General features: G+C 43.2%; 4 protein-coding genes and 1 long non-coding RNA gene across 9 annotated transcripts in view; 3 read left to right on the top strand and 2 right to left on the bottom strand.

The window, feature by feature from the left end:
• LOC113013210 (IQ motif and SEC7 domain-containing protein 2-like) overlaps nt 1-23,430 on the bottom strand; it is a 177,160-nt gene extending 153,730 nt beyond the window's left edge. The window contains exons 1-3 of the mRNA XM_026153931.1: nt 23,015-23,430; nt 19,715-20,227; nt 10,255-12,293 (exon numbers count right to left, since the gene is read on the bottom strand). Of these exons, the coding sequence (XP_026009716.1) occupies nt 10,255-10,979 (725 nt within the window). The 5' untranslated portion in view covers nt 10,980-12,293; nt 19,715-20,227; nt 23,015-23,430. The remainder of the gene's footprint in view (nt 1-10,254; nt 12,294-19,714; nt 20,228-23,014) is intronic.
• A 5,623-nt stretch (nt 23,431-29,053) lies between these two features.
• On the top strand, nt 29,054-32,339 carry LOC113013331 (uncharacterized). 2 transcript variants are annotated; one of them, XM_026154155.1, is made up of 4 exons: nt 29,054-29,271; nt 30,127-30,179; nt 30,298-30,657; nt 30,780-32,339. In XM_026154155.1, exons 2-4 carry the CDS (start codon nt 30,131-30,133, stop codon nt 30,974-30,976), a joined length of 606 nt encoding a protein of 201 aa, XP_026009940.1. In that variant the 5' UTR covers nt 29,054-29,271; nt 30,127-30,130; the 3' UTR covers nt 30,977-32,339. The 2 variants fall into 2 exon arrangements, with proteins under 2 accessions (XP_026009940.1, XP_026009939.1); XM_026154154.1 differs by having other exon boundaries at nt 29,056-29,271; nt 30,777-32,339.
• Nucleotides 32,340-53,353: 21,014 nt separating this feature from the next.
• Nucleotides 53,354-104,227, top strand: pdzd4 (PDZ domain containing 4). 3 transcript variants are annotated; one of them, XM_026154499.1, is made up of 18 exons: nt 53,354-53,661; nt 54,914-58,747; nt 83,141-83,191; nt 84,865-84,967; nt 86,706-86,946; nt 87,081-87,165; nt 89,254-89,352; nt 90,087-90,149; nt 93,596-93,697; nt 96,370-96,833; nt 96,938-97,124; nt 98,313-98,763; nt 98,949-99,363; nt 99,471-99,541; nt 99,719-100,065; nt 100,917-101,057; nt 101,331-101,443; nt 102,460-104,227. In XM_026154499.1, the coding sequence occupies exons 2-18, from the start codon at nt 58,688-58,690 to the stop codon at nt 102,701-102,703; spliced, it is 3,237 nt and encodes a 1,078-aa protein (XP_026010284.1). In that variant the 5' UTR covers nt 53,354-53,661; nt 54,914-58,687; the 3' UTR covers nt 102,704-104,227. The 3 variants fall into 3 exon arrangements, with proteins under 3 accessions (XP_026010284.1, XP_026010285.1, XP_026010282.1); XM_026154500.1 differs by having other exon boundaries at nt 83,138-83,191; nt 98,313-98,745; XM_026154497.1 differs by having other exon boundaries at nt 83,138-83,191.
• A 1,518-nt stretch (nt 104,228-105,745) lies between these two features.
• LOC113013506 (CMRF35-like molecule 5) lies at nt 105,746-109,413 on the bottom strand. 2 transcript variants are annotated; one of them, XM_026154490.1, is made up of 6 exons: nt 109,209-109,413; nt 108,215-108,544; nt 108,041-108,100; nt 107,642-107,767; nt 107,533-107,561; nt 105,746-106,266 (listed from the first exon to the last, which is right to left on the bottom strand). In XM_026154490.1, the coding sequence occupies exons 1-6, from the start codon at nt 109,246-109,248 to the stop codon at nt 106,126-106,128; spliced, it is 726 nt and encodes a 241-aa protein (XP_026010275.1). In that variant the 5' UTR covers nt 109,249-109,413; the 3' UTR covers nt 105,746-106,125. The 2 variants fall into 2 exon arrangements, with proteins under 2 accessions (XP_026010275.1, XP_026010276.1); XM_026154491.1 differs by having other exon boundaries at nt 108,215-108,541.
• Nucleotides 106,873-108,456, top strand: LOC113013507 (uncharacterized). Its single transcript, XR_003270838.1, has 4 exons — nt 106,873-107,085; nt 107,674-107,866; nt 108,060-108,137; nt 108,392-108,456. It is a non-coding gene; the product is annotated as an uncharacterized LOC113013507 (long non-coding RNA).
• Nucleotides 109,414-144,179: the final 34,766 nt, after the last annotated feature.

The following is a 144,179-nucleotide window of genomic DNA, read 5'->3' as shown; positions in this document are numbered from 1 at the left end:
TTCTTTCAAAGCTGACGTGAGCATTGCACACAATGTGCACACTCAAAGGCGTCATATATGCATCCATTAAAATCAAAGAAAAAAGTTCAAAGTTCCCTAACATCATATCCCTAAATCCCAGAATTCTTCAAAACTGTGTACTTGATTACATTTTAGTCCATGGCAACAACTGTGCTCAGGAATTATTTCCTGTTATAGGAAAACCTAACGTTAATCAGGCAGCACAGCACGCAGCTAGCATGCTTCTGTTTGAGTGCATCAGCTGGTAATGGTTGTTTCAGAAGCACCAAACGTTTGCTTTTGAAATATGTTTTTAAAGAGTTAACTGTTAACTTAAGCACCGTCTGCCACCTTCTTCTGTACGCACAGAGTAAATCTGTAGCAATAAGTGTGTCGACCGGCTGACCGCACAGTCTGAAGGCTTCTGTTTGGCTCAGTCTGAAGTCTGCAGCCTCGCCTTTGAGCAGAGAGCCTGACAGACGTGCTGTAAAATAAAAGTCACATCTTTACATCAGCTGGCTGCCAGATTCCTCCCTGTACCATCTGCGTCCTGTGAGATCTGCTGCCAGAAATCAGTCTTTACAACGAGACTTCGCCCACAGATTAATGTGCTTTTACTGAAGAGCACATCAGATTCACACTCAGGTGAGGAACTGACGGGCCTTGGTGGGAACAGGACCTTTTATTTTGAAATTTGACTCTCTCCTTTCACGTCTTCTGGATACCGAGCTGTTGCCATGACAGTGCAGCACTGGACCCCCTCCACCCCACCTTCCCCAGCAGCAGCAGCTCCATGTCTGATTTCCATGTTTCCAAATATAACAGACAGACGGGCTGACGGAGGGAGGGAGAAACAAGACGCTGCGAGCGCTTTGTGAACAGATGCCGTGTGCGTGTCAACGTCCAGGTCAGCTGATGAATGATTACACCATAAATCACCACGAATGATATCATCTCACTCCTGTCTCTCTCATACACGCAGGCTCTAATTAGATTGCGTAAGGTGCAGTCTACGGCGAGCCAGAGGGGACAAGTGTTTGGCGTTAAGAGATTTTGAGTTTCTGCGAGTCCCTGCACTTGAACTGGGACTGAAAGTGCTTTAATAAATGATGTGATGCAATTAAAAGTTATTTCGAACTATAAAAATATGATTTGAAGAAACGACCGACTTTTGATGAAATGCAGAAATGTTTTTAATAAAATGTGTCCTAAAGAGACAGAACAGGGCGATAAAACAAGACGCTCAATATTTAACCCTTATAATCGTGTCATTTTAGTTTGGTTTTTGCTTTCTGTTTCATCCTTTTACATATATTATTGTGATGACACAATAATATATACAAACAACTGAAGGGAAGAAAATCAGTGGATGGAATATGGTGTCGAATCTATAGTCCTAAAAAAACGAGGAGGATTTGCTGAGCCTGTTGTTTTGTTTCTGATCATCGTTTCTGTGGAGCAACAGAATAAAAGATCAGGATCAGGTTTGTACAGCCAAGGACTTTGGTCAGTGTTTGATTTAATTATTGGCAGCTCGTCGTTCCTCAGACTGTCTGGCTTTTTCTCCAGATGGTCAGCGTCTCCCTCGACTCTTTCAAATGAACCTTGGAATAAAATAAAGACAACATCGTTTTTCACTTTACAGGTTGTTGTTTCACAGCGCACTAAGAGTCGAGTGGAGCTAGCTTGGCCAGTAAACCTACAGTCGTGTGAAAAAGACGTTGTTCACTGAATTCTGTGAAAAAAACAAAAACACCCCAAAAATACTCGAGTCAAATATGACGCGAATCATGAATCATGAGGTTGTCTTAGTTTCTTTCATGTGATCACAGATCATATGTCCCCCCACAGCGCTGTATCTACACTCATGCCTGACTGACACACGCTAAACAACCGATCGATCAAGAAGCCTCGATCGGCTCTAACATATTGATCCAGACAAGTTTAACGCTCTGCCTGAAGGTGTGATTCATCTGTAGGGGAGTGAAAGACGAAACAGAGCAGAGTGCCTATTATTTAAAAAAAAAAAAAAAACATAGTTCCTTAAAAGCTGGAAGGATACCAAAATCACTCCAGATGATCAGCGATGATACACGGAGGCATCTCACAATGTCATAAAAGCCATTTCACAACTTTTCCTATAACAGGATTGTTAGCTCCACTGTTGATGAGGAAGCATGCGAAACAGAAGTCGCAGCACATCCGACAGTTAGACTGTAACCACGCAGCTCACTGCGATCGTACGAACTGACCTCCTGCAAACGAGCCTCGTCTTTATTACGGCTGCTGGTGGAAATGTGTTTAGGTCAGGGTGAGCAGGCAACAGTCAGCGCTGATCAGGTGCTTTAAATCCACCTCCATTAGAAAAAAACTGAGTCATGACTTTTGAGCCCCCCCCCCCACACGTTTTTATATCATAGTGAGGACATCGCATTGACATAATGCTTTCCGTAGCCCCTTACCCTAACCATCAAAAATGAATGCCTAACGCTCAGCCTAAACTTAACCACAACCTGTAACCCTGACACTAAAACCACATTTTGAGCCTCAAACATGCCTTCAAACTCGTGGGGACCTGGATTTAGTCCCCATAAGGGCTGTTGGTCCCCACAAGTATAGCAGCATGCTAATTTGCTATCCACACACACACACACACACACACACGGTGAAGCGATGCTGCTGACTGAGCTCATTTACGCTCCTGCCATCATCATCAGCACACAGAGAACCAGATGTCTGATGATGATCCCTCCCAGATGACGTATAAATAAAAATTGTATTGTATGTCAGCAGCTGTTTACAAAAACAGGGTCAGAGAGAGAGAGGGTGAGCGAGAGCAGGAAGTGACCAACAGCAGAGTGCGAGGACGACTAACTGAGACCTCGACAGAGACACTTGATATCTGAAAATGTGGCTTGTTTTAAAATATGACAGCAATCGGTTTATTTGGGCAACCCACGCGCTCTTATTTTGAAAGTTCATGCTGCCAACCAGTCAGCCCCGGCCCTTCCCGTCTTGTGTTTCCCCCGAGCTGGCTCACTGATGTTGTGGCGGTCGTTGAAATCCCTCTCCTGCTTCTGCAGAGAGGATCTCACCTACGCCGAGCACGTCTGCGTCCAGCAGCAGTGGAAACGAGCTCCCTGGAGACGCAGCTGATCAGTGCTCTGGATAACACAAACTGCTTGTACTGTCTCAGTCTTTAACATAAACTTTGATGTAATAATGTCAGGGTGCAAATAAAGATCTTTCATTCCACATCAGTTGTGAATATTTGAACATGTTTTAAAACCTCTTACAGCACCAGCTGCACTTTCCTGCTCTCGCTGCGCTCCGTGGCAGCGAGCTGACACACCACAGCACCCACGTGGCCCCGCCTCCTCCCTCTCACTCAGCCCTTTCTTCTTCTCGTCTCCGCTTCAGCTGAAAAACGTTTTTGTTATGGTGTCAAAAACGTGGCATTTTTTTGTTCTTTATTGCCGTTTTATTGTGTGACAATCTTGCAGGCTCGTTTCCACCACTGTAACACCTTCCTGTCATCTCAGACTTTTATTTTAATGAACATCTTAAATATTTGTTAATGTTCATGTTTGTTTTTTGTTCTCACAGTATCAAAAACATGGAAAAAATACTTTGGACCCAGGTCAATGCCACAAGGTGATGTCAGTCAGTCACTGTAGTTGGCTGCTCCTTCCAGAGCATGGTTCAGTTTGAGCTCTTTTCCTGTTAAAGAGGTTTTCCTCGCCCGTCCTGCTTTACACAGGAGGAACCCAACAGCCCTTCCACAAACACATGTTTTTAACAGGACAACACTCAGCTGGACACTCTTTACCGATGTTGTTTTGCACCAAGAAGACAATGGTTTGAGAGCAGCGTAAGGCCGCCATTATAATCGCCATGCAGCGCCTGAAGAACGCATGCATGAGTGTACCGTCTTGTCAGGTTTTACGGTCATGATACATCAGTACAGATTACACAGATGGAGGATGTTACAACAGATGAGACTTTGTAAAAACACAATAGATTTGGACTTTTCTTACATCGGCGCTGTTGTGGAGATATCGCCTGAGTGGCGACACCCATCATTCAGAAGAATACCGCAGCAGCTTCCTGTGCCATAACGGCGAGCACAAATGGGTGCGGCTGTTTGACGGCGGCACACAAAGCACTCAGCATGGTGAGTATACTGGTGCTCGTGGACAGCCATCGTTGAAGAGAGGTGGTGGTTTACGATACAGGTGTCAGCCACCTACAGTGCAGGCCGGAGATCCTTTCTTAGGTGTTTCAACCCCTGTGTGCTGAAGCACAGAGACCACTGCCTCCTCTTTGACTCCCATCACCCTCCGGAACACAAACTTTGAGTAATCAGGACCCTACAACACCGGGCAGAACATGTTCCCTCTAAGCCTGAGGGGAAAGGACGCTCCTAAAACTCTCTACACTGGAGACACCAAACAGCCACTTCATCAACACACAACATAGAAGAGCCACTTCGGCGGGACCAGACTCAGATCAAAGGCCAATGTTCACATGAGCGAAAGAAGCCATCCACTATAAACTATGATATGGTTTTCAAGCACTCAGGACCAAACAACTGAGACTTTCAAACTGTGATAGTTAGAAAACTTAAAACTATAGAATAAAGTGTTGTGTATGGGTTTGTATGAATGGGTGAAAGAGGGTGTAAAAAGTGCTTTGAGTGCTCAGAGAGGAAAAGAGCTATCCAAGTACCAAGCAATGTGCTATTTACCATCCACTTACTGTTCTATCTAAAATAATGTGTCTCAATCTGTGGAAGGAATAGTAATGTTCATCTTTGTCTGTTTAGCTCGTGGTTAGTGGCAGATGATGGCTGTGATGTGGACCTCATGCTCCAGGCCAGTCAGGTCCACATCACACCTCTGGAGACTTAATGCAGTTTTAAAAAAAGCAATACAAAGTCTTTATTTCAGTGGGCTCATCGTGCGCCTCATGTTAGCGAATAATAATCATCGTCTTTTTGCTGTAATCAAGCAGCTTTGTTTCTGGTCTGAACAACCTTTAAGACTGGAAATCACGGCCTGACTTTCATTCCTACCTTCAAATGACGTTTAAACTGTGAGAGAAACAACTACTATCTGTGAACAGCTGTCCACATGTGGGTCCACAAGTAAGTATAATCCCATGCTTCAGTATTTTTAAAGTGACTTTTGAAAAAGCTCCTCCCCCTCCCTCCTTTTCCTCCCCATCCCCGGCTGCCTCCCTCTTCCCGCTCCACCACACTCACCCACACAGGTAGGGCCTTGGGGTGCGGGTGTGTCACAAGGGTGCAGGGGAGACATCTCCCCCCGTCTGTCCCCTTCTGGCCACCTGTGCCTCAATTTTATCTCACAACTTAAACATTCACATTACTTACATTCTCATAACACACACATATATATAGGGCCTTGAGGGTGGGCACGTTAACGGCGTCCAGTGGACGGTCTGTGTACTCAAACCTACCTCTGGTGCCGGTGCCCACCTCTCAATTTTAAATCCATGTAGACATTGAGGGTTCTCGGGAGGGGCCGTGCCAACACCTGCTGCTCTCTGGCAGCAGCACCATGCCCTCCCCTGTTTTAAATGCACTTTAGAGCAACACGCAGCAACACTACACATGAGCGGGAGGAGGGAGGTATGGGGTCTTCACACACCCCCGTTCTCTGCTAGTCATCGGGGCGGGGGGGCTGGGAGGAGATGTTAGCTGTCCGATTGGCCTCCCTGATGCTGCGGAGCCTGGGACGGTCTGCTTGCCTCCACCCCGGGGGGAAGGGTAACATCTCTTGGGTCTGGGTTCTGTTTCCCCCTCTGGGGGCGAGGGTACCTGGACCCGGGGTATAGAGTATGTTTGGGGAGTGTGATTGTGTGTACATGTCCATTTATGTCAATCCTTACATTGGGTGAGTGCTGAGTGTTTGTATATGTGTGCATGAGGGTGGGAATGCATGTTTGTGTCTGTGTGTGCCTGTTTGTCTGTGTCTATATGTCAGGTCGGGTCTTAGACTCCACCTCTCTGGGAACTCCCAGGCCCTCCAAGGCCTATCTCCCCTCACCACACTCCCTGCCGGTGACTGATGCCCTCAGGGGTCGGTGCGTTGGTGGTTCTTGGTGTCCGAGGCAGGGCGCTCAGGTATGTACCAGCTCACTCCCGGTGGCTACTTGGCGGGGCCTGGCGCCTGTTGCTCCGGCCTCTGGGCCCGCGGCTCGGTTCACTCTGGCACAGCTGGCTGCTGGCAGAGCCGGCGGGCACGCCGGTGCAGGTCCCTCTAGCTTCTGCTCGGTGGCTCCTGGGTGACGCCTCGTCTGGGGATCCTCAGCTCTTCCCATGAGGGTGGCACGATGCCCCTCCGGTGGTCCTCCTTGGGCTCTCGCACTCTGGGGCCTCTGGATGTCTGGGGCCTGGATCTCCTCCATGCCTGCTTCATGCCCTGGGGGACGGGGCTATGGCTCGCTACATCCTCTAGCAGACCATCACATGTGGAAACCATTTGAATACAAGCGCTGATCCACACAGGTGTGCACACGCGTGTTCACTGCTCGTAGACTTAAATTACACCTTTCTTGGCTGCTACTTCAAAGCACATTGTGCGCTGTCTGTCCTGCGTGCTGCACAACAACATTGAATATTTAGTATTTACTGCTGTTTACACTTAGCTAGATTAATGCGATGGTGTTGTGTTTAGTATGTTGCTTTGCTTGTTTTCTATTCTTCTTCTCTCAACAGGTGATCCAGGAGATTTTTTTTCTTCCCCCCCTTTCTCACTGTCCCTCTCCCCTTCTGTTTTTCTTTCCCTTCCTCTTTCTCTCTCCCTTTCCTATCCCTCACTAATGTCTAATAAATAATAAAAACAAAGGTCAATCAAATGGACCAATACGGCAATGCCACGATGATCCATTTGGCAAAGTAAATCCATTGGGTATCCTTGTTGGTCTTCAGACAACAATTCTGACAGCTAAAGAACCAAATGGGACAGGCAGAAAAAAAAAAAAAGAAGCTCCTCGGTGGCCCTTGAAAAAAAACTGCGTTGACCTGAGACGAACAATTGTTTGTCGGTGCATCTGCTAGCTCTTCCTACTCAATTTAGATAACAAGATCTGATCACAATGTAGGCAGAACGGAGGCAATTAGGACTCCCATTAAAACTAGGCTTTATATGCAGTAGTCCCATAATCACATGTCAGCATCCAGATCAGCCAGGTACAATTCTCAGGTTAATAGCAGAACGAGGTGGGCCAGAAAGCAAGAACAAAAGATCTTTAAATAAAGAAGGGAACAGGATGATACATCCACGTTTCATTTTATGTTTCTTTTCTTTCTCCTCTCTTCATCCATGTGAATCCTACAGATCTGACTCCTGTGACTCCTCCACACCCACACTGCAGAAACAACATCTCTCTCTCTGTTCATTACCATAACCGTCCTCCATCAGTCTTCCCTTGTGGATCAATGGGATGGAACAGCACTGATTACGGTTACGGCCTCCTCACAGTTCATCGCGTGAGCTCTGGCAACTGATATTACTTAATACTTAGCTTTACTTAATGCACAGAAAATAAAACCTCACCATCAGCCGAGATTGTCTTTCCATTTATTTGAGAACGTACAAGCGTGCATACTGTACTCCAGGGGTAAACCAAGCAGTTACAAAGTGCATGCCTTTTTCTTCAGATACGGGCCCTGCCCAGATGTGAACAGATGTTTGGGGCCACCGCTTCATGCAGCACTAGAATATGATGAGTTCACAGAATCCTCAGCAATCTTTAATAAAAACCATTCAAGGTTCTCTCAAACTCTGTGCAGCTGACTATTTTTGTACTGCCAAATAGGCATTAGGTTTTCCAGTCTGCCTCATTAGCCCAACAAATGGGGTTTGCTGATGCTTCCTTTGCATAAAATACTAGAACAATTAGCTAATATGTCCCAGCAGAGGTACAGTTAAGCCCGGCTCCTGACTTTTGCTCAACACGATAACATTGGGCTCTCAGCTCTGCAGAAGAACCACATAAACCAGGCTTGAGAACAAAAAACCAAGTGGTGATGCACTTGATCAATCAATGGTCCATTTCTCCAGTTGCCCAACTGTGATGTGCTGTGGTGAGGTTTATTTTTGTCTTAGTATGGCTGTGCAAACCAACTGATAAATAACTGATGCAACTTACACTTCGGACATTCTTGGATCTGTACGTTTCTGTCGACGTGCAGGTGTTTGATCTTGGAGCAAGGACACATTGTGGATAGATTTGTTGGCAGTACCGTAAATGAAAATTGACACCGACATGTAGAAGTTGCTGCATGCAGTCGGGCTCTCATCAGTTGAAACATTTCAACTGCTTCGTCATGTTGTGCAGTATTTACTGCTTCCTAGTGTGGCTCGTGTTTCTCCCCGCTTCAGCCCAAGGTGCTGCAGGATTAATCTGTGTGAGGGTGTTTTGCAGTTTGCTGCATCATGCCCTAAATGAAATCGCTCAGAAACCAGTGTAGGCAGCTCTGCAACATGCTGTCATGCCTCTGTGCCATAATCTACCCCAGTGTAGTGTGGGATTTATTGGATCGCACTCAGTCAGTCGAAGAGGCAGCGAGCAGCAGATTGTGCTGTGCGATTTCATAACGAATCAGCCTTATCTCCGCTGCTGTCAGACTTCATCATTGTTCTGCACATGTTACATCATTTGCAAGCTTGAGGTCGGCTTTTTCTCACAATATCGGCTGCACCTGAACGTCCCATGACTCAGGGCTCAGAAGGATTTTTTTCTTCCCTGCACTTTGATTAATCACACGAACCCATATCTGAGAGTCTGACTCACCCTCTATCAACCTCTGTGTGCAATGGCTGCACGTACGAGAGCTTATAAGACAAAGCTATAGTACTATAAAATCTTTCTCCATGAGTCATCACTGCGTTTCCCCAGCCTCATATCTGCAGGTCTAACGGGAGCCTCGCTCCTGCAGCTGCTCTGTGCTTGCAGAGGGAAGAAGGCGATGCTCCATGTTCCTCTGAGCGAGGTGAAAACCATTCAACTGTTAGCCAGAGTGCTGTCCTTCAAATAGGTTTTCCACAGTTGCATAGCAACAGAGATCACCATGGCCAGCACTTCCAATGCTTCGGCGTTACCAGCTACGAAGGAAGTGCCCGATGGACACACGGGACAGCCGCAAGCCCCCATCCTGTTGCCTACGGCACCGGAGACGAAAGTCACAGACGGCAGCGAGGAGCAGTCATTCAACACTTCCTGATATGATGCGCGCAAGACAGTGTTGCCAGGCAACAAAGCCGATCCAAGCCAACGAAAAACAACTTCAGGGTGACAAAATTAAAACAAAATATGAGCACAAATCAAAAGAGGAAGCTACCATGGTGATCAGTACAGTACACAGTGTTTTCTTTCTGGCCTCTCAGCAAACAACCGCTCCTATTCCAAAAGTATCGGTTGCATAATGCTTTCGAGTCGTCGCTCCACCAATTATCAGTGTTTGAGATTTGTAGCTGTTTAGTTCATCTGTCCCTCGAGTCCCACACGCTCCCGCTTGTCTGCAATTTATAAAATTTTCACTCTGCAGCTCTATTAGCTGATAAAAGGATGAATGTTTATCAGTCCGGTACACCCACCAATCACACTGTCTCACAAACCTCTCTGGTTTGGAGGAGGGAACGCTCGAGTGGCAAACTTCACCTCTCCGACTTGTTTGAGTCCTTTAAAGTAAACCCTGTTCAGCTTGCTTGCATATCTGCACCAGCAAGGAATCAAGCAAAACAGATGTTTCCTGGTCAGACTAAGCAAGAGCGCTTGCACAAAACCTGAGTGAGAGAAGCAGCAAAGTTAGTAGCGATCAAAGCCAAAGATTTACACGAGTTTTGGCAAAGCAGACAATGTAGTGACGGGCTTCAAGCCAAGGTTACGTTTGAAAATTTAGTGATAGGATGCCATATTATAAAAACATATGTGCAATACGTGTTCCCTAGTAGTTAAAAGATTTTTACTGCAAGATTTGAAAGCATTTATTACACAAAGAAAAGGCAAAAGGTGATCTGTACAGACACAAAGAGATGTGCTGGGGGAGGTGCACCCCCTCAGGATAACTGTGGCAATATGGCATCCCTTATTTTTCCCCATGAAATGAAAGGAATCTCAAGAACTACAAGGCACTTTTCACCATTTTACCGTCAGCTCTTTGCCTGGTTTGCCATCTTCTCGTACTACCTTTGGCCCTGCTTGTAGTAAAAATACAGTGGAACTTACAATTTGTGGTGGTGGAGGGTGTGGGCGTGATGGTTGTTGGCAGCGTTGGCTCTATGCAGGCGCTCCAGCCTTTCCTTCTCTTTCTCCACGAAGTTGGTGTTGGTGCCAGTGCTGGTGGAGGGCATGCGAGTCAGCCGGCTGTGGGCTCGCGGCTGATCCCTGGGTGGAATCGGAGGTGGGGGAGGAGCAGCCGGGGCTGAAGAGGAGATCGGAGCTGAAATTTGGGTCAGTACAGAGTGAGGTGTTGGGGCGCAGGTTGGAGAGGGAACTGGAATTGGAGTCGGAGCAGTGCTGTTGGTGCTATTATAGGAGTGGGAGTGGTGGGTGGAGGAGTGGTGGTGCACCTGATGATGCTGGTGGTGGAGGGGGATGGAGCAGGGAGGCTGTGCCGGAGCCTGGTGCTGGCTGTTGTGGTGATGGTGATTCTTTGTGGAAATGGAAGCCGATGTGGTCTGAGCCGGCGGCGGTGGTGGCGGAGGAGGAGGGAGAGGAGGCTCGGGAGGAGGCGCAGGTGGGGGAGGAGCGACGGGCTGCCGGTCCAAACGGAGGTCCTTGTTCTCTTGGCTGAGCCGGTCCAGCTGGACCTCCAACTCCTCAATTCGGCGCCGCTGCGTTTCTAAAAGTTTCTGCTGGCTTTCAATGATGTTGTTGAGTTCAAGAAGATACTCCACGGCCCGGTTAGGGCTTTCTGGACTGCCCTGGCCTGGGCCCTGATTAGCATCCATGACTAATAGGTCTGAAAGGTAGCACTCAAGCTAATGGCTAGGAAACCTCAGGCTAACAAAACAAAAAAGAAAAACGGCTATGGAAATTCCCAGTGGACAACGGTCACTTTTAGCCTAAATGCTGTCACAGTTGTTTAGATCCAGGTAATACAATTCAAGGCAGCACTGAGTCTAAATGCTAAACTTCCGCACCGGATGAAATGCTGCCTGAGTCACAGCTACTGCTAGTGCAGAGCCAAAGGCTAACTCAAAGAGTGGTGACACAAATAAGCCACAGGGCCGAGGATACAACTCCCTCAAACTGGCCGAACGCAAAGAAGAACTTGGACCGGATCTGAAGTTACGCAGAGCAGAGTCGCCCAACTCTACAGCCTAAAGCCTACTGTGTGAAAAATAAATCCTAAACCTTAAAACAAAAGTACCCTTCACCCTCCCCCCCACCAGAGGTAAGTGGGGGGGAGAGGACTTTTTCTTCTTCGAGTTCTGAATCAGAGATCAAGATGGACCTCGTCCTCGCGTGCTCCAAACACAGAGTTTTATTGAGCTGCCGACCATTCCCTGGTTCGGTCAGGTACTCCTGCCGGGGTTCAGACCCATGACAGTTAAAACCAGAACGATCGGGTTAGAGTGCGAGATTGCCTTGTCTCGCCGACAGTCAGAACGGTCCGTTAAACTTCCTGTTTTTCAATGAATCAGTTGAATCCGGACTCTGCACTCCATACAGCACATCAGAACATCAGTTTCCCAGAAGCAGGTGTGGAAAGCACAGCTGACGGGGGATTTGCTTGCCCCTCTCTATTAAAGATATTGCATGTTATCATTGCTGACTCCAGTCTATTGAGATCTTGTGAAACTAGTCATTTTTTCCCACCAACGGTCCACTGGAGCCGTGAACTGTGAGTTGACTAAGCATCGGCTTCCCTGCAGAGTCTCATAATCCTGGGGTCAGAAGCCATGTGCTGATTTTCCAAATCTCACAGTCAGCAGATGGTTATGTTAGCTCAGTTCAGACACTCGCCATCATTAATATGACCTGGGACCGAAGTTCGCAACTCAAAGCTCAGCAAATCAAAAAGTGTAACATCAGTCGAAAATCATCTTCTAATGAGCATGGAAGAGCAGAGCTTCACCTCCTCCTGGTCCATGGACTCACCAGCAGGCCTCAGCCTGTCTTCCTGCAGTTGCTCTGTCACAGGAGGTGATAGGTAAAGGTCAAAGGTCATGTTAAATATTGGTGTTCTTCCCGAACGCTGCGAGACATTTCGGTTTCACCGTCATCACCATAATCCAGCTGGATGGCACTTCTGGATCCTTCTTCCAGTCATGCAGCCGTTACATGTAAAAGAAGAAGAGAAGGGAAAAGGCATATAAGAAGCAGAGTCAGCAGGAAACACCAGCATTGATGCTCTCAGTCGTTTCTTGCCCTTCTTTCATCACCTGCTCTCTGGTCCGCCTTTCATCATTACCCCTCTTCTCTCTTGCTTCCTCCTTTCGCTGCTCTCTACCTGATCTTTCTTTTCTCCATGCTTTTCCTCCATCTGTTGTCTTTTCAAATCTCCGGCCCTTCCTGCTCTCTGACAGAACAGTTGCAAAGAGTGTGAGGTCTCTCAGCCCATAAATACCAATGACATGCTCCGTCTCGGTCGTGAGAGACACGAAAAATGATCACACACACCATCGGCCTCTCCTCCTACACTATCGCTATCGCTCATCTGTCTTTATCCACCTCGTTCCTTCCATTTCACTCAGCTTCAGATCTTCTGCTAACCTTCTACGTTGTTCTTTTTGTGCATCAGAGCAACATTTAAACACACAAACACAACATGCTCGAACGGCACAAGCTTCCACAGTTTGGTTATAAGCAACAAATTTCAGGAAGAAACAGCCAATCACTAAGCTTAAAAACTGAGAACAGCGTGTTGATAACAGTGGGAGGAAACAAAAGATAATGCTGCTGAGTAAACTGATATTACCATCTGCAGCGTATATCACTTCAGTCTTAATTTCAGGCTTTCAGGGGCTGCTTGAAACTGAAGGCTTATACAACAATATAAGTTTACAACAATACACAGCAAAGTACTCGTTTTTTATGTCTCACAGTGTGTCATAAAACCAAAAAAGGTATCATAGCAGCTTTAAATTAGTGAAAATCATTAATAAAAAATTGATAAAAGGAACTGGAAAGCTGTTTGTTAGACATGTGAATCTTGTTCGGTGAAGGTATCGTGTCCCTGCAGGGCTGTGGGAAAAATGACCAGCTGACTATATTTGTTTCTGATCCTTGGAAATTATTATTTATTTAAAAAAAAAAAAAAATCACCTGACAGGACAAAAACTGCATTCCAATAACTCCAATTAAGAGCGATGGTGTCCACCTGTCAGTTAAGGTGGACACACCCCTAATGATGGAAACGATTAGTTTCAAGGTAATTCAAAAAGGCGGGACATTAAAAAGGCCAGCGAGGTGCTGCTGCCTCACATTAAAAAGAAGCTCCATCTGTAGGTCTGCGAGTGAGGTGTCTTTGAGACTGTTGCTGTGACCACGGTCACTAACCAACTGGACTGTTTAATGACACCAAACTGCTAAACACACTAATCAGCACAGAGAGGAAAACAAAATGTCTTCACAGAAAACTGAAATTATCTGAATGCATTTGTGGGTAATGGCACTTTAAACACTTCATACTAGATTGATCTTAGGGTCACTGCTGTGCTTTAGAAGCCATAAGGACTGCACCATCACAGCCAACGTCCTTGTTTGCATGGCTGTTTTGTGAACGTGTTCCCTGATCTACTGGCATCATGGAGCTTCTTCCTCCAACCTTAAAAATGACCACTAACTGCATAATTCCCACCCAAACGCAGAGTTGATCCTAAACCTAACCCTAAGCCAAGGCTTTACCCTCACACAGCCTGAAGGCATGTGGGAACCAACAACATCCACACTGACGGTCTAACAGTGAAACCGGTCCTCAGAAGAACAGCTCTACATGCTCACACACGAGCGCTCAGCCTTCTGGTCTCTATTGCAGCGCGGCCAAACAGTTTCAGTTTTTATATCCCTTCCCATTAAGCACATTCAATTATTCATGGCTCACTAACTGACCACCATCCCTCTCTCTCTCTGCACATCACTGCTTTATGTCTGCTCCACACAGAGCGTTTGTGTGTAACTGTTCACTCACACTGAATAGGTTTTAAGTTTGTTCCTGCCAGTTATCAGCTTTGTTATGAAGCCGAACTTTGAGGACAAAAACTGACAGTGTTTCTGTCGATGACAAAGGAACTAAAGAGGAGTGAGTTAATGATGAACAACTGAATCATTAAACATTTCTTTACAAAGAAGTTGATGGTGGAATTGCACTTTAACCCTTTCTTGGCTGTTTGAGCGTCTAAACTGTTGAAGCCTTCGGCACTGGCTGGACAAAGGCTGCATCAGAAGACTTTAAGCTTACTGAAAGATCAGATGGTTTTACTCGTTTAATTAGCTACAGTGGGGCAAAAAAGTATTTAGTCAGCCACCGATTGTGCAAGTTCCCCCACTTAAAATGATGACAGAGGTCAGTAATTTGCACCAGAGGTACACTTCAACTGTGAGAGACAGAATGTGAAAAAAAAAAAATCCATGAATCCACATGGTAGGATTTGTAAAGAATTTATTGGTAAATCAGGGTGGAAAATAAGTATTTGGTCAATAACAAAAATACAACTCAATACTTTGTAACATAACCTTTGTTGGCAATAACAGAGGTCAAACGTTTACTATAGGTCTTTACCAGGTTTGCACACACAGTAGCTGGTATTTTGGCCCATTCCTCCATGCAGATCTTCTCGAGAGCAGTGATGTTTTGGGGCTGTCGCCGAGCAACACGGACTTTCAACTCCCGGGGTTGAGGTCTGGAGACTGGCTAGGCCACTCCAGGACTTTCAAATGCTTCTTACGGAGCCACTCCTTTGTTGCCCGGGCGGTGTGTTTTGGATCATTGTCATGTTGGAAGACCCAGCCTCGTTTCATCTTCAAAGTTCTCACTGATGGAAGGAGGTTTTGGCTCAAAATCTCACGATACATGGCCCCATTCATTCTGTCCTTAACACGGATCAGTCGTCCTGTCCCCTTGGCAGAAAAACAGCCCCATAGCATGATGTTTCCACCCCCATGCTTCACAGTAGGTATGGTGTTCTTGGGATGCAACTCAGTATTCTTCTTCCTCCAAACACGATGAGTTGAGTTTATACCAAAAAGTTCTACTTTGGTTTCATCTGACCACATGACATTCTCCCAATCCTCTGCTGTATCATCCATGTGCTCTCTGGCAAACTTCAGACGGGCCTGGACATGCACTGGCTTCAGCAGCGGAACACGTCTGGCACTGCGGGATTTGATTCCCTGCCGTTGTAGTGTGTTACTGATGGTGACCTTTGTTACTTTGGTCCCAGCTCTCTGCAGGTCATTCACCAGGTCCCCCCGTGTGGTTCTGGGATCTTTGCTCACCGTTCTCATGATCATTTTGACCCCACGGGATGAGATCTTGCGTGGAGCCCCAGATCGAGGGAGATTATCAGTGGTCTTGTATGTCTTCCATTTTCTGATGATTGCTCCCACAGTTGATTTTTTCACACCAAGCTGCTTGCCTATTGTAGATTCACTCTTCCCAGTCTGGTGCAGGTCTACAATACTTTTCCTGGTGTCCTTCGAGAGCTCTTTGGTCTTGGCCATGGCGGAGTTTGGAGTCTGACTGTTTGAGGCTGTGGACAGGTGTCTTTTATACAGATGATGAGTTCAAACAGGTGCCATTCATACAGGTAACGAGTGGGGGACAGAAAAGCTTCTTACAGAAGACGTTACAGGTCTGTGAGAGCCAGAGATTTTCCTTGTTTGAGGTGACCAAATACTTATTTTCCACCCTGATTTACCAATAAATTCTTTACAAATCCTACCATGTGGATTCATGGATTTTTTTTTCACATTCTGTCTCTCACAGTTGAAGTGTACCTCTGGTGCAAATTACTGACCTCTGTCATCATTTTAAGTGGGGGAACTTGCACAATCGGTGGCTGACTAAATACTTTTTTGCCCCACTGTAACATAGGATAGCTGAAATGGCTAATTTCTTACTCTAACATATTAACAATCATCCTTAGTTAGCCCAGCGGATCCTCAAGCACATCCTTCTCTGATTGTCCATCAGAGGTTATAAGATGAATAAATGCTTACAAACTAACAACAAAAAAGTACAAGCAGTCTTCTTTTACACAGTGACTTCATTAACGGACCAATGATCAGATGTGCACAGCAGATCTGGTGTAAACAGTGTTGCATTTAGCAGATGAAGAACCAATCGTGTCCCTCGATGTAAACCAGCACAGGCCATCATTACTCACTTCAATCACAGTTTGCATCCATTTATTCCTCAGTCGCACTGGAACAATGCGACTGAGGAACAATCTGTGGATGCAGTGATAGCGCTGAATGTCTTTGTGTTTGGTGACTGACAAAGTAGTCATGGTAACCAATTGGTTGAGTACAGGTTAACCATCTAATTTTATTTTATTTATATGGCACCAAATCACAACAACAGCAACCCCGAGGTGCCTTTTATTGTAAAGACTAGGAGTGCAACGATACTCGTATCGATATTGAACCGTTCGATACAGTGCTTTAGGTTCGGTACGCATATGTATCGAACAATACAACATTTTTAATTTATTTTACCAACTTTCCTTCTGACGATGCTGTCTGTGTTGAGCGCTCAGTGGATCTGCGTTCGACTACTCTGCCTAGGCTGCACTGTCGAGCGCAGATCCACTGAGCGCTCAACACAGACAGCATCCTCAGAAGAAAAGTTGATAAAATAAATTAAAAATGTTGTATTGACAGAAGCTAAGCTCGTTGCAACATGGCAAATTGAACCTCCCCCACCCTCATTCAGATCTGGCCTTTGGAACCATCTTGGTTTTCATGTGACGTATGACCCTGAAGGTAAGCGCGTCATGGACTAAAGTAAAACAGTATGTTGGATGTTCCATGCAATGCTCAATTACATGGGTGGGAGCTAGTGTGTTAGCGCAGTTAGCTCGTTAACGTGTTGGCCGTCCAACCCCACGCTCAGGGCGATCCGCGGTAGCTCGTTAACGGAGATTTGCCGTGTTGTGGCATTAACGTCATTTCAACGAGATTTACGCTGACAGCACTAGTGGGAACACAACGAATATGACTGCACATTTACTCCGACATCATCCTAGTGCAAAGACAAGTGGAAGCAGACAAAAACAACAAGCACGCATGCTACTAACTTTACCCGAGTCATTTAGACAGCCGTTAGCACATTTTATAAAAAAAAATCTGGGGATGCATTTTCTGCATGTGTCTTGTTCTTTGACTCAAACCTCATACAGCAACTCAACCGTCACAGAAGCTTGAGAGATTTAGTGACTTCAAAAAACCAGCAGCACGTCTCCAAACACAACACGCGGTGGATAGCTTTTCTTCGTTCTTTGTTTATTATAACGTCTGTTTTCTCTGCACAGGAGCCAAGCTAAAACATGAGCAGCACAAACATTACAGGAGACCACATTACCTTTCCACATATTTCTCACACTGCCCCAAGTGGTGCTACACAGTTAAAACATCTAAGCATGGGTTTGCAAACGTCTGGTGGACACAACAAGAAAGGTAATCCATCCGCGGGAAAGATGCTGCACTATAGACCTGGATACAGTTTGACCATATTAAAGCAGAAAGCTGCAGAGGTGGACTTTGGATATACTGGACAAAGGACGTTTCAGATAGAGCTGCCAGGCAGGAGGAAAAAGAGGATCACAGAGAAGATTCATGATGTCGTGCAGAGAGTTGGTATGACAGACGATGCTAGAGGATAGGATGAGTAGATGATCTGCTTTGGCAACCCGTAAAGGGAGAAGCTGAAAAAAGAAGGAGGAGGAAAAAACAAACAAACCTGGATACATAAGGTTCTCAGTCATCCCGGTCATCGTCGTCTAAGGAGCTTGGAAAGAAAAGCGTCTGGACTTCTTTAAGTGGCTTGAAGATGTTTCACCTCTCAGCTTCTTCAGTGTGTTGAAGAAGCTTCTCGGATGAGACACTTTTCTTTCCAAGCGCCTTACAATACCCAGATACAGTTTGTATTTTGAGTCTGGTGTAAGAGAGTGCACTAAGGTTTGTGTTACTTTTACTGTTGCAGCACTTGTTGTGTTTTAAACTGTGTTTTTCTGCGAATAACAAGGCAGGCTACGTGTCGTATGGGTGGTGCAGGCCTACTCATAACCAGCAGGAGGAGGATACACAGTTAGCACTGATGGTGGCACAATTACCCTGATTGTAGCTGTCCATGTTTCTGCAACGCAATTTAATGAAATTTATATAGCGCTGGTTTACAAGATGCTTCACAATGTAAGTCAAGAGCCGCGCACCATCACGACCTACGTGCTCGTTATAAATCTTTGCTGTAGGAGAATTTTTAACTATGTTGAGTCTCAACAAGTGGAAACACAACCTGTTTTATTCGTGGACGGTGAACTACATGAACATACAGAAAAGTAATTCATTACATTTATTTTCTGAACAGCGTATCCATCACAGCGCAGCGGTGGGGCTGGGTGGTGTACACCTGCACAGGTTGCCAGCCTATCACAACACCTGGTATTTCCAGGCAGCCCCTCATCCAAGAACTAACCCGGCCTGGCACTGCGTCATCAGATGAAATCAGGGTGTTATGGTATCGAATGTCCCAGAGGAACCCACCCGAGGGATTAATAAAGTTCTATCTAATCTAATCTAATCTAATCAGCTGCTCTGAATTTTATTTTTCCTGCCTTCACCATGGAGATCACAGGATTGGTTCAATTTGTTGGGTTTTCAGAAAGAAATCTCAAAATGTTCAAGACTGACATAGACGACAGGTTTCTAGAAGTGAGGCTTTGCCTAAATTAGGATCAGAAATAGACCTTTATTGTTATTGTACATGTACATGTACAACAGAATTATGGGAAGTGGATTCAGGCATTTTTTCAAATTTTAACTTTTAATGGTCTTTATGGTCTAATCTGGATCCATTCATCCATCCATGGAGGAAATGCCTTGGTGGAGGTACGGTAGCCCAGCCTGATCTCGTTAAACTACAGTTTCTAAAATCGCTGATGAATTTTAAGTATTTCCATAAATCTTTGTTATTGTGCACTGGTTTCATGGGGAAATGCTTAAGAAATAGCAGAAAAACAGTCATTTACTGCGTGACATAATCCTATTTCTGAGTTCTAAATCTTACACTGAAATCAATCTTCACTCTTTGCTCTGCATGTGCACACAATTCATCGGTGTGTGGGCGGCCTGAACCCTTTTTCCTCTGATCTTTTACATAATGTCGATCTTATTTAACAGCAGCGGGACTATTTTAATTGGCCACTTTCAGTCATGTTATTTGCCACAAACACACAAGTTCTTACAACCCACACATTTCACATACAACAGCCTCATTCCACTTGCACGCGCACACACACGTGAAGCACATGCAAACATACACACGAACATGTGCAGCATATGCACAGTTAAAAAACAGGCTACACACACAATAATGGTCTGTGTGGCCTATATAGTCGACAGCTACATGCACATGACACACATGACAGCGCACACTCACTGACACACACACACACACACACACACACACACACACACACGATGCAGCACCCAGAAAAAACAAAACAAGAAGGAGTCTCACAGGTTTCAGCGGCTCCTGCAGAGGTGATGGAGGGATGAAGGTGGAGGAGGAGGGAGGATTATTGATCCAAGCTCATCCCTCTCTCCCCTCCTTCGCTGACGCTACTGTCACCATCATCTCTCTCAGAAAAAAAAAAAAAAAAAGAAGTGCTGCTGATGCTCCGAGGTTTCGCTCTCTTCTTCTTCCTCTTCACCAGATTACGATCACTTCAATCCCTCCTTCTGTTCTCGCTCTCCGTCTTCACGTATTCCTCTGCTCGCCTCGCCTCGCTGCTGCTGCAGGCCGGATCCTCTCCTCTTCTTGCTGCCGAGTCAATCTTTTTCTAATTATCATTCCTCTGCGTCTGACAGCCGAGGGATCTGCTGCTGATCTCCCCTCTTCGTCCGCGTGAGCGTGTGAACAAACGAAGCTTTGGTTAATGTCACCGATGAAGTATTCGTTTCTTCTAATCCTCGGCTATGTTGCTGTAGAAAGAGGAGGAGGAAGGAGGGGGAGGTGTTGTGTCCAGAAAGGCTGCTTGGATGGATGGATGGATGGATGGATGGAGGAGGTAGAAACCGTAGAGAGGGAGAAAGGAGGGAGGAAGAGTATGTGTAGGTGAGAGGGAAAATGTGCACCGTCAAACAGCGACACATGCAGAAAACACATCAGCTGCAAGCGCTGGTTTACCGCACGACCAGAATCATTGCACCGATATCACAGAGGGTGTTAGAGGCTGAATGCAGCTCTGTAGTTCCTGCATATTTTACTAATACCGTGACAGTGCTGTGGTCCAAGGACCAAGTGCAATAAAATCTATCCATCCTTGATAAGAATGCAAGGAATAAAAACTTAGCTGGTGGACCCAGGTGTGCTAAATTAACCTTTAGCATCTCATGCTCGACAGTTACATGTCAGAGTCAGGGCTTGTTCACATCTGTTCTTTTAGAAGGAATTTTCACCTATTTGTTCCTTTTGACGGGATATTGTAGCCAAGAGCATGTTAAAGCCTTGATCTGATAGTTAGCATCTTTTAGTTTCTACAATAAATCTAAAATTTAGCATGTGGCTAAAACACGAGCTAACCCTACATGGTTTACTTATGACCTGTTGTTGGTTAATGGTCTTGTTTTAGATTTATTATCTGGTGGTTATTTACTCACTGCAATAACAGGTCACTTTTAAAATGTCTGATATTTAACAACAGGTGTTTCTCTTGCCGACTGTGCATAAAATCACTTGTAGAAATGCCTTAAACCTGCATTCTGCCAGCAGGGGGCGACTCCTCTGCTGCACTGAACACACCCAGTGACCACTTTCCTGATGAGTTTATGGGCTACATCAGCAGTCCAACCTTTTTTGCACCACGGACCTGTTTATGTCCGACAATATTTTCACAGACCCGCCTTTAAGGTGTCGCGGATAAATACAACAAAATAAAACCAGTATCTGTACCGAAAAAAAGGAGATTTATTCATAACACACGGCAAAAGACCCAGGGAAACCAAATTAACAATATAAAAAACACAATAAAAACCCTGAAAACCATAAATTTCACACCCGAGCCTCAACTCTTGCGGCCTGTTACCAAATGACTCATGGACTGGTACCGGTTCATGGCCCGGGGTTGGAGACCGCTCTGCTAAATCACTAGTTTCAGGCTGCTAATGGTGCTCCTATTAGCGTGAGAAGGGCATATAAAGCAGCCCATTCTCATTGACAGCTCAGACTAAGTCTTCACAACAAAAATTCACTAACCATTGGGTAACGTCAACGTGTGTTCATCATTCATATACAGTCTATGTTTGTCTCTGTTATTATGTGTAGTGAAGGAACCATAAACACTGTGCTGGAGATATTAATCAGTAACTTCTGCATTAATGTCAGAGTAATTTTTGGCTTTTAATCTTTTTTTTTTATTGTTCCTTTTCCAGAGTGGAATGATTGTAGAGCGTACAACTGTCAAGCATGGTGGTAGTAGCATCAAGCTCTGGCTTTGCTGTCTGTGGTATTGGTGCATTAGACAAAGTGGACAGAATGATGAAATCACACAGTTAGGTGCTCCAACAGGACAATGATCCCAAACACACATCACAGCTGGATTTAAGTGTTCATTACCTCAGAATACAATTAATTTCAAACTTGCGAACCAAATTCATGCATTTTAAAGCCATTAAGGATGCATGCTGTACAACCATCTGATCGGTGAAAGGAACAGTTCAGCAAAACAGTCACGCCTATGATGACAGTATGTAAATGTGTATCTGCAACTCCAGTAAATACCAGCTAACAATAACATACAAAAACACTTTCTCTTATTGGCTTATCTAAGTGTTACCACTAATCTGGCAGCAAAGTCAATGAAAAACAGCCCACAGACACAAATCTGAGTTAACTGTAGGAACATGGAAACAAATGTGATGCGATTACTGTGTTTCCCACCTTCTGGAGCTGCAGCACATTTCTCACATTAGCCTCAAAACAGAACCTCATTCACAGTGTCTATGTCCATCCTTCATATACAGTCTGTGGTCTTTAATCCTTCTTCATATTTGGTTCGTGTGTCCTTGTGGTCTTTCATCTCTCATTACAGTCGACTTTTTCTCATTTTGGTCAGCAGCAGCCTCTGACCCCTCAGGCCTGCACCACGTTTCGGTTTTCACTAATCCTACCTTACATCAATAAATGACAGAAGCAGCACATAAGAGTTATGACATTAAATAATAACCTGAGATAAGAAGATTAGAGGTTCTTTAGCTCGGTGGCTGCAGTTAAGCTGCACTGGCACAGTTTGCGACATCTATAAAATCATATGTAATTTGAATGACAGGCCCACACTTAATAGCGCAGGGTCAGTTCACACGCATCACAGTGAGGATTTCACTGGACTCGTGTACAGGCTGATTCAGGCCTACAGGCTGCTGACATGATTCAGAGGATCGATACAGCGGATCGCAGATTCTGAGCGTCTCCGCGGAGATCAGGACAATGTTTTCGGTTATGGTCTCATTCTGCGCGCGCTGTTTTCACGCTATGTGACAGGAAAGCCAATTAACCGCCAGCTCTAATTAACGATGACAGCACGAGCGCTCAAACGTGACAGCAGAGCTGACAAAACTGTTTTTAATAAATCACCAAAATGAAAAGTTGACGCTCTCTGATGTCTGCGGTTATTCATACACGGCAGAAAATACGCGCGCGCGCGCACGGTCCATCACAGCCGTTACACACACACACACACACACACACACACACACACACACACACACACACACACTCGCCTTTACGCAAAGGTTCATGAAGGACTTGGGAATAACTCACCTCGTCCTCTGTCCTCTGCTGTGAAATGAGAATAATCCCCATCTCACACACACAGACACACACTCTCTGTCACCGCGATCCGCTGCTGGGAGCTGTGGCCGCAGACGGAGCAAAAGATCCTCCACATCCAACAGGATGCACCACTCTGTCCGTAAAAGCAGGCGGAAGCATTAAGATAAGGCGGAGGCGCGCGCGCGCCTGCAGTTCCTGTGATGGCTGCTTGAGGTTGACTCCAAACTGAGTCCGTCTCCACAGACTCGTGTTAAACTGCACCTGAGGTTTTTTTAATGGCTCATACTGAATGCAGGGAATGCTTCAGCTTTGGCTGACTGGCTGCTTTGATTGTCCTCACATCCACTAACACAGGGGGTCCAACTCCAGGCCTCGAGCACGCTGTCCTGCAGGTTTTACATGTGTCCTTGATCCAACACAGCTGATTAAATTACTGAATGGCTGGGTTACCATGGTAATATAGCTGGTGTCGGTCAATCAATAATTTTCACGTGATGTTAGACCTACAGGGACATGCACACTTGGAGGACAACACAATACTTTTGTCCTTTGCCAAACACAGACATCCTTTGAAAGTCATTGAGTTTAACTCAGTTGCAACATTTATTTAGAGCTGTCAGCAGGGCGTAGACTGTGGCACCAGCATGTCAGCCCTTCATGTTTTGAACTTCTGAGACCTTTTCTATGTTTCGTTCCAAACTTGGACAAAATCTCACAAAGCTGAACATTAAGAACCAGGAGGGGGTGAAAACGCACCAGAGTGAGACCTCTTGTCTTTGTGACACTCTCTGATGGCTCGATTAATCAGTCCTGCATGCACCTCTGCTGCTGCACCTGCTGCAGCCCCTTCCTGCTCAGCTTCCGGCCCCTCTACCTCCTATTGGTGTGTTCCATCACTCATGCTACCATTCGGTCTACATTATTTTTTAATGCACAGAAAGCATTTTAGTGGTGCACTGTTGGTGTCACAAATAAATGCTAATATTTAAACATCTTAAGGTTTAATATCATATTGCATCACCATTTGTCTTTGAGGTAGAGTGCATAGCTATATCCTGCTGCCAAATACTAATAACCATCATACATGACTTCTGTGCAGCTACAGTAACGTATAATAGAAAACATCAAGATTAAGATTTGTATTCTTTTACAGAATGCCCCCAGATGTGTTTTTCCACCTGTGGTATCGCAAGAAATAAGTGGTTATATAAATATGAGTATACATAATAGTTATTATTCATAGATACCTACATCCTAAGTTCCTGTTAATCTTCTGAAAGAAACAGAATGAATGTGTTGTTACAATGGTAATGCCAGGAGAGGCAGTATTAGTTCTGTGTTACATTAATGTGTAAGGAAGTGGAAGAAGAGTGTGTCCTGTAGGAGGCAGTAGAAAATGGATGCTCATGTTCTGTACATGCCCTGAAAGTAAGGTTCAGTAAACCAGTGCAACGATACCCCGGTGTAAGGCTCAGTTATTGTATTTTTATTTTTTGAAGATGCAACACCACCAAAGGGGTAACTGTAACCAATAATCCAACTGAAACATCAATATGAAACTCTGTAGTCTGGATGGAAACAAGCAAACATTTGTTTTCTTCTGTAACGAGTTGTTACAACCGTTCACCTCACCATAATTTTGCTCTTCCATCCTCCATGTTTGGATCTTTTCATAACCCTCCTCCTCCTCTGTGTTCTGCTCTGCCTCCCTCCTACTCTCTCTGTAAAAGCTGATTGGAAAGAACATATTTCTCTATGGGAATCGATAGATTTGAGCACACGGACCAAACCGAGATCCAGCCTTACTGCATGTTTCCATGTTTCCAAAATTGTTTTCAAGGTCAGCGCAGAGAAAACAAGTTAAAAAAAGAATCTGACTTCTGTAGAGCTGCAGCTTCTCCAACAGTAAATCTACAGTCTGTCCTCTGAGAGCGCACACGTGTGGCATCATAGTGGTGTTTGAACAAAGACCTGCAGGAGTTCTACCAGCAAACGTTTCATATTTTACAAAAGATTGATAACAGTAGCATTTTGTGAATTATCACATTCTAGTGGGAAGAAAAACAGCACAAGATTGGTATCTTTCTTGTATCTGCGTATTTAACTGAAGCGAGGACCAGTACGAGCCAAACTAGCCCAGCACAAAAACTAGAAGTATCAGCAGCAAACACCGGGAACCTGACGTCCTCTCATCCAATCACGGTCTCAAACCAACGAGCGGCGGGCCGCAGCGCTAAAGTCGAGGCTTTGAAATGTGGAATCAATGGTCCACTTTCACTCTTGGCTGTGTCTCACAGAAACACCAGCGTCTTCTCTCAGTCTCATGACTTAATTCTTAAAGTCAAAAGCTTTTCCCTTTGCTCCTATGGAGATAGCTATGATTCACATTCCCAGTGTAAAGTGTTACAACAGCCTGTAAACATTCATACATGATGACTCTTTACAACAGCCGGTGCTCATGGTGGTGCTTAGCTCAGCGTCGCGGTGACTGACGCTGATAAACATCAGATATTCTGTAAGACTCGACATTAAATCGTTACTCAGATCAGTCTGAAAGTGTTTTTTTACTGTGATGAAATGAATGCCTGTCAAAAGCTTTGCCTACTACTATATATTTTATATGAATACCAGCTAGGCTTACTATGAACTCAAAGGAGCTTCATTATTATTATAACAACGATCATTATCAGTTTCATCCCTCAGAAACTCGGCGCTGCTCTCTGTCCTCCTCTGCACATATTTATAACAGCAGAGAGTTCAGCAAAGTATAATTAGTTGGAGTGATCAGTGGGAGGATGAGGTGTGTGCGTGGATTGTAATGCCATGATTTATACAGTTATGTTGTTGTGTGTGTAGGTGTGTAATGTGCTTATACGTTACAGTGTTTGCGTGTGCAGTGTCTTGAAGAGGCAGCAAAGGAGCATCAGAGCTGTGATTATCCCCGCGGCTAGCTTCAGTGTATACATGCATTTCTGTACAGATTGATGTTTGCACGGTTGACTCCGTGGGCGAATGTCAAATGAAGCTGTGTATATCGTGTGTGTACATATACACCGTCTGTACAGAAGAACAGCTACTACAGCTCTAAATATTTTCAACCTTTTGTCACATCAGCACATTTTTTGTGATTTTTTCAGTCCTAAAAAACTTGGATTGGTTACTTAAAGAGGTTTTTGAATAAGCAGCTTTCTGAGCCGACCTGTAACACAATCCAAGCTCCTCCTACCAGTCAACACTGAGTCAGTCCCCACAGACTCCCTGTTCAAACAGCCATCATTGCAGCAGAAATTAAGATGTTTACAGTCTGTTAGACATCTTTTCTTCTTCTTCTTTTGTCCCCAACTGCTGGTCGTGACTGTGGGTCCCGTAGGGTTTCTGTCTTGGTCAGCGATGCACTTCCAGGCCTTGTGATCTCTGGCCTTGACCTTTGCTTGCTCGAGGGTTAGACATCGTTGCTTAAGATAGTCTTCAGTTTGCTCGATCCAAGTCTTCTTGGGCACATCGCACTTGATTCTCCAGTGGGCGGGGCGCTGCTGCATCAGAAGGTAGCATAGCAGGCGATGGTTACTCATGTGGCAGACGTGGCCAAACCATTGCAGTCGTCGCTTCTGGATCAGCTCTTCCATCGAGGGCTGCTGGTGACATTGGCTACGTATCACGCTGTTGCTGAGACGGTCACGGAGAATCTGATGCAAACAGCACATTCTGGTCATTCCCGTCTCGACTGTAACATTTGAAACTCCCCGTGAGGATGTACAAAGTAAAACTACAAAAACTGTCTGTGTCCAACAAGTTTGCTTCGTGCCTGGTCTGAAGACTTCTGTCACTGTATTACCTGAACCTGTGAAGCAGGTCAGCCATGCACCATAAACCTTCATGATAATCTGCTCTTTAGAAGTCAGCTTTGTGAGTCCAGAAATCTAAAGAAAACAGGGTAACACCTTAATCTCTGATTGTGGTGCAGGCCCAATCTATTGCCAAGTAGTACATGAATGGTAACCAAACACTCTTTGGTCCAAAAGCACACTGATGATAATTCTGTTTAAAACTCGAGGCTCGGTGAAGTCCAAGTCCAAAGAACTGAAATCCGCCTACACAGAGCCCAGATTCTGTGAACTGTGAGGCCATGAAAGACCTCAAGGTCACACACGCAACATTTTCTTTTGTTAAGGTTTGTTAAGGTTTAGTATTCTGAGCCACAGTCCATCATAAAACATACAACACTTCACACTGCAAATGTTTCAAGGTTAAATACGTTGTATAAAAGCTTGTAGCTTCATCCCCGCACACCTGTACTGTACATGTGAACATGCCTCTGTGTGTGCGGAGGCCGAGGCGTCCTCGCCTGCCCTCCGTGCTTTCAGATAAGTTGCTGCTGGTCCGTCACTTCTCTACTGTTTGCTAATACAGACCCACCTCTGAACCCTGATCAGTGTGTAGGCTGCAGATCTGCAGGCTGTGTGGGAGAGCAACACAGTGTGATCACACTCGACATCTGAGGCAAGATGCACAGCAGATATGCTATACAATGGTAATAATAGAGATCCAGCACTTCTACACGGTTAGAGGAAAACGCTTTTCAGGTTTCAGTCCCCTGAATGATTCTTTATTAAAAGTTCAGAATGAAACAAAACCCCAAAGAATTTTTAACTCTCATTTTTATGCTAAATGTATATATACCTGTGTGTGTGTGCGTGTGTGTGCGTGTGCGTGCGTGTGACCATAACTGAAAGCACCCAGCTGATCTTCGTTGAGATGCTCAGCTCTCATATACATGAGCAGGAGAAGGAGACTAGAAGCCAAGATCAAGGCAGCATGAAGGGAAGTTGGTCGACTACTGCAGCTGCTGAAAGGTGCGATGAAGAAAGGGCAGCTGAAGAGTGCAACAATTATCTGATGTTATCCACTCTAGAATGAAATTTTGATAAAACACGGCAGCTAGCAACCAGCAACCAATCCAAAAGGCAATTTTTATTTCTTTCTTTTTGTCTTGTACAGCTGGTTGGCCAAAAGAGACGGTCGTCACTGACCGAATGAAATCAACTCCAGGCTTTTTGTTGTTGTTGATAAGATTAGCTTATGCTAGCTTACCTGCAAATATAAAATAATAAAATAAAATAAAAATAATAAAAAATAATAAAATAAAATAAATAAAATAATAAAATATTGTTCCTAATAACACTTTACAGTATAAATGTTTGATGTTCTGTTGTTTGATTTTTGAATATTGATTACATCGATAGTTTTGTATTCTGGACACAAACTTCAAATATAGTTTTATTTTAAAAAACCTCAGTACTTGTACATTATTTGTACATCGATCTCCTCACCACCCCATCTCACACAGGAGTGTGTGAAGTAGCCTCAGTTGTGATGTGCTGCCCTCTAGGGGACAACATTTTGAGCTGCACATTAAATAAACGGTTTATCCAAATACATCAGAGTCAAAATGAAGGAGTGAAGGAAACAAAACATACTTAATCAGAACTTTTGCAAATAAAAGAAAACTTCATCGCCAACTCTAAGAAAACTTTCTCAAAAACAAAAAGCACAGGAATGAGGAAAAACAGTGTGTGTGTGTGAGTGTGTGTACTTTAAACAGGACTGCAGAACCAAAGCCACGTGCACACCCCAACAAAGAAATAAGGAGGGGAAGACGAAGCGGAGAAGGCAGCTGTAGGGAGGGGGCAACACCCCACCCTTTTTGACCGAGGCCCAAAGAGGCCAAAGGACAGCAAGCCTCAGACCAGGAATAGAAGTGGGAGTGAATCTGCTCCACCAGTAATCAGAGCTCTGACCCCGAACTCACACACACACACACATGCACACACGCGCACGCACACACACACACACTCACTTTTGTAACGTTACTGTTACATTCTTATGCTTTTTTAAAATTCTTTCTAAATGTAAACAAAATCAAAGCTTTGTGATTATCAGTTGTGACTCTGTGACCGGGGAGGGGATCGAATTCCCAGCCTGAATTCTTCTGGCGGTGACTGGGCGTGGCTGCTTCACGTGTTTGACCTCAGAAATAGATTCTCACTCCAGGAACTTCCACGAGATGAGAAATGAGAGGGCCTGCAGTTGTTGCAGTGGGACTGAAGCAGTGGGGAAGAGGAGAAACAGGAGTTGGGTGAACCAAATAGTTGCTGGGTAGGTTTGAAATAACAGACAGGAGGAGGCAGCGGTTTGTTGTAGCGTCTGTGCAGAGTGAGTCGGTCTGTTCCCAGAAGACACACAAGGTAACGTATAAGAACTGACACTATTCTGTGGAAGCGGTCTAACTGATGATGGTTTATGTAATCTGCATGATTATGGAGTGAAAGACATAAGCAGACTGAAGCGCTCCTGTCTGTCTGTTGTTTTCTTGATTTCTTATTTCCCCCTCCCTGCTGAACCTTATTCAGGAAGTAACCTGTTACATCAGCTGTGAAATCCATCAGTCACAGCAGTTTTAGTTGTGTTACTGTGAGAGTCGAGTAGAACGTAGTATGTAACCCTCAAGTTACCAAACTCATATTTATAAATGCACATATTTTATATGATAGAAAGTTTAATGCCAGTAATTGCTGCTTTTATATATTTTTTCAAATCCAAAAACAAGTTAAAAATGTACAAACAGTTATTAAAACTTACTTCTTAAAAAACTAAATGAATTTGTTCAGAACATTTTCATTCAGAAAACTGATGCTCACAGCTGCTTATAGATAAAAACATTCATGAAAAAACGTGATTCTGATGCTGAGCTGTTCTACATCTGAGGTTACGAAGCCTCAAAAATGGCAGATATGTTTGGACTCCCGAGCTCTTGAGCCTAAACTCGGGAGTCCGTAACTCAGAAAATATTCCTAACAGGAATCTTGCTAATAAACTAAACTTATTATTGTGATGTTTATTAATTAATTTAACATTTTACCTACTGTGAAAAAAACAAACATTTTCTTTGCCCCATTTCGCAGTTTTTATTCTTCTGCTGTAGATATAATTTATATGCATTTGGCCCCCACAAGCGGGCCCTCTGCTCTGAGGGACTGAGTGAGGAGAGGTTGTCTGAGTTTCATGTGTTCCTGCTGCTTCATCTCTGTCTCCTCCTACAGGAAGATGATCGACAGAGTCCTGCTGCCCATCATCCTCCTGCCCTGTGTCTGTGGTTGGTCTGAACCTTCTCTTCATCATCCATCATTTACAGAACCTCACTCACTGATTCGACTGCTTTAAGCTTTTTTCTGTTCTCAGCGTGGGCTCCTCTGGTTGTGTCTCCTCCACAGGATCGCTGATCGTGACGGTGTCACAGAGCTTCCATCAGGCGGAGGAGAACGACAGCATCACTCTGGAGTGGAACTTCACCACCAGAACGAACAGCTCGCCCAGTCTGCTTTCTGTCTTCTGTGACCTGATAGCCGATCAGGAGCTCTCAGTCCTGTATTGTGTGCAGGATGGCGTCGAGGTCTCAGAGCTTCAGGATAAACGGTTTGCAGGGCGAGTCTGGAGCGACAGCGATGCCCTCGCAGAAGGACGAATCGCGCTTCAGCTGTCTGGCCTGACGACTCACGACTCAGGTCTGTATGTGTGCAAAGTGAGCACGGATCACGGCTACGGCTCTGACAGCTGCCGGCTCAACGTCACCGGTAAATTTGTTCGGTAAAACCTTTCAAACATGTTTAACAATGCAGCGTCTTTAAAATCAAACGTGTTTCTTAATGGAGTTTTAAAATGACCATGAATGACATGCTGGGTCTTTCTACAGCAGCAGGGGACCTGACCCAACCTGAGACGTCAACCGCAGGACTGGTCGGCATCTTCGTGGGAATAGCTTTGATGGGAATGACGGTGCTGGTTCTGTTCTGCTATCTGTTCATTCACTCTCTGCCTAAAGAGCAGGATTACGACTCAGAGTCCAGTTATGAAGCTGAGAAAACTTTCAGTGCGTCAGACGGATCACTTTAAAATGAGTCCGTTTGGTTTCTCGGTGCAGGGAGGATGTGTGCACGGGCGTGCTTATGGCTGCCCCGGCGTCAGGAGCCATTTCCGTAGACGAACCTCACCCCTCATTAGCTCGTGAAGGCTGCCGTTGGTCAGAAAATAAAGCCAAACAGATAAAAACTATTTTGGATCAAACTTATTCAGCTGTGATGCAAACCTGATGCAGAGGAGAAAGGAAAGGGAGACATTTCTCACTCGTCTCACAGCAGATTGCATGAAAATAGCAGCAACTTCAATGAAGACAGCAAAAGGTGAAAACGTGCAGCTCAGTGCTTCCTCATATGAAATATAAGAAAAGCTGTTTATAAACAGGCAAAAATAGAACATGTGAAACAGGTTTAGTGGAAAAAGCTTAGCAGAGGCAGAAATGGTCATACACAGGCATGAATGGTTGACAGTAGCGTCATTTATTTTGCTGGAATAATTCAAACAGGTCAGGTCAGTAGCAGTGTGCTCATTTCACCAGCAGATGGCAGTGCTTACATTACACGTGGAGCTCATAACGTGACTCTTATCATTTTTGGTCATTTTCATAACCTTTAACAGCTTTAATATGAAATTTACATTTCATGAAACTAAAAAGAAACAATGGATAAAAAAGACAGTTATTTTTAACCTGTTTCACTGACAGTTCATTTACAGTTTCAGCTCAGTCAGGATGTTTTGCACGAGCAGTGATGGAGGACGGTGTACCTGTGAGGGAGGTTTATCCAGCTCATGTTTATGGTCGGACGAACACAGAGGAGATTTCTTAGCCTTGTAGATCCATAAAAGAGATTATTATCAGTAGATCTCCACAGATTTTGACAAATGCTTCAAATGACGGATTCCAAGATAATTTCAAAATAATTCTCTTCGCTGCCTTGTAAAACTTCATTATCCTCACAGCTCTCACAGTGATTACACAGACTCTGCTCTGCCGTACTGCTTGCTGAAAAAGCAGTCCAGGTTCAGAGGTGTGTGTACGTGTTTAGACATCTTTGTGAGGACAGAAAGTTTGCCATGCCACTATACTTGTGGGGACCAACAGTCACTCCCCATGAGTTTAAAGACATGTTTGAGGCTCAAAGTGTGGTTTTAGTGTCAGGGTCACAGTTAGGCTATGGTTAGGTTTAGGCTCAGCGTTAGTTCATGTTTGATGGTTTGGTTAAGCTGCAAGAGAAAACATTATTTCAATTAATGTCCTCACTACGATGTGAAAACGAGTGTGTGTGTGTGTGTGTGTGTGTGTGCATATATTGTGACTTCCAGTCATCAGCTGCAGTGCTGAAAGTATAAAAGGCAAAAGGTTCTTTTATAAACAATAAACTTGATTTTTTAAATTGTCCTCACATCTCTGAAGTGATTTTTTTTACAGTGGCCTGAAAATGGAGGTGCAGTTCCTCTAATGGCCACTCGAGGTTGAATCTAGAAGTGAGTCAGTCCCCACAGACGTCCATGTTAAAACGTTCATCAGAAATAAACATGTTTACAGCCTGCCACAAAAAAGTACAACTGTACATCTCTTTATGTTCTTTACCCTCTGTGTAACTCTTTATTGACTCAAGGTTCGACATAGGCGGGAGTAGCAGCTGGCAGTCTGCTGAGGCCTCACCTCACCTCACCAGACCTCTGCAAAGGATTTGGCTCCAAAAATAAAGACATTTGCAGTCAAAATAGAATAGAATAAAATAGAATGTCTTTATTGTCAATGTCACAGGCACAACGAAATTGAAAGTGGTCTCTGATCCATGCATCATCCAAAAAATTAAAATGCTTCAAATGTGGACGTTGCTATGGCCATGCCGTCTTTTATATACAGTCAATGTTTTTTCCAACTTTTTTTTTTTTTTGCCTGTCCCATTTGGTTCTTTAGCCATCAGAATTGTTGTCTGAAGACCAACAAGGATACCCAATGGATTTACTTTGCCAAATGGATCATCGTGGCATTGCCGTATTGGTCCATTTGGTCGATCTTTGTTTTTATTATTTATTATATTTTATTTTCAGATGTTACAGACGGGACAGACATGAGTGAGGGATAGGAAAGGGAGAAAGAAAGAGGAAGGAAAGGAAAAACAGAAGGGGAGAGGGACAGTGAGAAAGGGGGGGAGAAAAAAAGTAAGAATCTCCTGGATCACCTGTTGAGAGAAGAATAGAAAACAAGCAAAAAAACAAAACAAAGCAACATACTAAACACAACACCATCGCATTAATCTAGCTAAGTGTAAACAGCAGTAAATACTAAATATTCAATGTTGTTGTGCAGCACGCAGGACAGATGTGCTTCGAAGTAGCAGCCAAGAAAGGTGTAATTTGGGTCTACGAGCAGTGAACACCCGTGTGCATACCTGTGTGGATCAGCGCGCTTGTATTCCAAAGGTTTCTCCATGTAACGATCTGCTAGGGAGTGTGGGGGGGCCACAGCCCCGTCCTCCGGGGTGTGAAGCGGGTATGGAGGAGATCAAAACTCCAGACATCCAGAGGCCCCCAGAACACAAGAAACCAAGGAAGACCAACAGAGGGGCAGCCGCGCCACTGTTCCAGTAAGAGCTGAGGAGAGTCCCAGATGAGGGTTCACTCAGCAGCCGCGGAGCAGAAGCCAGGGGGAGTTGCAGTGACGCGCCCGTGAGCTCCGCCGGCCGAAGGGGCCCAAGCGAGCCCCAGGCTCCAGGGAGTGAGCCGGTGTGTACCTGGACGCCCATCCCCAGACACAAAGAACCACCAACGCACCAACACCTGAGGGAGTCCGCCACTGGCAGGGGAAGTGGTGGTGGGCGGAGATAGGCCTCCAAACCTTGGAGGGCCTGAGATGTCCCCAGAGAGGTGGCGCCTGACACCCAACCTGACATATAGACACAGACATACAGGCACACACAGACACAAACATCCATCCCCCCCCCCATGCTCTCATATGCACTCACTCCACACTCAACCAACGTGGAGACAGACATAAAGAGACGCTGTACACACGATCACACTCCCCAAGCGTACTCTACAAACCGGGTCTAGGTACCCTTGCCCCTGAAGGGGGGAACTGCACCCAGACCCAGGTGGTGTTACCCTTTTCCCTGCGGTGGGGAGAGGCAGACCGCCCCGACTCCGCAGCAGCAGGGAGGCCCCACACTCCAGACCGCAGTCGGACAGCCAACTCCTCCTAGCCCTCCCGCTCCAGCAGGCCGCAGAGAACGGGGGTGGGAGAAGACTCCAAACCTCCCTCCACCCGCTCATTGTAGTGTTGATGCATGTGTGTTCTAAGGTGCATTTAAAACCCAGGAGGGCTTGGAGCTACCTGCCAAGGAGCAGCAGGTAAGCGCATGGTCCCTCCTGCTAGCCCTCAATGACTAAGTGTATTTAAAATTGAGAGGTGGGCAACGATGCCAGGGGTGGGGTGTACACCCTGATGGTAATTTGGACTCCGTGATTGTGCCCACCCCCAAGATCCTATATGTATGTGTAATGAGAGTGTGAATAATGTGAATGTCTAAGTTGTGGGATAAAATTGAGGCAGAGGCAGCCAGAAGGGGACAGGGGGGGGGGGGGGGGTAGCCTCCTCTGCACCCTGGTGACATACCCCTACTCCAAGGCCCTGCATGTGTGGGTGGTTGTGGTGGAGCGGGAAGAGGGAGGCAGCTGGAGATGGGGAGGGAAGGAAGGGAGGGGCAGGTAACCCCTCCCTGGGGCCAGCTCCCCCGCTGACCCCAGTAGGCACCCCCATACTCCGCGACCCGCCAGGGAAAGGGGGCCCAGGCCCATCCAGACCGGGCCCAGTGCAGCAGCGCCGCCCGGCCCCACAGAGCCCAGGACAGTCCACCCAACCCCACCACAGAGAAAACTGCACCCACCCCACCATCCACTCATCTTCCAGACTACATAAGACAATAAACACCCAGGCTGAGATCTTCCTCCACCTCTCCTGTGTCTCCCCCTCCTGCAGAGGGAGCTCCTGAAGAGAGGAAAGCTCCTGCAAGGTGTGACAACCTCCCCCACCAGTTGAAGAGCCCCCCAGGTGGCTCGACGCACCGGCGGCACCCTGCTCCAGGGCTGGGCCCCCATGCACCCACCCGCCCACAACCCCGGCAACACACCAACCAGGACCCAAGCCCCCAAGGCCCGGGCCCGGGCCCCCGCCCAGAGACGGAGCGCCCCCAGAACCCCACGCCCATCCCGGACCCACCCAGGGCCAGCCAGGCTACCAGGTCAGTAACCCACGTCCGTCAGCACAGACCCTCCCCTAGCCCCGCTGCACGCAGCCACGAGGAAACAGTCACCTGAGAGCCAACAGAGCCCCCAACCGGACATGACCGCTACCCCGGGTTGAGCCCCCCAAGGAAGATGCCTCCGGTGAACCCCCCGACGCCCTAAGCCTGTCCCTACCCCCACACCAATCACAACAGTGAAGGCGGGACCAAATTATGACCCCCCACCCCCACTAGGTGATGGAGCTGATCAAAGGAGCCCAGAGCGATTGATCTGATGTGGTGGCAGAGGCTGTATCAAGACTAATGTAATCTAATAGATAATTTCTATATTGGTTAGAATTAAGATTATTTTTATTTTTCCAGTTCATGAGGACTGTTTTCTTGGCTATGCATAGGGCAGTGAAAATCATATGGGCGATATTCTTTTCTGAAGTGACATTATCTAAGCTGCCCAACAAACACACTAAGGGGGAGGTTGGAATGTTACATTTCAGACACTTTGATAAGTCTTCACATATCTCGCGCCAAAACTTCTGAACTGGTGGACAGAACCAAAGAGCGTGGATGTAATTGTCTGGTGTATTGCCTTGACAGTGTGAGCAGTTGTTGGAAGATGTAAAGCCCATCTTGAACATCCGATGACCTGTATAGTGCACTCTATGTAATATTTTGTATTGTATTAATTGCAGACTGGGATTTTTAATTAATTTAAAGGTTTTTAAGCAAATCTGAGACCAGAAGTTTTGGTCTAAGCTGACTGATAAATCTGCTTCCCACTTTGCAATAGGAAGTGATATTGATTCATCTAATTTAGAAAGTGTTCTGTATATTTTAGATAATAATTTGGGGGATTTAAGAGTAAGAAAATGTGCCGCACTTGGTGGTGTTTGTAATTCAACTTGACTGAGGTTAAATTTTTTTTTTACTATGGATTTAATTTGTTGATATTCTAAAAACCTTGTCTTGTTGATCCCATATTGTGTAACTAGTCCGTCAAATGGAATAAATTCTGTTCCCTCTGCTTCAAATGCTTCAAATGTGGACGTTGCTATGGCCATGCCGTCTTTTATATACAGTCAATGTTTTTTCCAACTTTTATTGTGTTGTTGCAGTTATTTCTTTTCTTTTTAATCTACAGTGCTTAAACTGCAGTAAGCAGTTTAAGTGTTCAAAAATGTGCGATCATATTTCTGAGCACATCTCTCAGCTCTTGATTGGAATCAAACGGTGACCTTTCCTCTGCACACACCGTCAGGCCCAGTGAATGTGATGTAAATTAAAATTCCTTGTGACAGAGAGGGAGAGGTCGAAGCTATTGACCAGTTTGACCTCCTCCGGCCTCTCGTGGTCCCTGCTGATCAGTTAATGTAGCCTCCCTCTCACAGCAGGGTGGACACAACCGGTCAAATCGATGATGTGAGTCTTTCTGCGAGACGACGGCAGCATGAAAGCGCCACTGAAACATCCACACATTCAGTCCACGGCGTCTCCAGGTCCCGCTGTGCTGTTGCTGGTTTCAGAGGACAGCTGAGACGAAGGCCAGAGCACCAACTGTCTTCACCGAGCTGAAGAAAGAGCAACACAGATGAAAATAGAACTCATCGAATATATGGAAACAGCGAGGAGCTGAAAGATGTCATGTGATGAATTTGTTCAAAAAGAAATACATTAATTATGATCACGTTCAAGATGTTATCAAGGAAATGACTTCTTTTAATAAGTAGAAAAATATATGAATAAGACAGAATGAAGAACTCAGAGGGGCTTAATGAGGCGGTACAGCAAATTAAGAGCAGATTAGGAGAATATCAGAGGATGTGGAGACGATTAAATGAATTCTTTTGTCTGTTTTAATGTTCAATAGGCCACAATTATTTTCTTTTTCTTTTTCCATGGCTGGTTTTGATGAGTTAACCTGGAATATAAAATCAAGCAGCAACCGTCAGAGTTTAAAATGCTGTGGAAAACCAAAACCTGCAGTTCCCTCGATGACCACTGGAGGCTGGCTCCTACAGTGAGGCAGTTTCTGCTCCTCCTATGAGCTGTGTGACGTATTCATACATTAATGGACGCACTGGGGGCCATTTTTTATATCTTGCTCAAGGACACGTCAACAGTAATAGCACACATGAGGGAAAACATGACATTTTAATTAATTTAATAAAAGACAAATTCAGCATTAACTCTGCAGCAAATCTGCTCTGTTATGCTGCAGAGAACATTTTGGATTTTTTACAATCTGAAAAAAATGTTTTTAAATTTTGCTTGTGTTGCTGTTTTTTTTTACCTGTCCATGAAAATGTTGGTTTAACTGCTCTGAAACCGACTGAAATACGTGTTCAAAACATTTTTATTGAATAAACAGGAGGAGCCGGCCTCAGCGAGCCACTTTCTAAAACTGAATAAAAGTGTGTTCAGTTATTTTAGAACCACATGGTGACATTCAGCTCTCTCTGTGCTCAGGTGTGATAGAGCATCAATCAGTGCGGTCGCTGTTTGATCACACACTCATTAACCTGCAGGTTAAACCATCGGCAGGCTGGGTGTTCTGTCCAGCAGAATAATGAACTCTTTCATCATCAGAAAGGCTGCTGCAGCACGCACATCTGCATGTTTTTGATCATAATGGAAAATCATGCTCTGTGTGAAAAACTAAGAATATTGAAAAATATTAAATATGCTCCAGGATGACCAACAGTGAATATGTCCAAGTCTGGTATCAACCAGCATCTATTAAAAACACATCAGCACAACATATGACACGGCTCTGCAATGTAGGCCTCGCACTGTGCTGCCAAAAGAGTGAACGTCACGTGGATTAATCCATAAGGTTTAATATGATGTTGAGCCTTTGCAGCTATAACAGCTTCAGCTCTTCTGAGCTTCAGCTTTAGGAGTTTTATGGGAATTTCCACCATTCCTCCAGAAGAACAGTTGTGAGGTCAGACCTGATGCTGGACAAGAAGGCGTGGCCTGTCTCCACTGCTCTACACCTCTTCACCTGAAGCTTTGCACTTGGTGATGTAAAGCTTGGATGCAGCTGCTCAATGATGGAAACCCGCTCCATGAAGCTCTCTATGCGCTGTTCTCCAGCTAATCTGACAGTCACATGAAGTTTGGAGGTCTGTGGTGACTGACTGCAGGAAGCTGGCGACCTCTGCACACTCTGTGTCTCAGCATCTGCTCACCCTGCTCTGTGATTTGACTTTGCCACTGAGTTGCTGTTGGTCCCAATTAGTCTCACAGTGTTATTATACTGAATGAATTCTAAAACCACAGGTGTCTGTGGAATATTTAGTATTGTGGAAATTTCATGACTGGGCATCCTGTGACAGTTCCACGCTGAGATACTCTGAACTCCTCACCAGTGTTGGTCAAGTTACTTGAAAAAAGTAATCAGTAACTAATTACTGATAACTTCCCCAAAAATGTAATCCCGTTACTTTACTGATGACTTATTTTCAAAAGTAATTAATTACTTAGTTATTTAGTTACTTTTTAAAAACACGATTTACAACCTGAAGAGGTGATAAAGCAATAGATCTAACGGTAATCTAATTATCGTTTTTGCAATAGTAATCCCTTACTTTACTCATTACTTGGAAAAAAGTAATCGGATTACAGTAACGCGTTACGCGTTACTGCCCATCTCTGCTCCTCACAGCGTCGCATTCTTTCACAACACCTGTGGGAGTGACGGGAACACCTGATTTCAATGATTTGAATGGTTGAGTGAATACTTTTGGAAGCAAATGCAAAAATGAAGACCAAGCAAATAAAAAAAGTAATCCACAGATAGAACCTTGAAGTCCTCACAGCAGGTCAGACAGAGTTATATTCTCAGTGAATCCTCTGACTTTCTCCTCATTATTTCACTGCATGGTTTTTATTTAGAAAGCCTTTTCTTTAGGATTGTTCCCGTTAACACGTCTTTTACTCTGAGTCCATTCCTGTGTTGGTACTAAAACCCCCTCTCTGTGCTCCCCGTGACCTCCCTTTAATATAGATCTCAGATACCAGGAGGACAATTAACAAGATTTACTCCTTCAGCCTTAAAGCTCATCGACTCGCTCTCTAAAATTCATTATGAGCTCACAGAGAATAGATTTTTTCCCCCTCTCGACCTGAATAGAGCGATCACACCTCTTTGAAAAACACCCCATTTGTTTCCTTCTGAGTGCAGAGCTGATCGATTTTATCAGGAAAAAAATCCATCAGGACTGAAGTGTTTGCAGCCTGGCATCATGACGTGTCACATCGCCAACACAACGAGTCACTTTGTGCAGAATCACAACTCGCTTTTTGGTTTCCGTGTGAGAAAAGTCTAACCTGAACATTGTCCACGTAACACAGAAAACAGACAAAAAAGTGCAATTTTCACCAAAACTATAATTACTGATAAATAAAAATAACCCTCAGTTCTGATGCGTTAAGAGAACGAAGCTCCATATTTGTGTGACTCGGTCTGCTTGCATGCAGCTAACACACTAACACACTAACACTAAACCCGAGTTCAGAGTTAAAGAAGTGTGCAGCACATTTAAATGTAGGAAACAAACATTGCGCCTCAGCTGGGAGAGAAAAGTCATTTACTTTTGTTTTCATTAATATTTCACTTTATCTTTTGTTTTTGAATAATTGAAATACTCCACGGGTATTTTATTTTGAAAGTCAATCCCACAGATTAATTGAACTGATTAAAAGGTGAGCATATAAGAGAAATCTGATTGAATCTTTATTGAAAAAGGTGAACTATAACTGGATAAATAAAATAAATAAAATGACAGTGTGGGGAGACATGAAGGCCTCCCGTTCTGCGTCTGCGTTTCCATTATTTTTCTCATTCCTTCCTTCTTTGCTCCTTTCCTTTTTCCAGCCCATAATCACTTCATCTCCTCCCTCTAACCCCCTCTTCACCGAGATCCCTGTCAAATGATTTCAACCATCTCCTCTCCTCTTATTTTCTCCTCCCCTCTCTTCCTTGCGTTCCTCTTCGCTGCCTCTCCTTCCTGACCTCTCCTCTTCTCTAAATTATTCTCTCTTTTTCCTTCCAACAGTCCTCCTGCTTGTAGGAACCTGTCAAAGCAGCTGCACAGTGAATTTCCGTGCCTCGTCAATCAAACAGCGTCTCAGGTCGTGTGGCTGCAGTTTCTTTCACTGCTGCTTACATAACCTGTGTCGGATAATTGTGTCGTAACGCTCATGATTTTGTTTTAGGTCTTCTGGGGAGCGAGCTCTCCTCCGTCCTCGTCACCTTCTCTCCTCGTCTCCTCTCCTGGGCTTGCTTGTCAGCAGCCGCCGTCTCTCCCTCCCTCTCTCTCTCTCAGTGTGATTTTATGGCAGATCTTCCAATCTGCTGCTGTTGAACTGTCACCCTGTCAAGCACAGTGGGGGGGGGGGGGGGGGGGGGGGGGGGGCACTGTGCTTGTGTGTGTGTGTGTGTTGGTACAGTATGTAGTCTGTGCGTGTAATCGATGATGATACTGTGTGTGTTTGTGTCACCTTTAACCTTCTGGAGACTGTTGAGGCTTTCAGTCTGTCAGCTTGTGAAGATTACAGGCTGTAGGTGCTGCTGCTGCTCACACAAACACACTAATTCATCCCTTGACTGCCACTTACTATGTCTGCATCCCTCCCTGCACACACACACACACACACACACACACACACACACACACACACACACACACACACACACACACTCGCCTTTACGCAAAGGTTCATGAAGGACTTGGGAATAACTCACCTCGTCCTCTGTCCTCTGCTGTGAAATGAGAATAATCCCCATCTCACGCTTTGAACAATGACTGAAAGCAGAAAATGGATTTCAAAATGTCACAAATGGAGAGAAAATGTCATAAAAACATGTTTCAGTGTTGATACAGCTCAGTGATAAGGACGGAGTACCACAGTACAAAAATACACACACACACACACACACACACACACACACACACACACACACACACACACACACACACACACACACATCATTGGTGTTATTTTGATTTGATTTGCATAAGAAGCCTAATAATATATTTTATATGCACTTTAGCAGAAGAGAGGAAAAAAACAGAGAACATGAGAGAGATAAAAATACAAACAAAGCGAACAGAACACGAGGGATGAAGAACAGACTCACGGAGGCAAAACACACAATCTGACAACAGACAGCAAATAGAAGCTGATTAGACACAAATGAAACTGCTGAGGGGGGTTAAAGGAAGGAGCTCTGACACAGACAAGCAACAGATGGAAACAATCATGGAAGACGAAGGCAGGAAGTAAATGCACAGGTGACACACGAGGAAGAGCAATGACTAAAAATAAAATGGGAAGTGGAAACAAGGAAGACGAGACAACGCAAAGGATCACAAAACGCGGAAACACCGAAGACTCGAAAATGTATGAACACAAGAAATAATGTCAATAAATACAAACAAAGATTACAGAGACCAAATATTGAATCTTTAAAGACCAACAAAGGACCGAGCTTTGAACATTTAGAAAGTCTTTTTCTGACTGAGAAAAAAGAGAAAAAAAGTATTTTGGCGGCTTTTTTTCCCCCAACAATATCTTTATTATTTTTTTACATTTTAATGACTTACAAACAGTCCAACATTCTAAATACTACATGAACATACACTCCTCTCAGACAGCAAAAAGAAAACAAAAAAGTCATCAGATTTATCACTCCGTTAAAGGCCCAAATTTATCATTATCCCAAATCAAATGTCATTGCCCTCAGTCCTCGTCCTCCTCAGATAATACAAATCCTTCTACAAAATTCACAAATGTTCTCCACACCTTCTCAAAAACATCCAATTTCCTTTTCAGTATACATGTTATCCGCTCCAATGGCAAAGCCACCATCATTTGTTTTATCCACTGTGTGATAGTCGGTTCCCTTGTTCTTTTCCATTTTAGTGCGATTAATCTTTTTGCTTGTAACAAACCCATATCAATAAACATTCTGTCACTTTTTGTGTACCTCATGTTTTCTGGGTACAATCCCAGAACAAGGAAGCCAGGATCCAAAACAACCTCTTTGGATAATATTTGTTTCATAGTTTGTGTTACTGCAACCCAAAAAGAGCCTATCTTCCTGCAATCCCAAATACAATGCCAAAAGTTACCTTTATCTTCATTACATTTATTACAAGTGTCTGGAATATTAGAGTTGTACTTATTTAATTTTTCCGGAGTAACATATATTCGCATTAACCATTTGTACAGGGAGTGCAGAATTATTAGGCAAATGAGTATTTTGTCCACATCATCCTCTTCATGCATGTTGTCTTACTCCAAGCTGTATAGGCTCGAAAGCCTACTACCAATTAAGCATATTAGGTGATGTGCATCTCTGTAATGAGAAGGGGTGTGGTCTAATGACATCAACACCCTATATCAGGTGTGCATAATTATTAGGCAACGTCCTTTCCTTTGGCAAAATGGGTCAAAAGAAGGACTTGACAGGCTCAGAAAAGTCAAAAATAGTGAGATATCTTGCAGAGGGATGCAGCAGTCTCAAAATTGCAAAGCTTCTGAAGCGTGATCATCGAACAATCAAGCGTTTCATTCAAAATAGTCAACAGGGTCGCAAGAAGCGTGTGGAAAAACCAAGGCGCAAAATAACTGCCCATGAACTGAGAAAAGTCAAGCGTGCAGCTGCCAAGATGCCACTTGCCACCAGTTTGGCCATATTTCAGAGCTGCAACATCACTGGAGTGCCCAAAAGCACAAGGTGTGCAATACTCAGAGACATGGCCAAGGTAAGAAAGGCTGAAAGACGACCACCACTGAACAAGACACACAAGCTGAAACGTCAAGACTGGGCCAAGAAATATCTCAAGGCTGGTTTTTCTAAGGTTTAATGGACTGATGAAATGAGAGTGAGTCTTGATGGGCCAGATGGATGGGCCCGTGGCTGGATTGGTAAAGGGCAGAGAGCTCCAGTCTGACTCAGACGCCAGCAAGGTGGAGGTGGAGTACTGGTTTGGGCTGGTATCATCAAAGATGAGCTTGTGGGGCCTTTTCGGGTTGAGGATGGAGTCAAGCTCAACTCCCAGTCCTACTGCCAGTTTCTGGAAGACACCTTCTTCAAGCAGTGGTACAGGAAGAAGTCTGCATCCTTCAAGAAAAACATGATGTTCATGCAGGACAATGCTCCATCACACGTGTCCAAGTACTCCACAGCGTGGCTGGCAAGAAAGGGTATAAAAGAAGAAAAACTAATGACATGGCCTCCTTGTTCACCTGATCTGAACCCCATTGAGAACCTGTGGTCCATCATCAAATGTGAGATTTACAAGGAGGGAAAACAGTACACCTCTCTGAACAGTGTCTGGGAGGCTGTGGTTGCTGCTGCACGCAATGTTGATGGTGAACAGATCAAAACACTGACAGAATCCATGGATGGCAGGCTTTTGAGTGTCCTTGCAAAGAAAGGTGGCTATATTGGTCGCTGATTTGTTTTTGTTTTGTTTTTGAATGTCAGAAATGTATATTTGTGAATGTGGAGATGTTATATTGGTTTCACTGGTAAAAATCAATAATTGAAATGGGTATATATTTGTTTTTTGTTAAGTTGCCTAATAATTCTGCACAGTAATAGTCACCTGCACACACAGATATCCCCCTAAAATAGCTAAAACTAAAAGCAAACTACAAACTACTTCCAAAAACATTCAGCTTTGATATTAATGAGTTTTTTGGGTTCATTGAGAACATGGTTGTTGTTCAATAATAACATTATTCCTCAAAAATACAACTTGCCTAATAATTCTGCACTCCCTGTATTGCAACAACCTTAGTCTAGAATTTATAGTTTGTTTATGAGCTTTTGCGCAAACCAATGCCCATTTTTCCATGGATATGTCCTTCTTTAAATCATTTTTCCAGCCGTTCAACCTTCCCAAAGAATTGTCAGATGTTTTGGACCTAATCAATTTATATATTTCTGATATTGCCCCTTTTTTTTGAACTGCTTTTGCTTATTATGTCTTCTAATTCTGATTTTGGTGGTTTGGTGCAGGTATTATTTTGATTTGCTCGAATGTAACTTCTAATTTGGAGATATTTGAAAAATTGCTTTCTATCTATATTATATTTATGTCTAAGAATATCAAAGGACATCATATCTTGAGAATCTGCTGCATACAAATCTTGGATTTTTTGGAGTCCTTTAATTGAAAATATATAATATTAAAAATATAAAGGTAAAGGTGGATGCAAATGAATACTTTCCATCTCTGACCATTGCGGGGCGTTATTTAAGTCAAAATGGTATCTTATAGACCTGATTTGACATGCCCAGTAATACCACTCAATATTTGGACACATGACACCACCCTCGTTATATGGTAGATGCAACAATGATAATCTTATCCTTGGTCTCCTATTTTTCCATAGAAAACCGAGAACAAGCTTTTTGATCCTGCTAAACCAATCAACAGGAGGCGGCAGGGGGATGTTCCGATACACATAAAGCACCTTTGGCAGTATACTCATTTTGTATATATTAATCCGACCAATCAAAGAAACTGGTAGAGACATGCATCTGTCCACTATCTCTGTTATTTCTTTAGAAAGTCTTTCATAGTTATTTTCCACGATCTCACTTAATTTGGGCGAAATCATTATTCCTAAGTACATAAAGTCCTTTACTGTCTTAAAATGAGATGTTACTATGAGTGGGTTTTTCCTTTCTTCTTCATTTAGTAATAAAACGGATGATTTAGATTTGTTAATGACATACCCTGATATTTGACCAAACTCCCCTATCAATCTAAGCAGAGCAGGTATAGATTGTATTATTTTAGAGATATATACTATTACATCGTCTGCGTACAACGAAATCCTATGTTCTACTTCATTTACCATAATTCCTGTCAATGATAAACTCGAATGTACGGCTATAGCAAAGAGTTCCATAGCTAATATAAACAACAGTGGACATCCCCGTTTCACCCTTATTGGTTTAGAGATATTTTTGTTTGTCAAAATTTCAGCAGTTGGATTTGAGTGTAATAATTGTATCCATCTTCGAAACACAACTCCATAACCAAATCTAGTCAGAACATCAAAAAGACAAGGCCACTCGACCCTATCGAATGCTTTTTCAGCATCCAGTGAGAGAAAGGCCCTCTCTGAAGAATTGTTTAGTCCGTCTATAATGTTAAAGACTCATTTTGGCGGCTTTTAGACGCAGATTCTGTTCTCATCTTTCTGATTTTGACTGATTTTAGCATCTCGTACTATCAAAGCTTAGACATGAAGGAAGAGCCCAGCTCAACAGCTTCGAGTCCTCCTTGTTTCCATTATTTGCTTTATGTTTTTGTGAGTGCTGATTACTAGAATCTTATTTCTTTAGGAGACAGGACTTGGGACTTGGCTGCAGTGTTACGTGTGTTTTCTTTAGTTTTTGAAAGTACAACAGAAAATATCTATAAAGCTCTTCTCGCACTCATTTTGAGATTTAACTTCAGAGTTGATCAGAAGAGTTTGCCTGAGCAGATCGGTGCTTCTCTCCCTGCACCGTCTCCTCCGTCCCTCCAAGCAGTCAGGCAGACGGCCCCGAGTGCTTCTGTTGGATGAAATCTTTCCTTCCAGTGTCTCCAAATGATTCTGGAAGGGAATAGATGATACAAATAGTGTATTAGCTTAAAAAACTATAAAGTACTGCAGAAATGGAGTGAGATGACTTCTGATTGAAGTGAATACAGACTAATACATGTGCACTGTACCATGTCTGCTCGGTCCTTTCAGGAACTTGACAAACTCACACACGTAACCACAGGCAGACAGTGTTTATGCTAAAGCGACAGAGATAAATGGATGTTTGGGCAGCAGACTCACTTCAGCACACACATCACCATCGCGTTTCAGACAACAGCAGAAATACACACTAACCACTCTGTGTGTGTGTGTGTTTGAATAGTGAGTGTGTGCAAGTGCAGAAACCTTCTAGTTCAAAATAGCAAGAGAGTGTTGTTTGAAGAGATGTGCATGCCTGTGTGTGTGTGTGTGTGTGTGTGTGTGTGTGTGTGTGTGTGTGTGTGTGTGTGTGTGTGTGTGTGTGTGTGTGTGTGTGTGTGTGTGTGTGTGTGTGTGCGCATGTTTGGTGGGTGGGTGGGTGTGACACACTGTAGACACTGCAGAGGCATCTCTCCCTCTGTCGATGTAATTACTGTGTTGAGCTGATAAACTGCTCTCACAGGACTCACCGTCAGCAGGAGGGGGGGCAGAGGAAGGCGGGAGGAGGAGAGGAGAGATTACAGGATAGAAGGAAAGGAGAGAGGGTTAGGAATCAGGACAAGATGACAGATGAGCAGAGGAGGATGCAGAAAAAGGGAGATGACAGAGAAGCAGCAAGAGAGGGAGAGGAGTGTGGACAGATGGAGGTGAGAGGAGATGCTGTGCAGAGAAAACAAAGGATCTGAAAAAGGGTGGAGAGGAAAGAAAGGATTGGGGAGGAGAGCAGAGCAAGAGGAGGTGAAGAGGAGGAGCGAGGATGAGTTAAAGGATGGAGAAGGAAGAGAAGATGAGGAGAGGGGAGGTGTATTGATTCAGTGCTATGACAGTGTTGTGTATTTCATCTGGACAGGGCTGGAGCCATAAACACACACACACACACACACACACACACACACACACACACACACACACACACACACACACACACACACACACACACACACACACTACAAAGTGACCTTTAAGATGATAAAATGATAAAAATGAAAACAAAGTGAAATCGACGTCCATTCTTAAAGACTCTACAGCAGGTGATGTGTTTAATGACCTGCAGTGAAAGTACGCAGAAATATCAAAGTCTAATGATTCCTTTGTTCATCCAGTTTGAAACATATTTAGTGCCATTTGTGGATTTGGGGTAATGATGCCACTGATGCCCACTGGATGCTCTGACTAGGGTTCGGTTTTCCTCTCTAGGTCCAATGGTTCATTGATCTGATTGGCTGAAGTTTGCCCATGATAGACACTGTTAGTCAGATGGTTTATCCAATCAGCTGCCAATTTTTCTTTGAAAGTGCCTGACCTTTTCCAAACCGTTTCCAAGGACAACTTCCCAGATGGTGTAACTAAGCATCTGGCACGTGTGTTTTTGGACGTCTTTAATTTAAGTCAAATATATATATGGTTTGCCATCACATCGTGCCCGGGCGTTCATGTCCCCCTGAGGATAAATTATAACAGTATTTTAAGAACTTCCTCATTTGACACCATCATTAAATGAAGAAGAAGATAAAGAATTTCCCAGTTCTGTGTTTCATGGAATCTAATAAATGATGAATGGTCTTTTTTATAGGGCAACTTTATACATAAAGAAGTTATTTTCATTTCTTTCACACACACACACACACACACACACACACACACACACACACACACACACACACACACACACACACACACACACGTGTAACATGTAAGCCTTGCACAAGAACATTTTGGCACGTATGCACTACAGCCTGAGCCACAGCTGCCCATAAATCTGAAATCTATCTATCCAGGCACTTTACATTGTAAGGTAGAGACACTTCAATAAAAAGATCAAACCCCAACAATCAAACAATGAGTCAGCACTTGGTGACAGTGGGAAGGAAAATACCTTTAACAGGAAGAAGAAACCTCCAGCACAGCCAGGCTCAGGGAGAAGAAGACGGGTCAAAAGCAATGTTCCCTCTAATGTTCCTTCTAATGTTTCATGTGTCTGAGCGAGCACACCAACTCCCTGAGCGTCCCTTGGACCACTGTGAGCGACAGCAGACGTGTGCACTGTGGTCACGCCAGCATCCAATCCATGCAAGTTACAGCTTATTAAAATAATCAAATTACAGCATTTACATTTATGTTAGACGACTTTTAATTAACTGCTTTAGCCCACTGACAATGAAAATAAAAAAAAATCTTGTTCATGACCTGTGCAGCATGTTAACACTATTGGAAGTAAAAATAACTTTGACAACAATTTTGAAAACACAACTTTCTTTCTTTCTTTCTTTCAATAAAGCTCTGACTTGTATTATGAGTCTGTGGTCTGGGAGAGAGTCTGTAACTCTGTCTGCAAAATACAGTAAATAATGACCAATGTTGGGTAATTAATTATATAGTTACTTCTTCAAAAAAGTAACTGAGTTATGCAAACAACAAAGTTTTTTGCAGCTGTTTACCTAAAAATGCAGCCAAGGCGTTTTTAAACAAACATTTCAAACTATTTACAGAACATGTCTATGAAGGTTCTCAGTCATCCAGGTCATTGTAGTCAAAGGAGCTTACAAAGAATAACACACAACAAAACTATTGACTACACTACACACTAACTACACACTAACTACACAAGATTTGTGCTAAACGTCGCAAATCTCTCACATCTCAAACACTCCGTCACTCCTAAAACTTTCCCCTCCCTAAACATTTAAATGCCATGTTGCCATATCATTTTTTGATTGGTCGATATGGTACATTTTTCCACCAATAGGAAAGGGCGGGGTGTGTTGTCTTTGTTCACAGGCTTTCGAGCGTTTTCCTTATAAAACGCCGTTTTTACCGTTTCTTCCCTCAGTAAATATAATATAATATAAGGAAACCAAACATTGCAGATATTTTTATCACAACTCTGGTTTTACGTGGCCGATCAACACAATTTAAAAACTGGTATAAAGTCCACACTTTGTCCGTCAGTTGTTCCGTCTGTCCTGCTCACATCTCCAATGGTTGTACACGTTGTCATTAACGTGGCTTCACTCCACATCAGCCGCTTTGCTAAAACACCGGCACATAAGGACGCTGTCATAGCCTGTCAGCCACGTTGATTAGCTGCGTATATACGAATGTGAATCGCGTGATTGGCTGGACTATGTGATAAGGTGGCATCGTTCTGATCACATACGGGAGCAGCCAGTCACTGACTAACACTGCAGAACAGAATTGTTAAACTTTTAACTTTAATTTAAATTCAGGTAGATTTGTTTTTTTGTGCGCAACGCATATTTACTGTGCGCAGAGACCGTGCAAGCAGTGCGCAATTGCGCACGCGCGCAGCTTAGAGGGAACATTGGTCAAAAGGTATTATGAGGTCTTTAAGAAAAGGTGGGGCGGATTGTATGTGAGGGGAAGGATTTGAATCTAAATTTTGTTCTGGGTCCAGTAACAACCCAAAGAAGGGCTGCAAAGTGTGTGTGCCCAAGATGGGCAGGAAGACACAGGATACATGCATCAAGTGCAAGAAGCAGATATGCAACACTCTCACTCAGGCACAAACAGGTTGTTTGTCCATTGGTGCTGATGGATAGTGTAGAAGGAGTAAAGCTCAATAATGATCAGAAACCCTGCTTCATCTGTAGATAAACATGTTGCTTCAACACTGGTCTTAGTTATGATCGATTTTTCTTTTTTATTACATTTCATCACAAAAAAGGACATAAATTCATAAATTAGTTTCAAGAGTTGTAAAAGCTAATTATTAACCATACACGTGGCCTATATTGCTTGGAACTCAGTTAAAGTAAACACCTTTTTTTTATATAGATTATTGTTGGTGCATTGATTTAATGAGGCGGTTCCACCAGACCTGCCAATACTGGCTGAGTAACAAAAACAAAAATGCCTCATGGGGCTTAATTACAGCTCAAGTGTTAGGGCCTGAAATTGAGCGTAGTGCTAGCTCACAGCTGGCACCCTTCTTCACACCAAGTAACCAAACCTCATGCAGGATGGACTGTTTAAGCTGCGTCAGAGGCAGGATACTGTCCCTGTGGATCTGCATGCCACTTTGCAACCCAGTTCACCCCAGCTCCTTTCAACTGGGTTCCACTTCCTACTTATAGAAGGACTTCCTCTATACAATCTGTACTTTCTATAGATTAAACAAATCCAATCTGCGGTTTTTGGTAGTTTTCTGAGCTGGTTGGAGATGCCATCACTTTAACCACTCAGCCACGACACACAAATGCAAACACAAAAAACAGACTGACAGACAGACGACAGTCTACAGACATGTCCTGATTAGCTGAGTGAGAATATTATTGGCTGTTGTTTCTAGCTGGGTCAATCAATAAATGACCAGCAGTGCAATAACAGCCGATGGTCTGCTTCGTAATTATTTAACCATGATTATTAGAGTCTCGCTGGGTTGGTGCTGCGGTGGTCAGGAGACACTGCTCCGTGATCTTCCCACTTTAATAAAACAAAACAACAGCTGTGTTCATCGAGGCCAACGTGCTCCAGAGGTTTACCATCGCATTCAGATGTCATGACATGACATACTCATTCTTAAATGATCCAACTCCATTAGCTAGCTTTGTGAGGTGATGGACATTGGCTGTTTTTGCAGTTGCCTGGCAACAGCAGGTGGACGCTGTCTGTAACCTGTGTCGTGTGTGATCAGCTTCACCTGGTAATTAAATACATTAGAAATCGATATCTGTTGCTGTGGCACTATAATAAAATCAGAGTGTGATTCCTCCGAGCGATGGTGCTGCTCATTGTTCACTCACACACACACACACACACACACACACACACACACACACACACACACACACACACACACACACACTGTTATAGCAGGACTCGTGGTGCCAGTGACGTTTATCAGTGTTTATGAGGACTCATTAAAAACAGATTCACATTAACAGAGAGGCACAAGTTTGTAATCTTCATTTCATGTTAATATGAAAGTAATTCATGACTCTGTGTGTGTGTGTGTGTGTGTGTGTGTGTGTGTGTGTGTGTGTGTGTTAGGGTACGGCGACTAAATTGAATTAAACTGGATACATATAAATGTCTGCAGAGTTAATTTATAAGAAGATTAATTGGTTAGGAAACACACACACACACACACACACACACACACACACACACACACACACACACACACACACACACACACACACACACACACACACACACACACTGCAATCCTGTAGTTAAATTGTTGAAATGTTTGCTGCCCCTCCCCCTCTGAGCCATTATCTTTTGCCCTTTCTGTTTCTCTCCTTCCTTTCTTCTGCTGTCACCATGTTTCTCTCTTTTTCACCGCACACACACTCAGTAAAAGGAAAGCAGGCTGCCGTGGTAACAAAGACGAGAGGAAGGAAATGAAGACAAAGACAGAAGAAAATGAGAGAGATTGAGGACTTGAGAAATTCGGGTTTCATGGTTTTTATTCCTCCTCTGCAGCTGAGATGAAATTATTTAAAAAAGCCTCGGGAACATTAAAAATAGCAACAAAAAAGTGATGATTTCACTAAGCTCAAAGGGCAGAAGCTCGAAGTTTTGCTAAAAATCTAAACTTTGTGGCATTAGAGAAGCAGCGGGATCATAAACTGGAATGTGATCAGGAAGTTGAACGGAGGACGTTTTGTGTTGCAGAGGATTCATTTGGAATCAGGAATATGTGCACAATATGGACTTGGCTTCTTTCTCCCAATCATTTCTTCTCAAACTGCCACTTCAGGCAGGGCATGGATAATCAGGGGAGTAAAGGAGAATCTGATAAATCTCAGCTGAAAATAGATTTCAGCAACTCTCAGAACGACAAACAGCAGCAAGAGTCTGTGTTTCACAATAAAGCACAAGGTGGACGAATGAGAGACCTCGAACCCCAAACCAAAGGGAAACCGTGTACACGTGTTATCTCACATCTAACAAGGTTATCAGTCAAGAAAGTCTCCAACTCCGCTTTTGTGTCATGTTAATGACACAGATCCCTCGAGACTCACAGAACTAAATGATTTCTTATGCTGTGCAGATAGAGAGGAGAAGACGGTGAATGGCTGATGATCACAGGGCTACATCTGTGCCAGCATCATGCACACGCCTACACCAGGGACACCAACATACATGTGATCCAGAGAAACACTGGAAATTAATATTATTCTCACAAATGATCTGACCTCGGGGAAGAATATAAACCGAGCCGAGGCTCATCCCCTGCTGTTCCCCAGGACTTCATCCTCTTCTCTCCTCTGCTTGCCTTCAGCCCACAAGGCAGATGGCTGCGCCCCACTGAGCCTGGTGCTGCTGGAGGTGTGTTCCTGCTAAAGGGGAGTTCTTCCTCCCCACTGCTAATTCTGTCTATGTACAGTGTAGAGAGCCTTGACATAACTGTTGGTGTGATCAGTGAGGACGTCATCAGACTGATGCAGACTACTTCTGCTGCTGTGTCATTTGTCTTTTTGGGTGTTTATGTGCATAAATTATGACCTGAATTAATTAATACCATTAAATTGCCTTCTGTTAAGGCTAATGGGGTTACTGGTTTATTGGACTGGAACCAATTTATACCCGTGTCTGTCTGGTGTGTTTGTATGTGCACAGTAATCGGTGTACTGTTGTCTTCATTTTGAATCATAAATCATCCTCGGTCCTAAATCAGCTGTTTTAAATCCTCCCACATTTAAGACCACTTTCTTCTGATTGGCTGCCCCTCAGCATCAGAGGGTTTGACGAGCAGGTGGGTGGGGCATCTGTACTGACAGTCAGAGACTGAGATGCAGGAGATGAACTGAGTGTTTCACAGAGTCTGCTGGACTAAGACACGTAGGACAGAAAGTAAGAATAATAAAGAAAATAAGTTCTACTTACAGATGTGTTTGGTTGCAGACTGCTTAACTGTTTAAACTAGAAGATTTATTGTAAATATGGGATAAATACACTAGTGTATTCTGGCTGCTATCAGTGGGTCTGAAACCCCCCACACATGCCTGCTGTGTTCTTTGCTGTGATTTTTTTCGTCTGACACATTGACCGTCCTCTGCAGGAGGAAGAAGCCGGCCGTATAAAACTCAAATGTTCCTGCTGGTTTAAACTGTTAAAGTTGACATTTTGAAGATAAGAGGATTCCTCCTGACAAACAGCATGCACATGCAGATAACAGTCTGCTCGGTGTTCTTTTAACCGCAAAGACAACACGAAAAATGTTTACATGCATGCACGCTGAGTAAGAGTTGAATGTCAGAGAGATAAATGAACAGGTGAAGAACAATAAGAAGAAGAGACGAAAAAAAAGGAAAGATGGGAGGGCGGACAGAGCAGGTGGGAGGGAGAAGCAGAGGAGGAGGAAAGAGGCATCGTGGAGGGGAAAATTAATTGCCCGCTGCAGGTTATTGGCTGGCTGCACCGCCACGGAGGCTGCTGTTGTTCCAGCGTGGGGAGGATGCTGCAGAAGAAGAGAGAGCGGCGAGCAGAGAGCTGCAGATCTCTGCTGATTCCTGATGCACCGCCGGCTCCTTTTCATCTGTCTGTAGAGAGCCACGGCCGCTCAGACTGGGAGGGAAACGCCACAAATCTGTTTTAATTTGGAAGAAAGCAGAAGGAAGACGAGCAGGTGGGGACACAAGTGTGCCGGTTTTACCCACTTCAGGATCACCTTCTGTGGGAGGAGAAGGCGACTGATTCCCCGGGGAAATCAAGGAGTGGACGGTTCCCAAAACATCTGGAAAGGTGCAGCTGGAAATATTCTTTAAATGAGATTTAAAATGAAATCACTTTGGCTAAATCCTGTTTAGATTTGCTTTTTCTTCCAGGGGGGGCTTTGGAGTTTCTGAATTTTACTTCTTCTTGTAAAGCTGAACTTAAAAAATCATCTTCTTATCCATCTGCAGTTTCAATTCCTAAATATTTTATCTATGAAAGTCTTATTTTCTGATATTCCAGTGCAGTAAATTGTCTTTTATAACTGGGATGCTTTAACAAAGCTGAGATGAAACATTCTTCATGATTTTATTTGATCGACTGATTATTTTCTCGATTTCTCCCAGAATGTCAGAGTCGGTAGTTTTGCATGACTGAACTTCAGGTTTTGATCCTTCAAGTTAAAGACAGATCCACAAATCCACAAATCTTGCAATTTGACAAACTGAGCCTGAACATTGTTGGTAAATTTTATTCAGTGTTTACTGATTTACTGTTGATTTATTCAGTGATTTCCAAATCACGCTTTCTGCCTTGAAAAAAAAATCCCCACCATTTAAAATCTTTTATGGTCGATCTGCATTCCTGCTCTCACCAACAGCTGTGAGCTGATGAGCAGTGAGTGGTCTCATGTCGTGGATAAACCTCTTCTTAGGTAAAATACTTTGTAGCAACATTAGTATGAAATGTCAGCGTTAGCTGCTGTTCATCTGCAAACCACTTTGGAACCCACCCCCACCCTTTCACACTGTCTGACTGAATCGGTGTCATATCTGATGTTTGGCTTTCTGAGGTTAGAGTGAAATGAAAGGGCGGGGTGTCAGAACAGAGCTATACCTACAAATGCTGCGAGAAAACAGGATTGTGGTTGTTTTGTGACAGTTTTCTGCTTTAACAGTCCGATCGCACAGATTTACCTTTCAGTTCGATTTGAAGTTTAAAGGTTGACATATTTTCACTGGATTGATTCCTGATAATAACTGACAGGATGAGCATGTCTGTGGGTCTGAAAGGTCAGCTGCACTGATAATCTCTCGCAGGGCAAAAAACTCAATGACATTCGAACAAAAACAAAAAGCTTAAAATGGAAAAGATTAAAAGATTTTGAGCAGCGAGATCAGCTTTTGGCTGCAGACATGTGAGTCTATTCGCTGCTCTGAGCAGAAGGACAAAGAACAAATTCAGAGAAATTCAGAGAAATGAGCAAAAACCAAGCCTGTGTGTGTTCATGTGCTCATTCAAGAACCTCTTTCTCTCTGTTTTTCTGCATCTCTGTGTCCAGGAGCGAGACTAAGCCGGATTTAACCTCTGTAGAGAAATGACGGAGCAGCAGAGGAAATCAAAGGATGAAAGAATAGAGGAGGAGAAAGGAGAGAAGGCCGGTACTCTCAGGGTCTAGCTCCTCTCAGAAAACCTGCCGGCTGCTCCTGGAGGAGGATTTTTTGGGGAGATTACGCGGAGATAAAGTCAGCTTCATGGCAGACAGAGGGCGACTGTTTGAGGCTGAAGTTTGCTGAAACAAAGCCGGTCTTCACCTGTGTGGATTATCTCACCTGGAGGAGGATTTTTGGGGATTGAGGAGTTCACAAATTGATTTTTCTTTCTGGTCGACAAAGATTTAAAGATACTTGGAATTCAGTGTGGTGACCTAAACACTGGAAATTTCATCGACTGAGGAAAAGAATTCGTGTAATTTTCTGTTTAGTGGCACATTTGGAAAATACAGATCCAGCAGCCTTGGGTCATTTGCTGAATTAGACGCACGTAACTGAAAAACAAAGTGTCAAAAAGGGATTTTGAGAAATTCCCAGAATGGCATCTCTCCATTTAAACGCCTTTCACGCTGCAGTTTTTCTCTCCCTCTGTTTGTTTCCTGTGAACACACTTTTTTAATCCTCTCTCTTTGTCTGGGTGCATGTCTTTTGCTCCTTTTCCCTCTGAGACGTCTGACAGGAACCCTGTGCTGGATCAGGGTGCATAAAACAGGTGCTGATGACAGATAACAGGTGCAGAGAGGCGCAGGTAGACTCTGATAAAGCCAGATAACTGATGCTCGGTGACAGAAGCAGCAGGTGATACAGGCTGAATGTGCTTCTGCAGAGAGTCGATCCTGTCTGTCATCTTTCTGCAGGCTAATCGAGGACCGTCTGTGGGCGAGGTGGGCGGTGATAAAACCGGAGGGAGACGCTGTTCTCTGCAAAAAACCAACATGCAAAAGGAGAAAAGTTAAACAGCCCCGAGCAGCAAGTGAGCAATAAATCTTTACTTAGAATGAAAAAGTGAAGGAAAAGATTCAGAAACTGCAAAGCGCTGATTTATAAAACAACCACAGAAACATGCAGGCACAGGAAACACCTGTCAGTAAATATTCATCATCAGATCATTTTGGAGCTCACAGGTTTGTCTTTGAAGAAACTTCAGCTCTTTAACACAATAAAATAGTTTGCAAAACTAAATGTGCTTCGAGACTTTGCAGCTAAATTTAGATTTTCTGAGGGAGGAACAGCAAAAAGGACTGAAATCAGGCTCAAGGAGGAAACAACATGTGATATTCAACTGGATATTAAAACACACAGACATAAACTGAGAGACGCAAAGTGCACGTGGCAGAGACCGATGTGAGCTGTTAGTGAACCAGCAGGAAATGTATTTTTAAACTTTATAGTAGACACACAAAAGTGGCCAAAAGTGCACAAAAATGACAGATTTACTGATATAACATGGGAGCATTTTCCATCTGCACACATCAAAGCTGAGTGCAAACGTAACACTTTAGATGGAAACACTGGATTCAGAGAGGAGAGGCTGAAATGTGGAGTCACTGCTAAAAGCACAAATGCTGCTTCTCCTTTCTGACCCTACAAACGCATCATTAATGCCACAGTGCTCAAAGCATTCAGCTCTAAACACAACCAACCTTTCAAAAAACACAAACACACAAACTTTGATACGTAAAGTAAAAAACAAATCTCTTGTTTGGTTTGTTAGGTGAGCGGTTTGGGTATAAAACCACATTTTAAAGTTGAAACAGTAGAAACAGATGCTGGCGGTTTCAAAAGAAAAAGAAAGTTCTTTTACTTCTGCACAGACACGATCAGCTCGACTTTTGGACAATGTTTACAGAGGAGCCGCAGGCTTCTTATTTCTTGTGGTGATTCAAACCCTCAGATGAATTATTGAGAGCTCTTGATCCTCTCTCATCAAGAAACGGTTCCAATCTTTTATTGAAGCTCTTGGCGTTTTTACAATATTTCAAAATTTCTGACACAAGCCAGCAGCCTGTTAGAGTCAGATTGGGGGAGAAGGAACGTCGCTCTAAACGCTCACTGATGTTCACATGAATTATTGAAGCGAACTGAAAACAGTTTACAACCGGGAGAAGAGTTCTTTTCTTCAGTTCTTATTAACCGTCACAGGCCTCAATTCCAAACGCACCTCAGGAGACACACAAACTAACATTTAGCTGGAGAGTTTGTGTTTGATTAGAGGCTCAGATTTAACCCATTTTGGAAAAGCAGGAAAAAGAATTTTTTAAGCTAAGAACCTTTTCCTTCCTGTTTGCAGGAACACACACTTTATTTAACCAAACCAACAGAGATCACACAAACGTCATCCTTCACTGAGTTTGAAGTTTGTCGTCTATAAACTTTCAGCTGTTACATTTACTCTAAACAGAAGCTGAAAACACACAATTTGCAGTCACTTTCTTCTCCATCAGCTTTCCTGCGCTCATCATTTTTTAAAAGCACCACGATTTGGATCTATTCTGTTTTTATTCATCACTCTCGCAGAAGCTACCAAATTTATTCAAAACAGAGAGAGAAGCAATTTGTTTGGTCATAAAGATAAAATATTCAGTGCAAGAAAAAATCAAACCGTTTCTGCTGCAAACATCCAACAAAGTGAAGCTTAAGTTGATTTAAACTATTTGATATTTGCACTGAGACTACAGCTGAATGATGCTGTAAGCACACGTGTACACTCTCCCTGTGGGAGCCGTGAACCAGCACTCGGACTTCATCCTTCCATCAGGAGAGATTCAGCCGCTGTTCATTTTTGCTTAAACAAACTGAACTGATTTTTCATGTTAACAGTTTCAAGCACAAACCGGAGATCGCCTTCCTCCTCCTCCTCCTCCTCCTCTTTCCCCCTGTAGGGCTGAAACAATCTACCGTGCATGAATAAAAATTAATTTTGATGAAAAGTGTCTCGCCTCCTCGCTGGCCGCAGGACGCCAGATAAAAGCTGTTTACTGCAAGGAGCAACAGAACGCAGCCTTTTTACGACAAAAACGGAGCCGAACGGCGTTTGTGCTGCTTTTGTCTTCGTTTCATCATTATTTCTGCTTGTGAGTGGGAAACAGTGAGAAACAGAGAAGTGGGTTTTACTTTTGTCTTTAGAGCAGAAAAGAGGACACGACGCAAACTCAGCTTGACTCTCAGCTGGGGTTTCCCTTTCTTGTCTTTGAAAGAGAACTTGTGACTTTGAGCTGATAAAAGGAGCTGCACATGTTTGGAGACACTTCTGGGGCTTCTCAGATGAAGTGGAAATCTCACTTTACTGTATAAAAACTACAAGTACCCTACTTTGGTGCATATTTGTCTAAAAACTGACTGAGTTTGAAGAACAAGCACAGATCTGCTATACAGCTTTTACCTGTTTGAAATAAATCAGCATAAATTTGAATCATTTTTTGATACATTTCTTGACAGATTTCCTCGCAGCCTTATGGTTAACACAAAGAACAAGAATAAAACTTTTTAGATACACGATCTTCATCACAGAATAAAGATTTCACTTCGTTTTGGCTCAAACCTGATGATTTGATGTCAGTTTGGAACCTCATTTTAGGCCAACGGTCAGTGGGTGATTAAAAAAGGTTAAACAAGCAAGATCGCGAACACTGACCCGGACACATCAGATTTGGAGGTCAAAGGTCAGACAGACAAGCTGGATTATCGATACGGACTGGCAGCTGTTTCCTGAGGGACCTGCGGTGACAGAGAACAGACGACAGAGATTCAGATCAAGAGGACAGACAGACCGAGACGCCATCATGGGCTGCAACATGTGCGTGGTCAAACGTCCAGAGGAGCAGTACAGGATCATGTTCCAGGTAAGAAATCTGAGTGCTGGTGGCTGAAGCTTAAGCTGCTAAAAATGCTCAGTTTATTTTATGATGTAAGCATTTTTGAGGGGCAGCCAATCAGAAGAAAGTTAAAAAAGGACATCAGAATGGCTCATTTCAGATACGGATGTGTATCATCTGAACGGTGAAGCTTGCAAAGAAATACCAGTTATTAAAGAACTGAGGCAGAGCAAAAGTTTGGTGTTTGCCTTTGAACCGTGCAGTGGGATAAAGTCCAAAGATTAAAGAAGGAGATAAAAATAAATGCAGATGGATTTAGGATTCATGAGCGCTCACAGCCGAGAGGCGAGGTGGAGAATGTGAATTCATCAGCTTTGGTTTCGGAGAGAGAAACGAAGGTTGAGTAAAGACTGTGTGTTTGTGTGTGTTGATACAAAGCGTGGCACCATTCATCACTGCAGCTCGGTCCAGTTACTCTGTAAAGGTCGCGGTGTTATTCTGTCCAGTGGAGGCTGAAAGTCACGAGAGACTCAGCTTTCAGCGCGTTTGTGGAAACATAATCTGATTCTGTCCTTGTAATTTGCTTTTTTAGCATTTCTCTCAAATGAATCCTAATTCTGTTGGCACTTCATTGATCATGTTATGAGGATTATTTATTTTTCAGGAATGAAACAACCAGTTCATGACTCCAGATTTACCTCACAAGACAGCTGAATTTTATTACAGTTTAAAAGATAAATGAAACCTCTGATGTTTTCCATTCACAAAGACTCTTTTCAAACTTTAACATTACAGTTTTGGTTGCTGTTTTCTTGGGCGTATTTGGGTTGTCTGACGATAGCTAAAACAACTGGCAAGAAGTACTCATGAAACAAACAGACATACTAATAACGGGAATTTCACTCACCATAACTCCATAGCAGCACATATTGTTTTTATATAATTGCATAATAAACAGCACAAAGTCCAGTTTATTACAAGTTTACAATGATACGATAACCAGTGTAAATGACATTGAAGAGTGCTCTCCTAAGAATAAAAGCAAAATAAAATAAAATGGGTAAGTTTCTTTAGACCTGACTCCTGATGAACAGGATATTGTGAGTTCAATAGTTTTCCAGAGGAACGAGCTGTATTGAAGTAAATGTTTGTTGTCTGTGGTTCTAAGTCATGACTGGAGCTGTCCATGGTGCTGAAACGAGTCAGACTTTTCTTCTTACATCACTGCTCCTACATCTGTCTCATTTTAGTCAAGCAGGTTTGTTGTACTTTGTAAAGTCCAGTTTATATACTGCCTATCTTCATCCTTACCTTATACAGAGTGCTTAAAACTACAAAGCATAATAAAACAATGAAATACGTAATATGTAATTTAAAATATGTACTGAAAGGATTTCGTTGGCAAAAGATTAGATTCTGGGTGAAAACTTCATTAACTTGTTGTTGTGCTCATTCAGTGATGAAAGAATTTAATATTTACATAAACTTAGCTTTTACTTTCCAACTTTGAGAACTGTATAGAGTCAAATACCAACAAGTTATGAACAAGTGTTTAGGAGTGAGTAGCTCTACTGAACTGCACTGTATTATTCAAAGAGTTGTTTCTTTTACTTAGCTAGCTAACAGGGTAAACGTCAGAGTGAACATAACTGGCTCCTTTGAACACAGAGAGTTAAAGTGAGCATGTGTGAAAATGTTACACATGGAGCAGAGCTCAGTCAGAATGAATGAAGTCAGTGACACAACATGAAATATACATGAACACACGTGGTTACTGCAGCTGAAATTCTAATTGGTTAAAATAAGGCACACACACACACACACACACACACACACACACACACACACACACACACACACACACACACACACACACACACACACACACACACACACACACACACACAGATAGAGAATAAATACTGAACAGGAACCTGAACTCAGGCACAAAAAGATTCAAATCGATTCAGTTATATGTATGGCACTAAATCACAACACCAGTCACCTCAAGGAGCTTTATATTGTACAGTATATCCTATAATAATAGATACAGAGAAAAACCCAACAATCATATGACCCCCTATGAGCAGCACTTTGGCAACAGTGGGAAGGAAAAACTCCCTTTTAACAGGAAGAAACCTCCAGCAGAACCAGGCTCAGGGAGGGGCGGGGCCATCTGCTGTGATTGGTTGGGGTGAGAGAAGGAAGACAGGATAAAGACATGCTGTGGAAGAGAGACAGAGGTTAATAACAGATATGATTCAGTGCAGAGAGGTCTGTTAATACATAGAGACTGAAGAAGAAAAACTCAATGCATCATGGGAATCCCCCAGCAGCCTACGTCTATTGCAGCATAACTAAGGGAGTGGACTTTTAAATACTCTAGGAACAACAAGTAGGCCTGCAGAGCGAGAACGAAGTGCTCTAATAGGGTGATATGGTACTACAAGGTCATTAAGATAAGATGGGCCTGATTATTTAAGACCTTGTATGTGAGGAGCAGGATTTTAATTCTGGATTTAACAGGAAGCCAAAACAGGAGAAATCTGCTCTCTTTCTAGTCCCTGTCAGGACTCTTGCTGCAGCATTTTGGATCAGCTGAAGGCTTTTCAGTGAGTTTTTAGGACTTCCTGATAATAATGAATTACAGTCGTCCAGCCTGGAAGTAATAAATGCATGAACTAGTACATCCTACAATAATACAGGAAAAAGCCCAACAATCAAACAACCCCGTGTGAGTAAGCACTTGGCAAGAGTGGGAAGGAAAAACTCCCATTTTAAAGGAAGAACCAGTCCCTTCAGTTAAACTGAATAAGAATCTGTGCTGTTAGTTATAAACTGGCCATATGATTCTCATCTTTGTGAGAAACTAACATCACAGATTTCAAGATTAAATGCTGAAGGATTTCTCTCATACATATTTTTCATGTTACCATCATTAATCAGCGCAGGTGAGTTCACTGACGTAGTCACCGCCCTCTGTGGCAGATCCCTGTGGGTGGATGTGGGATTGTACTGCCAGACTCACCTCTACAGCACTGTGCGAAGGTCTGGGGTAGTTCCTGTGGAATAGAATAGAATAGAATAGAATAGAATAGAATAATCCTTTGGGGAAATTTGGTTGTATCAGCAGCAAAAACACACATATACAAACAGAACAGAAACACAATTTTTACATATTTACATCATGGACAATAGTTACCAAAACAGTACTGTACAGTTATTACAATTAGAGTGCAGATAGGTGGCAAACCCAGGTTGTAGAGTGCAAACAGAGCAGGATACTGAACGGTGTTTAAATAGTTTAATGAATAATTAGAAAAGTGCAGATTGTGTGATTGCATCTGTGGATTAAAAAGTAGACATGTGACTTCCAGTAAGTTAGTGTATATAAACTGAGAAAAGTAATGTGCAAGTTCTAACAGCAGAAGTTGTTACAGCACTGATGTCAACATCTATGTTTGTTGGGAGCAGTTTTGATTGTACAGTCTGACAGCTGCAGGGAGGAAGGACTAGCAGGCTTGGATGGCAAAGGATGTCCTCTAACATCAAGGAGATCACACTACTCAGCCTCCCTGGAAAAGTGTGCACCGTGTACTGTTACTTGTTCTTGAGTGGAGGGAGAGAGAAGCAGAAAAAACAAAGTTGTTGATTTACTGGCAGATCTGCTTCTGTGTGTGTGAGGTGTGTGTGGTAAAGTGAAGAACAAGATAAAGGATTTAAGTGGCTGGATGAACGTCCTCCACTTAGAAGCTCGGTGATTCGGGAGGAGCTAAGAGTAGAGCTGCTCCTCCTCTGCACTGAAAGGACCAGCTGAGCTGTGGACTCTGATGAGGATGCATGAGGTGTTTTTGGACATGTCCAGATACAGGACATGCTGCAGAGATTACAGCTCATTTGTGGCTTGGAAATACCCACCGAGCAAAGTAACGTCAGAGTGACATCTTTAATAAGTCATTTTTGGATGTACAATTTTGGTCCTCTGAAGGGTTTGTTCTCTAAGGCCTGACGACGCCTTTTTTTCAACATCTACTGAACATCGAGTGCTGACGTCTGTAGGACCTCCGTGTACAGGCTGTTTATAGTCCAAATGTGGTCGATGGGGACGTCTTTTATACTGCTTCTATAGACTCTATATGTTTCCAGAAGGTGGAGGAAACGTGTTCTGTAGACAAACAGTTATGTGTGAAGGAATGCAGAGTGATCAGCCTGCACGGTGGGTTTGGAGCAGAAATGTCTCCAGCTTCTCACAGGCAGTTTCAAAATGCGATGAGATGATTTGTTATGCACAGGTCTCTAACTTCACAGATGACACCACACTGACACCACACGGCCAGCAGACACAGGCTCCCTCTCTGTGGCACACAGGCCTGTTTATCAGGGCATCCACACAGTTCTAATGGAGGTAAATATTTTACAGCAGTGAGTCTGAATCTTTGGTCATAAAGCAGCAGCTCGGCTTCTGTTGCTGTATTAAACTTTATATTGTGGTAGTAATGTTCACAGAGTCACAGTAAGACCTGACTGACTTCTCTCTCTGTCTGTCACACACACACACACACACACACACACACACACACACACACACACACACACACACACACACACACACACACACGCACACACATGCACACACACACACGCACAAACTCCTCTGAGGGTTGTGCTTTCCTGCCGTCTCGATGATTGTTAGACATCATTGCTGCCTCCACTAGGTCACCTTAGGAGAAACACACAGACACACACCTGGGATTCACATTCATTATAGAACAGTGTTGGCCTGATTGATCTGAGCTCTCAGGGAGTTACAAGACTTCTGCAACCCCCAACACACACACACACACACACACACACACACACACACACACACACACACACACACACACACACACACACACACACACACACAGGCCCACCTTCCTGTGTTATACACCTTCCCCATCCGAATAAAGTGTTTTTGTTCATGATCCGGTCTTGGTGGAGTGATCACGGTCGAATCTTTTTTTCGTTCTTCTTAGAACAAAACTAAACATCCAGTTTGCTAAAGAAATGAGGTGGGACCCAGCTGTAGCTTTATTCATGTGTTTAAAATGAAGAAACGACCGTAGACTGAAAATTGTCTTCGTTATTACATCAGAGAAAAATGATCACAAGTTGTTGTACAGAGATGAAACCACCTCTGTGTTTTTATTGTCCGTTCATCTGTCAGCTCACTTGTTTGTTCTCCCTGCTGCACACTCATGGATTTAGGTTTACAGATGTGCTCAAAATGACCTGCTTTAGTTTAAATCAATTGTCGGGAAGGTGATTTAAAGATTCCTCGATGGTCTAATTTGATGCCACAGATGCTGGAGAACATTATTCTTGTTTATTATTATTATTCTTGTTCCTCTTTCTTGTGTTCTGTTTTTGGTTTTCCATTTTGTTCACAAATTTAATTTCAAAATGTTTTTTTTTTTTACTTGAGCCACAGTGAGTGTGTCAGGAGAAATTATAATCAGAAGCTCTGTTATTTCAGTGTCACTTTTTCTTTCTTTCTTTCTAAACATCATTTATAACTCAGTGGGACAACTTGGACAACTGTCCTTTACATCCTGTTTTTAAAAGCTGTCCTTTCAGGCTTCCTCTTTGGACAAAATTGTTTCAGTTTCTTCCGTCCAACTTTCTCCTTTTTTCGTGCCTTAGAGGTCTCGGCTTCTCTCTGAAACATCATCACCACTTCCTCCACTTCAGCTGGAGGTAAATGTGTTTCCTATGTAGAGAAATGGGAGCATGGTAGTATGCAGAAGGCTGTTGGTTCATAATGAGTCTCATTTACTAGCCGGCTCATGGTGGTGAGAACAAAACAGGCCGGTCCACATGATTCAAGAGTCTGATGGCAATTTTGTGTTTGCACTTGTTTCTTTGTGCAGGGAAACGATGTTTGCACACACGTCAGTGAATGATTGTTTCAGACGTCTTGTGGCTATTTTCTGATGCAGCTTTGAAAAATGAAGCTCAGGTGCCAGCTTCATTTTAGAGAGAAGAGGCTTCCTCCTGCAACCCTTCCATACAAGCCACATTTGTTCAGTCTGTTTCTTACCATACTGTCATGACCTTTAACCTTTAACATGCTAACTGTGGCTTGTAGAGATGGAGCTCTTGGTTTTGTTGTTTCTTTTTTAGCTCCGCAGAGTCTGACCTTGGGGTTAATTTCAATTTACTGACTGTAACTTTAAATTAAAATCATTAAAGTCTGTTGGTGCTGGCCAAACCTCACTGATACAACACTAACAAGTAATCTCAAGGTCAAAGGGTCTCTTCCAGAAGCAACCGTGAGAGTTTGGAGCCTTTAATTAAATGATTATTTAAACCAAAGTCCCGTCTCCTACCTGGGCTATAAAAGCACTAACACTGGAATCCAGTCTGTTAGTGATGTTTCCTGTTCCACGTGCACATTCTTTGTTCTTACAGTCGTCTTTGTCAACTCCTGAGATTTAAATTGAATCCAATGAGGTCTTCAGTAAATTAATCCCCATTTCATACAAATACTTGCTGTGTAGCATTTACTGTAACCAAGCGATTAGGTCAGCATCCTGCTTTGATTTATTGTCTGCATTTCACTTCCTGGTTTCATTTCAACTGCTTCAAGTTTATATTTGTACTTTGATGTTTTTCTCTTTTGTGGAAGGAATCCATTTGTACCCCAAATGCGAATGGGTGTTTGATTTGTCGATTAGTCATGCCTGCCAGCCACAGCCTCTGGTTTGTCCAACACTGCCTCCGAACATTTGAACGGCCCTCTCGTGGCTTCAGGCTCCATCTGTCTGTCTGAAGCTAAACGACTGCCAGAAAGAAAAAAACCCTCAAAGTCTGAATGAAAATCAAACGTCCAGATTCAAACTGAGCAAATCAAAGAAGGTGTGTAAGTGTGTGTTACCGTCAGGGCTCAGCAGAGCTGTACAGGTGTGTGTGCTGAAGCTGGCGGCTGTTATTCTGATTTCTTTTTGATTTCATTTGATTTCCTCGATGCCCGGCCTGTCAGGAAACCACACAGCGAGTCCTTCCACACTCACAGTTGGATGAAGATGCACATAAATACACATAAATGCACATAAATGCACACTGCCTTCTTTTGTTCTCTCTCAGTTCCATGTCTCTTTACATCTGTTACTGTATTGGCTTTGCTTCACTTTAGAGTAGAATAGAATAGAATAGAATTCAACTTTATTGTCATTGCACATGCACAGGTACAGGGCAACGAAATGCCGTTTGCATCCATCCAGAAGTGCTTTAGTGATATAGATATATTACAATATATATTAGCAATAATATAGATATGTAAGTATATTACAGAAATGGGTCTATTATGGTATGTTATAATGTACACGGTATGAAGTATGTTGTGAATGTTCTATAACTAAGTATGTACAGGCTGTAGTGAGTACAAGCTATGTACAGGATATAAATATGAAAAACTATACAGAATATGAAATAAATAACTTTACAGAATCTGAGATATACAGCTTTACAGAAATGGGAACTATGCAAGTTGTAAACAGTTGTAGGATTAAAGATTATTGAATGTACAGAATGATTATTTACAGAGAGCTATACAGTAGTGCAGTTAAGATAAGTGAGGGTGTAGATAGTTTCTACAGAGGCTATATAAAGTGCTAGTGGTTGTGAGTGGTGGTTCAGTCCATGTTATTATTGTGTTTGAGGGTACAGTTGTCCATTGTGGGTCTGTGTATGTCCAGTCCATGAGTTTAACGTGGGTCAGATGTCAGGAGGCAGAGTTCAGGAGTCTGACAGCTGTGGGGAAGAAGCTGTTCCGGTACCTGGTGGTCTTAGTCCGGAGGCTCCTGTAGCGCCTCCCAGAGGGCAGGAGGGTGAAGAGTCCATGTCACATGGGTGACTGGGGTCTTTGATGATTTTCCCAGCCCTTTTCAGACACCGCTTCCTGTAGATGTCTTTTATGGCAGGAAGTGGTGCTCCGGCGATGCGCTGGGCAGTTTTCACGACCCTCTGCAACACCTTCCGGTCCGAGGCAGAGCAGTTCCCGTGCCAGACTGTTATACAGTTGGTCAGGATGCTCTCGATGGTGCAGCGATAGAAGTTCACCAGGATGTCTGAGGACAGGTGGTTCTTCCTCAGAGTCCTCAAGAAGAAGAGGCGCTGGTGAGCCTTCTTGACCAGCTTGGAGCAGTTGGTCGTCCAGGTGAGATCCTCGGAGATGTGGACTCCCAGGACTCCACTTTAAATGCGTGTTTGACTAATTTCTTCACTTCCTGTTGACTAATTTTATTTTTGAATTGATCTCCAGACACGTTTTTTTTCCTCCCCCCTTTCTGGAACATCCCCACCCTCTCTTCTCCAACAACCTCTCAGCCTGCTTGCTTCTATAGTAACCCTGTCTTAAGTTGCTGCACATACAAAACACTAGAACTTGTTCTGTTTGTGTAGACACACAAGATTGATGCTGTCCCCTTATAAGAAACTCTGCAGTTGTGGAATAGGAAGGTTTTACTCGAGCAGCCAGGAGAGGGTTTTAGTGGGACAGTTTAGTTTGATCTGCATAACAGTGACAATGAATTTGTTTTGTGGGTAAAAACAACAGTAGTTTGTGGATGGACGTCTGTGGGTGTATGACACAGACGAACTGCTTACTTACAGTGCAGATGTTCTTTGGATCAGAAATACTTCATGTTATCATAAATACGTTGGCTACAGTCGAAACTTCAGACATGCAGTTATGAGTCTTAGAGAGTTTAACATGGAAGTCGACCCAAAGAAGAAATTCATTTCAAGCAGGAGGGGCTCTTAGATTTATTTCTTTTATTTTAAGAGTAATTAATTATTACATTAATTATATATATATATTAAACTAAACTTACCAACAGATAATTATTTAAAGGACAGAATCTCCCCATGCTTACAACCACAACTCATCACGCTTTCTAGCAACAACCGGAGAAAAGTGCCAAAAAATTACATCTTGCATTTACAAACTCTGTAGTAGTGCTAATATTACACACTGATCATTTTGATACACTTGCATAAAACTGTAACTGCTTTAAAAAACAGCAACAAAACAAACAGAAAAATCTATTGAAGATTCTTCAGTTCTCATGATTTTTATTAGACTCTCTGTCCTGATAAATGCATTTAGAAGTGCTGCCTCCTTCATCTGATACAGTGGCTGCACTCATGCATTACTGCCAGAAACAGCAGCAGCCAGTTATCTGCAGCTCTCTCTGTGTGGGTCTCTATTGGTGTGCACATATTACAGGAAAGCCTCGTTCTCTGAGTCAGGAACTGATAAAAGCTCTTATTTCCCACGCTTCAAAACTGAAAGCACCAGATTCCTGTGGCAAAAGAAAAGGTCTGAAATTAAAACTAGTGCATGTAGTAAAACATATGTATCTAATCTGTTCTCAGTCTCTGTTTTTCCATGAAGTCGTCCTCCACCTTCCTCGTGTTTGTCTCTTAGATGTAATCTCTACCACCGTCCTCCCTCCTGCTCTTTCTCCCCCCTTCGTTCCCCAGTAACCCCACTGCCTCTCCATCTCCGTCGCCTCCTCCACTCACTTCACTGTCAGATTTGTCTCAATGGGATGCTGTTGCCACGGTAACCAGGGTCATTAGGAAAGCTGTATTTATGCTTTCTCACACTGGAGTTGGCAGATCTGGTGTAATGAACACACGTGCATGCATGCGCGCGCGCGCACACACACACACACACACACACAGCTGCTTTTATAACACACAGAGAAGAAGAAGGCGAGGTGAAAGATCCACAGACATGTGCCGTTAAAACATTTGTTCAGCAGATCAGAGAATCAATCAAAACACAAAAAGAGGAGAAGAAAACAGCTGATGATGATTTTAAACACATTCATCTATTTTTTAGCTTCAATCTTACATTTTTATCATTTCTGCTCTTCTTCCACCAAAATGAGCCACGTTACATCCGTCTGTTCAATTCAGTTTTATTTATGTGATGCCAAATCATAACAGGAGTCACCACAAAGCGCTCAATATTGTAAGATAAATCTCCCACAATGATAACCCCAACGATCAGACTTTGTACTTCGGTGACAGTAGGAAGGAAAACCTCCCTTTTAACAGGAAAAAGCTCTGGCAGGAGCAGGCTCAGGGAGGGCAGCTGCTTCCTGTCTTTATGCTAAGCTGTTCATAAACAGCTCTCTAAAAGAATACTGGAGATAGTTTGTGTGAATTTCAGGGGCGACGACACCTCCTGGTTCTCTGTGTATATTTGCCTTCGTACACTACAAGCTGTTTGGTCTCAGTTTATTGAAAGTTCGATAGAAATCAGTTAAATATAGACAAAGAGTTCTGGGATGGATGTGCTTGTGAATGGGTGAACGAGACGTGCTGTAGTGCTGGAGCCCAAAGCTAAACACACACCGACTAAACAAAGTAAAAACAAAGCCTAACTGTTCAGCCCACAGGACACTTACACTGTCTGCTTTAACGCAATGAGCTCATCGGCCACTGGTGTTTCTTTTCTCTGTGGGACCGATTCTGCTGGTTTCTGAATGAAAAGAGTCAAATGTTCCAGTGATGTCGTTTGATCTTCTATCGTACTTTTGTGTCGCAGTGATAGAAATGCTTCACTGTCTGACTCTCAGTCATTTCAGAATAAAAAAGAAAATCCTCTTTTTTACATCAACGCGTTTACATGTTGCTCTTTATTCTTTATTATCTGAGAGTCGTCAAAACTGCATCAGTCTTAATGAGCTGCCGCCTCATTAGGCCTTCAGCAGCTGAAAGAAGCAACACTCCAGGGACTGAATCGGCCTGTTTGTGTTCAGCTGTGGATCTGAGAGGAGCACCAGGTGGTAACGTGTTGCTACCATTCCCATGCTGCACTGCTGCTGCACCGACAGGAAGTACTCATTGGAAAGAACTCAAGTCAGAGTTCAGAGTAGAAGACCGACTGATGAGCACTCGCTTCAGCAGCTGGAAGACTACATTTCAGAGGACTGAGCCAGCACCCAAACCTGGGTTTGATTAAATGCTCAGAAAATTAACGGCAAATTATTCTTGCCATTTGTCAGAGAAATAATTGGAAGGAGAGAATTTGAGCTCTGGGAAATTAAGGTATTTTCTTTCATAACATTTAATAAACAAAAAAAAATCACATTTTATTACAAATGTTAATTGTGGAGGCCTTAAATAATAAAACCCCTTTAAAGTATTACTTGTGTGACTGTTTCTCAGTTATTGTGTGTTGGCCTGGTGGGTCGGGGGGCGACACACACAAAACTTTCATTACATCACATTTGTTTTTCTAAAGGTCTCAGAGTTGGTTTAAAAAACTACAAGGAGATAAAATGATCCCAGAACATCCCCAAAATTTCCACAGCAATGACCACAAAAAACCAACCACACAGAGATGCAAAACGTCAGTCAATAACACAATAACATGCTTATCTTCCACCAGAATGTATGGGACATGAAGCTGATTGGACAACTGAGCACAACAGGGAGTAAGATTTGGGTTTAATAGTGCTGGAAGGAAAAAAAAGAGAGATTATTTGTGCTGCGTCTGCCAAACAATCGTGAATATCTTGAGCTAGCACCTGTACTTATTTTGCGGAAACGTGTACTAAACAACTGAATTTAAGAACTTGGTAAAATCCGAGCTTGCCCACAAGGACTTGAGCTTCCTGGAAACTTTATGTTACGACATTCTGAAGGCAAGTAAATGATTCAAAAGCTCGATAAATGAGGTGTAAGAGCATCTTCTGCAGGGACCCTGGAAATGTGTTTACAGTATAGAGGGTGTGAAATGTGTCCACAAACACCATCACTGGCTCAACATGAGCGTTAAAGGGACGTTGTTGTCAGAATCCATTATCTGTAACGACGGCTCACATCATCAGAGAAGCCCCCGGGGGCTGAGGAGGGGGGTGGATGATGGCTTGGATCGGCATCGTGTTTACTGTGCAGTTATGAATCTTAAACACACAAGATGGAGGTAATCTATGTGTTAGTATTCAGATTATGTTATATAGTTAAACTCAGAGCAACAAAGCATCCATAACCAGCTGTCTTTATGCAGATATTAAACTCAGACAGTGCAGAAAGCTCTAAATCAAAGCTGTGAGGCTGGAAATGAAGAAAAACAAAGTTTTGCGTATCTGAAATGGATCTGTCAGAGACAGAGGCAGGAGCTGCTGGCATACCCCGTATGGAGCAGGTGTGGGTAGTTGGATAGGTTAAAATATCTCGTATCCGTCACTTTATGAAGGAACAGCTTTCACATGTTTTCCAAACACGTGAATGTTTCAAATTAAATGTAATCAAAATGTTCTTTTGTGTGACGGAGTCGGTCTGGCAGCTGCTGTAATTAGCCGAACCACCAACGAGGGGAAAAAGGTTTATGCACTCAGACTGTGGAGGTCCTGCGTACTCAGAATGCTTGAAACCTCCAGTAACCACAGGTTTTATAGAGGTCAGAGGTCAAATGTGATGTGATATCAGCATGCGAACTATAATGTGATACTTCGAGTCCCCATATACCAGTATAATTTCTTACATGTTGCCAGTACAGCAGATAGTTTTAAAGATTAAAGATTTTTCATGAAAGAGCACACTAAAACCCATCATTGAGTATACTGTGACCAGACCAACTGTTTGTAGAGAAATTTAAATCTATGAATATTTTTGCATTGTTTCAATTGTAAACTCAGACTGTTCCAGATTTTCACACCACATACAGACACACAAAAGCCTTTACGGGTTGTTCGAGTTCTGGGTAATTTGAATTCTCCAAAGCCTCTCACATTATAAACCTTTTCTCGAATTTCAAATCTAGTTTGTAAATTTGCCGGTAAAAGTTTAGTAAAAGCTTTATACAAAATTATGGATGTATTGTAATTAACCAGATCCTGGAATTTAAGTAACTTTGCCTGAAGAAAGAATTTGTGAGTATGATCTAGATAACCAGCCTTGTGAATAATACGCAGTGCTCGTTTCTGTACTGTGACTAATGGATTAGTTGTATTTTTATATGTATTTCCCCACACTTCCACACAATATGTAAGATATGGAAGAACCAGGGTACAGTACAGAGTACGAAGTGCATCTTTATCAAGGAATTGTTTCACTTTGTTCAAAACTGCGAGGCTTCTGGAAATTTTGGTTTTTATGTGTCTGACGTGGGGTTTCCATGAAATTTTATTATCAATTACGACTCCCAAAAATTTGTTTTCACTCACATTATCAATTGGTACACCTTCAATGATAATTGGTAATTCTATATTATATTTTAAATTACCAAAAAACATTGCTTTAGTTTTATTTATATTTAATGATAATTTATTTATGTCCATCCATTTTTTTATTAATTTTAGCTCCCTGTTTACAGTCATTACAAGATCAGTATAATCATCGCTACTGAAAAATATGTTGGTGTCATCTGCGAACAGTATGAGTTTAAGTACTTGAGAAACATCAAAAATATCATTTATGTATACATTGAAAAGTTTTGGTCCCAACACTGACCCTTGGGGAACACCACATGTAATACCAAGTTTCTCTGAATGGTAATGCCCTATGCTAACATATTGTTCCCGACCTGTTAGGTAACTTTTTAACCAGTTACCAGTTTGACCTTATTTGATCTTGAAGAAGAGGTCAGAGGTCAAAAGTGATACTTAGAATTTCTATTTAATGTAAATATAAGTAATACCATTATAAAATATGATTTCTTACTGTCACTTATTATCACTTTGACCTCCAGGTTAATCTATTCAACCTAAAGGAGAGGTCAGAGGTCAAATGTGACATGAGATTTTAAACGTTTACATGGTTCTTTCTGTATGTTGACAACACACAGAACACTTATAAATATCATAGTTTCTAGTTCTAAGGCCAATAAATCATCAAGTTGGATTTGAAGACGTCGGTTGATGTAACACAAAGATTCCTGTTAACATGACAAACATAATATTTTTCTGATGCTGTTCCAAATGTGAGTTGATCCTTTCAGTCTCTCATCTTAATAACAGAAAGAATGACGATGATGATGAAATGGCTTTTGTTTTTCTCCTTCGTGGAAACCGTACTGCCATTTTCTTTTCATCCATTTGGATGCTGACAAGTTTGAAAGTTTGTGGCTGATGTGTGTGTGATACAACCTTCTGACCAAGTTTGTTAGCATTAGCTGACAACACAGCAGCTAACCCCGTCCTCAAAATACAGAATTGTGTCCTCATAGGGCTGCATCAGGGTAAAACTCTGCCAAATCAAACATGTAAGGACACCATCATCATCATCATCATCATCATCATCATCCTAACTGTTGTAATAAAGGTTCTCATGAAACCACGCCTAAACGTGATGACCTTTATATGACTGCTGTGTGACTGCAGGAATGCAAAGTTGATAAAAGAAATGATTTTTAGGTCATGAATATTAAAACCCATCATTGCAGTAATGCATGTTTATGCGAGGGCAGTTTTATAGCAAGCAGTGTGGATTTACATAATGGGCACATGACTGAGAATCAGCAGAGATATGTTCTGTAATATGTGCCAGTGCCCATCATGTGCAGCTGAAAGCTAATAAAGCACAATCTGAATGATTTGTGTTCATATTTGTATGCTACATGCTTTGTTTGCGCTTTCAAAATGAAATGTATGTCTGTATGCTGGTGTGAGCACCAGGGGCAGGCTGAACGATCCGAGCCACGACTCAGTAATATCGATGGTGGATGGATACGTCATAGAAAAGAGAAAAACTAAAGGAAGAAAGAAAAATGGTGATATTCTTGCGGGCGAGTTTTTCATAAACCTTTGGGAGCTCTGTTTGGAATAAACATGTTTCTGTTCACATACAGTCTGAATCTCAACCTTTTCCCATGGTGCTCATCGTGGGAACAAAATGCAGAATGTCTGAAAGCAATGAAAAGAGTCTGCTCTCCCAAATCACACTCTCAGGTTCTTCTGTTTCTCCATTTATTTGACAGCAGGAGCAGGAAGTTGGCGGAGAGTTTGAAGTCCTTAAACTTTGGTCTTTGGTTCTGTGCAAATATCTTGAGCTACATGTCTTTTTGCTTCCAAAGAGCTAGACATTTAGGTCAATTTAACTCAAAGTTACACACAAACTGCTGCTCTTAACTGATCTTAGAGTCAGTGACAGCTTGCCTCACACTCTGCTCTCCATCAGTCTTCCCACCAAGAGGTTTATCAAACAAACTGCAGAGCCTCAGCTTGACAACATCCAGTCTTTGTTAATAAGCGTGCGGACACTCCTGTGAAATGGAGACATGCTACAGTACCTAATCGGGTTTAAGTCAAGTGTAAAGGATCCGTGCAAACAGGCAGGAAGCTTCATGACTGAACGGTGTTTGAAATAACTTTGGTACATTTTCATTGAGGTTGATTTTTAGGTAAACTGGGCTGGCGCCGCTTGCCTTGTTTGTTCTGCATTTAAAGAAACCAAACAACTGGAGGACAAAAGAAGACGAAGAGTGAAGGTCATGTGGTCAGGAAGCAGGAAAACAAATCTAGCAAAGGCCGGACACAGGTCCTGAGTGGAGACCAACACATGTCGTAGTTTAGTGTTGCATTTCAGGCAGGAGTGCTGGAGATCTCAAACACATCTGCAGTGCAGCAAAAGCAAACCTGCACAGAAACACACACAGAGCTCCATCATGGACTGACCTCCTCAGAGTGCAGACCTCAGTGTTACTGAAGTGTGGGATCATCCTGGCACTGAACAGCACGAAAGGCAGAAACATCCAAAGAAGAGCTTTGAATGTCCTTCAAGAAACCTGGAGACCTGTTCCTGGAGATCATTACATTACAAGAAAGCTGCAGTTAAGGAATAAAGGTGGTTAAACCAGACATTGACGTTTGAGCTTATTGGAATCGTGCAAACTCTGTTTTGCTTTTATATACTGGATGTACATAAAAACATTTTCCTAGCAAAATATCAAGTACTTTTACCAGGTACTGTAGATGTGTTTCTCAGTGGGTGGGAGGGCCCCTCCCCCCTCTCCTCTTCCTGCCGGTGTCTGCAGATAAGGAGGATTGTTGGGCTAATATGGGAACGCCTGTGCACACTGCCGCTCAAACAAGCCCGGGGCACTTTCAGTCTGAACACTGTGTAACATTTTCCTCTGGTTACTGAATCGAAGGACATTGAAGGACGTAGGATTTAAGTCTGTTTGCTCGATGTGCCGGCGTTCCGCCTTAAAAAACCTCTGATTAATCAGGGCCTGGTCTGAGACCGCCTCCATGTCACTGAATCCTCTTCTCCACAAATGTTTATCATTTTTTCTTCTTATTTATGTCTTTGTTAAAAAAACAACCTAATAATTGGCATCGTTAAATGTACGTTTTCCCCTCTGTCACTAGCCACCAACTGACTTGGAAAAGTGCACAAGTGTCTGTGTTCACATTTCCACACAGACACTTGAGTGGAGCAGTGCATTAAAGGAGGGCATCTCAAACTTGCATGAAACAAAAGCTTTCTGTAAAGCTAGAAACCATTAGAGAGTAGAAAGAGTGTTTTTGTGGTTGTTTGAGTAAAATGATCCTTAAAGAAAAGCTCTGGTCTGTAGCAGCAGTTGGGTGCCAGGACACACGCTCAGTGCGAAGACTGGTGAACTGGCTGGTGTGAGTCAGATCTCAGTTTTCAGTCTGGTCATTTATCTACATGCACATGGGCAACAGTCACATTTCTGCAGGGAGCTGATTTCTTCAGTGTCAGAGAGGTTCTTGTAATTGGGTAAAAGGATGAGGAAAAAGTATCCAGCTGTGTTTCTTCTTAAAGCCAGATGTGTCTACAGTGTCTGAGCAAAGTGCACGGCAACAGAGGCAGAGAAAGTATGGATGTGACAGCGGAGCTGGAGGGGAAAAGGATGCACACGTCCAAAACGATTTCCTCCTTCCAGAGGCTGAAGGAACCTGCTAGAAGTCTGAATATGTCGTTTTCCCTCCTTTGTAAAATTAGTCTCGTTGGTACATGTTTGTGTGCATGCTGCCTCAGTGTTGGAAACTTAAACAATGGCACATGGACAACATCATCCAGAGTCTCCAAACAAAGCTTACAGACTCATAATGGTCCTCTTTCACAAAGGGTCAAAGTTCACATTAGGAGGCTGGAATTCTGATTCAGTAAAAGGACCAGATGTTACAGTCCCTGATCATGCATTGCTTTAACTGGAGAAAATCTTAAAGGATGGCTGTTAAGAGGAAAGCCCAGAAACTTTACCAGCAGCACACATCGTTGTGCGCCTCGACTTTCGGTCTTTAACCCAGGCTAATTTGCCATTTTTTCTTCCTTGGTTAGGGTTAGCGATTAGAGATCTGATCTAGATTATCATTTTAAAACGTGGGACACATCGTCAGTAGTGGACCTTGGATTCATCGGCTGTTTCGGCCGTTATCGCTAGACACCCTCATCCAAGGAGGCCCTGCCAGGGTTGATCAGGCCCCGGAGTGTCTCTGGAGTTGCACCACGATGGTGGTTTAATTACTAGTAAAATGCTGTAATAGCTTCCAGCTAGTACTCTGCCAGTGTGGACTGTGTAGACTTCATGTGTTTCAGTAATTGCTGTTCTGTGTTTGTTAACCTGATTTCATAGCCCTGCAGAGTAGTTTGCATTTTGCTTTGTCATTTTTATAGACTTTCACTTCCACAGGACAACCCCGTCTCACTATTATGTCTCTGTACATAATAGTGAGATTGCCAAAACAGCAGCATCAGTCTAATTATCTCCAAACTTTCTTGGTTCATAATGTTTCAGTTCACATTTAGTTTTCATGACTCACTGTTGAATATTCACCTTGTTTATTATGTTACTTTATTTTATTATTTGTGTAACTTTGATGTTTGTGCATTTTAAAATCCATACATTCACTTTTTAAACAATCTGTTTTCTCATCATCACATCACATCAGACCAGAGCAGCACCTGCAGCACATCTTTCACTCTTTCCCTGCTCAACTCGTCTCAGCGCTTTTAAGATGAGAAACACGGCCTCAGACTTGGAGGTGCTGATTCTCCCCCGACTCACTTCACTGGGATGCAAACCCTTCACAGCTCAATGAAGATGAAGCCAACAGGACCACAGGAAACAGTGATGAGATGCTGAGACTGAAATCTGACATCCTTGGCTATTTCTAGAAACCCTGTCCATAAATGGCTTGAACAGAGTCAAAGGGCAGCGAGTCTGACATACAGCTGCCCATGAAAACCAAGCTCTTGCTGGATCGTTTCAATATCCACGTCTATGAATAGCCTGAATATGAGCTTTTATGTGATGCCCAAGCTGACCTTAGCAAACCGAACCATCAAGCTATCTGATCTTAAAATGCTTTTGTGAGTTGAGGAGCTGCTGGTTTCGATGCTGTTTAAAGACTTGTTGTTTCCTCCCGTCTGTTACAAACAGGCTCCATCAGTCAGGCCGACAACAAGGAACAGATGTTGTGTAGGAGGAACGTTGTGGATTATTGCTGCTCCGGCAGAAGCATCAGTGAAATGCCTGGAAGCTAAAATGGAAATGTTTGAATCATGAATCATAATTAAGAGTGTTTCAAGGAAACGCTGGAGGTTTTCAGTGGGTTGGAGCTCTGTGGAGACTCCACTCAATGTTGAACACAACAGATGTGATTTTGCTGTGAGAATGTGAGCTGAGGTGTTCGTGTGAACAAAGGTTGGACAAAGTGCGTCTGCGTTGTTTGACGGGACGTGTAAATGTGCACGTTTTTAAATTCTTAGATGTCTGTTCTCCAAAAAAATAAAAAAATGCAGTAACCAAGAAAAAAATGTCACGTTTACTGAAATCCCAGCTCGATTTAAATGTAAACGTTGATCATAATAATCACGACTGAGTGTAATTTGAGTATAATGACTGAAAACAAGCTGGACGGTGTCCACTGAAGCCTGGCCCAGTTTCAGATGCTAGCTGTGTTTCAATCACACTTAATTTTGCTCATTGATTATTTAATGATTGCAGCGATTATGATTCATTTTTAAAGCTTTGAGTCTGGATCATCGTCACAGGTGTGAGCTGGGAGGACTTTTTAAAAGTTTCAATTACTTTTTATTTTATAATAATAAAGCTGAGATGTGGGGTTGCTATAGAGACACAGACCTACAGTCACCATGTTTGGATGCTCGATGTCAGTCTGTAAAAATATATTAAAAATGTTTGAAATAATTAAGAAAATCGGTGTAAGAAAGGCCTCTTTTCTTATGTCAACCTGTCAGAAAACATTAATATCACTTAATTTTCAGCAGCACCAGTCTTAGTACCATCCTCCCCCTGCTAGCAGCTTCACTGGTTTACCATCACCTCGTTTTAATGGTGCTTGTTCTGCTTTGCTGAACAAAAATAATGGGCTGAATCTGTGTGAGGACGCCGGAGCAACGATTCTCAAAGTTCAGATTCAAGTTTGTGTCTGACTTTTCACAGCCTGCTTGGTTAGGTTTGGTTAGTGTTGTTGCGTCACCCGTCCATGTGTCCATGTGTGCAAAGAGATTCTTAATCGCAGTCGTTTTATGGAAGCATTCAAAAGAATGTTTTTGCTTTTTCTGCTCATAAATGTATGTGTAGAAATTAGAGACCTGTCCAAAAACAGGTGGATGCAGACTGACCACAGAGGCTGAGCATGCCGCCGCAGCAGCCCTCCTCTAAATGAAGTCAGTTCTCCACTGAGGGCCTCTTTGTAGTTTCCACTAATCTTCAGGTCTATTCTTCAAACCTCAGCTTGACTGCTATTAGACTCTGAAAGTCCAGATAACTGAAAGAGGTGAGAAAGAGAAATCAGAGTGCCATTCACTCCTTTTTTCATCTTCTTTGTCACCCATCCCCCATTTTCTCTCTTTCTACTCCTCATTTTTCTTGCAGTTTGTCCTGATTTCATCCTCCATCTCCTCTTTCTTCCTCTCTGACCGCTCCCGTCTCCTCCTGCTGCTCTCTCTCTCTCCTTCGGGTATGATTATAGTATCTCTGCTTTCCCCTCGGCGTGCTCTGAAATGAAAAATGGATCCCTCACACATCTCTCTCGCCTGTTTGTGTGTTCATGCGCTATAGAGACCGGGTGGGTGAAAAAGATAAATGACAGGAAAATGTGTTCATGTGGAACTAGTTCTGCGTGTGTGCTGATAGATGTGGTGGAAGTGTGTGTTGATGGCATCAGTAAATAGTTAATGAGCAGAGAGAAGAAACGTGTTGAAGCCCCAGGAGCTGCTGATGCAAACGGAAACACTGAAAACACGGCAACAACAATGCAGAACAATAAAAGGAGTCACCGGCGGCTCCACGTGCCACGACGATCAGAGCAGCTTAAAGCTGATGGCAGTCATTTTACTCAAAAGCCCAGCAGGCCTGTAAAGTCTCAGCGCACCGTCTGCTTCAGTGGCAGCTTTTACTCGTCTCTACTTTCGCTCTAATCAGTTCTGCTGCCTGTTTGCACGTCAAGTCTCATGTCAGACTCGGCTGTGACGGCCGTTTGTGTCAGCTGGTAAACGTTGAGCCCAAGTGCAGGAATAATAGAGTCCAGTCATCCTTTTAAAGGTTTGTGTTCTTCACATGCCTAAAACTGCACTCTTCATGCTGAGCTTCCTGTGATGGATTTAGGGTTGGGGTTTTGTTAATTTGGTGTTATGGTACTATCACGTCATTAAGATAAGATGGGGCCTTTTATGTGAGCAGAAGGATTGTAAACCCGACTCTGTTTATGGGAGAACACATTTGTTTTTCTCGACAAACTGAACCTGCTGCGCCTATTAATTAAAAAGGAACACATCATGTGTTCTTTGTTAATATTGGCTGAAGAAGTCAGGAGCCAAACAGCAAAGGAGTCTCCCCCACAGGGTTAAAAAGGATGATTTTAGGAATGCTTTCCACTTGTTGAATACAATCAATAATCCATCTTAAACACAACAGGCTTCTGATGGAGTTTCATCCAGCTGAACTGAAAGCTCCATCGGATGTCGGGGTTCTCTCACGGGAAAAGTAGAAGGGCTGTTTCCAACAAAAGGCAACAGTCAGCTCTTTTCTCTCATTCAATTATTAATTTCACACTCCACTTAGCTGTGATTTCTGTCCGCCTAATGTGGCAGAGCCCAGTCGGGACGAGTATTGTCATCGTCCTGTAGCCACACGTGCACGCCGCCGTAATGAGCCGGAGCGCGGCGGGGGGGGGGGGGGGATGTTTTGAGTGCTATAATTATCATGGACAAGAAAATCACACACTCAGAGTCAAGTTCCACATCCACACAAACAAACACAGTGACGCCAGCGTGCTCACCAGCCGTGCCATCAGAGGCGACAGCTAAGACGCGCACGTCGCTCAACTTAAAAACCAAAAAGCAACTGTTTAAATATTAAATCTGCAACGTGAAATAATTAACTAGAAACATTCTGCCTTAAAACTTCTTTACTTTATTTAAATGTGAAACATTCAGAGTCATATAAAAGGACTTAATGGTGCTCTTCAAAAAAGTCCAACTCGCTCAGTTATTTTCCAACAAGTGTTAAAACACAGGACACTTAAACATGAGCTCATAGCCTTTGTACAACACACTAAAGAGCAAATGTTTGTGTCCCATATGCACACACACACACACACACACACGCACACACGCGCACACACGCACACACACACACACGCACACACACACACACACACACACACACACACACGCACACACACACACACACACACACCACACACACACACACGCACACACACACACACACACACACACGCACACACACACACACACACAGAAATGTTTTTAGTCAGTGCAGAGATTCCAGGCAGGCGTGTTTAATGGGAGATGAAACACACAATAACAGTGAGAGCCTGATAGATGATTGTGATTATTGACTGGATATTGACCGTCTCAAGCCTCATGTTCACTGACAAACACGTACAGATGCGCGTGCGCGGACACACACACACACACACACACACACACACACACACACACACACACACACACACACACACACACACACACTGCCAGACAACCTGCAGAGGGCATGTAATGCATAACAATTAGCTCTGAAACAAAGGCAGGGAGGAGGAGGAGGAGTGTGTGTCTGTGTGTCTGTGTGGGTCCATGCATGTGTTCATGAGCTGGTGTGTCTCACCTGGAAGTAGCAGGTTAGGCTGTACGTTTAGTTGCTTCCTGCATGTGTGTCTCCAGGCATTAGTTTGATGAGTGTGTGTCTGCACACATTAATCTGATGTGTTGACTCCAGCACGCCTGAGCAGCTAATAGATACAGTGCATTAATTATTACAGCACATACCTGTAGAAACACTGAACATTCTCATAAATAATTACCTGCATGTTCATTTCTAAGCAGGTGTTTCCTGTAATATCTCCCCCCGAGTGACGGCTGCACACCCTCTGTTCTGCTTACAGCTGTATTACTTATGCTAATGTGTGCAGCTCATTGCGTAAATGCTTGTCACGAGCTGTTGATTGAGGCGGGAGCCAACTAGAGGTGAGCGGCTAGCTTGTAAATTGGCGTCTGTTCTGCCTTAAGTGTGCAAAACACTGTGTGGGTTTCATTTGACAGTTTGTGTGCTGTAACATGTGGCACTACACCTGAAGTCTGGACGTGGAGCAGGTCCCATCATAATGTCCACCATGAGGTTACTTAGTGGTAATGTTTTCACCAGGGCTAAAAATGCTAACAGGAACGGTGCTGCACTTTGTGACATCACATGAAAACAGGTTTTCTGCTATTTTATATTTTTGTGCAAAATGCTACAACAGCCATGTTTGCACATCTTCCTGCTGCTGACTGATCACTAAATGGATGATAATTGTCTGATAATTATTTAAAACAGCATCAATAAGCAGAAATGCTTCATGAATGAACTCAGTGTAAAGCTCATGGTTCACTGTGAACAGATCGCCAGCCCCTCCCAGGGCTAACACAGAGAGGGCACCATTCATGCTCACACCCATGACTGAGTACTGTGAGCCAGAGAGAACCCACACAGCCGGCCCGTGGATTCAAACCCAGGACCGTCCTGCTGTGAGGCAGCAGAGGCGCTTTTCTGATGTCATCTGAGCCTTTTGGTTCAGTTTGTAACGTTGAGGGTGGCGTCTTCCTAACACTGCATGAATAGCTTAAAATGACTGAAGGCTACCCTCAGAGTACAGGATAGGAGTACTGCGTGTTGTTCCCGAACAATAACTTGAAAAAATACCAGTTATGAATAATTCCAAAAGTAATTAAACTGCAATTAATTGAGTAAAAATACACAGATGGAGAAAAAATGTTTAGTGCAGGTGAAGATGTTGAGTTTCAGATGTTGAAAGGTGAGAAAACTGATTTGTGATAGAAAAGCTGAACACAGACAGGAGCGACGTCCTGTTTGTGAGACGCCTCCTTTTCTGATCCAGACCAAAACAAAAACCGGGAGAAGTGTTTGATCACAGCTCTCCAACAGCGACACCAAAAATCCACAAAGATCCTCAGTGGAGCAGAAGCTCCTGTTTTAAGCTCAGCTTGTCAGAAAGATTCTGTCGAACATGGCTATAAATCTGTAAAGTGCCAGAGCACAAAGGCAAAACAGTGGTTTGCCATCATCTTAGTGACGTCTATTCGACTCATTTCCAGCACATCATAGCGCTCCGGGTACTTCGACTTGCTCCCACAGTCCAAAGACATGCAGTCAGGTTACACGGTGATTCTCTACAGGAGTAAATGTGACTGTGAATGTTTGTCTGTGGCTCTGTGTCAGCCCTGAGACGCTACCTGACTAAGGTGTGCCCCCAGCCCCAGACAGGCTCCGCCCCCACACGACCCTGAATTGAATAAGCAGAAGAAAATGAATAGATGGATGTAATGCTCCTTTAGTGCAGCCCTCAGTTCAGCCTCTCGTCTTCTCTTCTTTTGTTTGGCTGCTCCTCACAAACAGCAGGTGGGTGGAGCTTCTTACACCACCTCACGATGACATCACACAGATCAAAAAGCAGAAGTGTTTCAAGCAGTCAGACAGAGTACTTCTACACACACTGACCGCATCATTATTACAAATGCATAAAATCAGCAACAACATAGCTGTGCGTCCAGTTTGTAACAAAATACAGAAAAACATTTATTTACGTTTATTTTATTTTTAGACGTCATTTCATTGTTAAAAACATTAGACCCTGATTGTGTTTGTGCGCCTTTTATTTCATAGCATTTATAAAATAACAGGTGGAAAAATGAAATATTTGAGTGGTTTTTAAACACAGTGCAGCCAATGAGGAATGTTACACCTAAAATGTGGAAAACCCTTCGGAAACATTAAATCTCTCCATGTGTTAGACAAGAAAAGAAAAAAAAGGAATTTTGTCTCGTTTTCTGTTCCTGGACAAACTCCAGGGCGTCTCTGTGACCTCACTGACCATCAGTCTGTGTCTTTCTCTCTCTTAGCAGAAAGGCTGGAGTAGCTCCCTGCGGCCGATGGACAGACACGGAAACGTAAAGGTAGATCTCACTGCTGCCATCCGTCAGCTTCCAGTGATCCTCCTCCGTGTCTGACTTCTCTTCCTCTTTGCCTGCTGTCCCGCTTCCCTCCATCCGCCTTCTATCTGTCATCTTTAATACGGTTCCACTCCCATAAAGCTGATGACAGATAGAGAATATTTCCTCCCACTCTGCCGCCTACACAGTTTTTAATAACTGATTTATCGGAGGAAGGTCTGATAAGTGTGCGCCAGCTCTCTGCGCTACCAGAAGCTCTCTTTCATGTTTCCACATCTACATTTTAAGCTTTCTGTATTCACTGCCTCCATGTTTCAACACCTTCCTTTACTCTTACAATACAGCTTCCACCTCTGATTCCAAAACCTTTAATCTCACAGGAACAACATTTTAAATAAAAAGCCCTCAGTAGAATATTACACAGTGACAGGTGGAAAGACTTGGCTTAGAATATTTTATTAAAGAATAAATAAGCAGAGTGTTTTCTTCAGTTTTCTGTTGGGCTCTATCACTGTTTCTCTTTAATAAGATCAGAGAGGTTCAAAGTTCAGTAAGTGACCGAGCAGCAGTCATTCTAAACAGAACCCACCAAGAAAGTTCCCACCTCGTCCACTCACAGCTCGGGTCCTCTACCAGAGGCCTGGGAGCTTGAGGGTCCTGCGCAGTATCTTAGCTGTTCCCAGGACTGCGCTCTTCTGGACAGAGATCTCCGATGTTGTTCCCGGGATCTGCTGGAGCCACTCGCCTAGTTTGGGAGTCACCGCACCTAGTGCTCCGATTACCACGGGGACCACCGTCACCTTCCACATTTTTCTCGAGCTCTTCTCTGAGCTCTTGGTATTTCTCCAGCTTGTTCCTTCTTCCTGATGTTGCTGTCATTGCGAACCGCTACATCAACTACGGCCGTCTTCTTCTGTTTGTCTACCACCACTATGTCCGGTTGGTTAGCCACCACCATCTTGTCCGTCTGTATCTGGAAGTCCCACAGGATCTTAGCTCGGTCATTCTCCACCACCCTTGGGGGCATCTCCCATTTTGACCTCAGGACTTCCAGGTTATACTCGGCACAGATGTTCCTGTACACTATGCCGGCCACTTGGTTATGGCGTTCCATGTATGCCTTGCCTGCTAGCATCTTGCACCCTGCTGTTATGTGCTGGATTGTCTCTGGGGCATCTTTACACAGGCTGGGGTCCTGCCTGGTGTGATAGACCCCAGCCTCTATGGATCCGTGCTCAGAGGTTATATATACACATATATATGAAGCATAGTGAAAAACACCACAACATTAAACACATCCAGTATTAGTGAGCTTTTAACAAAGATAAGCATCAGATTAGATGTTGATTCTTCATACAAGAAAATAGTTTAACACAACTCAAAGAATAAAAAGATCCTGATTGAATTAAATAAAGTAGAATTTATTCTTTTCTTTTTTCCTCCTTGTTTTAAATGTGTTTTTGTTTATTGATTTGAATCCAAATGCATGTCCATGAGTTTGGCTAAAGGCTGTTTGAGTTCTTTTTCATCAGCCTCTGATATGATGCTAAATTATTGTGTCTGCATACATTTCATCACCGTCTCTGATTTTTGTTTTCCTTGTGAACTTAATTTATTCTTCATGCGTTCATTGTCTGCATATAAATGAAGCTGGATAAACCTGCATTCTTCTTTAGCTCAGAGGAAGAAGACCCTCTCAGCTGCCGCTAGACCAATCACAAAACTCCCAGGAGCCTTTGAGCCAGTCTGGGCTGGGGTGCAAAAGTCACAGGAGGAAAGGTAAACAGTTTATCAGATATTAGACGCATGCAAAAGCACAGACCGTGTCAGTGCTTTTACCTGCTTCTTTCACAGGTGCTTCCTCCTGTCTTTGAAGTTTTGTGTTTCTGTCAGACACAAATCCTTTTTCCTTTCTTTTCCCGTCTCATCCTCACTTCTCTTCCTCACTTTTAGCCCAAACCACACTTAATGCTCTCTCTTTCACCGTTCCCATATTCTTGCCTCATTACATCTCAGCTAATCTTTTCATCCTTTTCTTTTCATTCTGCCTCATTTAAGCTAATGTTGTTGTGATATTTTATCTGTCTCGTCTTTCTCCCTCATTTCTTTAAACTTTTCATCTCTCTCGCTCTTAGCATCAAATATTCGTGTCATTGCTGCAGTTCAGCCATCTTTTCTGATGTAACTGCAGCGTTTTAATATCCGTGCCTCTGTTTCACTATCACTCACGTCACCTGCCTCCTTTCAAGTCTGCTCACTTCAGTTACTCGAGCAAACAGTTGCTGATGAAAACACATGTATGCAATATTGTGCAATATTACTATGAAAAACATACAGTCACCTGTGAGCCACACATGATGACGGTGGGGAAAAAGAAAAGACCTCCATCAGTAGGTAACATTTCAGACAACTGCAAAGTGAAAGCAAGGCGATCGAAAGGTCCCACAGCCAGTGAACGCATCTACTGCCACTTGGTCCTTTCATATGAGTCAGTTAGCCCGATTAGGCTCTAAATCAGCCACCACAGCAGGACTTAGTGAAGGCCAGTATCATGGTTTGAGTCAAAACCTTGTGACCGGGAGGGGTGAGAGAAGGAAGACAGGATAAAAGACATAAATGTAATGCAGCTGTTATTGAGGGCGGAGAGGTGATTTGTGTTTGTGAGCAAATCTCCAGCAGATAGAAAAGACAGTCCAGGTCTGATGTGGACGAAAATGTTGGTGAGCAACAGATCACAGGTGCAAATAGTCTGTAAATGCTGGGAGTCTGGGTTCATGGTGTTCTCTTCTCTGTAGAGCTTCTGAAGGTCAGCTGAGTAAATCTGAGAAAAAGCAAAGCCTGAAATGTGAAGGCAGCGTTTGGCTTCAGATGGACTGCTACTTTGTGTGATAGCAGGACGTCTGAACTCTTCATCATGTTAGACGCCACCTCTGAAGGTTGTAGCTCAAAGCTACTCCTTTGATTTCGCTGACCTGATCATGCACCACCAACCTGGGACTCTCCACCGTTTGACCCTAGAACTGAAGAAGCTTCTCGGATGAGAGGTGAAACGTTTTCAAGCAACTTAAAGAAGTCCGGATGCTTTTCTTTCCAAGCTCCTTAGAAAACATTCTCAGGTTCACAGTTGGAAGAGTAAGACAAAGACAAAATGAAAGGTTGGAGCTAGAAGTGACCAAAAGGATAGGAGTGTGTAGCCCAGTTAACATTTATTTCTGCTATAAAGTCAATCATTCTCATATTAGAGTCTAATGAGGAAGGGCAGTTTCTAACACGTCTACGTCAGTTACACTTTTCACATCTTTCTGCTGTACATGATAAGCCTGGGTTAGCAATAAGCACCCCAAATTATAACTACTTGTTTGGATACAGTTTGTTTGGACGTGGTTCCATGTGGGACATCTTCAAATCATCACAAAATATTATAACGTGTAAATTTCAGTTTGTCCCAAGAGTTTCAGTTTAAACTCGGCTCCGCTCCGTCATCTGTGCTCCTGAATCTCCTGCGTCTCCTCCTCAGGTACGTTGGTGTGCGGAAACGGGACGGTCAGCTCCTCCGTCTCTTCTGTTGCCATGGTGGCGATCCCTGACTGTGTTGACAATGCAACGCAGACTGACATCAGTTTCCAGAACACTCTGACCCTGGGGAGAAGCAGAGGTCACCACCACCACCATGGTGAGGGAGGCTCCTCCTCTCCCCCACCACCTCCTCCATCACCTCCCCTCCCTCACCTGGCAGTGCCGTACGAGATCAATGAGTTGTACGTTCTGACTCGTGGTCATTTCTTCACACTAAAACAACATTGATTTAAAACTTTCCACACATTCCACAAATGTCTCAAACACTGGACACAATGGTGATCGGTTCCTCTGTCCCCCACCTCTCTGTCTCCAGCTGTGTGTTTGAATACAACGACCCCAATGACTACTTTGATGTATCCAACCACGAGGTGGACAGGCAGGATGACCTGCAATATGAGGTGAGAAAGCGTCAGCTGCATTTCCAACAACCAAATGACACAAAATGAAAATGCTCCAAAAATTCCTTCGGCAGTTTTTCCCATTCACTAACACAATGGTTGTCAACCTTTTTCAAGCACTGGGCCCCATCCTGAGAGGAACCTCCACATACCCAGAGGCAAATTTCTGACTCCATGAAAAATACATGCACAAAGCCACATGCAAGTCACTTATCCTGATGAATACGTCTGGAATATAAAGCAGGGCTCCCAGCTGTGGTTCATCATGTCAGCTCAGAGCAAAGACTCAATTTTCATGCATTTTCAATCACGTGTCTCCCCTGTGAAAGCAAGACAGAAGATACCATTCACTGTTTCACTGCATGTGAAGGATATCCAGAATAAGACTGAAACACATTGGTTGGCCTGGCTGTGTTCACATTTTAATTTGATCCATATGAGACACACAGTGGATGAATTTGACTGCAGCGTAGGAGACGGTAGTTTACGTCTCCGAGACAAATCTTTGTTCGTTGGTCTGGAGATAATTTTTCACAACTGATGCATATTAAGACTTAAAGTAGCACACTCTCTATTTGAGTCCAAACTAAACTGTCTACTGCGCTCACTCTGCATGCACCTTTGTGGGCGACATTTCCATCGATCCACATTTTCTGTTGCTCATCCAGGACGGGTTTCAGCAGTCGCCTCCAGCTGTTCTGGTGGGACACCGAGCTGCTCCCATCCCTGTCCAGTGTGCCTTTGAGCCTCCTCCCTGCTGACCTCAGCCTCACATGACTGCGGTGTAGTTCATTAGTACTCTGATACTAGTCTGTTTTTAATTTATGAAATTAACTTGTGTATAATATTTATCAGTATCAGATTTAGTATTTTTGCATTGTCCTTTTCTCATGGTGGAACCAGTGAAATGATCATTCTTTTAAAGGGAGCATGAAAAAAGACGAGGAAGATGTCAGAGACGAAAAAAATCACTTGAAGTAAAAAATATAAGAATTCAGACATTTATACCTGTGCAGCAACAATCAGGCCATTGAGAGCGGGACTGAAACAAAATGACTTATTTTGTGAGTAAAGGTCAGATCCGTCATATTTTTGGTGTATAAATATCTAATGAGCCGCTGTTTTAGGCTGAATGGACGCTTTTCTTTGTTTCTGCTTCACTGGTTTGACTGTTTCCTCAGACAAATGACAGTTTGGTCATTAGAGAGGTCAGCAAAGTGGAAACGTCTTTTCCAGCTGGTATATCAGAGACTTCCTCTGTCATTCAGTTCTTCAAATTACAATCATTAGATAGCGTGCCCCCTTACTTACATCCTTATCTCCAGATTTAATTGCCTTCCTTGAATTTCATCCTTCATTTCCTTCCTAAATCACCTTCTCCTCTCTGTCCATTTCCTCTGTTGATGCCCTCCAGCTAAAACCAGTGAGGTGATTGCTGGATATGTGATGGTCTTAACTGGTCTTTACAAGCCTCATCCTATTATTGATGGTTTGCGGTGGTCTTTGAAGAGCGCTCACTTGCTCTGTCTGCTCAGTTTTATCCTTCAATAAGGTTTCTGTTCAAAGTCAGTTCGATCAGACATTTTAATCGTTTTTATCCCATTTCTCTGACCTCATTATCGCTCCTAACCTTTTTATTTGCCCTCTTGTTCCCCTCACAAACATGGATGCTCTCACCCTTCAACATATTTGTCACGTATCAATTATTAGCAAGTTCTGTGTGTCAGCGTATGAAATACAGTGAAAGAACAGACAACACAAACTTTATCTGATCAGGTCTGTGTGAAGTTTCAGGTTATGGGTCAGTAACTTTAGAAAAGCATTTGGGTCTCTGTTAGAGTGGATGGACTGAGAGCCTCAACGGTTTTTCAAATGTTCAGATACAAAGAACAGTGAGATTTTTCACAAGCAAGTCATGTTGGACCGTTTCAGCTTTACACTGAGCTGTAAAGGAGACGGGAGCCACTCAGATAATATTCATGATAATAACTGCTTCACACTTGCAGAATCAACAAACAAACAAAGCTACGTGAAGAGCTGCGAGGCTCACCAGGAAGCATCTAACAGTGTTACCTGTGTTTCCTGCAGGAGGTGGAGCTGTACAAGTCCAGCCAGCAGGAGAAGCTGGGTCTGACGGTCTGCTACAGGACGGATGATGAGGAGGATCTTGGCATTTATGTTGGGGAGGTAACAGGAGACAGGAACCTATCTTCTTTTAGCCCTTTATTTGAAAGTCATTAGTGCATTTACTAATTCACTCTCTAAACTCACTCTCTAGTAGTTTTTCTGTACATCATTTGGTAACACTTTATAACACGACCCTTGAATAAGGCGCAAGTACCCTGTACTTATGTGCAGTTTGAGGGCAGCAAGTCAGGCTTTTGCAGAAAACAATAAAACAAGTACACTGTAAGTATCCTGTAGTTTCTATGGTGTGCTTTGTGTTATGCAGTGACTAAGGTTCTAGTATCCTGTACTTATGATTTTACAGGGTACATGAGATGTAAAATGGGGAAATATTGCTTGATTTTCTGGAAATTTACCATGAAATGACCCAGTACTTAAAATTTTATTTTTTGTTATTATTTTATTGTTTCCTGTAAAACTAAAAACAAAACTGTGCATAATCACAGGGTACATGTGGTCTAACAGCGTAATTATTTTATTGTTTCCTGCTAAAACCTGACTTGCTGCCTGCAAGTACAGGATACCTGCGCCTTATTCACGGTGTTCTACAGTGTTACCGCTCATTTAATGCATCCATTTAATGACTTCATTCATTACTTCTTAGAACCAGCCTCTCCTAATTTCTATTAATTAGGCCAGCCTATAGTGACTTACTCATGTATTTATTAATTTATTATTAATGCATCTCTTTCCTAACTTATGAGGTAATGTATCACTTCTCTCTTTCATGCGAGGTTAATCCAAACAGCATCGCAGCCAAGAACGGACGCATCAGAGAGGGCGATCGAATACTGCAGGTACGCAGACTCAAAACAAAAGGGAGGTGATTAAGAAATACTTCCACACTTTCTACAGAGCACAGTTATTAATAAACACAGGTGTTGTTTTTAACTGATTTGAAATTTTGAGTTTCGTCCTTCAGGTAAGTCAAAAACACGTCCTCCAGAAATAAAGCACAAACGTGTCCTCTCCCAGATTTAATGACTGTGAGGGTTAAAACAGACTCAGATCGAACTATGTAAATTTATACCTGCGACCCCTGGGACACTTCTGTCCAATCAGAGCGAGCTGTCAGCAGCCCAGTTACTGCTTCCCTAAAAATAGACTGCCAGAGAGAAATGGTGGGGGAGACAACATGTCACCCTGCGCTTCCACCGCTGCTCCTGAAGGCTGTGTGCAGACACTCGGAGACAAAAGGTGAACTTAAATACAGCTTTAATGCTGAACTCCAAAAAGGTACCAAAACTAAGACTCCAAGGTAAACTTACACAAACAGAACACACAGCAAGATAAGGATAGATGGCGACACAGAGAAACACAGGGCTTAAACACACAGAGGGAGCAATCAGGGAAAGGGTAACAGGAGGGACAACAGCTGGGGCAACTCAGGCCTAACGAGACAAAGGAAGCACGACCAGATGCATTAACATGAGACACAGACTTTCAAAGTAAAACAGGAAACATAACACAGACTCACAGGCAGGCACTGCAACAAAGGGAACAGAGACGTAGACCGACACAGAGATACAGCAACAGAACAGAACCCGAAAACACAACTGTGACAAAGAAACCAAACGACTGGAAGTGATAAACAAAGCAAAAATCAAAGTCCAATAATAATTCAATTCTATTTTATTTACATAGCGCCAAATCACAACAAAAGTCGCATCAAGGCGACTTTCTTTGTCATTTAATAATGAACACTCAGAACTCTGGGTCGACGACCCAGGCACCCCAACAGTTCCTCTCTGTTTGTCAGAGAATGGAGACTGGCATAACACAGCTGGCAGTCAATCTTAATGTATCTCATTCTATAGTTCTTGTGCATGAAACGCTGTGCATATGAAACAGCTGCTCTAAAACACAGTGATGGTGAGACGCAGTAAAATAAAGGTAATTAACCTCGAGTCCAGACTAAAAAGGAACCAAATTTGAGTTAGACGTTGTTTGTAATCTGTTACAGAGTGAATATAGACTTAAATAACAAACAGTCAGCTCCTGCTGCCAACATGATGCAGGAAGGAGAAAGAAGAAGGTGTGAAAGCCTGATGTCAAGTTTTGAAATGTGAAAACAGGAAGAAGGATCCCAGAGAAGACGAGCGAGGACAGCTTCGTGCTTTAAGTGAAAACGGGACTCGCAGTAGGGGAATCAAAAAACAGGACAAACAGGAACTACAGGATAAGAGCAGACCAACAAAGGAAATGAGAAGGACACTGCAATCTGAAAAGCTGTCAAATGAAAATGATATAAATAGAAAAAACACAAACAAGTCACCTACAAACTCGGAGCTTAAAACGACCTGCTTGATGGCGTATTGATGCCCAGGCTGCCGTCACTACTTTACCAACCACTGTTAGGCTACCGTGAGGTTGGGCCGTCTGCAGGAGCTTTAAGCACATGGAGTCTGTGGCTGATCCGTTTCACGTGTGTGTGGTTCTTCATGCTTTACGGAGTGCTAACTAATGAAAACCTCACACTGAAGCTACTGTCTGCTTATCATTGTTGAATCCTTAATGCTGATTTAGATTTCCTCTTCATGGGAAACCCCCAAACTCCACAGCCTCATATGTGATACTGCACAGTGAATTCCCCGTACCTTCTGATTGGATGGGAGCTTACAGCCTGCCTTTAACGTTTTCTACTGTCGTGCCCATCAGCGCACAATGTGCTTTGAAGTAGCAGCCAAGAAAGGTGTAATTTAAGTCTACGAGCAGTGAACACCCGTGTGCATACCTGTGTGGATCAGCGCTTGTATTCAAATGGTTTCCACATGTAATGGTCTGCTAGAGGATGTAGGGCGCCATAGCCCCATCCCCCAGGGCATGAAGCAATTATGGAGGAGATCCAGGCCCCAGACATCCAGAGGCCCCAGAGTGTGAGAGCCCAAGGAGGACCACCGGAGGGGCATCCGTGCCACCCTCATGGGAAGGGCTGAGGATCCCCAGACGAGGCGTCACCCAGGAGCCACCGAGCAGAAGCTAGAGGGGGCTGCACCGGCGTGCCCGCCGGCTCTGCCAGCAGCCAGCTGTGCCAGAGTGAACCGAGCCGCAGGCCCAGTTCACTCTGCGGGAGGGCCCCCCGCACCCCGGAGGAGGCCTGACCGAGCAACAGGCGCCAGGCCCCTCCAGGTAGCCACCGGGAGTGAGCTGGTACATACCTGAGCGCCCTGCCCCGGACACCAAGAACCACCAACGCACCGACCCCTAAGGGCATCAGTCACAGGGAGTGTGGTGAGGGGAGACAGGCCTTGGAGGGCCTGGGAGTTCCCAGAGAGGTGGAGTCTAAGACCCGACCTGACATATAGACACAGACACAAACATGCATTCCCACCCTCATGCACACATATACAAACACTCAGCACTCACCCAACGTAAGGATTGACATAAATGGACATGTACACACAATCACACTCCCCAAACATACTCTATACCCCGGGTCCAGGTACCCTCGCTCCCAGAGGGGGAAACAGAACCCAGACCCAAGAGATGTTACCCTTCACCCCGGGGTGGAGGCAAGCAGACCGTCCCAGGCTCCGCAGCAGCAGGGAGGCCAATCGGACAGCTAACATCTCCTCCCAGCCCCCCCGCCCCGATGGCTAGCAGAGAACGGGGGTGTGTGAAGACCCCATACCTCCCTCCTATTATTTCTAAACCTAAGAGAACAAGTAACAGCATGAGAACATGAGTGCTGCAGATGGACGGGTGAAATTTCGGATTTTTACACCAAAAAATGTAAAGAGATACAAAATTCAAAATTCATTACATGTGACAAAGACTGAGTAGTAGTACTCTCAACCACTTTACTGTCTGAGGTGACTTAAGTGGAAGTTTAATTAAGCCTTTTAACATCTGACTGTTCTCAGAGTTTGCCTGTCAAAGCCAAATATGAATAAAATTTATCTTCCTGACATTTCTACTCTCAACCCGCCGACTCACGACCCTGTGAAAACAGTGTTGGGCTAAAGGTAAAGCTGCGATGTGATAAGAATAGAACAGCAGCACCATCACCATGGTAATCCTGCTGTGGACAGATGATGCAAGCACCAGTTCCCATGACATCCATCCCCACAGGGAGGAAGGCCCTTTAAAACAGATGTGCTGTCTCCCTACAAGTGTGGGAAATCCACCAGTGTGGGTATTTTAAAATAAGAAAACATTTAACAAAAGACTAGTTTAAAAAAAAGACAGCTACCTTTTTTATTCCTTCTAATGATTCTAAAATAACTCCTCTCTTCTCTTCCAGATTAACGGCGTGGATATTCAGAACAGGGAGGAAGCCGTGGCCATTTTGACCCGAGAGGACAGCATCAACTTCTCCCTGCTGCTGGCCAGGCCCGACATAGAGGTAGCAACACCATTCAACCAGCCTCCTAAAGAAGTGCACATACTTCTACTGATGAATACTAGTCCTCTTTAACACTGATGAAGGTCCTAACTGTGTTTAAAAACACTGAAGGGCACTAAATTGTCCCCAGAGGATGAATCCTACAAACTTTGATTCATCATCTATCCAGTCCCTCCTCGGTCTGTCCTGGTGTTGTGTCCATAATGCATCCTAGTCAGACTCTTCAACCACCTGAATTTGCTCAATAGTTAATAAAATAATCCTAATTCAACCAGTGTGTAAATAAATAAATGACAGTGCTTTCCTTCCTTTTCGGGAACAGAACAGGAGCTCTGTAACTTCAGGTTGAACACTGTCGCTCCTGTTTCATCACTCAGCTCGCCTGCAGCCCAGTTTACTAACCTACTTTCTGTCACTTGTGCTGCTGTGGGTGGCCGACATGAGAGGAAACCTTCATAAAAATCATATTCTAGTTCACAGCGTGCTTACAGTCCTGGTTTCCTCCAACAGGAACAATATGTGTTTGCTGCTTCTATCCACCAGTCTGTGACCAATGCAGATGGAAACCCAACAGCTGGGTTGACAGTAAATTGATCTTTTTGTTCAAATATTAAGTCTGGAGCTCTGGTGACCTTTCCTGTCTCGCTACAATCATGATGAAATACACCATATAATGTTTCAGGGTCACATGAATTAGGCAAAACCTTTAGTTTCCTTTTGATCATCACTGAGCTGTAAATGTATCAGCCATTGGGACACACACACACACACACACACACACACACACACACACACACACACACACACACACACACACACACACACACACAGCCATGATAAATGTCTCTGGGATGACAGCAGGTCCCACAGTGTGTCCATATCTGCTGACAGAGGAAGGACGGCAGCCAACCATATTCACACATGTCAGCTCAAACACACCTGCACATACATACTTATGGATGATGTTCACAGAGTGTGTGTGTACTCACATCAACCAGACGAGTGAGCCATCACTCAGTTACCAACACACACATTTATGACATCTGCATGTCTTCGTTTATGTTTTGCATATATCATGCATGCAGCAGTTCATTCCACCATCATGTAACTCGTGTGTAAAATCATGTAAAAAGCTTACGTAACAATAAAAGCATTCGAATCCACAAACATCCTGTTTCGCACTTCCTACTGTGGAATAAACAGCAACACGCTGTCAGCACAAACGATCACATGTCCAACAAACCTAAAAGCTCAAAGTGTTGGAAGTTCAGAGTGAGGTTTAAGAAAGCCACTGATAACAGCCGACTCCAGTTTATATGACAAAGAAAAGAGACGATCAAAACACAAGATTCATCTTTCTGGAAAATTCTAAGCAATATTTTCTTTTATTCAATGGACAAACTATGGCTGCTTTAGTTCTGACACCCATCTGTCTAATCAGAATAAAACATCTGGATGCTGCCGTCTGCACTACAGTTACTGACCATCACATTCCTGCAGATGAGGAGCTATTTACCTCTTGCCTCTGTCACATGCCGCAGGCATCAGTGCAAATATGAAAGCTTTTTATAATGACTGTATAAAACAAAGAATAGTAGATGAACACACCTCTTAAAATGAATAAAAAATAAATCAATAAAAAGATAAAAATAAATGATAAAAACAAAGAAAATCCCTATAAAAACTCGTAAAATGCCACAGGAGGGGAAAAAAGTGGGTTTCAGAGCTGAAAAGGGAAGAAATGGATCAACAGAGGAAAATGAAGGTGAAATATTCCTTCTGTCAAGATGCTCACAAAAAGTCCAAGCTCTTGTAAATAAAGGCTCATAGTGGATTAGACCCTCTTCAGTCCAATCACATAAAATACATTTTTAGACTTTAGGAGCTCTGAAATATCTCTCATTATAAATATTTACCATCTTCAGGTGGCCTTCCTAACCAGCTGGTTTCTGTACTTTTCAGCAGAGACTATTTTCCACCATGTTTTTATCCATATGTGGGTTTTGAGTAAGTCGCTGGGCCACAACACACTTCAGTGTTCATTTAATAGTTTTTAGCTAACAATGAGAATTTATGTAGACAGTGACAAAACAACCAAGCCTCTGAAAGCGTGAGGGTTTAAACACACACACACACACACACACACACACACACACACACACACACACACACACACACACACACTCAACAAATCAGTACTGTGTGCAGATTTTAACAGACGACAGTACAATGTTGACATTAGTCAAAGTCAAAAAATCAATTTCATAAGGAAACACTGATGCATGAGCTCTCTAATAAGAAATCTGCAGCGTCAATAAAGCACATTAAAGTCACATGAATTCATTTTTCTTGTCAACAACAAACCTGTTACAGCAGCTCCCACAGAATACTCCCATTATAACCCAAGAATGGAGCTGGCAGCATGTTTCTACTCTGTTGTACTGACACTAGTGGGGAAATGTAACTTTTAGCTCTCTGTACTCAGTGATGTGTGACGCTGTGCAGCTCCTGTTAACCCTCAGCTACAGTCTGCACACTGAGCTAACACTCTGTGCTGAAAATCGTTGCCTAACCTGAGAAACTGTTACAAAAGGATTTGTCTCGCTGCAGCATGGCTCTTGACCTCTTTAGTTCATTTTCACCTGGACTGGCTTGTGTCTCTTTGCTTCCAGAATGAAAACCCCATCGATCCAGAGGAGGACATGGAACTGACTCTAGAGGGAGCAGACTTTCCTTCAAACCCACACATTTCATGCTCTCTCAACTCCTCTCATAATACTGGCTACTACCGCCTCCACCAAGGAGGAGAAGGCAGGTCATCCTTTCCTTTAGGAGGAGCAGGGGGAGGCAGAGACGGTGAGGTGGAAGATGAAGAGGATGAAGAAGGAGAGGACGGCGAGCGAGGAGAGAAGGACGACAAAGAGCCACCGGTCCCCCTCCCTCCTCTGCTGAACTTGGCACCTCTGCTGTCCAACAGCCAGGAGCTGGACAGCGGGGTGGGTCGGACAGATGACAGCACCCGCTATGAGGATACATCTGAACATGACCTGCTGGGTGATCAGACCAGTGCCTGTAACACCAACACCACCAACACACCAGGCAGCACCAGGAAGTTCAGACCTGGACCCAGCCCCAGGTACCAGAGAAAGAAAGTTTATTCAAATTATTAAGAAAAAAATGACAAACTCACAAGCTACAATTTGACTTTAAGTGTTTTTCTGCTCATATTTCTGTACCCAGGCCAAGTCCTAGACCAAGTCCTGGCCTCGGTCCCAGCCCTGGGCATGGTCGAGGAGACGTCACCCCTCCTTTCCTCCACCTGCGCGATCTCCAGCTCAGCTCTGACTCTCTCCCAGGTCTGGACTGGGGAGCTGGAGGAGGAACAGCAGCAGCAGCATACAGTCCTCACCACCATCACCACCATAAGGTATACTAAGTTCAAATCCTATTAGGTGATCATGTTGTTGACTTATTGTCAATAAATAAAAAGCTCTAACCCTGGTACTATCCACTTTGTCTGAAAACAGTCACATACATCAGCACAACTGTGCAGCCACAGACGGTTTGTCTTACCCTGGAGACCACGATCATTTGTCAGGTGTTTGTAAAATACTTCTGCAGGAAACAATGGGCTTGAAACTGAGTACCACTGACATGGATCAGAGTACTCTGATGGACTCCTGCACTGTTGGCTTTGGGATTTCTATGGTGCATTATGAAATGAGCAGCATGGAGGTACAGCAGTTACTACTTTTGCCTTACAGCAAGGACGTCCTGGGTTCAAATCCAGTCTGTGTGTTGTTTCCAACAGTGCAAAGTCATTTTGGGGTTTAGGTTAACTAGTTTCATTTTAAACTGACTGTATGCGTCAAGAATGTGTGTAACATGTGAGTGTGAATGGCTGACTACTCTGTGACAGACTGGTAACCTGTCCAGGATGTGCTCTCACTCTATGGTAGCTGGGCCCCGAGTTGTATAAGCGGAAGAAAACAGATTTATAAAAACTGCAGAATAATAAAATGTTTCTTTAAGATGTCCCTAATAATGCAGGCAGACTCTCTGTGGGATGTACTGCATGCTCAGCTGTGACGCTGCACCAGGAAACCCTCAAAGCTGTTATCTGAAGTGGTACTCTTGAGTTGTTTCATAGCAACAAGCCATGGGACCAACACTTCCACTGAAATGGGAATGCAAAAGCAAACACCTACCAGTGCTTGTCAGATATAATGGTACTCTGTTACCAACCATAATGCAGCTATGAAGGGAATTCTATCTGTCATGTCAGAAACATCTGAAGCATTTCTCTGACATTTAAGTTGTGAAGCAGCTGACAAACTACATGTAACACATCTCAGCAACATTTCCTGAGATCTGTCATTGGATACACCATTGATTTAGTATTTAAAAACATACTAATAAATGTTTCTGGTAGATTATTTTGCACTGAAAGGACCCAAACCCAGACTTTGTATTTTGGGTATCCTCAGAAAATATGAAATCATTCTTCATATTTATCATGAATAAAAAAGCTGATTGTCAATACATGTATTTGTGGTTACGCACCATCATAGTTAATGAGCTCTATCTGATGTTACACCTCATGTCCAACCTGCAGCATTACCACCACCATCACCAGCCTCTGACAATGACCATGATGATGCCGGGCCTGACGGAGGAAGAGTGCCAGCGTTACCAAGAGCTGTTAGAGATCAAATATCAGTATGAGAGACATTTGGAAAGACGCCGGAGAGAGCTGGAAAAGGAAACCACTGAAGCAGAAGTTAAAGGCCGAGAGGAGGGGGACGAGGCAGCAGAGGAAGCTGAAGGCACAGCTTCTGAATCGGTAGTGGACGTGAACAGCAAAGAGATGCCAAGTGAGCATGAGTTGGCATTGATCGAGGAGGAGCTGCGCCACCTGGAGTTTAAGTGTCGCAACATTCTCCGAGCACAAAAGATGCAGCAGCTCAGGGAGAGATGTCTGAAAGCCTGGATGATGGAGGAGGAGACGGTGGCAGGTGGAGCGGGCCGACCAGGACCCTCTGAAGGAGGTAACAACCAGCACCAGGGTAGGAAACAAATAACATCCGGACGTCTTTAGGAAACATGTGAATTATGACACAGAATTATACTAGGAAAAAAACTGTGGTCATGAAGCCATCATTTATGTATCCAGTTTACTTTGGTGTCATTAGACAAAGCAAAGCAGTTTTGATTTTTAACAGTTCATTCATTTCTATTTCTGAACTTATAGATTTGCATAACGAGGATAATGACGATCCTCATCACCACGAGTTGTCAGCCATCAACGAACTCCCGGAGCGCGAGCGATCGGATGACAAAGACAGCACCAGTGCCTACAACACCGGAGGGGAAAGCTGCCGGAGCACGCCATTGGTCAGCACCGAGCAGATCCCGCCTCTTCAGGAGGATGAAGATGAAGGAGGCAGACGCATGACCTCTCCACCTCCGCTCCTCCCCCTCAGTCGCCTCCCCCCTCTAAACTCCCCCCTCACGCCTCGATGTCACAGGAGGGACCGAGACAGAGAGCGGCGTCACTCAAACCTCAGCTGCTCCTTCTCCCCGAGCACCTACAGGAAGTACGAAACCTCCAATGGAAACTTTGCAAATGGCTCAAGCTCCACCCCCTCTACGCCTTCAAAGTTCAGGTGTTGGTTTTGCTGCAATGAGCGTTCTTTCTATTTCCATATGCATATTGACCTTTGTGATATGTTTTAATAATAGTGGATATTTTGATGTATTTTGCCTTCATCAGATCTCTGACCAGAGAAACGGGGTCAGCTTCTAGGAGGGGTATGGCTGATGGAGGGCGGAGCTCCAGAGCAGGTATAATCTTTCTCTGTAAGCATATCGGGGTCATTTTAAGAGCCTTTCCACAGGTTTATAATGAAGAAACAAGCATATGAGCTAAAGAACACTTTCCTTTAAACTGATGTTTGTGGGTAACGTGCAAAACTTCTTTCTGGTTTTTGATGATCATTTCCATCACTTCTATGACTGCAGGTGGAGCCCCCTACAGGCCTGAAGGTGGAAGTGCAGAGTCGAGCCCCTATTTCACCCGGAGGCAGCACAGACACAGCAAACCGTTAGAGCGCTATCAGAGCTGCATGACCCTGCCCTCCGAGGGTCTGGTGGACCCCCTGGACCGAGTGAGAGACAGCGGCAGGGCAGACGGGGAGGAGAGGGGGGTAGCCACAGGCAGCAGTGGGCCGGCAAGCCCCAGGAGTGTGAACAGCGCCCCCTGTGGCCTGGAGGACCACCGTGCAGGTGCCTCACGGTTAGGACTGGCCTTACCTCTTGGACTGACTCACTCATCACCAAACGCGTCTCCACAGCGCATGGAGTGGAAGGTAAACGGTGCAATAACACTGAAGGGAAAAGAATAAACTGGTGGAGTAGCTGCAAAATGACCAGTCCAGCATATCAAGGGACTCATCACAGGTTCCTCTCCTACAAGGCTGGATATCATTTGATGTCTGAGAAAACCCTCTGGCCTTAATAACAACTACAAGATTGTTGTTTTTGATTATGATCGCCAGCAAAGAGATTAATTGTTTCCCTGCTGTGTTTTTATTCTTTTTGGTGGTTTCTTTTTTTCCTCTCAGCAGGTGATCAAGCAGGTTGTCAGTGTCTGTTCTCTCTCCATCCTCCTTCTGCTCTATTTTTCTTTTGCTCTCCTTCTGTTAACTCTCTTCCCAACCTCTCCTCCCCCTGTCTTCTCTGTTCTAATTGTAATAAGTCCAAATGAAAACAATAAAAATAAATAATAACAATAATAACAAAGGTCAAATAAAATATGTCAGTCAAGTGGACCAGTATAGCAAAAGCTGTAACGGTCTACTTGATTGCTACAGTGCTGGACGGGACATTCAAAAAAATCTAAAAAAGAAATTAGTTGTTCATCAAAATGATACAGAAGCCTCTGTGGCCCAGTTTAACATGGTTCACTACTGTAAAGCACTGAAAATGATGTCAAGTGATTTACATGATTTTCAGCTAAAGACAACTGAGCTACTGGAGCTACGTAATCAATAGAAAATAAACTTTCTACATTCAGCTTAAAGACTCAAGGCTGAAGAAAAGCAAGAGATCCAACAGCAGCATGCAACAACAGAAACATTTCAAACCTTCCAGAGAGCTGAAACTTTAAATGTCTGGTCTTCCGTTGACATGAGATGCTAGGTGTTCTTTTCGTGTCCAGGTAAAGATTCGCAGCGATGGGACTCGTTATGTGGCCAAGCGGCCGGTCAGAGATCGTCTGCTGAAGGCCAGAGCCATGAAGATCCGCGAGGAACGCAGCGGCATGACGACAGACGACGACGCTGCCAGTGAAATGAAACAGGTAGAGTCTGCAAACATTAATGACAACATGTCACTGGACTAAAAGAGCTGAGATTCAAACAAAAAGTATGTCCAGTATGTGCTGTTACTTGTTTTCTGACGAGCAAATCTCGATTCATCGCCACAAACATGCTGTGACATCATTTTCAACTGTCATTAAATCCTAGTTTACATAAAAAGAAGTACTTTAGCCCTTATCTTTTGCTTCTGAGCCCAATAAACATGACAAAGTCTCATTAAACCAGCTTTAAACTGGTTTCTGTCCTCTGCACAGGGTCGATACTGGAGCAAAGAGGAGAGGAAGCAGCAGCTGCTGAGAGCTCGAGAGTACAGAAGAAGAAGAGAGTTCATGATGCAGAGCCGCCTGGACTACATGAGAGGAGACAGGTACGGGGCGAAATCTACAACGACACCCCAGAAGTTCAGTCATTATTACAGATGCAAACATAAAAGGTGCCACATTTATCCTCAGAGTATGAAGTTCATCACTGTCAGAAGTCTTTTCAACTGTCGTCTGTCGGAAGAAATGATGGTGTTGAAATGACACATTTACTTTTGACTAATGTTTAAAACGTTGTGGTGTGCCATGTTTACCCACCTCTGTATTCATCAGCACAGTTGGTGTGAAAATCCATAAAACATCCCAAAGTCAAACTCCTCGTTAATCCGGACCAACAATCCATCAGTCAAACGGCCATCGTGGTTTTCTGTAAATACAGACACTAAAACGGTGAATTCTTTGTGGGTCAGTGAACCATTACAGACCCGAGATCCTTGAGATCACCTGTGAAATCCTGTCAGCACAGACCTTTAAAGGGTCAGAGGTCAGGAGAGAAGAGCGGAAACCTCACATACCTTCAAACTAAAATATTTATAGAGACACTGGTGCTGCAAATCAATGTTTTTAAAACACAGGTCTGACTTCATTGGTCCATCTCACGGTGCTCAACTGATGAGTGACGGCAGATTACAGGAGGACATGTAATGAACACGTTTTCAATACTGAACAATTCATATTGTACTATTACACACATACTGATATGTCGTATCTGTGGCTCCGACGAGTTCCTCAGGATTCCCTTCAAACAGTAGTAGTGGGATCGAACCACCGACCTTCTGATTAGTGGCTGACCTGCTCTGCCACCTGAGCTACAGCCACCCTCTGTGTCTGCATGTTTAGTTTTTTTTACATTTTATTTTAACAGCTTGAAGCAACTGTTTATGTCCACCAGGGGGCAGAATACATCCTACTGGTGAGAGCCACAGGACTCAATCGTGCAGTAGACAAGTGGCTTAAAAAAGTGTTTACACAAAAACAAAATAGAGAAAAAGAAGGAAAATGACACATTTACTTCATTACGTGAAGTTCGTGAAGGCACTGATCACAGTCTTTTTATTTTCAGGGATCTTTTGTCATCAACAGGGGGCGCTGAAGAGCCCCATTTATCCCAGAGCCTCCAGTTTAATGTGCAGCATAACTCACCCAGCAGCAACATCCTGCAGCTGAGCCAGAAGAAAATCACAAAGAGGAGGAATCGTCGCATTCTCGACAACTGGATCACCATCCAGGAGCTGCTGGCTCACGGCTCGAGGTCACCGGATGGAAAGAAAATTTACAACCCTCTGCTGTCTGTCACTACTGTGTGACCTCAACAAGGAGACCATGGAAACACACAGTGTGGACCTAGAAGCTCAACGCTCTTTCTTTGTGGAGTTAAAAACATGAACACACCAGAAAGAGAGAAACTTAAAGAATTATAAACAAAGGTGGATAAGAAGAGGAGAGACTTAAAACAGAAGCATTTGGCCTCAGAGGAGGAATCCTCCGAGCATGAAAAGGAAAGAACAGAGATGAGTGAATACTGAAGCTAACAATCCTCTTTACTTTCTGACGTCACTTCAAACTCATTAGAGATACACGTGAGGACGCATGAGCCTCGAAAGGAAACAGAAACGTCCTGTTCTGGCCTCGGCTGTGACAGTCTGAAAAAAAGCACAGGTTTGATCTCCTGGTCCTTCAACCAGGTGCACAGTCACATCGCTGTTAATTACACATTTTTCTGTGAATAGCAAAGTCGTGCTCATGCTAAGACTTTTCCATCAAGACAAAATGACTATAAGTGTAATTTTAAGAGAAAAACAGGCCAGAAGACGTTTATGGAGGATTGAAACTGAAAACATCACAAATAAAGGAAGGAAAACATGAACATTTTCTTTCACATTCATTATTTCTTTCTGTCCATGTTGCTACTGAACATGAAGCAGATTCTAGGTTGGACCCCCCCCCCCCGTCAGCCTTATGTTTGCTGTGTCTGTCCTCCACACTGGTCGCAGGTGTGAGAGCGCTCTGTGATAAACTGGCAGCCAGTTCAGGGTGGACGCTGCTTCTGACCCCGTGGACCCTCGATAGGAACAATATTCCTGCCACCAACAATTGGATAAGCAAGATTTATCCCTGTATGATATATGACATGCCTACTTATCTATACAAACGTGTTGTTGTTCATTCAAAACAAATCAGTTTGGAAAGAAATAGGAGTGAAAATTCCAAAACTTTATACATAAAAAATAAATGAAGTAATTCATTTAATAACAAACTATATGAATGAAATGATTACAAAATGATAAAAAACAAACACTAAAAACTGTAAAGATTCATGGATCTGAAAGGTTTTGGTCCTTCATGAACTCCTCACGTGTGAAGCAGCGCCAGGAAGGAAGTGACATCACTGTTTAAGGACAATACATATTTACTCAAACATTTACTGATACTGAGTAAAATATGATTACAATACTACTACTAGCTGCTGTGTGATCTGTGCTGTCACGGTTACGTTACACAACACCCGTCTTCTGATCATCATTTGTAAATCGCTTTCTCAGAAAACCTTTTAAAGTTATAACTTTTGTAAACAGTTTATTCATGTTGACGGTTGATACATGTTAAATGTTGAGTCTCATATTGTTGTTAAAATTTTATAAATTTTATAGATTGTGTTGTTTATCCTGCAGGAGCGAGCTGCAGGTCCGTCGTTGTGCTGGACGCTGTGCAGGTGTTCAACAGAGAATGCATGAAAATGATGTACTGGACTATTATTGGATGTCATTCTTAAAGTGCTGTAAAGTACATTTTTAGCAGTGAGAGGTGTGAAAGTGTTCAAATAAAATAAAAAGGCAAATGAGAAATAAAACGTGTTTCCTGCTTTCTTTGATATATTTGGACATCTGTTTGTTTTAATTTATCAGCTGACAGAAATGTATTTACTTTAGTAATGAATCTTAAAGAAGTAATGCTGCTAAGATTAAGGAAAAAACAGGTAAAAGAGTTTTGCTGACACGTTTGAATTTCTTTTAGTTTCCACCAAGAAATTAAAGCCTTTGTCACTTTGTCACTGCAGTGTGGTTGTGTAGTAAGAGTCTGCAGCTCCGCATCAGTGTGCTCAGTACTTCATACTGTCTGTGGATATATTATGAAAAATATTGATCAGCAGGCCGAGTGATGCTCATTTTGGATATTTTGGCTCCTATCAGAGGTAATAATGCCCATTTAGGGAACAGCTCTTTGTATTTGACGTGTCCACAGTCAGATCGTCTCTCTTGTGAAACAAAAGCAGGAAGATAGAAGTCAGTGACATCATCAAGATGTGACTAAAAAGACTAGCCTAACTTTAGCTGCTTTGCCTTTATTGCTTCCTAATTAACACCATGTTCTGTGTGACTGTTAGGAGCCTCAGTTACAGTTAAATATAAATCAAACATACATCTATGAGACACCACGATGAAAGAGACACAAAACAACTCCAGTTTGTTCCACTTTTTATTCTCTGCGGTTGTTTTTGTTAAATTGTTAATGACCCTTTGGGTCTCTGTACCCAGTTGTTCTGGTCCGTTTTCCAAATATGATAATAAAGGATCACAGTCAGCTTTGTGCTTCTATCACAGGACCTGAATGTGTGCAGGGAGTGACGCAAATCATATTTTGTCGAACCAAGCGAACACTTTCACAGTGTGGACGTCACACATCACATCCATCACAATAAAACCTGAAATCCACATTTTGTAGAAGGTGTAAATATTATAAATGCTGTAAAATTCATAACAAAGTAAAGGATGTAGTTTTAAAGCGTGTATAATAGACGCACACCAAATGCTGAACAAGTCAGGAGGAAATTATTGGTCAACAGTGACACCTGCTGGGTGGATGTGGAAGCACTTTTCACATGTTTGAGCTGAGGTGGGTGTTAGAGTTCCCCTCTGTGACGCCCCAAGAGACACTAATACCACATTAAATACTCTAGAAAAAGCATTGAGCTTAATATTCAGTTAAATGCAATTTCATTTTAAAGCTTTTTTACATTTTAGCATTGATATTTGATATTTTTCAATCATTTTTCATCTTACACGTTTACACCGTCGTAGACAAGAGCGTGTTAGTCTTTGAGGACAGTGCGCTCCTTCCTGCTTGTATATGAGTCACTTGCTGATTTGTTTTGTCTGACGAGTTCAGAATCAGTTTGTTTCTGTCAATGAAATTTGATTTTAAATCAACAGTTTTTATTATACAGGGTAATGAATGACAGCATGTGAAGCCTTGTCAAGGTGACTTAAGACTAAAATAATAAAATCAAATAAAAATGAACGTAATACTACTCAAAATATCAAAATATGAAACAAAGCTTAGAATCTGGACAAAGTAGTAAAATAAAAATAAACATAGTAAACGTAAAAAAATCACAGTAAGAGAAGGAACGATTTCAGTGTGAGGTAAGAGTCGCATTTCACAGACGGTACACACACCAGTGTGTTTGTTACAGGAGGCCAATCACAAACTCACTATTACTTCATAATGTGCCAACAGGTGCGCTGACGCTTATGAGGGTGTTGGATCATTTCTGTGGACCAAGTTGTATTTAGGAATATCACTTCCTCATGTGTCCCAAACACAAACTCAGGTTGATGCCCATGACCTACATGTAGCTTCTATTTATTTATTTATTTTTATAAGACGTGTGATCATACACGTGGGTATAAAACTTTAGAAAACATCCGTTTTTCACCGATAATTGTAATCACTCTTGAATCCCCTTGTGAATCGTGTGAGTGTGTAAGAGTGTCGAGTAGGTTGTGTCCTGGTCACTCCTGATTGGATCGAGGCTCTCGTAGATGGCGTCTTCACGTGTGTGAAAAACGGAGTTTTCATAAGGTTCAATCTGAAAATAGAAACAACAGTTTTAAAAGTTTGTTGGGTGAGAATGTTTCCACTGAAATGAAACTTAAACAGACTTTTGTTAGGGTTCCTGGGTCGGTGACCCAGTGTTTTGTGTTTTTGGTTATTTGATCTTGTTATTTCTTTATATTCTAGCTTTGCTTTACGGGTTTTTCTTAGTTAAGGTCCTCTGGGTGGGGTTTGGTTAGAGTTTTAGTGTTTTGGTTTTCTGTCTGTGTTCCTTTGTTGCTGTCTTCCCTGTCTGCTGTATTTCCACGTCCAGTCAGTGTCTGTCTGCCCTGGTCCCACGTCTCTGTTCCCTTTGTTTTAGTGCTTGCCTGTGAGTCTGTTTATGTTTCCTGTTTTACTTTGGAAGTCCATGTCTGATGTTAATGTGTCTGGTTGTGCTTCCTTGTCTCGTTAGGCCTGATTTGCCCCAGCTGTGTTTCCCTCCTGTTATTCATTCCCTGATTGCTCCCTCTGTGTATTTAAGCCCTGTGTTTCTCTGTGTCCATGTCGCGATCTACTGTTTATTTTGCTGTGTGTTTTGCCAGTCCACCGGTGTTAGTTTATTTTGAGTTTTTCCCAGTTATGTTATGTTTGCGTTCAGCATTAAAGCTGTTTTGGTTTAAGTTTGTCTCTGGAGTCTGCATCTGGGGTCCTAGCCCTGTCCGCACACAGCCATCACCTAACAACTTTAAGTTTCCTTTAACTCCGCCCAGCTCTTCAAATAATCCTGCTTGTGTTGCCATCTAGTGGTGACAACTATGTGTGAGTTACACGGGCGTGGCATCCCTCTGAGATATGATGCGCGGGCAGCACGGTGAGCTGCCAGCTCGGCTTTTCTCTTTGTTCTGTAGGTTTCATGGTGAAACTACCCTTTGCTGTGGTTCTGTTTACTCTGCATTTCATGCAACAGATACATTCACATATGCTTAGAGCTGAGGATGTCATTTCTAATAAACCCCTCTTTGATTCTGCTTTGGGGTAATCTGAATACATTTCTGTATAGATGGAGATGCAAATAAATGAAATTCTCACACTCTCTGAGGTTCAGACAGATTTCTTTTAGGTTTGGATGCATTTTATTCCAAGTATCTAAAACAATCTGTGTTACTGCACTGAGCCTGTCAGCTGATGGTTGGAGGGATTTGCTTTCCTGGCTTTCCTGACTTTCCTGCTGGGTTTAGACAGTGATTAGGTTCAAGAAAAAAAATAGTGCACATGGTCAACAATGACAGTAAAAACAATAAATAAAAATAAACGGTACCTTTGTGTTTCTGTAATCAAGGGTTACTCCTGTGAAACAGAGACAAACAACAGTCTTGATTTGAACTCATAGTAAAGAAATGATAAACATGCAGTTGGAGAACACTCACCATCAACCTTCCTCTGTGTCTTCTTCTTGCAGCGCAGGAACAGAACGGCTGCCAACACCAAAACGACCACAGGAACACATACAACCAGAGGCAGGAAGTGCTCTGAGCGTGTGTCAGAGACCGAGGCTGAGGAAAATGAGAAGGGATGTGACGAGCCACCAATCAGAAGAAAGATGGCATTAATGGAGAAAGAGCTATAAGACCCCGCTGTTAGAAACAGACTAGGTCCATTTTGAAATGTATTAAGTTTTATTAACTGATTGTGAATTTTGAGTTTGTCATGCAGTCACTTGCTGAACATATCTGCATTTTCTTGGGATTTTTATACTTTTCAGCACAAAATGTTGTTTTTGAGGCATCACACAGTTTAAGCTCTGCACCTTTAAACTCACGTCTTACCTTTGCTGCCTTGAGACAGAGTGGTCGAAGGTGTGGAGCTGGGTGAGCTGGTAGTCGGAGCTGTGAACAACAGTGAAACGTCGTCTGTTAAACGGAGGTGAACTTTTCATTTTTCAAATATCCCAAAACAAGTCAATTTCTGGTAAATGTTAATAATAATCTAATAAAACTCACCAGCTTTAACAATGAGTTTAACCTCCTGTTCTGAATTCCCAAAGAAACTGCTCAGACCACACTTGTAACGCCCAGCGTCAGACATGGTCAGTGGCTTGATGGTCACAAACAGGACAGGAGAATGCACTGTACCTTCATATTCAATGCTAAATTTGCCTTTTTGTGCTTTTTCCTCAGATGTTTCAATAAGAACATTGCCTGGATTGCAATTTTCCTTACAGAAGAACTTCCTGTTTCCAGAGAAAGAAAAGTGGCATCGCACTGTGATGCCTTGTCCTTCAGTTCCTGTTACTGATATAACCTGTGCACTGATGAACCCACACAACTCTGCTGGGAAGAGAAGAAGCATACTCAAAACACGTAACCTGGTAGTGAAACGTGTGACGATAGCAGAAGCAACAGTGAGCAACGTTCAGCCTTTCACAGTTACTGCTGTCGGATTAGTTAATTTTATTAGTCCTAAAATACATAAAGCTTGATAACGTCTCTGAGACAAGTTTAGATTGTTTGTAGTTTGTCTTTAGTTCAGTGCAGAGTGCTGGCTGTGTGGTGAGAGAGCTGTAAAACAAGGTCAATTGTGTCATTTCCTTATTCTATAAACAGACACCTGCAAACAGCAGACGCACGTCTCGTACCGGCCAGCTCGCTTTAACAAACGTATGTAGCAAGCAAACAAAATAATCTTTCATTATGTGCTTCTTTTCAATTTTCTGAAGGTGTGAAAGATTTCTGGAGACGGAGCGTGCACAGGCAACACCTCGGTGCTGATAGCAGTAACTCGCATCACTACACGCACAGAGGGAGCGGTCCTCACTTTGTGCTTTTGAACTTTACTACTTTAAAAGTTAAAAACAAATTTAAAGCAACTGTGAATCTTGATCTCATATGGAACAGAGACTGGACTAAAGTAAAAGAAAGAATAAAAACAAGTGTCTCACCAATCAAATGTGGCCTTGTGCCTAAAACAAGCCCCTTAAAGAATGAAAGATCTCACCATATATGACGCAGCAGAGCAGAAGAGGCTGGTAATTCATTGTTCTGGAGAAAAGTCATCAAACTGACACAGAGCACTCTGAACTGTCTTGTCACCTTGCTTGCTTTGCCGTGTTTGATCAGTCAGGAAGTTCTGATTTTGAAAGCTGATACGTCCTTCCTCTTTTCTCCCTTCTTCTGTGTAACTGTCCTTACAAGATAAATGACGCAACCAATCTCAAACTTTTGAGATAAATGTTTCTTTATCATTTTATTAATAGTTTCTCTTCCTGTATGTTTTGAACATAGATGAGGATGTGGCTTTGTATTTTTCTTTCAGTTCTCTGTCTTGACCGCTGCATCCACTATAAATGTTCAGCTCTGAATGAGACGTTCACCGAACCTTCAGTTTATGTTTCCATTTGTTTCTCCAGGAAACAAATAAGAAATCAGACTTTACATCGACTTTTAAATTAAGTCACGTGTGAATATTTGCAGTAATACTGTAATACGTAAAGCTGGTTCAGGGACCCAAACTTACATCACACTGTAGGAACAATGGTGGCGTGTTTGTGCTGACAGGAAATGGTTGTTTTTTGGACAGTATGAAGATTTAATCATCTACCACGCACGCACACACACGCACACACGCACGCACGCATGCACGCACGCACGCACACAAACAAACACTCGCACAAACAGACGCACACGCATGCGCACACACACACACACACGCACACACACACACACAAACAAACACTCGCACAAACAGACGCACACACACACTGTTGCGAAATCGATCAATGTAGAGCAGTGAGACAAACCACGGAGGCCCCAGAAAAGTGAACTCAAACGGTGAGTTTATTAACAGCCCGGAGAAAACATCAACATATGTCTTCTGACAAAAATACATGTTGTGGACACTTATAAAGCAGTGGGATACACCCCCCACCCCCCACCCCATGGCGTCAATCAATTACAGATTAAAATAGGTTCCAGATATTAACAGACATAGAACTTCTCTTTTCTATAACACCTTCCATACAAGGTAATAAACTTCAAGCCCTCTGGTCTCTGAGGCTAATTATTGACTCTGGTCATCTGTTGCCAAGTAGACTAAAATATAGTGAGACACCAAATGAGTTAAGGCCTCAGGCCTGACACATTCCTAGATCATAGATGTTATATGTATTGTAAGCATGCATTGCAGTTATCCTTCTATGTTCTAGTTTCCCTCAGCATGGATCACCTGGACAGTCACGCCAGTGAAGCTTAAGACCCTCAATGAACCGAACATCAACTCAAAATAGGCACAGATATGCAATGTGTATAAAATACTTCTGACCGTACTTGTAATAAAAGTTAACATAATGGAAGGATCCTCAAATGAACATCTTCAATAAACAGCTGTAATGCAATATCAATACTGTGAGACATATTATTACATGAAATAATGCTGTAAAGAATGTTATCAATGCAATTATAATGATGCAGGTTATATGGCAGCAATAAAAGAATTCCTGTATCTCCACAAGACACACATACACACACACACACAGACACACAGACACACAGACACACACAGACACACACACACACACACACACACACACACACACACACACACACACACACACACACAGAGAAAACACCCATAAAATAAAAAAATTAGGGCCAAGTGAAAGAGGAAGTAAACATCATGTTTCTGACTCATCAGACAGAAATTGGAAAGCGTAAAGACGAACATGTGTTTGACGTTTTCTCCAACAAGATCAAATTCAAAAGGAATTTAATCATAATAACATAAATGTATAAATTGTTTTCGTTTGTTTCTGTACACCCATGTAGCATTTTGCAACCTACCACACATTATGCTTGATTTATTAAAATGTTCAGTGATCATAGAGGCAGCATTACCTAAACAACAATATGTATTGACCTGGATCAGGATCAGTTCTATAAGTGGTTTTGGTCTTTCCTCCTCCACCACGGAGGCCGTGGAGACTGTCAGAAAACGACTACAAGAAGACAGCTCCTTGGAGGACAGGACCAACTTCACACCCGATCAGATCTGCACACTGTTAGACCTCTGCCTCACCACTACATACTTCAAATACAACGAAGGCTTTTACAGACAAAAACATGGCTGTGCCATGGGCTCCCCCGTGTCACCTATCGTAGCAACCTTTACATGGAGGAAGTGGAAAGGAAGGCTCTTGGCTCTTTCAAAGGAAGAGTACCCAGCCACTGGTACAGATATGTGGACGACACCTGGGTCAAAATCAAGACACAAGAAGTGGAATCCTTCACTGCGCACATTAACGCTGTGGATAAAAACATCAAGTTCACCAGGGAAGACACAAAGGACGACTGTTTGCCTTTCCTGGACTGCGCTGTGCACATTGAAGAGAACAGCAAACTCAACATCGAAGTTTACCGGAAGCCCACACACACGGACCAGTACCTCCTCTTTGACTCCCATCACCCTCTGGAACACAAACTTGGAGTAATCAGGACCCTACACCACCGGGCAGAACATGTTCCCTCTAAGCCTGAAGGAAAAAAGAAGGAACACACACATGTAAAGGAAGCACTCAAAACGTGCGGCTATCCTAATGGGCGTTCTTAAAGTCAGCAAAGAGGCACAGAAAAGAAGACCAGACACCAGCGAGGGAGGATAAGAAGGACAGACGCAACAACATTGTCATCCCCTATGTAGCCGGTGTATCAGAGAAACTCAGGAGAGTTTTCTCCAAGCATGACATCCCAGTGTATTTCAGACCCAGCAACACGCTCAGACACAAACTGGTTCACCCGAAAGACAAAACTCCAAAACACAAACTTAACAATGTGGTGTATGCTGTACAGTGCAGCGAGGAATGCCCAGACCTCTACATTGGAGAGACCAAACAGCCACTTCACAAGCGCATGGCACAACATAGAAGAGCCACCTCCACAGGACAAGACTCAGCAGTCCATCTGCATCTTAAGGATAAAGGTCACTCTTTCGAGGATGCCAATGTTCACATTTTGGACAGAGAGGACAGATGGTTTGAAAGAGGAGTGAAAGAAGCTTCTATGTCCACTGTGAGTGACCATCTTTGAACAGAGGCGGGGGTTTACGACACCAACTCTCTGCCATCTATAATCCAGTTTTGAGATCCTTCCCAGACGCCTTAACGCCCACTCACATCCTGGACCCACCAGGTTTCACAATGAACTCACCCAAAACCTCCAAAGACAGTTCTAGGGTCCAATGGTGGAGAGACCCAGATTTAAGCCCGTGGGAGTGGGAGGGACACTGGACCCCCTAATGCTCCTCCTTAGACTACGATGACCTGGATGACTGAGAACCTTCACAGACATGGTAAGTTTTGCCTTTATTTTTTGTGTCATCCTTTTTAAACCACAGCCAATGCAAATGAATAACAAGCTACACAAAAACACTGGATCACTTCTTTATTATCTCCTCAAACAGTTGTATAAGCATCAACATTCTCACACATAATCTTTATTTAAAAGTTGAGTAAAGCATAAAACAGAAATGCAGCTGATTCAGTCTGATTCAAAGAGCATCTAATGTTTGCACAGACAGGCCGTTTCCATTCCTTAATCACTTCTGCTCACTTTGTTGCAACAATCAGTCACGACTTTAAAATAAAGACTTTGGTTGAAAAGATACATAAAGTTGAATATTCGAAATCAATAACTCAAGCAAAAAGAAAACAGCAAAAGAAAAAAAAATACATTAAACGATGACCTACCACCACATTTTCATCAAAGCAGTCTGAGCTGACAGATGCTGCAAAAAATATTATAATTACAGAGCGTCCTATCACCAAATCCCCAACAAACCTGCTGTAGCTTCAAGTCTAAGTGTTAAAAGGTATGACTAACATCTGAAACTAGGTAAAGCCTTACTCAGTGACAGTAATCACAACATTTTTTATAGTTTTCTATTCATAAAGTTCTCTGAAATAAGATTTGTATGATTTGCTTTATTTGAGTTTTTCACACAAAGTACAGAATAATATGATAATATTTCACAATAGAGCCTGAAACTTTCAGACGATGCTCTTCCTCTTCGTTTCCTCGTCATCCTTTTGGAAGACCGATCCATCTGACTGCTTCCTCCAGCTCAGTTTGATGTCTCCCTGTACTCCCTGCTCCTTCAGCTTCTGTTTGATCTGAGACACACAAAAAAGTACTTTCTTGAATAACACTCACTCAGTCCATCACTCAGTCTTTCATAGTCAGCTTAATCCTATAGCTCATGCTTAGCTTTTAATGAAAAATGACCAACATTGTAATTTGACTTCGGCAGTTCAGTGTTATGAACTCCAGAGGAAAAGTAGTTTAATAAAGTTCATGAGATTAGAGGTGAAAGATATAAAACATGACCTAAAGTTTGATCGCATTAAAAAAATCCCTTATTTCTGTTTTTGTTGTGGCTTTCAGACTCCGGTTCCTATTTTTAGATCGCTTTTCACAGTACTCGAAGGATTACTCACCACAGCTTCATCTGCCAGGAGGAAACAGACTGAGACTCATGGCTCTTACATATAGTCTAACTGAGAACTCAAAACCTGACTCAGTCTGAGGTACATGAGCTGAAGGAGCCAAGGACAGAACCAGGGTCCTTCCTTAGAATTAGATTAGATTCAAATGCAGGAATCATCCCATTGCTTTAAGCTTATATTCAGAAAAGTATATTGTTACAGTTTTGTGTTGACGCAGATACAGTTGGTTAGCATTAGTATGTGTCTGTACACATCACCAGTACAGACCTGTGTTAGACTTAGTGAGATCTTGGACAGACTCTTTGTTGTTTATTAATAAGTATACCTTAAAATGTGTCATGACTTGCCTGGTTCAGCATGGCTTCCATCACATCAGGGTGGGTCAGATCAGGACTGGAGTTTATCAGATTCACTTTCACCACTTGCTTGTAAACAGGCGCTTTGCAATAACCAAGAAGAAAAATAGTTACATAGTTATTGCTGCATAAGAAACAGGAACAACTGCTTACAATGAAACAAATCTGAGTGCAATTTGTGCAATGCAGGAAATGTCAAATAACGTATGACCCAAGAGTCTGTGTACAACAATGGTAGATCTTCCCTTTACAGAACGGGGCACAAAGCAAACCATCAGATTATGATTATCTGCTCATTGATTGGGTTAACAGAACTTTTAATTGTGTCAGATTACTAATCGTGTCATACATCTTAAGCTAAAAACGTCTTTGTTTATATGAATGCGTTTTGTAAATTGTGGCTGACAGCAGCAGGATCAGAGGCCAGACTTTCTGAAACATGGCTTACCAATGTAGCAAACAAATTCTTTCATGGAGTCACAGGTCCAGTCCTCCCATTTTGCATTTAGTAAAAAGTTTGCTGCCACACAAGACTCGTGTCCCATCAGATTGTTAGGTTCAATAATTGTCCAATATCTTAATGAGGAGTTACTTCCATTTGTCCACTTCCAGGAATCTCTGAAAAGGCCAATCCACACCTTCACCCCTGCAGGTACCACCTCATCTATCTTCTGGTTCTCTGGCATGTTCCTCACACTGGCCAGGTCTGTGTAATGAAGTCTGCAGTAGGTCTGGGCCTCCGTCCACGTCATGAGATTGTCAATGTAGACAAATGTCATAGTCAACCCTGAAAACAGACCATACTCGAGTGCTGTGTACAACCGCAAATGCATTTTTAAGTGTGAAGAGTCAGGCTGTTGTTGAAACGTCAATAAAAGTTCGTCAACAAAAATTAAAAATATGAGCTGCTTTGTTGAAAATCCTCACCTCTGTTATCAGAGCAGACGAATCTGTAGAAACTCTCACAAGGATAATCAAACCACAGTCCATCAAGCATCAGTACACAGAATTCTTTACTCATTACGTTGTCTGGTTGCCAAGGTGACCAGTTTCTGAACTCAGCCTCACTGGTTTCTGACATCGACCACCTCCAGCCGTTGATGTCATCATACAGCCCGATCCAGGCTCGCTGAAAGCACCAGCGGGTTTGTTTCATTAGACATAATATCTATGAGTTAAGCTGTCAGATTGTCAGTAAGAAACTCGGTCTCAGGGCAGAACATCTCATTTTGGTATTTCATTACAAAATTGTGTAATTGAGTTTTTAAAAATTACTGAGCTTTTATCAGATTCACTAAAATAATTATTTGCTTGTAAATTTTAAATTCTTTGATGTGTACAAGCAAAAAAGATTTAAGCAGACGGATCCTAACCCTAACCCTGGATGGGATGCTACTGACCTAGCGGTTGTCAGCTATGTCTCCCTGCTTCTCTCCACAGCTGCCTGGTTCCACGTGAGTCTGGTCACCTTTGTCTGACCCACTCTCTCACACGTTCACTTAATATTCTGATTTTATCTGACTACACTTCATGATATATTTATCTTTCAATCACATTTACTGAACTGAATCATTTCTTCAACAGATTTGACTCAGCCATGAGGCAGTCTGCAACATCGGCTGCAGACTCACCCACCCCCACTGCTGCTGTTCCACCTCAGACACTTCACACCTCCTCTATTCACCCTGCTCACTCCCCCCCACCCCCAACAATAGCATCCAATACACACTCAACACAAGGCTCCAGCCTGTCTCTCTCAACCACCCAGGTTAGGAGGGAACTGAGGAGGATTAATGGCAAGAAGGCAGCGGGTCCAGATGGCATCAGCTCGAGGGTCGTCAGGTCCTGCGCGGACCAACTGTGTGGGGTGATGGAGCACCTCTTCAACCTGAGCCTGAGGTTGGGAAGAGTCCCACAGCTCTGGAAAACCTCCTGTGTTGTACCAGTGCCAAAGACTTCACGCCCCAAGGACCTCAACAGGTACAGGCCGGTGGCTCTGACATCCCACCTGATGAAGACCCTGGAGCGGTTGGTCCTGGCTCAGCTTCGGCGCCTAACAAGCTCATCACTGGACCCACTTCAGTTTGCCTACCAGCCTGGCATTGGAGCGGATGATGCCGTCATTCACCTCCTACATCGTTCCCTCGCTCACCTGGAGACCGCTGGAAGCACTGTGAGAATCATGTTCTTTGATTTCTCCAGTGCCTTCAACACCATTCTTCCCTCGGTTCTAAAGGACAAGCTGGAGAACTCTGGAGTGGACCATCACCTCACTACCTGGATCCTGGACTACCTCACCGACCGACCACAGTATGTGAGGACTCAGGGCTGTGTGTCGGACAGGGTCGTCTGCAGTACGGGGGCCCCACAGGGAACGGTTCTGGCTCCGTTCCTCTTCACCATCTACACTGCAGACTTCTCCCACAATTCCACCCAGTGCTTCCTGCAGAAGTTCTCTGATGACTCTGCAATAGTCGGCCTCATCACTGATGGGGACGACAAGGAGTACAGAGGTCTGACCCAAGACTTTGTGGACTGGTGCCAGCTGAACTACCTCCAGATCAACGCCAGTAAAACCAAGGAGCTGGTGGTAGACTTCCGCAGGCACAAGCATTCTCCACTGCAACCACTGAACATCCAAGGTATGGACATTGAGGCTGTGGACAGCTACAGGTACCTTGGTGTTCATCTGAACAATAGACTGGACTGGACTCATAACTCAGACGCCCTCTACAGGAAAGGGCAGAGCAGGCTGTACCTGCTGCGGAGACTCAGGTCGTTTGGAGTGGAGGGCCCACTCCTGAAGACCTTCTATGACTCTGTTGTGGCTTCTGCTATCTTTTATGGCGTGGTCTGCTGGGGCGGCAGCATCTCTGCTGGGGACAGGAAGAGACTGAACAGGGTGATCCGAAGGGCCAGCTCTGTTCTAGGATGCCCTCTGGACCCAGTGGAGGTGGTGAGTGACAGGAGAACGGCGGCTAAGCTGTCATCCCTGATGGACAACGTCTCCCACCCCATGCAGCAGACTGGACAGCACTGAGCAGCTCCTTCAGTGGGAGACTGCGGCACCCACGGTGTGGGACGGAGAGATTTCGCAGGTCTTTCCTCCCCACTGCTGTCAGACTCCATAATAAAGACTTTAACTGAACAACACACACATCCATACATATGCAATAATACTAAGTGCAATAATCCTTTCTGTCATCGTTGTATTTTTACTCAGTTGTATATAGTATTTGTATTCGTATTCTATTTTTATCTTATTGTATATTTATTTTATTTTATTCTACTGTATATAGTATTTTATTTTATTCTATTCTGTACAGTTGTGTACTGTATTTATTCTTATTGTATTCTAATTTTTGCCTCATAACTTTTGCACTGTCCACTTCCTGCTGTGACAAAACAAATTTCCCACGTGTGGGACTAATAAAGGTTATCTTATCTTATCTTATCAGGCATTAACATTGATTTTTATGGAGTCAGAATTAAGTCTTCAGCAGTTCTGGGTGTAAGTGGTCACAACCTTTTTTCTTCTTTACACCACACATCCCAAATTCATTAATTGATAAATAAACCTGCATCCGATTGTTCAGACTCCTTCCTACCTCTGGGTGTGTGTGTGTGTGTGTGTGTGTGTGTGTGTGTGTGTGGTAGATGATTAAATCTTCATACTGTCCAAAAAACAACCATTTCCTGTCAGCACAAACACGCCACCATTGTTCCTACAGTGTGATGTAAGTTTGGGTCACTGAACCAGCTTTACGTATTAAAGTATTACTGCAAATATTCACACGTCACTTAATTTAAAATCAGTGTAAAGTCTGATTTCTTATTTTGTGTGTGTGTGTGTTTGACGTTTTCTCCAACAAGATCAAATTCAAAATGAATTTAATCATGAGTATAATCATAATAACATAAATGTATAAATTGTTTTTGTTTGTTTCCGTATACTGGACATGTAGCATTTTGCAACCTAGCACACATTATGCTTGATTTATTTAAATGTTCAGTGATCATAGAGGCAGCATTACCTAAACAACAATATGTATTGACCTGGATCAGGATCAGTTCTATAAGTGGATTTTTATTTTGTGTTTCTTCAGCCTCCACAGCACAACCAACTACACAGAGTGGGTTGCAAAGCAGCTTGTGGGTGTGAAGCATGTGCTGACATGGTAAAGCAACAAACACTGTGCATGCTTTATGAAATTTCCCATCTGGATGCACAGAGGTGAAATGGGATCAGGAAGTATTAACTTTCACAGCTTAAAGTCCACCTGACAGCGACACAGAGTCACAGTTTCACTCCAGGATTCTCCAAACCTGCATCCGATTGTTCAGACTCCTTCTTACCTCTGTGTGTGTGTGTGTGTGTGTGTGTGTGTGTGTGTGTGTGTGTGTGTGTGTGTGTGTGTGTGCATAAGTTCATGACCCCATCACTGAACAGTTTCACTATGAGTTTTTTGTGTCATTCACTAGTTTCGGTTCTTATTCTTATTCTTAGTCCCTGTGTCAGAGATAAAGAGAGTTTGACCTCAGTCATCCTGCAGTGACACTCTGTAACCCTGCTGCTGAAGCAGAAGTAGTGTTCATTCAGTCAGTGTCCACAATCCAATGAAAAGCATAGATCAAGCGATTTCCCCGTTTGCACATATGAATGTACCTGCTTGTTATTAGTAGAAACGGTGGTGACAAAAAATTAAACTTGTGTAACTACAAGCCTACTCTGGCCTGTCCACGTTGGAAAAGAAATGCCTTAAACAGGTATAATGCTGTGTAATTCAGTGACATCGTTGCCCTCATGCAAAATATTTTCCTTGAGGGAAGTGGATGGAAGTCAAATAAAAACACGTCATGCATGTTTGACTGATTACTGTTCAACATCTTGAACACAAAATTTGCATCACAGGGGCATCAAAAGTATGTAAAACTGTGTCCTCAGATTCCCAGAACACGGGATGAAAGCAACTTTAACACTTTGACTGGAAAAACTGAAGAAATGTGCATAAATACTAAATAGATATCCTTAGAATACATTTATTCTGAGTGTATTTTGACTTTATTTTGTTTAGGTTGAAGTTTTTCTTTTATTGTGTTTTTCTTTTTTGCTCGTTTATATTCTTAGATGTCTCGTCACCTTTTGCAAATAACTGAGATGCTCAAAACTACAAAAGTCAACTGGAACAACTGCATTAGGCCAGATCTTAGGGATATTGACACTGATGCTAAAATCCTCAAAGATCTTTTTGAGGAAGTGAATCTCCCTGAAGTCTCACTACAAGCTAAAAGGCCAGAAGAGACAGCTGCTGCAAGTCGTACAATACTAGGAATGGAGGAATGCAAAGCTAACACATTTGTTTGATAAGCTTAAAGAGTTTCCTTCCTGTTTTATGACAAAAATGAAAACTGGTATCAAAGGTCATCTATTGTGAAATAGAATAGAAAAGACTACTGTGAATGAGCTGCTCTTCGTCCCAAATTCATTAGTTGATAAATAATAATTTTTTAGTAAACATCATGGAGTATGAGATGGTGGGGATTTATTTTAGCAGATTTATGTTACACAATTCTTAAAACAGCAGTGAATCTAGTGTCAATGACTGCAGACGGAGAGGATGTTACATGTAAAACATAACCACACTGAAACAGAAAGCAGTCAAAATCTAGTGAAATAAAAAAAAAAATCAATATAGTTCAGTATGTTTAAAGTTAAATAATTAGTTGGCAAGTTTCCAGAAGAAAAAAAATAGAGTTTACGTAGGCGTTCTCCATGATGCTCATTTTTCTCACGTCCACCATGTCGTTCAGCGTCTGCACATCCTGCATGTCGTCTACAGCAGCCAGGTCTGTGTATTTGTCCCTGCAGTAACTCAGCGCTTCAGTCCAGTTCTTCAGCTCATAAACAAACTGGTAGTGATGTTTGGAGGTGACGGCACACAGGCCTGTAAAAACAGCATATAAGCAAGTATTTGGATTAAATGTGGTCTTAACATTTTAGCTTCACTGTTACATTACATTTCTCAAGTGGCTTTATTATCATTTCAGCCGTGTGCAGTGGTACAGTACACAGTGAAACGAGACAACGTTCCTCCAAGACAATCACAGTCAACACAGGACCACATAAAGTGCAAAAAACAGTGCAACACCAGACAGAACACAACGATACAGACACAAGACAGTGTAACAATGACAGTGGGTTATGCAAAAAGTAAGTATAATAATAATAATGGAAAAATATTACATTTAATAGAAAATTCGAAGAATCAGACAACTTGCCTGTTGCGGCTATGATGAACAGGACTTTCTCCATCCCTGGATGTTTCGTGCTTTGTCCTTTAGTCTGTTGATATTCAGCAGCTGAAATGACTTTTTTATCTTTGTCTCCATGCAAAATGAATATGCAAGGTATTTCCAAGAGCACTATGAATACATGAAAGCTATGAATGTATGAGTGTGTGCAGAGGTCAATTCAAAACAAGTCAAATTATTTTCATTTACATTCATTATTTTGCATGAGGGGGGAAACAAATCCGCCTCTAAACTTTTCAACTAGAAACACTTTTATGACACTTCATCAAAATATGATGTTCATAGTCACTCTTACATGTACTGACATTTTATTTGTCCACTCCACTCCACTCCACTACACACACACACACACACACACACACACACACACACACACACTAAAAACTAATAACACTAAAAGCACATCTTGAGCCAAACTCGTGGGGACGGTCCCCACAGGTATAGTAGCATAGTAGCATCTTCACATACCTGCACTTTTAAACAGCTTCAGTCTTTCTACTTGTACATGATGTTGATTCATGGATAATATCCAAATCCATGCAGAGCCATAAATCAAGCTGTGTGAAGCACTAGCTAGAGCCAGTGAGTGGAACCAAAGGCAAAACCAGAAATGGGCCACACCCAAAAACATTGGTTTGCTGTAAGGTGAAAAGGCTCTTTGTAGTCATAGTTACAATAGCAAAACATGGCAGTGGTGAGGTAACATAACAACGAACTGACATCCATCATGACGGATTCAACAATCAGGCAAAGTGTGGCCTGCTGTTCTTTGGATGTTGTCCTGGCTTCTGTTGTGATCTACTTGAAGTACTTCAGGATTATTTTTGGCAGGCCGGTCCTGGGAAGGTTCACCACTACTCCAAGTTTTCTCAATTTCTGGAAAATGTTTCATACTGTGGTTCACATTAAAAATGCAGTCTTTTCCAGACTGATAGATATCAGTGAGTTTGTTTCTCAAGTGTTTGCTTAGTGTCATAAACTGGCTGCACAGCAGGCACAAAAGGACCCACAAGCAGACTCACATGCAGGACTTTAACTCAAAAACACAGCTCTGTTGCTGGCATGCAGGTGATGAAATAAAACTTAAACTAAACTGGAATTCTGGAACCTAAATATACAGAGAAACACACAAGAAAATACACAGCCAAGAATGAGGGAGAACGTGACATTGGACTGAGGGAAACAGGGGCTTATACACAGTACAACGACGAGGGAACAGAAAACCCATGGGAACACAGCTGAGACAAATTATTGTATTTTCCACACTATAAGGCGCACTTACAATCCTTTAATTTTCTCAAAAAATGCGCTTTATGTATGAATTCTGGTTGTGCTCACTGACCTTGAATCGATTTTATGTGGTACACGGCGCGCAGAAATCTGTCAAAAAATCTTTTAGTACGACTTTGATAAGCTACAAAGCCGCACCGCTTGATGAGCACTACGGTCATGTCCAAATTCATGGGCTGCATCCTCCTGAGGACCCGGGCTTCGTGGTCTACGTGGGCCGGGTCCTCAGAAGGTCGGGTAGGCCGGAAGTAAACAGTTGGGGAAATTGGACGGTCTAGCCTTCTGATTAGCGTCACCGCTGTCTCGGGGAGTTTAATAAACTCAGCCGTCTGCTCCTTGCTATCTAAATATAACAGGACACTGGCGTAAATTCTCGACCGTCTCATACTTCTGTTTAATCAGTTTTCTGTTTGATTAATAAAGTTTTATTTTATCTAATCTAATCTAATAACTTTAATCTCAGCCAAACCGATTTACTCACGAACAAATAAAACACAGAAAAAAGCCCAACAATAACATTTTTAGGTTGTCTAAGTGACTTATATATTATGTTTAACCCGAGTAGCGAAAGTCTGCGGTGATCTGAAAATGATGTGCCGGGAGTTGTGCCGTTCTCGGCAGCTTCAGTGACCCTCAAGCTCCCGGCTAGCTATCAGAGTAATTTTAAAACTTAGTAGCAGCCGCCATTGTTGGAAACTGGAGTATGGCTGGGCCGCGCTATGAATTCTGGGATATGGTGGGCCACGAAGGACACACCCGACCCATCCTTCAAATTCGGGGAAAAGGAGGACGCATTTGTCGGCTGCATTCGGAGGAGTCTACGAATTTGGACAGCCTTCGGCGCGTCGCTGTGACGTAATCGGTCTACAAATGCGGCCTCAGGAGGATGCAGCCCATGAATTTGGACACCACCTACAACTACCGTAGTCAGGAGCCTCGCGGAGGAATCTGAGTCCAAACTACACTTCCAGTCCCAAAGTCAAACAAACACTGCGGCATCACTGAGAGTTAAAAATAGTCTAAATTCTTTCATCTTTAATAAAATGATCAGCGTTGCTGCTTTACCAGGTGTAACTATGAAGTTTAACATCCAGGCATCCATGAAAACAGAATTTATTAAATTTAACAGAGTTAGAAGTTAGCAGGAAGCTAGCTCGCTGAGAGGTTTCTGAAACAAAATCAAACGTACAGCTCTGTTATCAGTTCCAACATAAATGAAGACGGGACACTAAACAGCAGTGACGTTTGTAGAGTTACTGAAGTTGGACTAGCTGGTATTTAATGATGTGCTACGTGATCGCTAGCTACACAGCTATGTTAGCATAACATTAGTACAGTGAAGCTGGAGGATGAATGCTAACTTTTTTCCACTCGATAAAAGTTAACGTGAGGGTTCCCGATGGTTAGGGACAAATGCAATCACATGGCAGGATGCTGTAAACCAAACTTCAGTCAGGAGAACAACTGAGATAATCCATCCACAATACGAGGTTAGTCATTAATAGGGCTGGGCGATATGACCCAAAATTCATATCTCGATATTTTTTAGCTGGATGGCGATATAAGATATATATCTCGATATTTTTTTTAAGCCATAAAGTAAGAACAAAAGAGAGTTCTTAGTCAAAGCTGTGTCCCAGATGTCACACAGGCACTTTTATTAACATACAGCGCAGATGTACATGAAAAATTACTCAAAATTAAATTATGAGCATTCATTGAATAATAATGCTCCATAAATAAAAGAAAACAATGTTGTTTTTGTGCTAAATGTAGCCAGATGGGCTACTCGCCTTCCGTTGTTTTTCTTCTCTCATTCTCTCTCTCTCTCGCTCGCTCTACCACCCTCACTCTCTTTCCACTGCACTCGCTCCTTGTATCAGGTGATCGGGTTAATTGGGAACCCACCTGCACATTGATTGCAGGGTGGCGCTAGCCTGTATAAAGCTAAGCCGATGTCTTGTTGGATTAATTCCTCCCGAGCTTCTGGTACGATACAGCAGTAAATGCTGGCGTACTGCGACGGATTGATCAGCAAGAGCCGATTATACGACAGCTACAGGTATGCTCTCGCTTAACCTTGGATTCCCTCCGAATACTGGAATTGGTGTTAATATCCTTTTCCGGCCTGTTGTAGCGCAGCAGTCTGTTTAATTCTGCCATTGCGGAGAGAGGTGTTCGTGGTATCTCCACCAATGAGAGTATAGTGCCTCCGGTCCTGGGGTAAGCTGTTAGAACTACTTTTATTAGCATTCATAGCTATAAGAGTTTAAGGTTACACTTATCTGTTTCAGGGTTCACTGCTGTACTCACCTCTCCATGGTAAATTGTCCAACCTAAATTGGAAGAGTGGACTGCCTTCTCAGTTGCTGTTGTGAACTCCTCCTTGGTGGAGTCTGCTGTCTTGTCTCGTTTTGTCTTATCTTGTTTTTATTAAGTAGGCTTACCTTTTTTTGGGTTCGCCTGGTGTTCTATTTTACCCTGGACTGTTGCTCGTACCCACACTTCTGTGATCGGGCTGAAGTGATTCTCTGCCCGAGTGTCGTGCTGGGACTCTAAATCGCCTGGGTGGCCGGTCTCAGCCGGTGGGGAGCCAGACCGGCCTACGCCTGAGAATAACTATTACCAGCACGAGTGGTAGTTTGACCCGTGGGGAATAAGCCTTTCCCGTGTGTGTGTGTGTGTGATTTCTTTTATTAAAGTTATTAACGTGTGTTTTAGTCTTTTTATGATTTGTAGCGAGCCTGACGCTCAGTGTCCTTTTATTCTTTTAACATACTTTTCTGTGTTTTATTTCAGTGAAGGAGGACGAGCCAGTGGCCCTGGGACCTCAGGTGGTGGGTCGTTTTCACACTTTCTTTTGTACAGCACTGGGTGGTCTGCAGTGATTTTTTTGGTGTGATTTTCTTTTGGTTCCACGGCTGCTGGTAAGTCCAAGTTCCACGATTGTTTATTTTTACTGTAGGACACTGTCAATAATGACGCTACATCTTGACTTTTAATATTTTATTTATAAAATATTATTTATAATATTTTATTTATTTCTATAAATAAAACTGTTTTAATATTGGAAGCCAACCTGCCTCAGTGTGCATCCTTGAATCTGTGCGGTCTTCTTTTATTCCTTTTATTTATTTTTCTTAAATATATTTCCTGGGGGTGTAATTCCCCTAGGTGGCGTTGTCAAGTTTATTTATTTTGTTCATAACCCCGCCGACCACTTGGTCACATACTTGGTGCTGTCGACAGGATGCACGTTTGAGGTAGATGTTTGGTTTTGTAAATTGTTTTATTTTTTTGCAACGAGTCTAGTTCACCTGTTCGAAGGCTCTATTTGTTTTAGAGTGTGATTATAGACAAGACAGCAGTATCCAGGTAGAAGGAAGAGTAATAGGATTTTAGCCCCTTGCTGATTTAATTTTCTCTTTTTTTGGGGTCAAAATTTATTATGGAGGAAGAATTGCAGCAACTTAGAGACTTGGTAGCGCAGTTAAGGGCAGATAATGAGCAATTGCGCCGGGATGGGGGCGCTGTGCTCGAGTCTGGTGGCGGGGCCGCGTCGTCCTCTTTCGTACCAGCTGGTTGCATACCAAATGTTGGCAGCCAGGCCGCCGTTACAGAGCGTCTGGTGGTGGTGCCTAGGGACCGTAAATGTCCCATGTTCAATGGTAGAACAGGCATCAATATAGCTGAATGGGTCGAAGAGGTTCAAGCATGCATGCGTGCCCGGCACCTGTCTGTTGCTGATCAAGCTTTCTTTATTTTTGACCATTTAGAGGGAGAAGCAAGGGAGGAGATCAAATTTCGCCCTAATTTAGAGCGAGGGGATCCTGCTCGGGTGTTGACCATTTTAAAGGAACTGTATGGCAATGCGCAGTCCTATGTCACTCTGCAGCAGGCTTTCTTTTCGAGGAGACAACGGGAGGAAGAGACTTTGCAGGAGTTTTCCTTAGCGCTAATGGCTCTGATGGAGCAAGTAAAACAAAGTGCACCTGATGGTATGCGTAACGCAGAGGTGCTGCTCCGAGACCAATTTGTAGAACATGTTGTTGATAGTGGTCTCCGCAGAGAGCTTAAACAATACGTTCGCCGTGTGCCCACTGCCACCTTGTTAGAGGTGCGCGGGGAAGCAATTAGATGGGAAAGAGAAGGGTTTTCAGGCGGTGTTCGCGACCGTGGCTATTCTCAACCATCGGCATATGGTTTTCAGTGTGGAGTGCACACTAGCCCTAGGTTCACTCCTGTTGGTACACCCGAGTCCGAGTGGCGTGAGCTAAAGGAACTCCTAAAGCGCCAACAAGAGCAGTTAAATCAGCTCACTGAGACAGTGGCTTCTTTACAGAACCCCCGAAGAAGTGTTCGGCCTTCACGGGCTGGCTCGGTGATTTGTCGCCGGTGTCAGCAGCCAGGACACTTTGCTAGGGAGTGCACTGGGGAGCGGGCTTCACGCCACCTTAGAGCAGGTTCTGATTCAGGCCCTCCTTACGCCGCAGTTGGCAATCATCTTCCCGCTACCCAGTTGGAAAACTAACGCCATCTGTGCTGCAGAGTCACAGTTCAGGTGGGGAGTTCACTGGCTCACAGAAAGATAGGATTGGCAGGCTAATTTCATCGTGTCCAAAGATGGATGTGCTTATTAGTGGGGTAACTGTCCCTTGTTTGGTGGATACTGGGTCCATGGTTTCCACCATCACAGAAAGTTTCTTTTTGGCACATTTTGCCCCTTGGGGACAAGAACGCCTTCAGTCATGTCATTGGCTACAGCTTCGGGCTGCCAATGGGCTTGCCATCCCTTACATTGGCTATTTGGAGCTCAGTGTACTCCTGTGTGGCAAGGAAATGCCCTCTTGTGGAATTCTTATAGTGAAGGACCCTCCTGGGGCTACGCCCTCTGTCCCTGGCATCTTAGGAATGAACGTAATCCGCCGCTGTTATCAAGAACTGTTTGGGGCTTTCGGTGGCTCCTTGTTTCATTCTCCTTCTGTGTCACAGGCACCGAGACCAGTTTTGGAGGCCTTACATCAGTGTCACCAGTCTGCAGCCCAAGCCCCAGAGGACCCTGTCGGTACCGTTAAGGTACAGGGCCCGCGGGCCGTGCGGATACCTGGTGGTGTTATGCAGCTGGTGGCCACTACTTGTTCTCAGCAGTTGTCAGGTCAGGCTGTGCTTTTTGAACCTTCTGAGTCCGGGTTGCCAGTTGGGTTGCTGGCCTCTCCATGTTTGGTTCAGGTGGATAAGGGCGTTGCCTACATCCCAGTCACCAATGTAGGGACAGCGGAAGCTGTTCTCCACCCGCGGACCCGTTTGGGAGTGATAAGCAAAGCTACTGTTGTTAGCCTCCCTGCCGGTGTTAGCGAGGAACACTCTTTTCCCGTTACCGTTTCCTCCCATACAACCAGCAGCCCTGCTCAAGAGATGGTGGATACGATTGACCTGTCTGCTCTCGCTGAGTCAGAGCAACACGAGGTACGGTTACTTTTGCGGAAGTACCGCTCTGTTTTCTCCACTTATGAGGGAGACTTGGGCTGCACAAACCTCATTTCGCACGACATACCGCTACTCGATGACGCACCTGTCCGGCAGAGGTACAGGCGAATTCCTCCTTCTGATTATGAGGCTGTCAGGGCTCATATCAACCAGCTACTGGAGGCCCAGGTAATTAGGGAAAGTAGCAGCCCTTATGCCTCTCCCATCGTGTTGGTCCGCAAGAAGGACGGAAGCCTCCGGCTGTGCGTTGACTATCGTTTGCTGAATAGCAAAACAAGGAAGGACGCCTTCCCCTTACCTCGCATCGAGGAAAGTCTGGATGCCCTAGCTGGCGCACGCTGGTTTTCTACCATCGACCTGGCCAGCGGGTACAACCAGGTGCCAGTTTCTGAGCAGGATAAGCCCAAGACCGCTTTTTGCACGCCGTTTGGCCTGTTCGAGTGGAATCGTATGCCATTCGGGCTGTGCAATGCTCCTGGTACCTTTCAGCGCCTAATGCAGAGGATGTTCGGGGATCAGCAGTGCCAGTCATTACTGCTGTACCTAGACGACATCATTGTGTTCTCCTCGTCTGTCTCTCAGCACCTGCAACGGCTAGAGATGGTGATGGCAAGGCTGCAGCAACAGGGGCTCAAGGCTAAGTTAGAAAAGTGTGCCTTTTTCCAGCAGAAGGTTAACTACTTGGGCCATGTAATCTCCTGTGAGGGTGTCTCGACCGATCCAGCCAAGGTTGACGCAGTAGCCAAATGGCAGTGTCCTCGTTCCGTGTCAGAGTTGCGATCCTTTTTGGGTTTCGCCAGCTATTACCGGCGCTTTGTGGAGGGGTTTGCCGCATTGGCGGCTCCCCTGCATCAAGTGGTGGCTAAATCGGCTGGCACAAAGACAAAGAAGGGCTCGGGACAGAGTTTGAGTGCTATTTGGACCCCTCAGTGTGAGGAGAGCTTTGAGGCCCTGAAAGCAAAGCTTGTGTCTGCACCTGTGCTAGCATATGCTGACTTTACGCGCCCATTTATCTTGGAGATTGACGCCAGCCACAGTGGTTTAGGTGCAGTTCTCTCCCAAGATGTAGAAGGTGTCGTTAGGCCAGTGGCTTATGCTAGTCGAGGTCTTCGGCCACATGAGCGCAATATGGACAATTACAGCTCCATGAAGCTGGAGTTTCTTGCACTCAAGTGGGCCATGGCCGAGAAGTTCCGGGAGTACCTGCTGGGGCAGAAGTGTGTGGTTTACACCGATAACAATCCACTCAGTTACCTCTCTTCAGCTAAGCTGGGTGCCACCGAGCAGAGGTGGGCCTCCCAGCTGGCGGCATTCGATTTTGAGATCAAGTATCGCTCAGGCCGCAGTAACAGGAATGCTGATGCTCTCTCTCGACAGTATGAGACGAGCTCCAGCTTGGCCGAGGGTGTGTTGCCTGGGACTTGTGTCCCGACTTCACTTCGGCAGGCTCAGTGTCCAGCCGTTTTGCCCTCCGTTACTCAGTTGGAGATTGGGGCCTTTCCATCTCACTCCCTGGAGGATATTCGTGCTTTGCAGGAGGCTGACCCCCTCCTCAAGGATTTCTTGGTACACTGGAGGAGGCACACCCTGCCCTCTTCGGAGGAAAGGAATCAGCTCCCCAAACCAGTCATGGTTCTGCTGCGTCAGTGGGATCGTCTGGTGGAGAAGGATGGCATCCTTTATCGCCGTATTTTGCGTCCAGGTGGAGGTGAGGAAGCCCTCCAACTTGTTCTCCCAGAGGCTCTGAAGCCTGAGACCTTGAGGCAGCTGCACCAGGACCATGGGCACCAAGGTATTGAGCGCACCACTGAACTGGTCAGGCAGCGTTGCTATTGGCCCGGGATGTCCTCTGACATCAAGCAATGGGTTCAGCGTTGTGAACGCTGTCAGGTCGCAAAGGACTCAGGGTTGGGGCCTCATAGTTATATGGGTCACCTGTTGGCGTCTAGGCCAAATGAAATCCTGGCCATAGACTTCACGGTGTTGGAACCTTCCCGTAGTGGAGTTGAAAACGTTTTGGTTATGACTGACGTTTTTAGCAAATACACTGTTGCAGTCCCTACTCGGGACCAGCGGGCCTCTACTGTGGCCCAGGCCCTGTTAACAGAGTGGTTTTTTAAGTTTGGCGTTCCAAGCCGCCTCCACTCTGACCAGGGTAGAAATTTTGAGAGTTTGGTGATGCAACAGTTATGCGAATTGTATCGGGTAGCCAAGTCCCGTACAACCCCTTACCACCCAGCGGGTAATGGGCAGTGCGAACGGTTTAACCGAACCCTCCATAACCTCCTCCGGACTCTGCCATCATCTCAGAAACGCGACTGGGCTGCATGCTTACCGCATGTGCTCTTTTGCTATAATAGCACGCCACATCAGGGCACCGGAGAGTCACCGTTTCTCTTGATGTTTGGCAGGGATCCTAGGCTGCCTATTGATTTCCTTCTAGGCCGCGTTCAGGACCCAGTGCCTGGAGAGGTACAGGACTGGGTGGCCGAGCACCAAGCCAGGTTAATGGTGGCTTTTGAGGGAGCTCGGGCACGGTTGTCGCTGGCCGCTGACCGCCGTAAGGAACGGCATGACCAGAGAGTCCACCCTGTTCCTTTAAAGGTCGGTCAGCTGGTGTATCTTCGAGATCATAGCACCCGGGGCCGGCACAAGATCCAGGACCTTTGGAGCTCTGTGGTCTATCAGGTGTTGAGGGCACCCCAAGAGAACGGGGCTGTTTATACCATTGCCCCCGTGGGAGACTTGGAGAAGGTTCGACATGTTAAAGGCACAGGTCAGCCTAGGGCCACCTACACCTGGTCCACCGGTTCCACCCCCACCTGTACCCGCTGACTCAGAGCAGACCTCTCTGAGTGACGACGAGTTGTGGCTCCTTGTCCCTGAGGTACCCTCACACCCTGTCGCACCTGTGGTGTCACTTCCCGATGCCTCTAGAGTTCCATCGGTGGAGCTCAGGTCTACTCCCAGTGTGATTGTAGCACCCTCGACCTCTGCTCCCCCAGGTTCTTCCTCAGGCTCTGTTGAACAGTCTGAGGTGAGTGGGCCACATTTGCGGAGAACAGCACGTTCAACAGCTGGTCATCACTCAAATGTTTATCACTTGCCACGTCCTGTTGAATCTGCGTCAGTTGCTAATGCTCAGCTTGCCATATTCAGGCCATGGTGTTAGGTTCCTTGAGTTATTGTCGGGGCGCCAATACAAAAAAGGGGGGTAGATGTAGCCAGATGGGCTACTCGCCTTCCGTTGTTTTTCTTCTCTCATTCTCTCTCTCTCTCGCTCGCTCTACCACCCTCGCTCTCTTTCCACTGCACTCGCTCCTTGTATCAGGTGATCGGGTTAATTGGGAACCCACCTGCACATTGATTGCAGGGTGGCGCTAGCCTGTATAAAGCTAAGCCGATGTCTTGTTGGATTAATTCCTCCCGAGCTTCTGGTACGATACAGCAGTAAATGCTGGCGTACTGCGACGGATTGATCAGCAAGAGCCGATTATACGACAGCTACAGGTATGCTCTCGCTTAACCTTGGATTCCCTCCGAATACTGGAATTGGTGTTAATATCCTTTTCCGGCCTGTTGTAGCGCAGCAGTCTGTTTAATTCTGCCATTGCGGAGAGAGGTGTTCGTGGTATCTCCACCAATGAGAGTATAGTGCCTCCGGTCCTGGGGTAAGCTGTTAGAACTACTTTTATTAGCATTCATAGCTATAAGAGTTTAAGGTTACACTTATCTGTTTCAGGGTTCACTGCTGTACTCACCTCTCCATGGTAAATTGTCCAACCTAAATTGGAAGAGTGGACTGCCTTCTCAGTTGCTGTTGTGAACTCCTCCTTGGTGGAGTCTGCTGTCTTGTCTCGTTTTGTCTTATCTTGTTTTTATTAAGTAGGCTTACCTTTTTTTGGGTTCGCCTGGTGTTCTATTTTACCCTGGACTGTTGCTCGTACCCACACTTCTGTGATCGGGCTGAAGTGATTCTCTGCCCGAGTGTCGTGCTGGGACTCTAAATCGCCTGGGTGGCCGGTCTCAGCCGGTGGGGAGCCAGACCGGCCTACGCCTGAGAATAACTATTACCAGTACGAGTGGTAGTTTGACCCGTGGGGAATAAGCCTTTCCTGTGTGTGTGTGTGATTTCTTTTATTAAAGTTATTAAAGTGTGTTTTAGTCTTTTTATGATTTGTAGCGAGCCTGACGCTCAGTGTCCTTTTATTCTTTTAACATACTTTTCTGTGTTTTATTTCAGTGAAGGAGGACGAGCCAGTGGCCCTGGGACCTCAGGAGGTGGGTCGTTTTCACACTTTCTTTTGTACAGCACTGGGTGGGCTGCAGTGATTCTTTTTGTGTGATTTTCTTTTGGTTCCACGGCTGCTGGCAAGTCCAAGTTCCACGATTGTTTATTTTTACTGTAGGACACTGTCAATAATGACGCTACATCTTGACTTTTAATATTTTATTTATAAAATATTATTTATAATATTTTATTTATTTCTATAAATAAAACTGTTTTAATATTGGAAGCCAACCTGCCTCAGTGTGCATCCTTGAATCTGTGCGGTCTTCTTTTATTCCTTTTATTTATTTTTCTTAAATATATTTCCTGGGGGTGTAATTCCCCTAGGTGGCGTTGTTAAGTTTATTTATTTTGTGCATAACCCCGCCGACCACTTGGTCACATAAACAAAGAGCTCACAATTGTGCAGTCAAAATGTAAACTAAAAGACGCTGAGCACAATAACAAAGACAGATTTCACAGCTGCTCTGTTCCCAAGTTTTACTCTGTGACTGACAGCCTGGAGTTTGAAATCCGCTTCATAACCACGTCTCTTAACAGGTGCCATTTATAGTCCTTATACACACACAATACGGTAATATTACTTTGAAGCACAGTACGTATCACTCCGCGAAGCTCCTCGGTAGCCGTAATGCGCCGACAATCTATCAAGCGGTGCAGCTCCGTAACTTACCAAAGTCGTACTCAAACATTTTTGACAGATTGCTGAGCGCCGTGTTCCACATAAAATCGGTTCGCGGCCATCAAGCACAACCAGAATTCATACATAAGGCGCGCTATCAACTTTTGAGAGAATGAAAGGATTTTAGGGTTAGCGCGATTAGCTCATTAGCGCGGTTAGCTCGTTAGCATGGTTAGCTCGTTAACACGTTGACGCCGTCCAGCCCCACGCACGGGGCGATGCGCAGTAACTCGTTAACGGAGATTTGCCGTGTCCATCTTGTCGCTGCCTGCACGTGAAGCGATGGGGGAGGAGGGGGAGTTGTGTTCAGTGAAGGAGAGAGGCGAGGCCGAGTAACGTTGCGTAGAGACAAAAGTGGACGAAAGAGAGGCAAACTTGCGGCTCCACAACTATAATTATAACGTAACATAGACTAAATCGATATAAAGGATATTGTCACATCTTATATCTCGTATAAAAATATATCGATATGTTTTAAAAACTCGATATATCGCCCAGCTCTAGTCATTAATATACTGCAACAACACGGGAATAGAGCAGCTGTGATAGAATTCAGCATTAATGAATCAATGGTACAGAAGTGGAGGAAGCAAGAAGAATGAGTTTAATAAAGTTTGACTTATCTGACTGTTTTGTTTGGCTTAATACACTTTATAATCCGGTGCGCTGACACATGAGTTTGACAGAGGAGTGGAGGAAAGGCAAGCGAGAGGGAGCTAGGGAACGAGGGAGAGAGAGGAGACATGACGGGCTGGGGAAACATGAACTGGAACACAAGAAGGGAAATGATGCGAGGGCTCATACAAGCACACAAACACAGACACACACAGAGAAACAGAGGGCAAAGACATAAGGGGAAACCAAATAATCCAAGAAATAAACAGGGACTATAAGAAACTCAAAATAGAATAACTGAGACTATAAATGAACCTGAATATAACTGAGAACCGTCACACTTATATTGCAAGATTATCTTTTGTTTTTGGACATATTCAGCCTACTTTACTTTTACTTTGTCAAACAGACTCTATTTGAGTTACATTTTTTTCAACTGGCCTTACTTACAGTAATCAGTAAGTGAAGTGCCAGTCAGCAGATGGTTGCTGGTGTATTTTAAATTCGACTTTTGTATATTCAGCACTTGTATATTAACTGTCAGCATCTGAAACCGATTCAAAATTGTGAAACAACAAAAGTGAGCTTATTTTGTCCAGTGAGGTCCCTCCCTACTGTAATGTTAACTGGAAGAGGTTGTGGAAGTTCAATGAACTCCCAGGTAACTTCCTTTATTTTGTTTATGACTTGCAGTTTGTGTGTGTGTGTCTGTGTGTGTGTGTGTGTGTGTGTGTGTGTGTGTGTGTGTGTTTGTGCTTACCCCTGCACTCTTTGTTGGCGATTGTTGAAAACCACAAAAGTTTACATCAACGCAGAAAAACAATAAAAATCTTTTAAATACGCTTCAAACTTGTCGCTTGCTTTTATTCCTCTTGAATAAATTACACACAGATCAAATGGATTTACTCATATGAGAGAATTGAAATGATTTTGTGTGTGTGTACCTAAAATGTGCAAATGCACACAGAACAGACAGAAAGAGGAAGTAAATGTTAAATTAAAGCAGCGTCAGCTCCTGATTGATCAGACACAGGGACAAGCGACTGACAGGTTGAAGTTGTTCTCCTGAAGTATAACATATTTCCTCCATTTGGATCACTTTGACAATGAAGCTCCTGCATGCTGTGATCTTCTTCTTATCAGGTGAGATCTGATGACCTTTGTATTGCTGTAGCTGTGTGTAGTTTTTCAATTAATCTTTTTATAATATTGATGCTAGCTTCTACACAGGGCGCAGAGGTGCTTGGTTGTGTTCCTGAATTTTTTTGACATGGGTGATATACTGTGGGATGCAAAAGTTTGGGCAACCTTGTTAATAGTCATTATTTTCCTGTATAAATATATATATATATATATATTGGTTGTTACAATAAAAAAGTCAGTTAAATATGTGATATAAGAGACACACACAGTGATATCTGAGAGGTGAAATGAAGTTTATTGGATTTACAGAAAGTGTGCAATAATTGTTTAAACAAAATCAGGCAGGTGCATAAATTTAGGCAACACAAATGGAATCAATATTTAGTAGATCCACCTTCTGCAGAAATGGCAGCCTCTAAACGCTTCCTGTAGGTTCCAATGAGAGTCTGGATTTTGGTTGAAGGTATTTTGGACCGTTCCTCTTTACAGAACATCTCTAGTTCATTCAGGTTTGATGGCGTCCGAGGATGGACAGCTCTCTTTAACTCACACCACAGATTTTCAATAATATGTCAGTCTGCCCCAGGGCAGCTGTGGCTACAACTGCAGCTTGCCTCCTCCAGTGTGTGAATGTGTGTGTGAATGGGTGGATGACTGGGTGTGTAAAGTGCTTTGGGGTCTCTAGGGGGGACTAGTAAAAGTGCTATACAAATACAGGCCATTTACCATTAAGGTCTGGGGACTGAGATGAGCGCTTTACTAGTCCCTAAGGACCCCAAAGCGCTTTTTACATTCAGTCATCCACCCATTCACACACACATTCACACACTGGTGATGGCAGCTACATTGTAGCCACAGCCACCCTGGGGCGCACTGACAGAGGCGAGGCTGCCGGACACTGGCGCCACCAGGCCCTCTGACCACCACCAGTAGGCAGTAGGTGAAGTGTCTTGCCCAAGGACACAACGACCGAGACTGTCCAAGCCGGGGCTCGAACCGGCAACCTTCCAATTACAAGGCGACTCTTGAGCCACAATCCAGCCCCGGCGCAGCTTCAGCTTTGTCACTGATTCCTGGACACTGGGCTCCAGAATCTGCTAATACTGAGCGAAATCCATGTGTCCCTCAACTTTGACAGGATTCCCAGTCCCTGCACTGGCCACACAGCCCCACAGCGTGATGGAACCACCACCATATTTCACTGTAGACAGCAGGTGTTTTTCTTGGAAGGCTGTGTTCTTTTCCCTCCGTGCATAACGCCCCTTGTTATGTCCAAATAACTCAGTTTTAGTTTCATCAGTCCACAGCAGCTTATTCCAGAATGAAGCTGGTTTGTCCAAATGTGCTTTAGCAAACCTCAAGCAGCTCTGTTTGTGCTGTGGGCGGAGAAAAGGCTTCCTCTGCATCACTCTCACATGCAGCATCTCCTTGTGTAAAGTGCGCCAAATGTTTGAACGATGCACAGCGACTCCATCTGCTGCAAGACGATGTTGTAGGTCTTTAGTGCTGGTCTGTGGGTCGACTCTGACTGTTCTCACCGTCGCTTCTGTCTATCTGAGATTTTTCTTGGTCTGCCACTTCGAGCCTTAACTTGAACTGAGCCTGTGGTCTTTCATTTTCTCAATATGTTCCTAACTGTGGAAACAGACGGCTTAAATCTCTGAGACAGCTTTCTGTATCCTTCCCCTAAACCATGATGGTCAACAATCTTTGTCTTCAGGTCATTTAAACAATGTCTTTTTATTAAGAGGTTTCCTTTTATACACATAAACATCAACATATATATTATACATATAAACAGAAAGAAAAGAGAAGGGTTACAGATGATCTGTACATTAAGGTTAAGTAGTACATTTAGGCTGTGAAATGAGTTCAGAATTGTATCTTCAGCTGTGAAATAAAAGGAAAAAAAAGAAAAATAAAAAAGGGAAAGAAAGAGAAAAAAGAAAGAAAAATATAAACATAATCCCATTCATCCCCACCCAGGTCACTGCCCTAGACCTGCACACTGTATTTCCGCACCTGACTTAAGAGAGTTTGCTGAAAAATTCTTATAGATTTTGAAAGGCATCAAGGATGTTTTGAAATTTCCCAGTGGAGTTGTGAAGTGAGTGTCTTATCTTTTCCAGTTTTAGACAGGCCATGAGGTCATATAACCACTGCTTGTGAGTGTGAGGGGCAGCGTCCCACCACCTCAGTAGGATTGCCCTCCCGGCCAACAGGGAGCAGAATGATAGTGCCTGTTTTTTAGAGGCTGGTAGAAGCACCTCATTCCCACTGATGCCAAACAGAGCAAGAAGGGGGGCAGGGGCCAGCGTCACACTGAGAATCCTGGACATGGTATGAAAAACCTCTGACCAGAACTGAATGGGCTCTATGCACCACTTTGAACTGGATTAAACAGTGGCGGGCACATAATGATGTTGTGTTGAGTGTTGTGTCTTGAGCTTGGATGAAGTTGTATGTGTCAAATTTAACATTTTATTGTAAAGCAAGGAAATCAGCCCTCTATTGGTTGGATTGAATTGTAGGATAGTTTCTAATAGTGTAGGCTCTGGTGGAGGCTTGAGCTCGAAGTCTGGGAAAAAATAAAGTGCCTGACTTGCAAGTATCTGAAAAAGTGTAATGATGGAAGAATATAACCTTCCAACTTAATCAGGTTTGTCACTGTGCACATAAAATTTGGATTTGTCATGTAAGAGTAAACGTTCAGTCGAGTACGTTGTGAGTAGGTCAAGTATTGTTTTAAGTTCTACACGCTTTTTAAATATTTCATGACTCTGTTTGAGAGCATACTGTTCATCGGTCTCCTTAATTTGTTGCATGAACTTATTTCTTTCATGGGTGGACTGTTTTGTAATTCTTGCTGAATAAGCAATAATCTGGCCTCTGATATACGCCTTAAAGGCATCCCATACGACAAGGCTGGAAGTCTCTGGGGAAGAGTTGGTGGCAAAGTAAATGTGTATCTCATCCTGGATAAACTTTACAAAATTTTCATCCAACAGGAGGGTCGAATTGAAACGCCATTGTGCAGCTTTAACAGGAGGATGTGGAAGAGACAGAAACAGAGTAAGAGAGGCGTGATCTGAAATAACTATGCTATGTTAGGCACAGGAGTGGACCTGCTGCAGACAATAGTGTCAATGATAAAGTAATCAATTCTTGAATATGTATGGTGCACATGTGAAAAATAGGAGTAATCTCTTTTATGAGGATTTAGAGTACGCCAAACATCACACATTCCATATTCTGATAGAAAGGCATGAATGACAGATGCAGATTTGCTTAAATCATTGCTCTTAGTGGATGAGTGATCCAGGGCTGGGTCTAACCAGCAGTTTAAATCACCCCCCAGAAAAAGAGAGTAGATATTTAAGTTGGGTAAAGAGGAGAATAGTTGTTTAAAGAAATTCTCGTCATCTGTATTAGGAGCATACACATTTACTAGAGCAACAAGACTGTTATACAGTTTCCCACTGACTATGACATATCTGCCATATTTGTCTGCTACGACATTGTGGGCCTCAAAGGGAGTGTTTTGCCTGACCAATATAGAGACCCCCCGTGCCCTAGCTTGCCCTCCCCACAACAAAAAATGGCTGCCAAAAAAAAGAACAAGAACAAGCAGCGAGCTCTTCAAACTTAACATACTTAGAGTGTTACTACTCCTGTCTATGATAGCAATAACCTAGGTGTTGAAGCAATCGAACCACTGCTCCAGTGGCCATAGCAAAGTAAGCTGAAACCCCTTATAATACTGTTAAGTTTTGAAACTGTACTGTAAGTCCAAATGTAATTGCTGGAGTGTTTCAAAGCAGAGTCCAAGTATGTAAACAAACAACCAAACACAAAAAAGATGATGTAGTTCAATAAGTACTACTGGTATAACTGAATTATTGAATAAGAACAGACAGAAGGCTACGAGTAGATAACAAAACTCCCCGTCTCTGTGCAGCAGGTATTACATCATTAGCCAATGGGTAGAGGTCAATGAGGTTGCCTCCTTATTTATCAAAGAAAAAGAAAATTATTGTCATTTGAGAGTTGTTTTGAGACCCCCATGTTGCTACTCTTCAGAGAAAATTAAAACAGGAGGGAAACTTACAATTGACCCCCTTAAATACTCTTTCTCATTATTGGATTCACCTGTGTATGTAGGTCAGGGGTCACTGAGCTTACCGAGCCAATTTGAGTTCCAATAATTAGTTTTGAAGGTTTTTGAATCAATAAAATGACAACAGTGCCCAAATTTATGCACCTGCCTGATTCTGTTTAATTAATTATTTCACACTGTCTGTAAACCCAATAAACTTCATTTCACTTCTCAAATATCACTGTGTGTGTCTCCTGACATTTTATTATTATAACAACCAACGATTTATACAGGAAAATAATGACTATTAACAAGGTTGCCCAAACTTTTGCATCCCACTGTAGGTTCTTCAGACCTGCACTGGTTAGCATGCTGTTAGTTTCCCCTGTCAAACCTACGGTCACAGACAGAGGGAGGCAGAGCTGTCTGTTTGGGCTAATTCACCGTTTAGCTGTCACAAGAAACGCACAGTTCGTGACCATGGCGCAGACAAACAGATCACATTTTGTACCCGTTTAACATCTTGTATTGACACTGAGCTGAATCACCTGTTTTCACTGTTTCTCTGTCCAACAGGTACAACTGGGTTTGTCAAAGCCAGGATTTGGGTTGGACCTGAAGGAGGGAATTTATCACTTCGTGGTTACTTCACTGTGTCTGGAAACACAAAGTTCTTCTGTAAGGAAAAATGTGAGCGAGCAGAGAACATTCTCATTAAAACAGATGGAACCACAGCTCAGAGCAGCAGATGGAAGGTTGAATACAAAAATGCATCTTCAGGAAGAGGAATGCTGTTTTTCACCATCACACATACGATTAAGTCTGATTCAGGAATGTACCGGTTTGGTTTGGGTCAATCTTCAGCTCCAGATTCATACTTAGACATTGAGGTCAGAGTTTCCAACGGTGAGTTTCTATCAAACGTCATTGAATTCATAACTGTGGAATGCCAGGACTGCCATAATGAATTAATTAAATACATCATTAACCTCTGAAGCCCCAAGCCTACCTGATCTCCTGCCTTTTGCCCCCGTATCGGGGGGGGGGGGGGGGGTTGGGGCTTAAGAGGTTAAATAATTAATTAAATGTGTGAATAATTAATTAATTAATTCAATGTGTCATAAATATTTTTTTAAATTAATTATTTCCAATTTGAATTAATTATTGCCACATTTCATTAATTATTTAATGGTGTATTTAATTAATTCATTATGGCTCTCCTCCATAATCCACCTGCTCTCATGCCTGCATAAACTCTCAGGCTAAATACAGACCTATTTTAACTCAGACATTTTAACTAGTTATTATCTAATTCATAGATTACACTGACTTGAATTCACTGAATACACTGTATTAAAATGAGTTCAACTGATTTCAATTACACTCAAAGCAGACTAGATTATAACACACTTTGAGTAATAACACACTGAAGCTCTGCGTTAGACTAGCACAGGAAATGTTGTCACTAGAGTGTAACAGCTCACAGGAAGTACAGATAGTATTTAATGAGTTTTCATCTATTTTATAGAATTTAATAAAAGCTCTGGATTCTTCCGTGCGCAGACTGAGGGAGAAGAAATCTCATTCCCATGTCCCAATGCTGTCCATGGGCAGAGGAAGTTCCTTTGCAAAAAGCCGTGTAAAAAAGAAGGAAATATTTTGATTGACACAACTAACGACAAAGCCGAGAATGGCAGGTACAGCATCAAATACACAAAAGGATCTGCCGTTGGACTGTATGCAGCCATCAGACAGCTGACCAAGTCTGACACGGGACAGTACTGGTGTGGTTACGGCGACCCTTTGTCTCCGGACTCATACTACACTGACGATATTTTTGTCGTAGAGGGTAAGTTTACCAAATCATGACAAATTTCTTTGTGTATTTATAATTGAATGTGTTTCAGAATCTGTAATTAACCATTTTCACCAAAATCATTATGTTTCTAACACACACACACACACACACACACACACCCAGAGACAGGAAGGAGTCTGAACAATCGGATGCAGGTTTATTTATCAATTAATGAATTTGGGATGTGTGGTGTAAAGAAGAAAAAAGGTTGTGACCACTTACACCCAGAACTGCTGAAGACTTAATTCTGACTCCATAAAAATCAATGTTAATGCCTGATAAGATAAGATAAGATAACCTTTATTAGTCCCACACGTGGGAAATTTGTTTGCATTCGGAGCGGACATGCTCCGTTTTGCGTAACTATTTTTAAAGCCTGGTAGAACTGCAACCATATAAGCTAGCGTAATATTTTTTTTGCATATGAAACAGGAGGAAGTGTACTTACATCTTATACATTCAGCTTGTGCTAGTTCACGGTTTCCTTCCACATAAAGCTTTGCAAAAATTGCATGAAAAGCATTTGCAGCAACAAACACACAATATTCCAGAAACACGCTTTGCCGATCTGACCGTCAGCACGATCTAGCTGATGCCCAAAACGGGAAGTGATGTCATTTTTACGGAAAATGTTTTTTCCTATAGGGCATTTACAGAGATATGCTGGTGTTTTTAAAATTCATGTTTGAGTTTAAGCCTTTCTGTGTAGTTTCTGGGATGCTTAGAATTCAGATTACACTGTAAGAAATAGTTGATTTTGATGCACATGCTGTTTATTTTGCAAATTTGCATTAGAACTTGGCTCTACGGTAAATCTTAAAGGGTTAAAAGACATTTTCCAGTTGGTGAAGGTATGTGCACTGGCACTGAGGTCAGCTGGCCTGTCAGGTTGTGACCAACTTTGACTGTAGGTAAACTAATGAGATACTTAACTGATTATAGTATTGATTCTGTATTTTGTTTCTATTCAGTACTGTTAGCACAATTAACTTGCTGAATCGTACCAGGATTTTCTTTAATTGATTAACTACTTTGCGTTGATTGTTTGCAGCTTCAAACCCTCCTGACTCGACACAACAGACAACAACACAGAGTCACACTTTCACTGCAGGACTCTCCAAACCGTCATCAGACTGTCCAGGCTTCGTCCTGCCTCTGGTTGTGTGTCTGTCCTTGGTTGGAGCTTTACTGTTGTGTGTTGGTCTCCTGCTCTACTACATTAGTAAATTGAAGAGGAAAGCTGTATTAAACATCAGAAACAATGACTACACGGTCATGAAGGTGAGTTTCCTTAAATCATTTTGCTTTTTTAAAAGATTTATTATGATAATAACCAAAGAAAATAAAAATCTGTTTACTGCTTAAATTTTCTGATTGACACGTTTCACCACGTTTTCACCAACATTGAGCAGTCTGAACAACATCAGCTTCAAAGTCTGATCAGTGTCTGAGAGAATAAACATAATCTGTGTGGAAGCACAAGGACACACGGTCATTTGGATCAAACTGATTCAAGAATTTGAAATATGTTGTCGGCTGAAACTTGTTCTTTTATTTTCAGTTGTCTTCTATCAACGATGATTAGACTCCTTCCTCTGCACATGAAGACTCCAAAATGACCAGGAACAGAACTACCCTGCATTTATAAAGATGAACATGTAAAAGTAATGCTAATGTTGTGTAGCTTAAGAAGTTTAGTCAAAATTTAATTTTCGTGAAAACAAAACAAAAAATCTAATTGAAGTGTGTGCAGCATCTTTGTTTTTCAGTCAGAGCCACCACACTAGTAAAATGTCAACGTGATGTTGGCAAAAATGCCATAAAATCTTAAGGATTCAGTACATTAAATGTCAGGTGTGTTTCCAGAACCACTAAAAACTGCTGTAATCAAACCTATACTGAAAAAGGATGATCTTGACAAGACACAAATGAACAACTACAGGCCGATCTCAAATCTCCCATTTTTAAGTAAGATCATTGAAAGAGCAGTTTCTCAACAGCTCAATTAATTCTTAACACAGAATAACTGCTATGATGCCTTCCAGTCAGGTTTTAGACATATGTTAAACACTTTGCCACAGCGGATTTAGTGCTGTGGTTCTGTCTGAATACAGAGAGTGGAAAAATGTCAGTCTTAGTTTTACTGGATCTCAGTGCAGCATTTGATACAGCTGACCACAACGTATTACTCAAACAACTGGAGAACTGGGCAGGTCTTTCAGGAACTGTACTAAACTGGTTCAAAACATACGTAGAAAACAGGAAATACTTTGTATCAATAGGTAACTTCACATCTGAGCAGACAAGTATCACATGTGGAGTTCCCCAAGGTTCCATCTTGGGACCCCTTCTGTTTAACATCTACATGCTCCCACTGGCACAGATTATAAACAACAACAAAATAAACTATCACAGCTATGCAGATGACACACAAATATATATCACAATGTCACCAGGAGACCGAGGCCCTGTACAGGCTCTTGGTAAATGCATTGAGGAAATCAATGACTGGTTGTGCCACAATTTTCTTCAGCTAAACAAAAACAAACTGAGGTAATAGTCTTTGGCGCCAAAGAAAAACGATTACAGGTCACCAGAGAACTTCAATCTATACATCTAAAAACCACAAACCAGGAGAGAAATTTGGGTGTAGTGATGGATGCAGACCTAAACTTAGAAAAACACATTAAGACAATAACAAAATCAGCTTACTATCACCTCAAGAATATATCAAGGATAAAAGATCTGATGTCTCAACAGGACCTGGAAAAACTAGTCCATGCATTCATCTTTAGTAGGCTTGATTACTGTAACAGCATCTTTACAGGTCTACCTAAAAAATCAGTCAGACAACTACAGCTCATTCAGAACTCTGCTGCTCGAGTCCTCACTAAGACCAAAAAAGTGGACCACATCAGTCCAGCTCTGAGGTCCTTACACTGGCTGCCTGTCCGTCAGAGGATAGACTTTAAAGTTCTGATGCTGGTCTATAAAGCTCTGAATGGTTTAGGACCAAAATACATCAGTGACCTCCTGACCCAGTATGAACCTTCCAGATCCCTCAGGTCATCTGGATCCGGTCTTTTATCAGTTCCCAGAGTCAGAACCAGACACGGAGAAGCTGCATTCAGCTTTTATGCTCCTTATATCTGGAACAAACTCCCAGAAAGCCTCAGATCAGCTGAAACACTCAGTTTATTTAAATCCAGGTTGAAGACTCACCTGTTCTCAGCTGCATTTGAATAAAGCACCAAATCCACACTTTTAAACATAAATTTCAAAACTTATATTTTAACTACTGATTTTATCTACTTTTTGATCAATTTTAAATCATGCTTTTTATTGTTTTTGTTTTTTAATGTCTTTGTAAAGCACTTTGAGTCACCTTGTTGTTAAATTGTGCTATACAAATAAACTTGCCTTGCCTTACATTACAAACCAGTGGCTGTTTACATTGTTGGTATGTTCATCTTTTACAAAGATCTGTGAGCACATCAACATATCATGGTTGAACTGCCTGTTGTGTATTTGTGATATTGACAAAAAAAGAAAATAGTCGGATTTCGAGCATTTAGTTCATAATTCACTCCTCAGCTACGGTCGCCATGAGTGCAGAGCTAAAAGCTAAAAGGTGACCTTGAGGGTCACCTTACATTAGCAGAACAAAAGGTGCCTATAAATAAAATTTATTATTATTATTATTATTATGCATTTTGCATTAAACTGTTAAATACAGTGAAACTGTATAAAATACATATTAAAAAGTTCAGTATTACGGTAAAATACTGGCAGCTATGGTTACCAGAATTTCACATGGAAAATATGGTGACAATGCAGAATACATAACGGTATACTTTGTTGAGAAATGTAAAATTCACAGTGAACTTTGGTTTCTGCACAATAATTACATTAAAATAAAAAACCAATATAATGTAAACCTGTTAGAATACAATTTTAAGAAGATAAGATAACCTTTATTAGTCCCACACGTGGGAAATTTGTTGAATTGAAGAAGCTTGATTACCGTCTTCTATTGACAAAGCACAGAAGTAGTGATGGGCAGATGAAGCCCCATGAAGCACTGAAGCTTTTCATCCAATTGGTTCACCCCAACGCGAAGCTTCATGAAGCTTCATTTGCTCTAGCAGGACACCTACTGGACGTAAAAATAATAGCTGGCATGAATTTGAAGAGTGTGGCATTTTGCACACAGCCTGTAAATGTCAACAACAAAAGGAGTGTGTAAAACACCTATAGTGTAGTGATGGCAGTATACTGTGTATATTTATGCTGGCAGTATGGAAAATGATTATTTGCGGCAAAGTTCGAACCGCTTCATGAAC

This window comes from Astatotilapia calliptera, chromosome 20 (genome assembly GCF_900246225.1).
Source record: "Astatotilapia calliptera chromosome 20, fAstCal1.2, whole genome shotgun sequence".
Classification (NCBI taxonomy): Eukaryota; Metazoa; Chordata; class Actinopteri; order Cichliformes; family Cichlidae; genus Astatotilapia; species Astatotilapia calliptera.
Note: the sequence above shows the minus strand (reverse complement) of the source record. Positions and strands in the feature narration are given on the sequence as shown.

Excerpts from the sequence above, each read along its gene's own strand:
- LOC113013331 (XM_026154154.1), top strand. The coding sequence starts at position 30,131 with ATGATCGACAGAGTCCTGCTGCCCATCATCCTCCTGCCCTGTGTCTGT. Across the intron at positions 30,180-30,297 it reads CCTCCTGCCCTGTGTCTGTG|GATCGCTGATCGTGACGGTG; the intron begins GTTGGTCTGAAC and ends TCTCCTCCACAG. Across the intron at positions 30,658-30,776 it reads CTGCCGGCTCAACGTCACCG|CAGCAGGGGACCTGACCCAA; the intron begins GTAAATTTGTTC and ends GTCTTTCTACAG.
- pdzd4 (XM_026154497.1), top strand. The coding sequence starts at position 58,688 with ATGGGCTGCAACATGTGCGTGGTCAAACGTCCAGAGGAGCAGTACAGG. Across the intron at positions 83,192-84,864 it reads ACAGACACGGAAACGTAAAG|CTCAGAGGAAGAAGACCCTC; the intron begins GTAGATCTCACT and ends ATTCTTCTTTAG. Across the intron at positions 89,353-90,086 it reads TTGGCATTTATGTTGGGGAG|GTTAATCCAAACAGCATCGC; the intron begins GTAACAGGAGAC and ends CTTTCATGCGAG.
- LOC113013506 (XM_026154490.1), bottom strand. The coding sequence starts at position 109,248 with ATGAATTACCAGCCTCTTCTGCTCTGCTGCGTCATATATG. Across the intron at positions 108,545-109,208 it reads GCTCTGCTGCGTCATATATG|CAGAGTTGTGTGGGTTCATC; the intron begins GTGAGATCTTTC and ends TTCTCTTCCCAG. Across the intron at positions 106,267-107,532 it reads TTGATTACAGAAACACAAAG|ATTGAACCTTATGAAAACTC; the intron begins GTACCGTTTATT and ends TTCTATTTTCAG.